At 40.4% G+C, this 135,177-nt stretch overlaps 3 protein-coding genes across 4 annotated transcripts in view; 1 reads left to right on the forward strand and 2 right to left on the reverse strand.

Annotated features, from left to right (window-relative positions):
• The window catches only part of kif2c (kinesin family member 2C), a 10,714-nt gene extending 10,131 nt beyond the window's left edge, over positions 1-583 (forward strand). For both annotated transcript variants that reach the window (XM_017718436.2, XM_037545978.1), the window contains 2 exons: positions 68-161; positions 247-583. In XM_017718436.2, the coding sequence (XP_017573925.1) occupies positions 68-161; positions 247-311 (159 nt within the window). In that variant the 3' untranslated portion in view covers positions 312-583. The remainder of the gene's footprint in view (positions 1-67; positions 162-246) is intronic.
• Positions 584-16,637: 16,054 nt separating this feature from the next.
• On the reverse strand, positions 16,638-51,484 carry ptch2 (patched 2). The gene is made up of 22 exons (XM_017718422.2): positions 50,963-51,484; positions 48,122-48,314; positions 37,454-37,643; positions 37,274-37,343; positions 37,090-37,181; positions 33,841-34,036; positions 33,617-33,738; positions 32,453-32,600; positions 31,522-31,653; positions 30,878-31,033; positions 30,691-30,783; positions 30,428-30,553; positions 29,379-29,497; positions 28,334-29,082; positions 26,934-27,076; positions 26,643-26,823; positions 26,040-26,320; positions 24,600-24,737; positions 24,349-24,491; positions 19,722-20,112; positions 18,939-19,428; positions 16,638-18,366 (listed from the first exon to the last, which is right to left on the reverse strand). Exons 1-22 carry the CDS (start codon positions 51,083-51,085, stop codon positions 18,332-18,334), a joined length of 4,311 nt encoding a protein of 1,436 aa, XP_017573911.1. The 5' UTR covers positions 51,086-51,484; the 3' UTR covers positions 16,638-18,331.
• Positions 51,485-63,155: 11,671 nt separating this feature from the next.
• Positions 63,156-120,535, reverse strand: eif2b3 (eukaryotic translation initiation factor 2B, subunit 3 gamma). Its single transcript, XM_017718423.2, has 12 exons — positions 120,222-120,535; positions 119,679-119,834; positions 114,931-115,088; positions 101,264-101,423; positions 99,595-99,706; positions 83,574-83,663; positions 81,217-81,350; positions 80,056-80,246; positions 79,856-79,918; positions 79,033-79,181; positions 69,623-69,726; positions 63,156-63,336 (listed from the first exon to the last, which is right to left on the reverse strand). The coding sequence occupies exons 2-12, from the start codon at positions 119,824-119,826 to the stop codon at positions 63,284-63,286; spliced, it is 1,362 nt and encodes a 453-aa protein (XP_017573912.1). The 5' UTR covers positions 119,827-119,834; positions 120,222-120,535; the 3' UTR covers positions 63,156-63,283.
• Positions 120,536-135,177: the final 14,642 nt, after the last annotated feature.

A 135,177-nucleotide genomic window follows, 5' to 3' on the forward strand; every position in this document is an offset into this window, starting at 1 on the left:
GACAGTTTACGGCTGGAAAGTAAGGCCCACCTACAAAGGCAAGTGTCTCCGCTAATTTCTTTTGCAGGGCGCAAGTGAAATTGGCAGAGCAATGGAACATGCATCATATGACATAGTAAATGGTCTCCCGGAAATTGAGGCATATATGGAGAAACTGCAAGGTATGGACTTTCTTTATCTCTGATAGAAATCCATGATGTTGGCAAAAGCAGTGTGCATTAATAAAAACCATTGTCTTTGATGTAGGATCCTACCAGGCTCTGCGATCAGCTATCGAGGCATTGAGGGCCAGGTCTTCCACTCTGGCATGACATGCAAATGGAGAGAGAATGTAACCAAATCATGTAGTTTGGTTTTTGGAGGTGTGTCTAACACATTTCTCTGTTATAACCCCTTCCCTAGTCTAAAAGAAGTTCTAAATGTTTGTTCAGATTATGTTTGTACTAAATTGTGTCGTTTGGAAACCTTTTTATTCCGTGAATGAATGTTTACTTCTGACAGTTTGAGTGCTGTTATAGTTGTGCTCAGTTCAACTGAACTGTACTTGGATTTTCACAATAAACCTCATCTTTACAAAGCTGTATCAGAGAGCTTGCTTTCACCTTGCTTTGATGTATTTAATGTCTGGATTGTAATCTGGATGCACTTTTGCCAGATTCTGCTTACACATTTAAATAAATGTACCTCCAGTGTGATCAGATGAGATGTGATTTTACTTGCTTGTTTAAAGTGTATAGAAATGTACACATTGTTTTCAGTTTACTTTTCCAACTCCGTTATAATACAAATGTACAGGCTAGGCTCAGGTGCTTTCATTGGTCCAGAGTGCAAGAAAGAACCTGTTTTGTGAATGTCTTTGACCATGCAGATCTTGCGTCTCACATTTCCTTGTTTATCTTTTTGCCGACTAGCCAACAGACACATTTTTGCTTATGTGACTATATGCAGATGTGGAAAACATTCCTTTTACACCTGTGTTCAAAGTGATCAAGATCTGTCTTTAACCACCTCAGAATGTGCGGTTGGTTCAGATTCACCAGCAACTTCTCTGAGGAAGATGTGTGAGCCCAGTTACAGTGAGTTTCTCCACACCTCTCTTCGTACTTGTTACAGATGTAAGTAGCTCTTTCCATGTGTGCGGTCAGACTCAGAAGTTGGAGTGGACTGATGGATGTGACGGAATCTGCTGTCTCACACTAGTGAGCAAAGTCGTATGGTGCATTCCAATCATCCTCGTCGTTTCCTGCAATGTACTGCACAGAGTATTCAGACATTTTAAGGGTGATTACAAACCTTTGGGGAAAAGTTCCACTGGAAGGGAACTTCAAACAGCACAAGGAGTAGTGAGCAGCGGTTTATCACTGCACAGGAAGCTGTAGTATTGAGGGTGGGAGAGGGAGATAAAATTGTAGCGGCCGCTGGGGAGGCGTGGAGCGAAGCTGAGTGATGCAGGGAGACTGGGACCAGCCTATTAACCCAGCGAGCGAGGCTAACTGCTCTTTTGGACTCCCCGGTCACGGATGGCTGTAGCATCACCAGGGATCAAACTAGCGATTAGAGCTTGGATGGTTTCGCCGCTCGGGAGCCTCGTAACTATTGACTGAAATGATCAGATTCAGCCAGAATTCCTCCCCTTTTAGTGTAGCTTGGGTGGTCCTAATCTTAAGGAACCATGGAAAACAGAAAAAGTAACGACATTGCTTTTTTTTGTTTTTTATATAGAAACTTTTGTCAGAGAATGCAAACTAATTTCAAGGAAGCGCATAATGTTTGTGAGGGAACACAAAGGTTTAACAGGGGAATGCAGTGCCGTTGCAATGTTTTTGTAAGGGCACTTTTGAGCAAAACTCGTCTAAGCTTTATCTTTAACAATCACAAGGCCGATGTGGGCTGTCCTGCCCACACAGCTTCACTGCTGTCTTTCACTTTAAGTCTTAGCAACCTAGCGAAGGCTAAACTAGCCAGCATAACCAAACGCACAAACTAGCTTATATTCCATTCGTTCATTCAGCCAAATGGCCATGCCAGCTTTCCTTCCATCTGTGTGCATTCCCTAGATATACATCCAGCAGAAAGGTGAACTTTCTGTAAGGCTTCACCACATAAAAGCTGGATAATGTTATGGATAATAGTAAGAGATCATCATGGACAGGACGGTATAGTCTGCATCTCTGCATGTACACGTTAAACCTGTTACTCATGTCCTCTCTGTTCTCACTGTTGTGTTCAGCTCTGCTTGAATGATGCAGGTTAGACATCACTAGGTTCATCACTATCAGCTGTAACCATTAGCATATTAGGCCTTGTCCAAAAAGTTCGTAGACAAGTCTGATCAATTCATCTAAGCAAGTTACATTAAATATATTTTATTAATAATAATAATATTATTATTATTATTATTGTTGTTGTTGTTATTATTATTCAAACTTTACTAGATGTTTTTAATGTAATACTTAGTTTTTACCAAAATTTTAATGTCAGTTTCCTGGGACTGTGAGATATAAGAGGAATGCTTCATTTACCATTTGCATAGAAAATAAACCTTTGTTGGTGTTGGGGTTTCAGGGCATTAAAGCCTTACTTTTCTAAAGGTCACTGAAATGGCAAAATGTTTTCAGATAAGGTTATTTAGAGAAAAGAAATCCTCATCTGAAACTATACAGATCAAGTTCACTTTTAAAGTTCTTTATTTTTTTGGAGCTTTAACAAATCATCACAAAATGTCATTTCTAAATAGAATAATGAATGAAACTATGACTTATTTCATTTGACAGACTCAGATAAGTCCAGCCATGACAACAGTTTTAATGTGCTCAGTTTGGATTTCATTACCAAGGTGGTATGTGAACATCTTTTCCTGCTTAGCATTGATTGTTCACACCATGCTGCTTCCACAGTTTGACAGATAATGGGCAATATTTATTATTATTATTATTATTAGTAGTAGTAGTAGTAGTAGTCGTATTATCATTGTTGTTAGTAGTAGTAGTATTTACTGAAACATTGAATTTTTTGGCAGATTTTTATCAATCTTTTAATATTACTTATTATATTCCTAATTTTTATTAATATTTTTGTATGAGTCGAAGTTGCACTATAATTAGCATTATGTGCTCTTTAGTGAACAAGACTGCCATTTTAAAGCCTATTTAAATAACATAGATCAAAGAAAGTGCTGTATCGAATGTAAGATGATTTAGCACAATAAATAATAAATAATAAAAAAGTATTTAAGCATTTAACTATTTTGTGGAGACATTCTTTGCCAAAATATGCCAACAGGCATCTAGAACTCCTCAAAAAGTGTTAATTGTCTCCTTAAACATGTGTTCCTGACATAGTATCAAACTGACAGGCAAAGGTTCAGGGTTGCTGAGTATGACCTCTGTACTCTTCCCATCAGTTGCAGTAGGTTCACCCTTCTCTGTGACCCTTTCCGCACACACAGACTGCCATACACAGTTTACACTCACCCTGCAAGCAAAAGCTGACACATGACAAATCAAAGGCCTACTAAACAACTCGCACCGAACAATTTTCCCCAAAGGACAAAAATAAACAAAATCGTCCTGAAACTGGGTGGCCCCATGTCTCTGTGTGAGGCCCACCAGGCCAAGTGCTTCCTCCGAGAGAACACCCCCTCCCCCCCAAACACACACACATGCACACACCCCTGCTCACTGGGTGGTATTCACCAAACACACGTCGACGCACAACATCTCCGAACCATACTCAAATACCACACTGTTGATTTTCCCATGTTATTGCAATGCTAAAAACGCACCCAATTATTCTGTTCCATTTAGCTTACGTTCAGACTACACAAAGCAGTAATGGTTCCTTGGTGGCGAGCTGCTCCAGTGATATGATGTAAGCAAAGTTCAATCCTGCAGGATTTCTGTTTAGTCCATAACTGGTCCTCAGGAGTTACGATGGCCCAAAGTTTTCCAGCATAATCAGCAGATGTATGTTTACAAGATTTACTTTTATTTGTTGAGGTATACAAAAATACATTGTCCATCACTTAATTACATTACTTCCTCTGAAGCATTTTGGTCAACTTGTAAAACAAAATTATACCATTACATTATTAGTAGTGGTGTTCCTGCTGGTGTACAGAGATGGAGAGAACACATACTCAAGTAAATATTGTTACTTCAGTGAAATGAGTCCAGTATAAGTAAAAGAACCTTTCCATAAACAGCTTGAGTAGGAATGAAAATGAAGGAGCTAAAAGCAACTAAAGTAATGACAACTCATCAATCATATCAGTACAGAAACTGAAATTTATCAGGCATCACCTCAAACAGGTGTGACCTGTCACCAACAAAGCATGACTTAGTAACTAAATGTTAATGGCTAAAATGGACCTGAGTAAAATGTAGATTACCTTCTTCACAAATATACTTGACGTAATAGAGTTATGATATGAAACTACTTAGTTACCAATGGCTCCAAATCCATCAACATGTTCAATGAGTGCATGTAACTATATAAATGTGAATATAAAATTACGTAAAACTAGTTCTTTTCTACATTTACCAGAGTATAAATTTTAGTAATTATTTATGAATATTTTGTTAATGTAGTATCAATATAGTCAATTTCAAGTTACTGTTTAGACTTAATCACCCATTAAAGCACAGCCTTACAAGACTCCTCTACCACTTAATCTCCAGTGACTTGTTCTGCCAACAAGTGACTTATTACAATTTTACAATGGTCAGATTAGCCCAAACAACTGTTTATATTCGAATACTTTACACTTTAAAACATGATAGTTCTACAAGGATTCTTTATAAAGAACATGGATCTGTATAGAGCCACAAACACTCAAAGAACCCTTGCATGGTTAAAGGATGTGTCATGAAATAGTTTTTCAGACTAATAAAGAATCTGCTGTAGATGTTTCTGTACAAAACATATTTGAAAAAAGTTCTATATAGCATCGAAAGAGTTTTTCTATCGTCAGGATGTCAAGCTTGTAACAAAAGAAGAACTCTTCTTGGTCCTATATAAGATTGTCTTTCAGAAAGGAACCCTCTACAGCACATTCTCCATCAATCTGAAGAATGCTTTGTATAGAACACCATATAGAACCATTTTCTTTAATAAAGAACCCTTGAAGAGCAATCTTTGTAACATGTGTAGTCTGTTCCTGGGTCTCTGAGTCTCTGTCCAGCACAGATTGGTGGTTTTCCTGTTCAGTCAAACTTTCTCTGCAAATCAGTGTTGTTCTATTGGAAAATCCTTAGTGAAACTACAAAGGCTCACATGAGGATTGTGCCAGAAATTGTTCCTCACGTTTTGGCCATGTCACTTTTTTTTTAAGAGGCCTAGGGGAAGTTGTGTGGGATTTTTTGATCTGGAGATGTTTCATCATGTGAGCTCGGCCTTGTGTCTGTTGGCCTTCAAGTCTGTTGGACCCTGCTCACTGGATTCCAGCTGTCCACATGAATATTTTCTCAGTGAGGAGAAAAATTGGCAACGGCCGCTGTTCGGCTCCCATCACCTCCGCAGACTAAATAAACAGCCCAAACCACCCAGCGAGTCCATCCGAACAGCCTCTGTTTTCTTTTCTTCCTTGCTGTCTCCTTTTGAGCACTCTTTGCTGCTGGAGGCATCTGGACGTGTTGGTGTCTGTCAACACGAGGCCTGTGGCACTCTATCTACGTTCTTCCTCCCTTGAGGTGGGCAGACTGTTGGAGCTTTGCACACGTGTATACACCCAGTGGCTGTTTATGCTTACCTTACTAATGGCTAGCTGAAATTCTGGATTCCTTCCAAAAGTATGTTTCATTAAAATCCTGTCAACTTGTTTTTTTTTTTCTTCATTTTCTTCTAACTAGATTTTAAAATGAAAAGAAATGAAAGAATTAGCTATGCTGCTCTTTTCTGTTTAGAGATTTTTTTAAATTGCTTGTTTCTGCCTTCTTCTTCTCTTCTACAGAGCCCTGCTGGTGACATCCTGTATAAATAAAAGTAATACGTGGCCAAGACTTAGTAAGGTGTGGGAATGAGATGATTAAGTTGTGGCCATGACTTAGTAAGGCTTGGGAATGAGATTGCGGCTTATTAAGTTGTGGCCACACATTAGGATCTCATTCCCACACCTTACTGGTCTATTTTTTGTGGGGGAAGGTTGAAACATGTAGGTCTTGTCCACCACTACCACTGATGTGGGTTGCTTAAGTTGTTTGTGTTTTGATGCCCACACAGTTACGTGCAGGCAGCAGCTCAGGATTTTTGGAGCATACTAAACTGGATTAATTTAGTATGTAATTAGATAGTTAACATGTAACTTGTAAACACACATTCTTCAGCATATCTTAACTATTAAAGCAAGGTTTTAAACATTTGATAACAGGTGCTTTAAATCAAACACCTGACTCAACAGTTATAGCTACTTTCATGGATTCATGCAGGCATTTTGTCAGGTAACAAATTCCTTTTTAAGACGGAAGTTTCATTAGCTAAGGCTAGGCTGATATCAGCATAAGGATTAGGGATCACTTTTATTCATAACTAAAGAAAGGAAGGCCATTGCATCTATTTATTCATTTATCTATTTATTCTCTAAGAAGTGTAAGTGATATGCTGAGACACATCTAAACACTATAGAAAGCATCACAGAAAACTGCAGAAGCTTCAGCTTGTGTTAGTATGTTAGTACAATTGTCATTAGTTTGTGCTTGTGCATTTATTCACTTGACTCACTTAAGAGTACAGAACAAATGATTCATTTGTGAATTGTCAGTTACTAAGTAAATAGATTCCCATTAGAGCTGAATTGGAACTTCATTACATCATTACTATTACATTAATTATTACATTAAACTCAAATTCTTTAACAGTTGTTCCAATAGCTGATTGGCCATATCCATCTTGCTTCTTGTCCACTTTGTGAAAGTTTTCAGGCATGCAGTGTGTTTTTATTGCCATTAGAGGGCAGTCAAATTGTGTAGATTTTAAACTCTGATGGCAGTCCTTGGGGATCAACTCTCTCCATACCTTACAAAGGTAAGCAGCATTCTACAAAACCTCGATTCTGTGACTTTTTACATGTAGAGTGCTGCAGCAGCATGAAACTGCAGACCAGGCCAGGCAAACCAGGTGACTGCAGATCCAAAAGTGGACCCTCAACAGATAAGTACAACACCGCAAAGTAAATGTGCAGAATGAGTCTTGCACAGTATTTTAAATATGAATATCACCATTGCTCTCATGCAATGTACTAGAATAATTTCTCAAATCCAAGAGCAACACTTCATGTTTATTTTTCACCCATTTTGGCAGCTTCTGTTCCGCTGGCATGGCTAAGGCCCTCGCATAGCTGAGTGTAAGATGCTGTGAGTGTGAATGAATTCACCCACTGTGTTCTGTTTTTGAGTCGTTTTGTGTAGGGGAATAGTGTGCCACACGTTTGGCTGGACTTGGGTGTTGTAGGAGGCTGATATGAAGCAGGCACTGGCAGCGCTGATGCATGCAAAGCCACAGCCTTCTCCAGCTGCTTTACTATGTTTATATCCCTTTTTCAAAGATGCTAGAGGACAGCACGTTTGTCAACACAGGTGTGCAGCTACAACCAGGTGTGCAGTTGTGGGCTGGAGGTTAGGGAACTGGCCCTGTGTCCAGGAGGTTGCTGGTTCAATCCACAGCGCCGACAGTCCATGACTAAGGTGTCCTTGAGCAAGACACCTAACCCTGAATTGCTCCCTGGGTGCCGTGGATAGGGCTGCCCACTGCTCTGGGCAAATGTGCTCACTGACCCCTAGTGTGTGTGTGCTCACTAGTGTGTATGTGGTGTTTCACTTCATGAATGGGTTAAACGCAGAGGTTCTGACTCAGACTGACTTTATTTGGCCCAGAGACGTTTTTTCCTCACTCAGTCCACGCATATTGGGATGTCTTCTATTGCTTCTTTTTGCTCTGTGTACATGGTGCTGGTCTCATTGTTAGCTGTCACGCTCAAAAGAGAGACAAAAATGTGTCTTGCCCCATTTGAAAGGGCATTCCCTCAATGAATCTTAAATATGTTTAATAGGAAATCCATCTGTGTCTTCGTGGACACAGTCTGGGCCAGACCTGTGCTTAAGAGGCCTACTGGACAGTGCAGGCATAGTCAGCACACACATACACATATCCGCACAACAAGCGAGAGGGTACTTGCTTCAATCCACCACAGTGATGGATTTAGACTATGAGAACCATGCTGTTTTGAAATATTGGGCCTCCTCCTACCATATAAGTCCCAGTGAGACAGATTGAATAGACTTACATGTATGAAAGCACAAACTACACTGCTGTGCAGGCTATGCCTGAGTGACAAAGTCTCATGAATCAGTATAAAAGCAAGATAATCTGTAAGGTGATTTTAGTAAATAACAGCAGGTTGTGTTTTAGCAGCAAAATGCTTGTTATTGTACATTTTAGTAACATAATGCATGCATGTAATGGTAGAACCATGCAGTGTTTGGACCAGTTTCAGTCTGAATAGCACCATCTGGTGGTTAAACTTTTTCATTGCTCTTCTTTTCCAGCACCAGCTTTTTCACTGGACCAAGCGCTCAGTACAGCCCACCATGGGGTTGTTGAGTTTAGGGCTCAGAATTAGGACCAGCTTCAATCATTCTATTTATTCATTCATTTCTGTCCTTTATATGTGAGGGACACACATTCTTATTTTCAAACAGTCCAGTCAGCTACAGGCCTGTCAGGGAATGAAGCCAGGAAATTAATAATGGGGTGGTTTCATTGTGCTGGCACATGTGTAAGAAGTAATTCATTTATTTCTGATGTCATTCACATAAGAAGCATAATGATGGCAACATTTACATACAGAATGTCATTTGTTTGCTATCTTTGACTGCCTGATCAAAAATTAGCTTGCTGGAAACATTTAGTTGGGAATCGTGCTCCCTCGCTCTCCAAGCAGAACTTGCTGCATTGCCTCTTCTGCAGTTCACATTAGCCTAATCTGTTCTAGAGTGCTGCTTCATCATACTTATAAAAATATTGATTTTTTATCACTTCAAATGTCTGTAATTTTTATTATTATTCATAGTAGAAGTAGCTGTAGAAGTATTCTAAGAACATTTATAACATGAACAAATTAAATAAATGCTTTATTTAAATATTAATAGATTTATCAAAAGTACAGGTCACTTGTTATGGGCTTAAATAACAGTAGCTAGCTAGCTAATGTTAGCTACGTTAACGTTTATTGAGAGTTCACGTCCTTCATCATGATTATTTAAATTAGTAGACTGATAACAATAAACCAATAGACACTATATAACCTGGCTAATAGTGTTGGCTAACATTAGCTAGTGCTGCCTGACTAGCGATGCAAAAATGAGGCCAGCGTTAATGTCATGATGCTGAAAACTATTTTATAAAAAAAGAAATATTAACCCAGAATAGAAAGAATAATAGTGTCACATAGAACAGCATGATTTAGTGATATTAAAATTGACCTCAGATAGCTAGCTCGCTATGGCTGTGGTGATAGCTGTGTGGTTTAGCTCTGCTGAAGTGACAGTTACGTTGTGGCAATGTTGTGACGATCTATTGTTTTGGTGTCAACAACATTGAATTATTGTTATTATGTTATTCCTCAGAAAGTTGTGACAATGTTATCTGACAACATTGTGACAACTGAGTGGCTATGTAGTCACAAACTCCTGAAATCCTCTTAAGTTCCATTATGTTGTGAATGGAACTCCATGGAATTTTTCTAAGTTGCTGACAGGTCATAACAGCATTCAGCAATGTTACTGAAAAATGAGGTTGTGACAGTGTTGTGACAGCCTTGTTCAGACAAGGCAAGCAGTGCCACTTTTTAACAATGTTGTAGCAATGTTTGCGTGTTTGGGTGGTGACTCGAACTCAGAGAATTTGAAGTAATGGTCTAAATCTAGATTTACTGTACAAAGAATCCAGGACAACATGGATGCAACCTTATCTTTTTCTTGTCTTATCTTTTACCTCACATTTTCTAATCTAATATGTTGATCAGAAGCAGAATCAGTATTACACTAGACTGTGTGAGCAGAACGCCTTGCCGTTCTTCAGGTAAAGTTCACTTGCCTTTACTGGAATTCTGTGAAGCTGCTTTGTGACAACATCAGTTGTAAAAAGTGCTATACAAGCAAATTTGATTTGATTTGACTTGCCATCATAATGTCTGTTCCACAAGGCCACCAAGTGCCACACTCTGTGAAACTTAGTGTCTTTATGAGAAAAAGCCTTGCCTGTGTGGAAGGTCTCCTTCCAGAAGAAAGACAAAATCTCTTAACACTTTCATGACTGCTTCTATATCTGGTTATTTCCCCCTTAGTTTTTGAATACGATCCTTCATCATCTACAACTTATGTCTCAGTAATCATCCACAATCACAACCTGGAGCTCCTGATCAATTTATAATCTCCTGACATCAGAGGCATGGCTTTTCCTACCAAGCAACAGGGTCCCACAGTGGCTGTGGTTTGGTTATGAACAGTGAAGTTTCAGATTGCAAAAAAATCCCAATTTCACAGTAAAGATTGATGTCTTCCTGGGTCAAAGGACAAAATATCCTCACAATATCCTGACCAGTGTTTACTTACCTGTTTGCTGTGTAGAAAAATGAAAATGCTCTTAAACAGACAAAATTTTATTGCACATAATTTTAGCTCATTGGTCCAATCATCACCTAACATGCATACCAGGTAAAGGTTGTTTTTAAATAGTGTAAGAAGACAGAAAAAAAGAGGATTGAAGGAATATTGATGATATACTACTGCAGAGTGCTTCATCATGAGATTCTCTTAACTGATTGGTAACCTTCCTGATCACAGATTTTCTTTTTTGTCTACTTTATTTGAGCTGTTTCACTAATGACATCTATGTTGTGTCTGTGGGGTGGCCAGAAGGGTGGGCTCACTTCAGACTAGGGTGGCGCGACCACATCTTGGCTCCACCCTTGAGGCCTATTCACCTGACATGAGCCAACATAGTCACCAGTCCAGAGTTCAGGACACATTTCCAAAAAGCTCCCGAAGACCATACATGGGCAGAACTTCAAACCCAGAGCCACCAAGGACACATATGGCACAGCTCTTGACGCTCCTCAAACATGTTGCGCTGGCCACATAAAATGGCTCTGCCCGTCTCCTTCACTGCCTTCATTACATTTTATTACCACTTGCATGCATTTAATTATAATGTTGAGGGGAGAAAAAGAGAAAGAGAGAAATGCTTTTAACCCATAGTGCCACCACCTTATTATTATTCCCTATTCCAATTTAGGACAGACACGGCTACAAGCTGCAGCATTCAATTTAAATTCAATTAAATTCAACTTTATTTATATAGTTTTTCTGACAACATACATTGTCATAAAGCAGCTTTAAAGAAATCCTGGTTCAGACATCTAATGATCAAGGCAGGCAGGGAAACTCCCTAAGAACATGAGGAAGGAGCACTGAAATGAATCAAGACTCAAAAGGAAAAACTCCATAAGAGCATGAGAAAGAAACACTAAAAGGAGGAAAGACTGAGAAGGGAAATCTTGCTTAGAGCAACAGGAAGAAACATTACGAAGACTCAAGACTCAAAAGCATGAGGAAGAGCTCTGGGAAGATCCAATACTTAGATGGGAAAACTCCAGAATAACATCAGGAAGAATCATTGAGAGGAACCAAGACTCAAAAGGAAAATGTACATAACAGCATGAAGATGAAACTTCGAGAGGAACCAAGACTCCTGCTCCTCTGGGCCTCAGCAGATAGTGGAATTTTTAGAGAGCGCGAGATTTTACGAGATTTTATACCACTGCGCTGGAAGCATAACGACGTGAGCAAACCTCAACGCGTCTGGCATTCAGGCTGTTATTGTCTCAACCAAGAAAACCACTTCTAAACACTGGCTTTGCATTACAAGCTCATATTTAGGCCCTTCTGTAAACATGGCGCAGGCCAGAATGAATCAATTAAAAGGGCATTACGCCGGTTCCTGTTTATTTAAAACATGTTTATACACTGCAAGGGGGCCCTGCCTGCGAATCCATATTGTTCCCCCCACTGCTGGAGGAACGGAACGAGAAATTGCAAACACATTTGTTAGTGTGGAGCGAGTTTTATAAATATTGATTTCTGCTCCATATGATGGAAAGGAGCACGACTGATTAGGGGCCGTACAGCTCGGAGTTTACAGACAATTCAACTCCACACACACAGCCTCTATACTCAGCATGTGTACACATCCAGCAACTTTCTAAAGACTGTTTCATCATACAGTCATTTGGCATCTCCATTGTCGGTTGCAGAACTTTTCTTTAGTTTGTAAATGTTGGAAAATATAGTGCAGGGCAAAAGTCAGAGATCACCCTACATTACATACAAGGGTCGGCTAGTTCACTGTTCTGAGAACACCAGATCTGAGCAAGAGTGGAGCTTGATTTTCTGCTTGATTGTCTCTCAAAGATCAAAGCTTTAAATACTGTTTTTCTGATGGCTTTGGTGGTCTGCAAGGTCTTGCACAGTTGTTAGGAGTCCCATTTTCTCCATATCACTTAGTTGTTTTTTATTTGCACTTATGTGCCATTATGTTTTTCTAATTTTCTAATCTCCTCAGAAATATCTCCTACTTATTCATTTGTACTTCAATAAACTAAATAAATGAAGGGTGGTCTCTGATGTTTGCACAGTGCTGTAGGAGTGTGAAAGCGTGCAAAGAAGAGTATATGGCAGGAATGTTATAAGACTGTCCACCTTTTATGGGTTCAGATATATGTTCAGCGTGTAGGCCGTCCAATAAACCTTGCATGAAGACAAGAAATTCCCTGTGCTGCCATAAAACCTTCTCAAAGCAACACTGTAGAAGTGAAGAAAACAAGGCATAAAGCTGTAGTGTTTTTTTCCAGTCAAGAGGCAAAAATCACCATCAGTCTACAAACGAAACACACACTCACACACACACACACACGCACGCACGTACGCACGCACGCACGCACACACACACACACACACACACACACACACACACACATACGTACAGGCTTTTCACTAACCGGACTGGCTGGATTCATGCAACAATGGACGCTCATCCTCCTCGACCACCCAAGAAGTTCAGCAGATCATGTGTTAGCTCTTTTGTTCTTGCTCTCAGCCCCCCCAACCCCAAAACAAACCAGGCCTTTAAAGCTTCTCTACTGATTCTTGCCACCTAGATTCTTGCCACCACGCAGTGATTGTTCAGCATGTCAGCTGCTACCTGCCTGTGTGTTGGAGGCTATTTAAAGCATCTTTCACTGAGTGCCAGCTGCCCTTCTCTATTTCATTATTTCACTACAGCCTTTTGCTAAACAGCTCTGTTCATAAACACACACACACACACACACACACACACACACACACACACACACACACACACCCCACACCCAGCCTTCTGCTACACTCACTTCCTGTCTTCTCAAATCTCAGCTGTAATCTGGCCTGATAGAGAGAGGCAGAGAGAGAGAGGTGGTGGGGGGATAAGAAGAGAAAAAAGAAAACTAAAGAGAAAAAGGGATGGGGGAAAATATGAGAGAGAAAATGAAAACGGAGAGAACAATAGAGAACAAAAAAGAAAGAAAGACTAAAAGGACGAGTTATAAACAGAGGTTAAACAGAAGGGTGAAGAAAGAGCTAAACAGTGAGACAGAGAGAGACAGAGAGAGAGAGAAAGAGAGGGGGGGGGCAGTTAGAGTAAGAGTGCAGTTAGAATGCTTGGCTTCTCTGTCTCACACAGCTCTGCCAAAAACAGACATGAATGAGAGATGCCTTATCACTCATTCAATCAGCACTCATAACTCTCTCTCTCTCTCTCTCTCTCTCTCTCTCTCTCTGTGCCCTACTCTCTCTGTCTGAACTCGGTCAGTACGTCACAGAGGTCCAGAGGAAGACACTTCAGCTACGTCAGTTCCCTCAGCGGAAACACTCACACATGTCCCCTGGACCTCCACTGAACTTTCCTCACACAGCAGCAGCTCCTGCAGTCCATCAGCACACTGTTTAAAGAAACAGCGCCAAAAGAAGCTTTTCTGTTTTATCCGAAGCTCAGGGAAAAAAATCTGCACTGTTTCCTAGCACACTTGTGGGACTGACATTTTAATACCAGTTAAAATCCTCTTAAATTCACAGTGAATTTCCACCAAAGTCTCCAGTCCTAACTAAACACATACATCATTTAATAACTATGTTATTAATTTAAAATATCTTTAGTGTCTTGTATATAAAATTCTAATCTACACTGCCTATTTAGAGGTGTTATTACTGTAGTTAGTACTACAGTGTAAACTGGGCATCCCAGGTCAAATCACGTTTTGTTGTTTTTCTAGGTGAAACGTCTGCAATTCTGCACATGTTGATGCACAATTACTGTTTATTTGCAGAATTTAACAAAATTGTAGGACAAAACAAAATGTAGCCAGTGCAAAGGTTATGGTATATTTGTTTATGTTCCCTGACGGAGAAGCGGCTTAGAAAATGGATGGATGGATGGATGGATGGATGTTTATGTTCAGTATGTTACATTCAGCAAATAAATAGAAATCATGCAATAAAGAAATGACCACTTCTAAGTGTGCTCTGTACAGAGGATGTGTTATTTTCACTTAGAAAATCAACATTTTCAAACCTTTGCACACAACTGTTCATTTGGCATAAATGCAATACCTAAAGCCATTAATACAACAAGTGATTTCAAACATCCATCACTATTCTAGTGTTACCTTTGCAGGACATCTCCAAGCTGCAGAATCAGTCCCCTCACCTGCTCCTCCGCCCCCTTGCTGTCCCAGTCGCTGCGGGGCCACGACAGTAACTTCAAAAGCTCGAGCCATATCAGATTCAGACAGGCCTGAGGTGGCTGACAAATGAGGCAGTGTTGTGGGGAGCAGAGGAATTTACAGCACGAGCCTTTCATCTGCATAGGTGGCCTCAGCCTCTCGCCCCAGGACTCATAACAATCAAACAGGAAATGTGGGGCCTGGCTGTTTTACGCTCGTCACAAACCGCCCCCCTGGCCCACACTACACCTGATCGGCCTGCCCCAACACACCCACCAAACTACCTAACACCTCCGCCATGCACACACACAAGAGATCCTCATAGTGTTAATCAGTACCTGCATCATGGAGAATGGCTTCACTTCAAGCTTCAGGCTAAACAAGACAGAGAATGTAAAACTCGTGCTGCAATATTTCTGAAACCTCGATGATGATAACAGATTATACAGTCCCTGAGCACTTTATTAGAAACCCCTCCCATGTAGCTCCACCTTGCTGGTGTACAGTTTGAGATCTGAGCCCATCTGATGATGCACAGTTTGCGTTCACCATCCTCTAGTTGTTCATCAGTGGTAAGTTTTTATCTAGCATAGACATTGATGCATTAAAACTCAAGAAACACCACTGTGCCTGTTGTACTCGTATCAGCACCACACACACCACGTTAGTGTCACAGCAGTCGACAGCAGTCCTGTGGTCAGAAACTGACCAATGATGAATGGAGTAAAGTGTTGACAAATTGTGCATGACAACAGATATACCATAGTGTTTAATTGTACGCCTATATAGAGGATCTGTGAAGTAGGTGGAGCTCATGCATGACCAGTGAGTGGACATACACGGTACAGGGAGGGTGCAAAATAATGGAAACTCCAGATCAAATATATGCCTTGGTCATTTTGTCAGGTGCACCTCCTATATAGGGACTTTGTAGGTTTACAATTGCTGACATTAGCCCATCTATGGAGCAATGTATGGTTCCTTTGCCCTGTCATTTGATAGGACCACCACTGACCAGATATAATTTGGATGGTGCAGGTGCACAGAGCCTGTACCTGTACTACCATGTTGGTGTCACTGCTGTACTGAGAATGATGAAGCACCCCAAATAATATCTGGACAGAGGTGGTCATACAGTGGTTGCATTCCATCGTTGAATGGGCTGAAACATTGCATGGCAAAACCTAATAGGTGCATCTATATGGTATGTGTACCTGATAAAATGGGATATAGGTGTTCAAGGTGGTGTTTACTGTACATTGTACACCCCCAGTAGAAGTTTCTAAAAGCAGGCAGGGTGTATAGCAGGTGAAGCACAGACAATGCCAAAGTAATTTAATCAGTTGTGTCAAAGATTATTATGAGCAATTCAGTCAGCTCAGTTACTCCTCACTTGTGGCAGTTCACAAACACAGATGGAGGTTTTGCAAAAATGAAAACAGACTGGCGTTCAGGTTGATTTTTAACATTTATTTTGTTAGTTGAATTCCTATTAAGGGTGAAGGAAAATGATGGTCACACGAGGGTTGTGTGTGTTCTTTTTTTTCCTCGCACATCGTTTTCTGAAGTCACAGTGTTTTAGACAATGACAAAAAAACAAGAGAAATTCTTCAAATCTTTACATGAAGAAGGAAAGGCAAGGAAATCTACATAAGGTGGACAGCCACAGTCACACACCCCTCCTTCATTTTCCAAACTGGTTTTCTCTTTTTCCAACAGCAAATAAAGAGCTCAAAGCTCCACCCAATTTGACACCCACCCCCCCCCCCCCCCCAAAAAAAAAAACAAAAAACAAAACAAAACAAAACAAAAAAAACAAAAACTCAGCAACAAATAGATATAATTATATATATTTGCATTTATAATATATTTACTCTTTAAAAATATAACTTCAGTCTAGCGACTAACATCTGTACAAACTACAAAAATAAAAATTTTATATAAATAATTCATATGGCATGACATACATTTGAAATAGAACTACAACCCTATGCAGGACCCCCGCCCCCTAGACTTATTTGTCTGCTGTTTTCTACTGTACATTGCTTGATTTTGTGTTCTTGGACTGGGTTGTGTTGTAGATTCAGTAGCTACGTAACATTCTGTTTCTAGTCCTGTCACAAAAAAAAATTGAAAGAAACGTGAAGCTGCCACTTAAATCTAATACGATTCCCTGGGTTTATCCTGGCAGTGTTATGACCAGTACTGAAAGGCTGAGCTTTGTCTGAGAGACAGATGTAGAAAATGGAAAAAATACTGGCTTGAATGTGAAATCTAAGACAGTTGCCTGCCTCTAGACTGGCCTGGCTAGAGAAGCCTACAGAAGCGCTACCTAATCCACCACTGCAAGGGATTGCTATGAGCTATGCATTATCATCCCCTAACACAACTGAAAACAGAAATAAAACAATGACCTCCCTTTGCACTTAAATATAATTCCCTTTCTGAGTGACATTTTGGGTAAACCACTAATTTGCCTAGCACTGAAATCCTGCATTTTAAGCAGGAACATCATGACAAATGTTATGATTACTTAATGTACAGCTAAAATAATAATCAAAAGAAATACATCTGCATCTCGCCACTTCAAGTATTTAAATGTACAGATGGCAAATGACTTAAAAAAAGAGCAGGTGGCTGATAAACACAAGAAAAACACCTGGAAAGTCAATCTCATCTGTCTAGATCTCTAGTTCTACACTGCATGTTTTACTGACCTTAGCACAAAAAGCAAATACAAGCAAGAGACAATGACACAATTTTGGAGAAAAAAATGTCTAGGACCATAGAAGGAAATGTGTCATTTTCAATGATAACCCCACTGAAGAACACCAACACAGAATAACATCTGCAATGTAGCATGGAAAGGCACAATGGTTGCCCTCAATTAAATGAAGGTACTTAAAAAAAAGATATAAAAATAAAGAAAAGAACAGCTTGTTGAAGGAGATAAATGGCAGAAAAGTATCTCTGCAGGGTTCTGTAGGTTACAGTGCAATCAAAAGGCAAGGCATTGGCTGGGAACAGACTGGAGGAGGCAGCAGTGTGAGAACATATTAATGTAAAGTTGCAGCTTACTGAGGAGGGGGTACTGCATATTTTCAAGGCAAATCATCTCAAATCTGATGTGTAGCAGCAAAAAAAAAAAAGAACACTGACCTTTCATTTTCAATAACCTAATATCATTTCACTTCTCAATTTTTACATATAGCACATTTCATAATCTATACAAAGGAGGAATCAAAGCCCCCGAATCCTCTTATACCTCTGACTTTACATAAGAGAATACACAAGTTATACAGTACTCTTTTAAATAGTTTTCCCTCTTTTTAGTATTAAAATATATATTTATAGATGTATATATAATCTTAAAACAAGATTTTTTAATATCTTTTAAAATAAATCCTCTCGTCTGTGAGGTCTATGTACAGTTTAAAGAGACAGAGTTGGGGCTGCAAACGTCCCGAGACAGCCAGAGATAGATTCCAGACAAAGGGATGTGGGAGAAGGGAGGGGGGCTGTCTAGCAATCTTTGGCTGCTTGGATCCGTGTACCACCTGCAACACAGAGAAAGAAAAGAAAAAACACACTCAAAACTGCTGGAACACAAATATGCAGAATATGGCACAACCAAATGCAACGTCCAGAATCTATGACAGCCTTCAATGCAAGATATCTTCAATTTTGAGGTAACAGCTATAAAACTAACACGTATGTTGTGTAGAAGAGCTGCACAACACATTTTTGTTAATCTTTATCACAGTATTGCAATTTTGATGGTGTACAAGGCTGCAAGATGCAAATCAGCCCTAACTAATCTCAGTGTTTTTACTGTAAGCATCCTGGTCAATTCCTGATGAGTGTTTCTGTGGGTGTTTTTGGTCAATCATGTAATCCAACAAAAGTAAATGATTTTGGTCAAAATAATGCAGGCCAATTTTTAATCATGTCAAGTTACTGATTCACTAGTTTATATTTATGTACTTTAACTTGCTTCACAATCTCAATATGTGTGTATGATGGATGGATGTGCAGCCCTATATGTATTTATGAGATTAAAGATGACCCTTGCAGTCGAAGGGCTCAAAAATGTGTTGCTTGAAATGTTTGAAATTTGTAAGTCTCTTACCTAGACCCTGGTTAGCTTGATGCTGGTTTTTCTCTAGAGATTCCAAATCTTGGATTTCCAAAGAGTCTCTCTGGGGAGAATGAGAAGCTTTCCCATAAGATTGTGAAGTCCTCTTAGTGTCCTCGAAAAAGTCTGACTCACTATCCTCAAAGCCCTCGTGCATATAACCCTGATAGGATCCCGGCAAGCTCGGGTGCACCGCCACCGTCACTGAGGCGGTGGCTGTAACCATAGTGACCGTGTTGCCGGCATGGACCGGAGCTTTAGTCCTGTTCTGCTGTGGCCCTCTGCTGGGGCCACAGTGAGTAGTCCTTCCAGCACAGCGGGTCCTGTCACTAGGTAAATGCTGCCTCCTATGTCCCTGATACTCTTGTTTGCCATCCCATCGCACGACCTGTGAACTGATGGAGTTCACAGCGTTCTGAGTAGACTCGCTGGCTTGATCTCTCAGGCCACCTGCAGCCGAACCTTCATTGAACGGTTTCACTACCTGGGAAGTACAAGTAATTGAACGGTTAAAGTAACAGTTCTGCAAAAGTCCACACAAAATGGACAAAGGTATGTTTAAAACAAACTTTTGAGGTGTTCTATAGATAAAAATACATTATGCAGTATCAAACACCACATAAGCAAGCCACATAAGCAAACATGCATATGTTTTAGCTCATCGACTACAGTTAGGATACAAGAACATGCAAATTTATACCAAACATCTCAATGACAGTTTAACACAGTGGTAGAATCACTATATCAATAAAATGCATCTAAGTATGAGACACTTACTGTGAGTTTAGGAAAAGTAGGGTTCTTGCTAGCCTCCAATAGAATGTGGGAGGTGGGATGCTGGGTGGGAGTGGTTATGTATGCGCTCCTGTCACAGTGCTTGTAATCTTCTTCCCCAATCCCAGACGTGGTGGTTGTCTCAGAGTAGTACTCCGAGTCTGAGACTTCAGAAAAGGCCTGGCGTCGTCCTTGGGGAACATGTCCTGCGTAGTAACCATGATGGTTCATGGTTGGAGGTGTAAGCTCAGGCGAGGGGCTGGACAGACAGTTGCCGCTGTTGGCAGGGGTACCCTCGGCTGGAGGGCCCATGACAGACAGGAGAACGGGCAATAGTACTAGTCCATTCAGGATCCCCAACAAGGTCAAGATAGCCAACACTGCAAAGAAGTACCTTTGGGAAAAACACAAGTGGCATACATATATTAATATAATTGTTGCACAGCTATAATAGGGCGAAATAAGTGGCAAATACTAAACGGCACAGCTGTTAATTGAGTAATAATCTATAGAGTAATAGATTAAAGTAGTTATTGTTTGGAGCTCTACAGGAAACTTCACAGCCATTGTGCAGGACAGAGAGGGTAAAACAGAACCTGAGGCTTCTATGTAGCCATTTGCCCTCTCTTTCCTCCACTTCCTTCTTCCGCATCTTCTCTCCTGGCAAACTGACAGGATGGAGGATAAATTCCTCAGCTCCATCTTTAGCGCAAACTCTCTCTCTTTCTCTTGCTCCCTCTGGGAGCCCTCATCTATTACCACTGGCCTGCCACTTCCTGAACAAATGTGTTTACATTAGCGAACGGATTCTACGCGTCAGAAACACTCGCCCTATTCCAATGTTCTCTCTCTCTCTTCTTCTCTCTCTCTCACACCACCTTTCTTTCTTTCTTTCTCCCCACCCGTGGCCCCCAAGCCCGTCACTGCTGCTAATGTAATTTTCCCCTCAACAACTTAATATCCCATCTCATTGAGATCCAATTTCACCCTGGCCAGGGCACACCACCTCTGTGTTTACTATGGGCAGGCCAACCTCCACTTTGTCTCTCACTCTCTCTCTCTGTTGGCTTCAGAACTGATCACACCACACCAACACCACTCTGTCAATATTCACCAAGTCCATCATTGGCAGACAGGACAGTGACAACATTTTTTTTGCTTTTGGGACTTCTGGGCTTTTGGGACGTCTGGGCTGAGCTAACCATTGGTGGAATTGACTGTTCTTCCACACAGAACATGTTCTTCTTCCACACAGCTGAAAACTGGCATAAAACTACGCTTACATTCACCTAAGCCAAGAACATGAAGGTCTGGCTGGTACTGTGGTTGGCTGGAGTACTCAAGCCTTAGATACACAACTTACAGACTGTGAAAATACTACTCACTTTTTAATTTACGTTTTTACAATTTTACAGCAAGTCAAAAACTAGGACTCCAACAAAATAAACAGCTAGAGAATGCACTAGCTATTCAATAATCCAACATAAACTGTTCATGATCCAACCAAAACTCGCACAATAACACAACCTCCTTTTACTTAGGGACGAAACAAAATGACGAGTTACAACATGGTCCATTTAGCTTTCTGTTGTTGACCAGCATACACTACAAGATTACATCCAGCTTCCGGTATAAAAAAGAGCCAACATATATGATACTCTCCGAATGGCCTGAATCTAGATCACGATATAAGAAATTAGAGTCTGCACCCATTACAAACTTTGTGATTTTCTGTACTAAGTAACGACTGTCCAAAAATCTGCAGACTAGTACATGGACAGTCCAATCGTGAACTGTGGCTATAATCGGCCTAGAACTCATGTAATGTAACCCCAGCTTATGTGGAGCCACTGTGGTTGTACTGTGTGCAGCCCTGGCTGGCGTGCTAGCGAGGAGGCAGCCATAATATGCTGCAGAGCTAAGAGGGTGTCTGTGCCTCTGTGTCTCTGGGCTTCAGCTCACGGCACTGAGGGAGGGCTCACCCGTTGCCACAAGAAAGAGTGCATGGGAAAATTAGAGAGTGCTCCAGTTAAACTCTCACAGACACACACAGACACACACACACACAAGACAATTCAGCTCTTCTAAGCTGTGGTTCAGGCTTCTGGAGGTAAGAAAAAGAGGAACAGAATCTGGAAAAACAAGGATGTGGATTCTGCGATGGAATGTTGTCTTTTAGAGTTTGGAACACCCCTGCAACACACTCCCACCATCTTTGCTTATGTCACACCTAACAAGAGTTTTTAAAAAAATTGTTAACCTCTGGCACATCTGCTGGGAACATTCAAAGCTTATGGTGGAAAGTGCTGTCCATTGACCTGTCTCTTCCAATGAGGCCCTGTGTTTGCTTTGGCTGGCTGAGGGCTGTTGAGCAAATGAATCAAAAAACCCCGTTAGAAAGATTACAAGTCTGATGGCCATCACCCTAACAAATCTCCGTTTTGTATCTATTTTCAGATTGTGTCTTGCATGGGTCTCCCTAATACTATGTTATTTTTTAGTACATCACTGTACCTTCCGTTTAACAGGGTTGTAATTACCTATTTCAGTCCTGGTCTACAGTAGGCAGAAGGCAAGGTTTTAACATAACCTCTCCAAGGCAATATCTTAGGTGGTCTGTTGAGAATGTGTGTACCATATTGAGCAGAATGGGTTACTAGGAGCAGGATTCTATGCCACAGTTAAAGCAGGGACTAAGCTAAATTATGGAATCCTTCAAACATTGAGCAGCAAACTTACTCTCACTCTCCACCCCTCTTGGCTCCCCTTTCTCTCTCCCTCCCTCCCTCATTCATGTCTGCCTCATTAACAAAGCTCAAGCAGACTGCTCAAGTGTGAACTATTATCGTTTGCAGCTCCCTCTACACAAATGGCTATCTCACATCAACGCAAACATGTCAGACACATCAGTCCTGACGAAACAAGAAGCATTTGGATAAAAGAGCCAAGGCATGAAGCAACTGATATTTTCATAACGTTTGTAACGTAAAACATTTTTAAAAGTTTTTTCGTAAAAGCCAACCATGTGAGTTCACCTTTTGTTAGCTAGAGGCACTCCAACATTTGCTATCCTGTATACATGAAAATGACTGGAAAAAGGCGCTTGTTTATTTTACTAAGTCAACATTCCGAAAGTGGAGTGTGATTTATTTTAGGGGTAAAGAAAGAAAGAGAGAGAGAGAGAGAGAGAGAGAGAGAGAGAGAGAGAGCGAGAGAGAGAGAAGTGAAAAAAAGAGAGGCAGAAACCATCCATGGGCCCCACTTGGGTTAGACCTCCAGAGTAGACCTAGTGTTAGGAATTCTGTTGTTTATATAAACTGTAATCTTTTCCATTCCGAGTCAGGGGTTGGAAGGGGTGGCTCCTTCTGAGAGGGGCCGCTCAGCTTGTTCTGGTGTTTATTCAGTGTCCCACCGCCAGGAGATGTTTACAACTCCGTATTTATGCTACTCCCCAGCTAGAGGACTCGCTCTCTGTCTCTCTCCCTCTCCCTTATTCTTTTTCTCCCTCTCTTGCTCTATCTACATCTAAACAGGACCTCCCAGTGTGAATGCCCCGATGCTGGCACACTGCACCCACCAAATGGCTCACTCCAACCCCCTCTCTCCCACCCTCTTTCTTTTTCCCTCTGTGCCTTACCACTGTCCTAAAAGCAACCCCCTCCCAACTTCCAAACACCCAGACCACGTTCTTCCTCCTCTCCACCTCCTCTTTATACAGCTTTGTCTCAATCTTTGGAGGGAAAAAGAGAAAATGAAAAAAAAAAAAAAAAAAAAAAAAAACCCTTTCACCATCTGACTTGATTCAAAGTCTTGGAGAATGTCTGAATAGTCATAGTGCCAAGAAGCCACCCTGGGCGTATTTAGATTTTTTTTTCTTTTTTCCTCAACATGCTTCTTCTCCCTTTCTGCTGCCTTCTCTAACTAAGCCATTTTTACGTTGTGGGTCTGTTTGAGGCGGCTCTCAAGGTTGCGGTCAGGATTCAGCGGAGCCCAGATTCAGCTGAAAAACACTGCTATTTGCTGTTTTTTTTTTCAAAGACAGACATTTAAGCAAATCAAGGGGAAAAAGCAGGCCAAAGGCAATGCTTTGAGGCTTTGCAACTTTGGTTGAGACATGCCTGACCAGTTGAACCCTCGGATGGGCAGGACCAGCAGACCTCTCATGTGTGGGCTTTGTTTAGGCACAGAGGCTTTCAACCAGATGATCAGACATTCAATCATTCAACACACTTCCCAAGAAAAGGGTGGATAATGTGTGTTTTTTCACCACCCAGCAGGTATTTACGTGTTTATGAACAGCTGTTACACACCCTTAAAGTTTTCTAACATTTGCTGCTGTGGTGAAGGTGGCCTGAAGCTTTGGGTCAGAGTGACAAGGCCAGGTGAGGAATGTGAGGTGGGAGACACAAACATTCCCACCTGCACCTTTTCTCACCCTGAACACCACCCTGACAACTGTACATGTGTCTGAGAATGGAACAAATGCTCAACTCCACACTTTACACAAAAGGCAGCCAGAACAAACTTCACAAATACTGCCGCTCTACACAGTTCTGAAAATGGCAAAAACAGTGCAAAATACTATAAAAATTACAGGAATATTACACAGAGAAGCATGCTGAATTCTCACCTCATGATGAAGTCAAACTCGGACCCGGCCAGCATGAGCACCCCCAGCAGAGTGGAGACGGCGCCGTCCATCACCGGTGCAAACATGTGCTCCAGAGCCACGGCCGAGCGTGTGTTTCTGTCCCCGATGGCAGTCAGAAAACCCTTCAGAGATAGATGACAAGAGAAAGACATTAAGACCTAGTAGGAAAAAATGTGAGGGAAATAGCTAAGACACATACTTCATGGCACTGCAAACATTTTTGTTCTTACCAGTGCTATGTGTACTGTGAACTCCACTCCAATGCCAACAGAAGCAATAAGGATGACCACAGGGATGGCACTCAGCTTGATACCAATTAGTCCCATGATGCCGAACAGTTCTACTGTCATCATAGCCAAGATAAAAACCTGAGGAGCAAAAGGAGACGTTAGCATATGTGACATGTAGCATGTTAGCAGTACTTTCACAGTCTCCCTGCTCACATTTAGCAGCCCAGAAGGTCTGATAGCTGTTTACATGGAAATGGTCTAAATAAATGCTAATGCAAAAAAAAAGCCCATGGACCAGCATCCTCCAAACTTCAGATTTCATCATCTGCTCCCCTCCCCTTCTCAGATCACATCTTAGCTCCTCTCCCTTCTTACACAAAGTAAGCAAAAGCGAATGAATGAGGGGGAGAAAGAGCACGCAAAAAAGAAATGAGGGCCCTTCCTGCTTCGTGTGTGTTCATTATCATGTTCCCAACACCGTTTAGCCTTCAGGCAAATCCTTCTGATGACAATATCCTCTCTATGCTTTCTGATCAGATGAAGAGGGCACTCAGGAACATCTCTGCCATTTAAGAAGCTTTGATGTTGGCAGGGTTTCAAATTTGGTCACGCTCAAACTGGAGATGGTAAAAGCCGTTTTATTACAGCTGCATATAGGCAGTGAAACTGAAGAAGACTCGACCACTTTTGACGAAACAGTGTTACTGCATGCCTGAAGATTTTCTTGTAAGCACGCTCAGTAGCTTCAAACAATTTGACCATGGGCTTGACACATCAGTTGGCCAATAAAGTTTCTGTTGTTTATCTGAAAAAAAGTGGTGTCCAACTATTTAATCAGTGAGTCCTATTCTGACCATCTAAACCTTTGAGAATGTATTGCACTCTCAGTCAGAGAATGTACTCAACACCACTGTTAACAATCACCATTAGTCTACACTACTAACCAGCTCTACAAGCTGAAGTGGTCCAAGGGTGATCTGTGTGTCCAGTCTTCACTTGTTGGAATGGGGTCTCCACCAGCCAGTGTACAATGTTTCCCAGCCATTAAACAGATAGTCTACCCCCCCTTACTCTCAAAAGCCTCCCCAACCCAGTGCTGATGGATGGATTTAGCAGGCCAAGGTCACAACTGGGCAGATCTGTCCTGTCCCCAAATTTCTGGACAAAGGCAGTTTGAGGTAAAAGGCTTCAGGAGAGCTTTGCCGCTCCTTTGCATTTCTTCAAAAAAAACTCGCAGCTCACATTAGAATGACAAAAGGGCTGGGGGAGTGTATGTGTGTGTGTGTGCATTTCTGTGTAGCACCCTCTGGACACCCCGCCAAGGCCCTCCCCAGAGAAAGGCTCTGTGTGGCAGCATTAGTGAGCTGTGCTGAGAGGATCAGGCAAAGACAGAAAGAGAAAGACATAGAAAGAGACAGAGAGAGAGAGAGATAGACTTACAATTACACCTGCAGTCCATGGATTGAGCAGCAGGATGGCACACACCAGGAAGGTGCAGGCCAGCACCACGCTGATGGACAGCAGGAACCAGTGGCGCAGACCGATGTACTGCTCCCAGAAGAGAAATGGATAGCCATTAGGATAGTTTTGGATGCCTTTGCGCATGAACTCCTCACAGACGGATCGCACGCTTTCTATGGCCTCGATGAAGTCTGAGGCTTGACGGAGGCCGTTCAGGTAGAAGGGAAACTGAGCAAACTCCAAGGGTTCAGCAGCAGGGACTGTGAGAAAGGGACAGAAAAGACAATTCTAAGGTTGATCCAAAACATGAATATATGTTGCTAATTGAGCTAACAAAGAATGCAAGCATATACCCAACCAATTAGCACTGTGCAACCTGTATGCCTAAATCTGTATACACTTGCCTCCCATAGCTAAAAATAGAGGTGGCCACCAGTTCGAGCCTCATAGCTCCAGTGCAAAAGCAGCAACCTTCAGACACTGATCATGTCATACCGTGTGCATACTTTAGCATACAATATGCACATACAGTATGTGTTACTCTAAACCAGGCTCAAGGACAAGAAAATCGAGGACACTCACTACGCAGATTCTCGCCAGTTGTGTCATACTTGTCATGGATCCACTCATGAGGATGTGGGTAGAAGTTGGCCTGGGAGGCAGCATAACCCAGTGGGTCATTACTGACCCACACTGTCAGGTAGATGTAGAAGACCTCTGCTGGAATCATTCCATCACTGTCCACCAGGCGACGGGATGTCAACTGAAATAGAGATTCAAATGAATACATGTTCACATTCACATTTCTTGAGATATCATACAAACAAAGTCAGACAAATGGTTAAAGGGCATTGGCAATCTTTCCACACACACCTGGCTATAGTTGAAGGGCTCTTTCTTGGAGCCAGTCTGGATGAGAAGTTTGTAAGCTAATGCACCATCCTCAGTGCCGTTGCGGTAGCTGTCATAGGTAATCCTGCCTGCTTCCCAATCAGCATCAAATGAAGCCTGGAGTCCTATTGGAGAAAGCACCGAGTTAGTAAATAAATAAAATGACTTGTCTTCTCCGAGATTATGCTCAAAATTCTGCTCTACAATCAGCACAAGCTAAGTTTACTTCAACAGCAGTAAAACGCCTGAACAAGGCAACTTTCCTTATGGAATTAAAGTGCCTGGTGAGAGTTAATGCCAATCCACACACACAAACAGACACATAAAATGAAAGGCCCCCACAACCACCCCCCTCAAGCTGGGGTCTCCATCTTTGTGCCTGCTGCTGAATAAGTGCGTGTGGGCTGAATAAACTAACCAGTGAGAGCCTTTCGTGCTCTCCAAATTACAAAGTCTGGCAACAGCTGAAAAACAGTTTCCACAACCATTCTGTAATTACAGAGATCTCCCTCACAAGAAAAGGAAATAGCATGGGGAGGACAGGGAGTGGAGAGAGAAAGACTCTTTCAACTGCCTCCAGTTTCCACTGCTTTTCAAAATAAATCGCTCCTCTTTTCACTGTGCTGTTTTTATTGTTTTTTTTTTAGCAGCTCTGGGTTTTCCTCACAGCTGAAGCTTCCTTATGGACTAAGGCCAGGTGGAGAAGTCATAAGCAGGCAGAGATAACCCTTGACCCTGCACGATTGTCCTGGCCAATGGCCAAGAAGGACAGACCAATGATGGACAGGTTCAACCTCTTACTGAACTCCTCTGCTCACCTGTGGTTGAGCAGTGATTCACTTTCACACGAACCAAGATAACAGACACACTCTCCCTCACCCAACCTGATACTGGTTTATGTGATAAGGTATTCCCAATAGATCCACAAATGGCCCAGTACTCATTTTAGTGTTTTCCCTGACCTAACATGCTCACCTCAACTCAGAGAGCACTTGTTAATTTATTGATTACTTGGATCAGGTGTAGAGCAGGAAAACATCAAACAATACAGGGCAGGAATACTAAAAATACAGCAAATGGGAACAACTATACTAGACTGGCTTGACTGTGCAAGCATTTTATGCCTATATCATGGTGTAATTTATGGTAATTGTTTTGCCAAAAGAAGCCACAAAATGTCCTTAAGGGAAGATTTTGTTGCACATCACGTTCATTCATTTTCTCAAAAGATAAATTACCACTCTAAAATTCAGATTCACCATTACTGTTTTCAATTATTTAAAACTTTGTACAGTCAATACTGCATACATCATCACTGAATACAATATCAATAATTATTAATTTTACAAGTTCAAAAACAAGTAATGTGATTAAGCACTTACCTCGGAGCCAGTTCTGAAAGTAGTGGAGCCACATGCGAGGCAGCTTCTGTTCGCTGTCCCTCACCACATACTTGACCGAGTTGAAGGCATTGTGAAGCTGCAAGAGCTCCCTTTGGGAGCGGGCATAGTCGAACCCATCCATGGTGACCAGGTACATGTTGTAGAACGAGAAGTATTTGAACTGTGCAGAGATAAAGTCATACTCCTTGGTGTCCCGGGGCACTATGTCCGTCAGATAAAGGCCGTCACGGACCATGGTTGTGCCATATAGGCTGAGGCCCAGCAAGGCCACAAATGCCACAACCACTACCATCTTGGTCTCAGGTTTAAGCAGCAGGGGGGCGTACTTGTCCCGGGCAAAACGAGCCAGGTCCCAGTGCAGGAAGGGCAAAGGTGCACACTCTCGGTCAGGTCGAGACTCTTCAGTCTGGGACAGGAGGTCCCGGGTGGAGCTGGAGGGAGTGAAGAGGCTTGAGCCATAAGGATCACTGGAGGAAGATGAGGGAGCTGGGGGTCCAGGGCTAGTGGAGATCTGGGAGGTTGGGGGAAGGATGGTGACGATGTGCTGACCAGCAGCGTCACACTGCGTAAAGGCCTGCACTGTGGTGGTGATGTGCGTGCTGGTTGTGATGGTGGTGGAGCCAGTGAAAGTGGGTGTAGCAGGGGCATGAGGATGAGGGGGTGGATGGTTGTCATTCGCATCTGAGAACTCCTGAGGCTGGATCTGGATTACTCGAGAAGAACACGGGCTGAAGGAACAACACAGAGAGTCAAACATAAAAGCATGCACTCAGAGATACCGCAGCTCATTAGCAAACACCAACAGATCTACATTGGTCTAAAAACTTCCATGATAATATTAATATAAATTAGGGATGGATAAACCCAAATTAAGCATTTAAGGTTTCAGAAAGAAGCTCTTCAGGTTTAATCTTAACAAAGTAAAATGCAGTTACAAGTGTGGTAGTATAATTCACTGGCTGACCTGAAATGTTTTAACATTAACTTGGCCTTTGGGAGGCTAAAGACAGTGTGTCATGGTTACCTGTAGAAGCAGCACAGAATGTCCAGCCTTTTGTCTTCACGTCTATGCAAGTCCAGACTCAGGATAGCAGGGAAGATGAGCAGAACCATAGCAAAATTAAACACCACCACAACAGCAGCCTGGAGAGAGAGATAGATAGAGAAAAGATTAAGAGATAGGCCTGGAGCTTTTCTTTCATGAGTGGCACACCCGACTCCACAGCTGCCGCCTGAACTTGACAAAAACTCACTGCATTCAAACTCCCTTGCTGTTTTAGTGCCTCAGATTGAATCCCAGAAAGCTAAAACACGCACCCTAAATCAACTGGCTCTTACCCCTCCCTCTCTCCCCAAAAATAGTCAACAAGCCGAGGGAAAGGGGACTCCCAAGGCTACAACGAGCCTAAGCAGGCCCCCCAAAACCCTCAAAAACCTGCCAGCCTGGGGCAGACATTATACTGCATATCACTGGAAAAGCAGACCACCCAGTGCTCGCCTGGAGAGATCAGAGAAACGCAGGCTGACAGTTTGCTGATATATGCACTATTCACTCATCCTATAACTCTCTCTCTCTCTCTCTCTGTCTTTCACTCTCTCTTTCTGAGAATCTGAGGGCCAGGCCGCAGCTTTAGGTGGGCTGAGGGGGACCCGCCGTAAAAAGAGAAAGAGGGATAACGAAAAAGAACAAAAGAAGTCCCCTCGTTTATTATGACTACATTTTGTTGGCCTTTTCAGAGAGTAGCCGTTCATGCCAGCTGAGTGAATGGCTGTCGCAGGGTGCAGAGGTTTACTAGGCCATCTCTCACTCTCATATAAAAACACAGAGAAACACCAGGACTGAATATAATTACTATATGTATTATTATTATTTAAATAATCTCAATTATTATTTACCAATTATTTCACTGATTGAACCTTTACACTTACTGTTTTTCTTTCACTTCAACCCAGTCACAGAAATGCCAACAAAGTTCTGTTTATGTGGCAAGTAATTTTATAGATTTTATAATAAAAATTAAAGACACACAAAAACACTAACAGACACACAAAAACACTCTAACAGTTCCATACCTGCAACGAGAATGCCCTTAGGGCAGGAATGGGCACTAGTGCTGCCATGAAGAAGGCAATCATATTGTTAATGGAGGTGAGAGCCACACTAGTGCCAGTTCTCCTGAGACAGTCGCCGGTTCTCTCCTACACACATATATACATAGAGGGAAGAGCACAGGGTGAGCATACACTCTGCATAAGGAGAAATAAACATGAATAATAAACATGCTGGAAGTGTGGTATCAATGACACTCAGAAGAGAGAAGATTAGAACCACGTACCTTGAAAGGGATGTTGGATCCGGTCTCAGTGAACGAATGAGCCAGAAGAAACATGTCGTCCACCCCTATCCCCAGTGCCAGGAATGGCAACACCTGTGGAGGATTACACCATAGTCACCCATAGTCATTAAAACCAGTCTTTGGAGGGTGTAAATGGCAGGGATTGTGTATATTTTTGAGTATATACCTGTGTGGTGGCAGCGTTGAAAGACAGCCCCAGCAGAGAGCAAAGTCCCAAACCCGCAGCCACGGACAGAGCCACCAGCAGCACTCCAGCCAGCCCCACTGCGCCCTGACTCTTAGCACAGTCCCAGCGGAGCATGGTTACACATGCATATGCCAGCTACCCACAGAGAGAGAGAGACAGAGACACAAAGAGAGACAGACAAACACAAGTGAGTGAGGTAACAGCTTCACTCATAAAGAGACACTGATAATTTTGAGTAATGTAATTTAGATTTGTATAGAGTACCATACAGGTACCCATGTACACCATGAAAAGCCTCTTATTTTGTTTCACTAATTCACATGTTGAGAAAAGTTGTTTATGGATTCTAAACTTTGTGCTTTTATGTTGAAGAGGATATTATGGTCTGAATTTGAAGAAAGGTTATTTTTGGCATCAAAACAGTCATAGGTGTGTACACAATTTACATACTTATACTTACAGAATGTAAATCAAATATAAACTATGTAATTGCACAATTACGCAATTACATTACAGTAATTATGCAACGTAAATCTAACGCACAGCAAAAAAGTAGTAATAGACTACATAAGGGTTAATCAATGTCTTTCACTTAATATGCTGACGTAACTACTCATATTTACCATGAGCAGGTAGCCACCTGCCACCCTGATGACGCTGATGTCAGAGAAAGACTTCATGATGTCGTTGAGTGTGGTGGTCGAGAAGGCATACACGTTAGAGGAGGAATTCTGAGGAATACTGCTGTGGACCACCTAGCAAGAGAACACACAACTGTTCAGTCAAAGATTAACAACAAAAGCCAATATAAATCTATAGGATTGTAAGTCTATTGTGATTGTAACATACACATACATCACTACTGAAATACAAATGATTTTCACACAATGGACAGTATCTAACAAAGTAATATCTGAAATGGCTTTCTTAGCTTTCAGACCCTGTGTTTTTCTCCTATAAAACACAAACAAGATAGCACAAGCCCCCAGGAAGCTTGACAAGCACGGAATAATGAGCACAGATGCCATGAGGTCAGGGGTCAGATGGATCAGATGAGATCACATGACCCCTCGGGCTACTCCATCAGCGCCATGAATGGCCGACAACCTGAAGGAGAACCAAATACCCCAACACTTTGTTTTTACAGTGCCCTGCCCCCCTTCTCCTGTCTCAACTTCCCTCTCTCTCTCCCTCGTTTTCTTGGTTCCCTCCTTCAGTCAGTGTGCTGGGTGTCAGTTATCACAAAAACAGCTTGTTCCTATAACTAGGGGTCTGACAGTAGCCTCCTAGGACGACTCCGTTTACTAGGTAGCCAAAGAGTGATGGAATTCAGGCAGATACTGCCATCCCTTGCCATCTAAATAAAACAAACAAAACAACCACCCACCCACTTTAGTTTTAAACCCACTTTAATCCTAATCCTTATCCCAGTCATAACCTCTCCACCCCAGCCCATATACAAACCTATAGATTTTAAGGGGTACATTAAATGCAGAGCAGGGCTACTTCACCATGCTCAATCAGCAAAAACAAGACAATGTGACAGGAAATTACCTCTACAAACTTCCTCTGCCAGGTCTCCAGGATGGCAGTGGCCTTATCCTCATTCCAGTTGATATCATGGATCTCATAATCGTCCTTAAAGTGTTCATACAGCTGCTTGGGGCTCATGAGAAGAAACATTGTCTGCAAGGCCTCAGCACTGCAAAGGAGGCATGTCAGAGGTCAGTGAGATTGGGACACACGGATATGATGTACTGATATCTGAAAAGATGACTTTAAAAAAAAAAAGAAAAATAAAACTTTCTTAACTTTAATGTACATTAATGCAATACAGTAATGCTCCAAGTAATTTTAAACCATTTCCATTGGCCCATTAATCATGAAATATTCACACAGCATCAAGGACAGCTCACACAACATTTAGGAAAGCTTATGTCATAAAAAAGGAAACAAAAATAGAGCATAAAAAAGAGGCGTTAAGTAACAATACTATATATTTAATAAGATTTTTTCAAACCAGAAAATGTTTTGGCCCACTCAGTTAAAAAGCTTTACTAGGTCCATTATGTTGATGCTGACAAGGAAGTTTACCCCTGTTTTTTCCTACACAGTCAGGGTGTTTTTGTCTTGGAAAAACCTGGACGTATATTTGAGTATACACAAGATGATAACATCGTGCAGTGGAATGAAAGCTGGAGATCTGTAAGGTGTCGCAATAAATAACATCATAGACTTGCGTGTGTGTGGGCTTTTGTGAGCTGCTGCAAATCATTCAATCACTTCCTCTGAAATGAAATCCTGGGTCATGAGCTGGGCAGGAGTCCCAGCTTTGTCACTCTACTCCTCCCAGCCTAAGCCTTTCATTTATTTCAAATTAAAACTCAGCATTCAAAACACATGAATGATGTTGAGATTGGGGAGGGGGTTGGGATGGCGACCATAGCTAGTCTTTTAAAGTCATTTAGACATTGTTTTTATTTACTTTTTCTCATGTTTTTTACACTATGCCTGCATTAATAGTAGGGTGTCATTTTTTTCCTGTGTGCAGCACTACAGATCCGTTCAAAGTTTATGTGGATGTCAATCATGTTTAATTGGGCTACTCTCTGCTGGGGTCAGAGGCGGAAACTGATCCCCTCTCAAGCGAGGAATTCCTTGGATGTGTGAGGTTATTAGGAGTCAGACAGATTCCCCTCTCTCTCTCTTCTCTCTCACCTTTGCAAAGAACCCTGGGAGTTCTTCACTCGCTCACCCAGGATCAGTTCTTCCTGCCAGTGCATGAACTTCTTGGAGAAACCATGGCAGCCACCCTTCAGTTCCACAGCAATGTCAGGACTCTAAGCAAGATATTAATAAGCATGTTTACTCTAATCATTCAAATAGAATAATACAAATCCTATCAAAAGACCTACTACTTGCTACTGTACTGCAACGCTCACCTGGCGCAGCTCCTTGTTAGGGGCACTCTGGGGGCAATCTGAATCGTTGGGGTCCAGGCAGGGTCGGTTCATGTAGGCATGACCCACCTGAGCCTTGTCAAGCATCTCCCTAAAGCCTTCCAGTGAGGTGAACTGGCTCAGCTCCTCCATCAGCTTCAGAGGGTCCAGATTCATCCACTGAATGTCAGGCATCCCCCTACAGGTGATACAGTGCACATGCAATGGTTATGCAATACTGGACTTCACAATATCAATATTCCATAAGTCTTTAAGAATGCATTACATATTCAATGTTGTACATTTTGTGGCTTCTGACCAGTCACAATGCTTTCAAAAAGTGTTTTCAGTATGTTTAGATGAAATAAAGGCATCTGAAACAAAAGCATACATAACTGAATCCCCTAATATTCCCTCATCATACTCAATTTCATTCTTCACTTACATAACTTAATAATATCATAATTTCAACTTGTTTACCACTTCGTTACAGAATAGTAAGACAACACACAATACAAAAAATACACATTGAGTTCAATGATATGTCTGGCAAATTGCAATCAAAAACATATAGCAATATTATCACAATGAGGTATTTTGTCCATATCATGCCACCTAAATATGAACATCATTAAATCCCCTTTTCATCCGATAACTATCTGAATATCTTGACCTTCCCCTGCTGCCCTCTCTCTGGGTCGGCCTTCACCAGCCTCTCCCCTGGTCTCGCCTGGACCACAGCGGCTGCATAAAGCAAGAGTTTATTATCCTGTTACACGGCTGGGCGTAAAGCAGCAGCGGGCCGCGGGCATAGAGTCATAACAATTACCTCTGCCTCCCAAACATCTTGATAAGACGACTGGGTGAGCTCCCCTCTTGCCCGCTCTACGCCCGCTGGGGCTGATGCTAGCCAGGCCTCCGGCTAAAGACCCTAATCCACAGTCTCCTGCTCAATGCCATGGAGCCCCACTCAAATCTACATGTGAAATCTCCCTTGTGAATACTGCGTCGTATTGAGATGTTCCATGGCTGTATTTTAAGCCTAAAGTCATTCTTAATAGAATACAATTACATGTTTGCACCTGTTGCATTCATATCTTACCTGAGCTTGCTATAAATTTCCTGTACATTTTGTTTACATATAGAACGTATCAATATATTTTGTGTTTATGCACCATATTTACTTGTATGTATTTATTTACTATTTTCATTGAAGTGATGCATTCAACTGTTCAATCCAAATGTCTTCTTCTACATAATCCACATCAATAAAATATATCAGCACATATATATTTTACAAATATATTTCACAACTGAATTGAGTTAATTCAGTTATCTCAATGGATGTTAAAAAATGTCAAAAATACTTTTTCCTTAAGAGCTGTTTTTGCTGTTCTACTTCTTATCTAAACAAGTCCCCCAAACACATGACATTTTGCACAAACATGATATAAAAAAAGCAACTTCATGCAGAATTGTGGACAATCTTAACTACCTTGTCACTGGCAATTCTTTCAAATGTGCCAAGGTAAAGAGAGATATAATTAAAGATAAAAAAGTAGTACTCTACATGGCCATAATTTTTTTGCACCCACTAATCCTTAACTAAAATGACACTGAACTCTGGTTGATCTACGCACCAAAGAGAGCGGGGGGTCTTTAGTTGGCTGGCGAAAGGAGAGAGAAAGAGAGGGAATAGTGTCCTAACTCTGGGCCCAATCTCACTCCAATAACTCATGAAGAGTAGCTTCAAATAAAGCTGCTCTTCTCTCATTCCCACACACCAAGCGCCTTTGCTCTTGCCTGCAAAGAGAGCCTCCTTTATCTCCTATTTTTTGCTTGAGTGAACCAGCCTAGGCCCTTTTGTTTTTCCATAGATTGCTGCTCTTTGTTCTGTCAAGTTTTTTTCACTCTCTCCCTCTCTCTCTCTCTCTCTCTCTCTCTCCCTCTCTCTGCTTTTAAAAACCCTGAACTGAAGCGAAAGCTAGAAAAGACATTAGCTTCAGTGGCCACCCCTAAATGTCTGCACACACAGTGAAAGAGTGAGAGGAGAAAATAAAATGTTTTTTGTAAGTCTTCCTCACCCAACTTTTTAAAGCATATCTACTGAAACAGACCTTAATAAAAATATGATTTATAAAAAGTTTCAAACTCAATAATTATCATTAAAAAAAAACAAAGAAATTAAAATGTTTAAATATCATATACTCTAGCTTCATTTTGCTGAAAGTACTGCATATTCTCACGTTTTAAAGGAATACATGCATTAGTTGATTAAAATCAAAATTCACTGTTAATTTCTTGTATGCTCTCTCTCTCTCTCTCTCTCTCTCTCTCTCTCTCTCTACGAGCCCATGACTTGAATAATGCCCGTTTTATTTGTTGGACAACTTACAGCTCAGAACCCAGGCGATTACCATGAGAATGCGCAGTGTTACCCGGTGCTGACAAAGCCGGGGCCCCCTCCGGGGTCCCCTCACTGATGGACACTCAGTCGTAAACTCGGAGAATGCTGACCATTGTCTGATCCAAAGCCCCCTCTGCCCACTCCCCCTTTCCTCCCACCCACCCTGTAGCAGCCATCTCCTCCCTCTTTCTCTCTGTCCTCTAGCCATGAGGGCTTCCTCTGGCTGGCTTAGGATAGCATGGTGGGTTGGGTGTGAGGGGGGCGAAGGAGGGTGGCAAGGAAGGGTGATTGGGCCCTCCCACTTACTACTGTGATGACAGCAGAAGCCCAGGCGACGACGGTACCAGGCCTATGCTTATCAACAGCCTAAATTGAGCTTTTTACTCAAAGTTTGATGTCGAAGTTTGTTGCTGCCAATGCTGCGTTTGGTTGGGGGTGGATGCTGTTGTTAAAGGAGCAAGTGTTATCCATGGAGGTCAACTTCCACCAACCCACCTGAAGGACTGCATAATATATTGTGTGTTATTTTTATTGTGTTATAGGCATTTGCAATACTGATATCATAGATGAATATGCAAATGAACCTATATCAAGTTACCAATGCTATATGTGATTGGATCAATCAAGACATCCACATGTCCCATAAACGTAAATCATTTTGGTCAAAAATAAAGTTGGCCCATCTTAAACTGAGGACTGACTAATGTGTTTTCAAAGTAAGTTATATAATAATCATATATATCTCAAAATAACACACTTGAAGATATCTGTCCATATTGTGCAGTCCTAGTGCACTGGGGTCATTTTTAAGAGGTTCTGAAGTGTGTGAGAGTGTGAGTGCTTACGGTAAGTAGGCAGAGCCTCCCTGCAGTTTGGAGCCCTCCCAGAAGCAGTCCAGTGGGGTAACAATCATGCACGGGAAAAGCTTGTCAATCATCTAAAAGCAGAAACAGTCATTTCTGTTAGATAAATATTCATCCATATAGCAAAACTATACTACATAATCAAGGTGTATTTACATCAACATACCCTCTCAATCATGACGTTTTCTATAATCGGGACTCCGGATTTGAAGCATATTTTGTTAAGGTCCCAAGATCTGTGGGCAGAATTCATTGAAATATTCACATTTTAATAGACAGTCTTGTTGGACCTCAGGACTTTCACTATTATGAAATTCTTCATCATCTTTCAGGAGGTTGGACTCACTTTCCATAAAGAGACACCTGCACTTTGCTGGCTGACAGAGCTGCCTCCAGGTGGAGCAGAAAAGCCTCCTGGGTAAGAATATTGGTTCCTTCCTGTTTGGGTGTCTGTATGAGCATCTGCGAGGTGAACACTGTCTCTTCTCCTTGCTTTTCTTTTGTGTAGCGCAATTCCCTGCTCACCCTACTGCCAGCTGAAAGAGAGAGACAGAGAGATCAAGAGACAATGTCAATGGTCTGCTATTCAGAACTATATACAAATGCAACGTGAACACATTTGTCCACCTTGCTTTTATTCCCTTTGCCTCTAATGCTAGCTGGGCTGCTCTTCAACTGCTGTTTATGTACTGCAACAAAAATCAGGGCAGGACATCAGGCAAAAAAAAACAGAGCTTGTCTTATGCCAATGCTGCAAAAAAAAAGGGTGCCTTAACATTAACCAAGATCCTTACTAAGCAACAGGCTAACAGCACAATTAGGCTGAGGCTCTGCAGTTCTAATTCCTGCATGTATCTAACATCCAAGCAACCCCAGAAACAGATGTGGGGGTCACATGAGAGGCTTTGGCAAGGAAAGAGACAGAGAGCTGGAGCTGTGTAAAGTATATGACACAGCTTGGGCTGTCACACCAAGCTGGGAGAGACAGACCGTTGCACGAGATCTCTTGTAAATTCTCTCCAAAATACGGGTGGCTGCAACATGCATGCTGGCACAAGGCCAGCTTCCAGCCAAACTTCACCACTACGGGCTCATTGAGATGCTAGCTAAAGTTAGGGCTGCCTCATCATAGCCTCATTACAATCTATGAGCACAAGTGGATGAGTCAGTGCTTACTGCTGAGGCTTCAATGAAGAGTTCAGCAAAACTTTAAATTTATATAATTTTGCTCTTACTCCAAATACAAAATACAAGCAAAACAGCTAATACTCAGCAAGATGCATGTAATCACTTTTTACCTGTTTTAGTTCTGCAACATTAAAAAAACCAGTGCCACACAGTGTCAAAACTATTGGTTTTCATTATTTCTTGTAGCACCAGCACAAAGCTAAAGAAGAAATAAGCTACACTTGGGGCAAGGACTTCAGAGGACAGTTTTATCACAAATATTAACATTGCTAACAATGAGCTTACTTACTTATAGCTAATTAATGGCCATATGTTTTATTTCCACGACCCTGAGGGAGAAGCGGCTTAGAAAATGGATGGATGGATGGACAGATGTTTTGTTCAAACTATTCCTTTAATGCTTGACTCTGTCCTGTTAAACTTAGGATAGGGTTCCTGGTACAAGGACCCAGTTCTTCGTCCCTGGGAGTCTTTATCTCTGGTCTGCCACCATCTCCATCCTGGTCATGTGAGTTCTCCATGACTAGCCTTTTATTCCTGACCTAACCCACGTGCGCAAAATCCCAACACAATACCGAAGGACCGGGTAGTGTCCCCGTTTGAAAACAGGCATCCACCATCCCAGAACTAAGCCATGAGAGAACCAGTGCGTGTGTGTGTGTGTGTTAGGTGGTTAGAGAACAAAAGCTGGTGGTTGGGTCTGGCTGGGTGGGTGAGTGGAGGGGGAGTAGAGGCAGGAGAGGACAGGCAGAAACACTGTTCATGTGGTACGCAGAGCAGCGATGAAAGGCATCAAAGGGAGCGTAGGGAGCTCTGGAGTCCAGCCCCCTAATTAACGGAGGCGGTGGTGAAAAGAGCGCGCGGGGTAGCCACAGCCATGCCAAGGCCTCATGAAATGCACCGGCCCAAATCAGAGCGCATCCGTCTGCATCCCAGTACACGAGCCTACAGTGACTGCTTCTTTAGTTTTGCACTTGAGCTAAGAGGCTAGCTTGTATCACAGTAAGTAGCATTGAACTAACTACATGCCCAAATCATCACACATTTGTCTCAAAGTGCTATTCAGTTACATTGTTAGGTAATCGCAAACAAACTTGTCTATGTGGTCACTGGCTATTTGTGATGTACAGTGATGTATAAGAAACGAACAAATCTATGAACAAAATTCAAGCTTTTGTGAAGAAAGCATGTGATGATTTAGACATGCAGTTTACTTAGTGCTTATTGGGGTATAAGCTTGCATAACTCTATTACATATATATATAGAGCATGCACAAGTACAGCATAGTAACGTCAATCACAAGTTAGAGGTTACACAGCCCTGACAAGAGATGACAGTATCTTGCACAGCTGCAGACAAATTGACTGAATGCATACAAACTTTTTCAGTCTCTTGTTTAAAAAAGACGGCTAGCAGCTCTCTCGCAACTGGGCCATGTAAACACATTACTCCAAACAATCACACTACATCCCAAGGACAGATCCATTTGCGGAAAAAAAGCAAACTCACACAGAGTTTTATGATTTTTTTTTCACTTTTTGCCTCATACTCTGACGCCATGTTCATATTTAATGCATTCAGGCATCTGCAGGAATCAAGCTGCAGTCCTTGGGCCTGTAATTACAGGGGCTCCTGAAGTAAATTATAGCTATTTGTGTCTGGTTCCTCCCATCTGGACCACCCAGATAGACGGCCGAGTGAGCGCCGTTGCTCAGCCAGTCACCAGATGGGAGCTCGAGAGTCTCTCTCTCTCTCCACTGCTGCTGTGCTTAAAGAGACAGGCGCTCAAATACTTTCACAGCCAGAAACATGGCCGAGGACTGGAAAACAGGAGGAAGTGGCTGTAGAAGCTGGAATACAGATTTGAGACCAGAGGGTTTTTGAGTGTTCTTCCACTATGCTGATTTCAGGGCTAAGTTTTCAAGAAAACTGGCCTTCACTGTAAACGAGTGTGCCTAACTTCGTTTTACAAATCAGTCCAGACCCAGCGGGGAGGGGGGCTATATGGATGTTTAATTTGATTCACAGAATCTTTCCCTTAACCCGAATGTAATCAATCAGCCAAGACATGTTTGGTGCCTGTAAACTGCTACGGAGCTATGAGGCTTTCTAATGTTCTGTTAACGATAAAATTTCAGACAAAATTTGGCTTCTTGCTTTTAGCTGTGCAACATACTTTTGTTCATTTTTATAGTTCACACTGCAATTCAGCATCAGAAGTGACATTTACATGATGCCAAGTGATGGAGCATCAGCTTCTGTTACCTGTTAGCTATATTAACCTTGTAGCTCCAATAGAAAATTACCAGAAACAAAACTTTCTCTGATCAGCTTCAACTGATTTTCATCAAGCAATTACTTTAATGAAATATAAGCCACAAAAATCATGGCAGACTTTCTTTTGAGGTTATAAAGGCTGATGTGGTGCACTGATCAAGCAGCAACCCCCTCTGTCTAGCACTCACTCTCTCTTAGGCTGAGCCCCTCCTTTGTCTTCCCCTCATTTTTCACATCCCTGGGGGTGACATCACCATCACAGGCCAATTATCCACCAGGAGGGTCTGACTATTGCTCCCCCAACAAGGAAGGAAAACAAACTCACTTAAAAGTAACTTGCACACCACATGCCTATCCACGGCCCCCACATGAAATATATATGAAATGCCTATGCTATAGGCTGAAGATCTGTCCTAATCTCTGCTCAGACAGATGCTCATGATCCTGGTGGCCAAGGCCGTGGTGGGCAGACAATGGTAGCACATTTCAGGGAAAGCGCTTCTGCGGACAGAGGGCCGGCTTGAGGTCCTTCCGTCCCAGCAGGCAGTCTGAAAAGTGACATGTAATTAACCATGGAGAAGAAGCCCCCCTGCTCCCCTGTGTCAGACTTCTGCTGGACCCTGTCAGCTCCAATCTCCCTCAACGCCCAGCCAAGCCCAGCCCACCTGACTCTTCACCAAACATCACACTGTATGCTTCCGCATGATAGGACATCATCAACAATAGTGCAAAAAAAAACATAGGTTCATGCTAAAGGAGTTGTCAAATTCCACAAAACTCAATGAAGTATCATAATATTTCCAAAAATTGAGTGTACACAATTTTCCCTTTACCCTAATGTAGTCAATCACCCAAGACACATTCGTCTTCTTTAGTTGTGCACTGGAGCAGTTAGATTCAAGCATGTCACTTTTTATGAATGTTGCTTACACAGTGCTAATTGGTGGGTTATAGGCTTCCAATAATTGTTAGCTACATCACCCTCCATAACTGAAGAAGCAAGCATGTTTTAGCTGATGTCATTACATTTGGGTTAAGAGGAAAACTTTTTTCACACAACCTTTGTTCTAAAATGCCCAGTGATCTATCTGGCCAGATTCACTCAGTGTGACTGTGTGTGTGTGTGTGTGTGTGTGTGTGTGTGTGTGTGTGTACAACAGTTGCGAGTAGTGCTGTAGTGTGGAGCTGCTGGCGCTGAGTGCTGGTGCTCTCTCCATTAGACCAGGCCACCTTCAAAGTGTTGTGGGCCAGATTAGTGGGATTAGGAGGCCAGTGAAAAGACCCATGCTGACTTGGAGGAAGTCCCACAAGGAAGAGTGCTGAAAGAGACATTTTTACCTGCTTCTGCCACCCAAGTAAAAAAAAAAAAAAAAAAAAACACTAGAATGCAGATACACAGTTGGGTGCCAGTGCATGCCAGCACACATTCAAACGCACCCACAAACATGTAGACTGTTGTGTAAAACCAAGCACAAGACATACAGTTGCGGTTCTAGAATCTGATTGGCTGAGCCATGTTCGGAGTCACTGAAAACAATGAATGCTATTTTAATGTGCCAACATATTAAAAAAACATGCTGTTCAAGGAATGTGCCTGGAATGTCCTATTAATTACACTGCTTGGTGAGAATTGCTCATTGCAATTATTATTATTAAATTAATTACAGAACACTGGTGTATTTCAGTATAGGCCTTTCTCTTTATCAGACTTATCTCTTTATTCTCAGTTCTCAGCTTTAATTTGTGTGGCAACAAGGGGGGTTCAATTTTTTATCCAATCTTTTTAGATGCTACATCTCCAGTGCAACTTTTAATCATGCAGCCCATGAATGATTAGTGTCATGTCTCTCTCTCGGTCTCCCTCTCCCTCTTCAGACCCTGGGCTCCACCTCTGGCTCTCTTGGAGCTGAGGCAAGGCCATGGCGAGGCTCAAAGCAGGGCTTTGTCGCTCTCGTTTTCGGCCCTCTTTTCAGATGTTTCACCACAAACAGGAAAAAACTAAAGGACGAAACCCATTTAACAAAGTGAACAGAGCAAACGGAGGCTTTTTCCAGCAGCTGAAACAATGAGTTGAGAAAAGGGAGGGATGCTTTCATACCTTAAACTATAGAAATACTGTCTTTTGTCGTGTGTGTGTGTGTGTGTGTGTGTGTGTGTGTGTGTGTGTGCTTTCCTGTATATGCTCATAATGTGTTTTATATTCAGACATAGACATAGATGGTTTGGTGCTTACATGATATTGGATCCAAAAACATTTAAAAAGTGAAAAACAAATAAAAAAAGAAGTCCACATTGATAAAAATATATAAAAAAAACTAAGCTCCTGTTACCATCTATTCAAACCTGATACTTCTGTCAGCACTGACATAAATTTCCACTGGTACTGGCACTTAGACCCAGGCCATTTCCATATGTATAGCCTGGCCTGTACTAATTATGCTAATCATTCCTAGTGTTGGCTGCTGTGGAAAAATGCCCACATTAGGCACTCCAGTGGCTGCTAATGCAGCTTAATGTGTAGTTGAAACATACATTCATCCCACGGTGAAAGGCAAAATTTTTCCACATTGCTGGTCTCATTCAGGCTGGAAATTAATTTATTGAACACCAAGGACCCACTTCTTTTCCCCCTAAGGTCCAAATAAAATGTCTTTTTCTTACTTTTCTTTAAGCAATGGGGCAAACAGTTTTTAAGAAGGAAAAGTAAGAGAAAATTTTGCCAAAAAGTGACCAGTGCTTTTTTTGAAGGATCAAAGAAAAACATTTTTATTGTCTGGGTGCTAAGAAAGAACAAATACTGAAGGGAAATGGACAAATGGAGTTTCCTAGGGGGTTCTGGACAGAGTACGTGGAGCACATGGCCTTCACACTCCAGAAAAGTAGCTCCAGTATGGGTAAAAAAATAAAGCAACATAGCAAGCCTGGTTAGTTTCACACACAACCAGTTATATTATAAAAGCTACTTCATTGATTACATGTAGCATTGGGTCAAACAGGTTCCCTTCTCTGAAATTGACATATTGGTCAATTAAGGGCCCAATATATCCGAATTTCGAAAAACAAATGCCAGACCACATATGCTGATTGAGGTCAGAGCAAGCAAACAGTGGCTTAACAAGAGCAGTGCTAGGAAACAAGTGCTGCGCTTGGAAACTAGCACACTAGCAGACTAGTGGGGCAGTGGAAAAGGAAGCCTTGTTCAATTGAGTATTCAGCTCATGGGCTGTTCTTGAGGAGCTGGGAGGTTGGCCTGTGGTGGACGGTGGTGGGGGGGTGGAAGACAGGATTGGAGGGGGGCTGAAATAAACATTTTGAACTGACCCAGGTTGACTCCAGCCTTGTTTGTTCTTTCGACTGGTGAGGTCCGAGCCTCGGCAGTTTCGAGTTTATTTATGTAGCTGGGGCTGCTGTGGCCCTGCCATTCACCTCCAATAATGCTTCATAGAGTGTTCTTTCTCTCCAAGCAGGCCCTGGACGACTGTGTATTTTCTAATGAATTATTGCATTTACCTTGCATTTTCCCTCCCCTTGTTTAGATAACTGCTCCACAACGAACAACGGCCCCACACGCTTCCCCTTTGGAAAAGCCAGGCCCTTTTCGATACGGAGGTACCTACTGTTCAGCATGTGCACAAGGACATTCATGCACAATTGTGGACGTTCCCTCCCCACTGCTGCACAGCAGCTTTATACACCTCAACCAGACCCACTACCCAGAACACCCTGCTCTCCTTTTTTTTGTAATGTTTGCACAGCTTGCCTGTGTTGCCCACATCTGTCAAGTGCACGAAAACTGTGTCAAGACAGATGAGACAAATTAAGCCAGGGGCGCGCACGAGTGCATAAACATTTCTATCTGTTTAAAGAGAACATATCTTTCTGTTTTGCTGTTCTTTTAGCCCACCATGCATTTTTGTAGCATTTCAGTAATTACCGTTTAATTCTCTGCAACCCTTCCGAGAAGTTTCCGTTACTCAAGCAATCACATGCCAACAAACTCTGCTCTTGGGGGTATTTCACAAAATGTATTTTCTCAGTTAGCCAGATCATTTTAGACAAATGTCAAGCCTGCATAATAGGAGAAAATGAATATTTCTATTGAACTTAAGTAATCTGGTTAACTGAAAATTCCTACTGTGCGTAAAAATACCTCCCACCTGCCAGTTTTCTCAGCCCACCATGATGAGGCAGCTTGTCAATAACAAATTGCTGTTTATCCTTCCTTCCAAGAGCAAAACAACCCCACATTCTCTCACAAGCAACTATATGATTAGATCAAGATGGCGGCTACATTGGAGCAAGCCTCCAGATGAAATGACTCTACAAGGTCCTTCTCCTGACAAATTCTCTGGAAATCCACATTTCTTCACACAAGGTGCTGACACCCAAGCGTAGGAAATTTAAAGGTAGAGCTGATAAACGCTTCTCACTCCCCTGCCCCCAACCCTTCAGCCCACACTCTGTTTTATTTCCCCCTCCCCTTGCTTTTTCTTCCGCCTGACAATGGGGACTAGCTCACACTTTCCCAAGCTTCCAGCAATGACCTCAGCACTCTTTAACCGAGGCGGGTTATTTTTGAGCTTGGTTTCTGTGAAATTCAAATGCAGTTTTAAACACCAAAACAGATATCTGCCAAGGCAGATGGTAATAATATTAGTGCAAAAGACACACTCGCAAATGACAAGAAAGGCAAAACAAGAAAAAGAAAACAAGCTTCTAGAAAGCATACGGGTCTCCCCAGGTAAAAGAGAAATCCAATTTAAATAAATACTTTTGTTACTTTTTAACCACTATCCCCTTACCTAGATGACATTTTGGTGCCTGAAGTTTGCTTGAACAGTTTTGCACTGGAGCTACAAAGCTAATGGAAGCTTATGTACATCAATTAGCATTATATAAACTACATACATAAATCATCACACACGCCTTAAACTGTGTCAAGTTGGTAAGTTATCACTCATTTTTATCTCAAAACAAAAAGCACCAGACATGTCTTGAATGATCAACTATACTTAGGGGAGAAGGAAATATTTTTGTAATTTTTTTATTTTGGTTGATTGATTTTTCTAAGATTAAACTTACACCTGTGTCTAATGTTTATCTGTACTGAATCAGAAATCTGGCTCTTCTCTCTGTTTCTCACCACTACTGTTCCTTACATGATGCACACGGCAAAGATGAGAGTAAGCTAAGCTCATACACTGCACATAAGCGGGATGATGGATTCATTCAAAGTGGCGAAAGACAAAGCGCAGTGCACTCCCAGACTCCCTAGCGTTCTGTAGCCACTATTTGCACATCATTCGAAGGCAGGAAGCAATCACAAATGCCCGGGTGGTCTTGGAAGACACGGATACTAGGTGGCCGGAGTGACATTTGGGTGGGGGGCAGGGCTTGGGTTTAAAGAGTAAAGGAGGGGGGCAGTTATGTCCTTAGGGCACGTGAGGCGGGGCAGATTCTACCAAATGCACAGCTGGCCCAACGTGAGCCTTCTTTACCTTTACTTTCCCTTACTCAGAGAGCTCTCTCACATAAAAAATGTGTATATATATATATATATATATATATATATATATATATATATATATATATATATATATACATATATACACACACACACACACACACACACATATATATATATATATATATATATATATATATATATACATACACACACATACAGGAATATATAGTATTATATGGTATTTTGCTCAAATCATGCAGCTATACCATACATATGTCCATTTATTGCATTAATCTAGTACACGTACAAGACTAAACAATCATGAAGCAATCACTTCAGAATCCTGATATCACTAGATCCATTAAAAATCTCTTTCCTTTGTTTGTATGACTTGTGTGTGACTGTATGTGTGTGTGTGTGTGTGTGTGTGTGTGTGTGTGTGTGTGTGTGTGTGTGTGTGAGAACTAACCTCTCCTTGTTACCAAACCACTTACTCCCCATTCAGTGCTGAGCAGCTTTGTCAATGGGCTATTGGGGGAAACAACGCAAGCAGAAACTTTAGTAACATGGGCCCTGCCTCTTAAAGGCATAGCACCCCTTTTTCAGCAAGGTTGCCTTCTCACTCAGAGGAACCCATGCTTCAGCTCTGCTTTACATGAACACACAAATTCTGTGACAGCGTCTGACAACTCCCTTTATGTAGCCCCGCAACTGATCTGCTCAGTGGAAGGCATACATGATGGTATACAAGAAAGAAAAAAGCAGCTTTCAAATACATTAACCCTATAACTCTCAATGTACATTACTTTTATAATAGTTAAGTCTTAGTTAAGCCTTAAAATGAATAAATGTATAATAGGCCTAATGTTTAAGAGGTTAAAGAGGATGTCTTGAATAAATCAGTGCTTATCACCCAATAAAAATAATAAAACATTGATTACAATCCAAAATAACTTCCCCTGAACTCAAGTTTTCCTTTCACAGAAGTTACTAAAACCTGATTTATCACACACTTAATTCAACTACGGTGACTCCCTGTGCAAGTATGTGCGTATATGTTCGTATGTGTGTAACAGGTGGGTAAACTTCAGCTGTATTCAGTTTTTCCCCCTTTGCTGGAGGAAAGGGGGTGCCTTTATTGTTGAACGGAATCCAAGAATAGTTAAGGACCACACAGAGCGCAGAAGAGGAGGGTGTGTGTGGTTTAAGGAGGGGGGGGGCTGAGGGGGAGGGGTCAGTGCCTCCAAGATGGCTAACGATTCACACACACATACACATACAGCCCATCTGTGCAGGGGATCAGCGGCATGGCTAAAGCCTAGGGGGGCTTAGAAGGAATTTGGCAGTGTGAAAACCAAATAAAGATGCCCCAAAAACATGCAGATAAGCGAGGCATGCAGAAAGGACGTCAAATAGATAGGTGGGTTGGTGTGGGGAGGTTAAAAAAAAAAAAAACATTGCAAAGGCACCCATGGCAAACAATACTGCCTGATGGGGAGAGAACAAGAGAAGGCTTGCATGCACTAGGAGAAAAAAAAGAACACTACTTGTGCGTGACAGGAGAAGATATGGAATTCCTGAGGCCACAGTCTACGTTCAAAGACCTTGTGTAACCACTGTGTACCCAACAACTGCATGGCTAGCACTAAATTCTTCAGTTTCAGTAATTCTTGTGTCTGTCACCTTGTTTGGGGAGTAAAAAATGTAGGAAGCATCTCCAGAAATAGACCGCAAAGCAGAAGGGTTGGTGGGTGAGGTCAAATGGTGCCTCTTCTAGACCCCCCACAACCTGATGCCACAAGCTAATTGTCCTTCTCTCTTTATAAATAAAGGATGGCCTGGAAATACGGTTGTAGGAAAAATCTTTAGTTGGTACAAACCCCAACACAACCAATTCAGCTAATTAACAAGCCTTTCCTGAACTTGTTCCTTCAACTTCCATGATGTTCTTCAACTCTAATAATGTCCTTTCACTTCCATAATGTAACACTTAAACATGTTCGTTTTAACCATAGATACAACCCCACAGTTTCCCAAGGCAAAAACTCAAGCCTCCTTTAAGGACTGAACCATGAACTTACCTTCTACCCATAGCTGCTCAATATCCGTCTCGATAGCTGCCACTCGCAGTCCGACCGATAAGGCTCCAAACACGAGCAGCCCAATGAAAAGAACTTTTCCACAATGTCGCTGGATGTGGCAACCCAGAGTAAAGAGGAGAGCCTGGAACCTGGCCCGGATCCACAGCGGCGCTCTCTGCCCTGCAGCCTTCCCCTGAACATAACAGAGCAACACTTAGTAAACTTGTGCATGGACGCTGTTTCGGATCAGCACCGGCGCTGGCCAATGCCTGGACCCAAGGACTGCTTTGACAACGTAGGCATCAACACTGGTTTCTTTTGAGGGAAACTCAGCAGATCCCAATTCAGAACTATCAGTGACAGACCGCACAGCTGTTTGTCAAGCATAATTGAAATCACTGTCGTTGTTGTTACTTACTTCACTTTAATAGCTTGAATAGCTTTTTAAAGGGAACTTAGAGGGACTCCCTAAACTAGAAGGACTCACATGTGGGTCCACATTATAATTCTTCATTGTCATACTCAATTTACAAATTACTTCTGTATTAGTTACCAAATAACACTAACAGATAGTATGATTAATAATAAGCCTGCAGTTATAAGAGTTAAAATGGAACATGTTTTACTTATTGTCTCAAAGCTGTCTGTATCAGGAGATCTAAGAAAACCATTAAAATAAGCTAGACAGTTCCAACAGCATACTGTGGCAGGGAACTAACATTTACATGAAAAGTTTCCCAATTCTGATTTCACTTTTATAACAGTGAACAGTGAACAGTGAACCCTGTAGTGTTCAGAAATCTTTGCTAAAGACATGTACAGATTATTTTATGAACAATGCAGTCCAAACTCAAGAAGTCTATGTTCTCATTAATCCCCACTGACCTGGGCAATAGGCTGAAAACCTTCCAAGAGTTGGACATTATTACATAACTTGCTAACTGGAATGCTGACTCTGAACTGGCAGGCTGAACTGAGCGGCATGGTTGATGGTGCCACAGCACATACTGAAGCCTCTTTTCTGCCCATCTCACAGCACTGCAGCTTCTCCACTGGGACAGCCACCAGCGCCCGCCTCGCTATTTGGCTCGCAGGAAAAAGGAAATGTTGATTTTGAAACTATCCAGTTTCACGTGCCAAACGATTCAGACGTCACAGCTTGACGTGGACCACACACGCGCACAGCAGTGGTTTACACGGCAGAAACCTTCATTAGGGCGCTGTGTTGCCTAAAAGATTAATTCAGGAATTTTGACAAGTTTCTTAAATGGACTGACCACAACCGATAGAAGCCAGCAGTTGGCACACACTGATCTCAGAACTGCTTCATTTTCTTAATGTATCATTTCTATATCTCCTTTTATAAGGTACCACTGATGTAGGCACAAATTAACCAAGTTTCTCTTGAGGAAATGGAGGATTGCGTGAATACACTGAACACTTAAACACGACAAAATCTCAGTTTCATACTTAAAAACACAACAAAACCTTTTCCTCTGTAAACATGGAAGAAGGTTCATGTGAAAGCCCCATATGATAACTGCAAAAATGTTATTATAAGTATTTAACGACGAATAGCTGCTTTACATTACAAGGATATGGTTTACATCTGGCAGTAAATAATTTAATGGCTTAAACCAAAAGCTCTGACAACAAGAAATCTATTGTACTAGCTGTTTAGATTAATCTTAGTAGTCCTGGGGTCACATAGGATCAAGGTGTTAAAAAGAGTCAGGTACTGGGAGACACTAAACTCTTGTTAAGTCCAGTTATATGGTCACATGGAACCAGAATGACTGATCTGTTCCTTTACTCAATTTCCCACTAAACTCTTGTTTAGTTGTGGCTAATGCTTGCTAGCATATTCTTTCTAAATGAGCAAAGGGAATATACTGAATATAGACCAATTAAACGGCAAACACAATTACTAGTGGGGAATGGAATAAAGGAGTAGATTTGCCATTCAGGTCCCAAATCACTTTATAACATTATGTCCCATATGACCAAAATACCTTACCTTATACATTATATACAGTAACATGGAACTTGAATGACAAATCTATCCCTTTATTCAAGTTCCCACAAAACTCTTGTTCCAATTTCAGCTGATGTTTGCTAGTGTATTCTTTCGAAATTAGTAACAGAAAACACTGTTAACAGACAAATTAAATTGCAAAAACAATTATAAGTGGGAAACTGAAAAATGGAATAGACTCAGGTCTCGGGTCCCATCTTACCATATAAAACACCTTTACCATAAAACTTTTACATATCATAACACAGTCCCACAGACTAATGTCTGATGCCTCATAACATCTGATCACCTTAGTCGGTGGACTCCTCTTTCACACTGTCAAACAAGCCCCAGCATTTTTGGCTGAACAGTCCTTACTCAGAACAAAACAAGTTACACATCTGCCTCGCAATGACAAAATGAATGGAGACTGCTCTCCTGCACGGACCACACACAAACACACCCACTACTAGTGTTTTTCGCATCGACAGCAGGCGAAAAAACCCTTTTCCTCAAACAGATAGCCTACTTCCCTCACTTTTTCCTCGAATCAGGCTGTGTAGTGGGAACCGCAATCGTAGAAAAGCCACAACTCCTACTCTCACTCTCCTCACCTAAAAGCTATTGGACTCACTCACGCAACTTCAATACGGAGTTTGAGCGAGTAGAGTAAAAGACACTGAAGTCCAAGAGAGCGCAATAAAAAACGCTAGCAAAGAAGCTGGAAGTCACCTCAACTTTCCCTCAGCGAGCGTAGTTTAAAAACACGCAAAGAAAGCGCTAGCATTCCCGCTAGTATTCCGGTCAGGAAGGTTTGTTTTTGTCACCTTTGAAATGTGCTTGAGCGCGAAGGCGGCGTGGCAGTAAGTGTTGCTGCGGGGCTGACGGGTGCTGTTAGGCGGAGGAGCGCGCTCATAGCCCGGGGGAGAGTCTCTGGGCTCCGAGGCCATAGTCCACTCGAGAAGACGAAGCGGCAAGCCAAGAAGTCCGGGCTGAGGATGACCACCGTGATGACCACCACGACGAACTGAAACGCGTTTTAATCTTCTTCTTCCCTCGAGCCGAAGTCCAGCGGCACCATCCCAACATCATGCGCCTCAATCCGTGCACGTCCGTCGCTCTTCATTCGTCTCTTCGTCTCTATATGTATAAGTGTGCGTGTGTGTGTGTGTTTTGTTTTCAAGCAGGAGTGGAGCTCCCTTCGCCGTGCAGGGACCGTTTGCGGCGCGCTGCCTCTCGGCTGAGCCTGAAAAAGGGGGCCAGAGAGGAGCCTCTCATTGGCCGAGGAGGGGGGAGAGAGAGAGAAAAAGAGGCAAATTACTTCGCGAGCGGCTCCTATTATTAGCTGCTAAGCAACGGCTCGCCGAGGTAGAGAGAGAGAGCGAGAGAGAAAGAGAGAGAGAGAAGGGGAGACCACCCAGGCAGTGGAGAGAAGGAGGAGGAGGTGGAGGGACGGAGAGAGGGAGAGAGGGAGGGGGAGGTTTTTAGGAGAGGAGCTGCTCTCAGCTCTCAATCGCCTCAGTTCGTAAAAAGCTGTTGGTTCCCATTTATTAAGCCTCTGAGCGGGAGAGCTGGACTGGGATCAGTTTTTGCCTTCGCTACACTTCTCACTGAGCAGCGTTTAAGGGCTGAGGGAACTGATCCTGGACCAGGATTTCATTAGGGTATGAGAGCATGTCTAGGACCCGTGGATCACTTCTCACATCATTTATGGAATGATCCTAGGCCAACAGTCCCAATTATTCAATGATGATAATTTAAGTTATACAGATTACCACATTTTTAATTGTTGGAGTGGGAACAGAGTTTTGCTTCTTTGCTAGCTATCACTCCATTTGACATTACAATATTGCAATTGTCCTTCTCAATTATATTCATATATAAACTGTGGGAACTGATCCTACATCAGAACGTATTCAAATATATATTTATACAATATATTTAAATATTAGATATTTATATACTATATTTAAATCTGTTATGTTTAAATATTATATTTATATGATATTAAGCGCATATCATTTCATATTTATATATTTATGTATTATATTCATGTAGTTTCTGAGTGGTTGGTCTCCACTTTTAGCTTCTGATTGAGGAAGTGCTTGTCTGAGGTCAGTTTTGCATTGCAGTCCTTCTCACGTGTTGTTAAATTGGACTGAGATCTGATCCTAGATCACCAGATTTTATCTGATATTTAAATCATAATTATTGAGCCTCTCGGTCTTTGCTTTGCTACTTATATATCATACTTTAGTATAATGACTAAAGGAATTAACCTTAAATCAGCTCCCTTAATCAGAAAGTTTTACTAAGTGTCTGATAACAAGAGTGCTAGTTTGTACTAGTTTTCTTTAAACTTTTGTTGTCCTTCTTGGACATGTAATGATTTATAGCCTGTGAAAGCTGATCCTAGATCAGCACTGTTGTATTTATCCAGCTAAGTGCTGGAGCAAGATCCACTTTTGTTTTGTTGTAATTTTGCTTTAAAATCAAATCAACTGTAGGAACTAATCCTAGATCACAACTTTTAATCGCAAGAAATTTGGCCAAGCTTCTGGAAAAAAAGAGAGCTGGTCTGAAGTCAGTTTTATGGCTTTGCTATGCTTTTCACCTAAAGTCTAAAGACAAGTATATATGTCATCTGTTGATAAAAAAATACAGAATTATATGTCATGTGTCATAATAAGATCTGCCTGTTAAGTGATTTGCAAAAGTAATGACTATCAAGAATGTCAACTAAATGGAAAGTGTGATATGTTACATGCCCAAAAGTGTCCAGACACCTATTCTAATTAGTGAATTCAGCTACATTAAAGTGCACCTATTGCTGTTACAGGCATTCAGCTGCGCACATACAGCCTGTATAATTTTCAGTGTTTGTTGACAATAGAATGGGACACTGAAGCCGCTACACATGAGCCTAAGGTCACCATGCCTAAGTACAAGGCTTTGGGCTGCAAAGCTGTGGATCTGTGTTCTTCGGAGTGATGGATCCAGTATGATCTAGAACTAATCATGCAACATCAGTAGCTGACCTCACTTACACTCACGTGACTAAATGCAATCAAATCCTCACAACAATGTTCTAACATTTAACATAAAGCCCTCCCAGGAGAGTAGAGGCTGTTACTGCAGCAAAAGGGAGACTAACATCTTATTAATACACGATTTCAGAAGATATGTGGGATGAGCAGATGCCTTTGGACATTTAATGTATCTTCAGTGTTTTTGAACTTTTTTCCCCTCTTTTCTAAAGCATTTCTAAGGTAAGGTATTCCTGAGTTCTTGATATTCTGTAGTGAATTAATCACTAAATAAAAAAACACAAAAGCAAAACAAAAAAGCAACACTAAATACATAACATTTCTTAGATTTCTTTTTAAAATGAATAGTCATAGAAAAGCAAAAAAAGCCTTTCAGGACTACACATGATGACAAGTACAGTAAACATAGTAACAAGTAAAACATAGCCATAACATTCAGCACTGGTACTTTACACCTGGGGAGAGATTTAAAATGTTTAAACAAATGCTCTAATGCGTCTTAGAGTAATGATTGTCTTCTCCTAATAGTATATAGCAGTTCGTTTTTATAGTTGCGGGAACAATAACTATCTCTGCAGTTTTACTGTAATGTGTCATTTGTAATGGACAGGTAAATTATACGGTTCCCTCTATTTGGATCACTCTATAGAAATGCTTAGTGTAGAGTAATCTCAGTGTTCCTTGGCAGTGAACAAAAATTATAATGAATAACTATGAATTCAGCTTCTGTGTAAGTAAAAGGTCTAGGTCTGTTACAGTTGGTGACCCACCCATGTCTTCCACTTATGCTTGTATGGAGCCAAAGGGGGGACCATCAGAGAGCCCAGTGATGATGTACTGTTAGTCATGAACCCAGCACTGAGGTCAGCTTGCAGTACCTTAAAACTTTGGCACTTCACATGTGTGTGTGTGTGTGTGTATATATATACATATATATACATATATACAGGTTTATATATGCTGGGTGCTGGGAAACTGTACCCTACACTATAGACAATATGTTTTTGACCAACAATATTCACACATACATCTGAGGTCCATCATGTTTCTTTTGCTTTTGTGTCCTCAAACAGTCAGAATTAATTTTTACATGATCTTCTCTTTTTTCACTTTTCAATTGTGCCCAATGAAGGTAAAACCTCTCTGTTACACTTTACTAGAAAACTGTTTTCTCAGTATGTAAGTTAATGCTTCACATTAGGTGAGTCCATATTAAGTGGGACATCGCTTTAAGGTTCATAATGGTTAGAGCATCATCACTGTAGGTGTGGCTACACTAAAAAACATCCAAAATCTCATGGTACCAAACCCCTTTAAACATGCCATCTGGCCTTTGTCTGGCTATAATTATTAGAAATGAAATTGTTTATCATTAACTTCCTTAAAGGATTTTGTAGATTTGTGAAGTGTTAATGCCATTGTCTGTTCTTTGGTTAGATTTAGTTTTTTTTTTTAAATGTGGAAACATCCAACTCAAGCTGAAAGCCACCCATAAAGGTCAGAGCACCACCAACCAACATTTTGCAACAAAAGCTAATATTCTAATGTCTGCATTTGTCTTTAGAATGTCCAGAAAAAGAACTAACAAGACAAATGAACTAGGTTTGGAGAGACAACACTTAAGACACTCCCAACAGTCAAACACAGCTATGGCAAACCAAACAATCATTCCATTTGTTTGTGTTTGTCCAGTTTGTGTGCTCTGGCCTTAAGAAACAGGGGGTGTGGGCACAGATTCTCTTTAAAATGCAGCACTTGATGGGAAATATAATTCCAACACACTTTAGAACACAAACGTAGATATATCTTGTTTAAACAAAACTAATATCACGTGAGTTGAGGATGAATTCTTTTTATTAATCATTCTGATGTTTGCTAAAAAGTATTCCACTTCACCTGACTTGACCATATTGAGCATGCACTCATTTCGCATATAGGTTCATGAAGCCTGCAAATGGGCTGAAAGGAACTTTCCTCCAGAGTGTGGATGTGGTGGAGGTCAGCTGGGAGCAGTGACTCGGTGCGGTAGGGGGGCCTCTGTAAGCCTAACAAACTGAGGGAGGTCCGGCCCGAGGTCCTGAGGCCTTGAATAAATAAACTGTGGAGATGACCATGCACTGTCCAGAAATCTGCCATCACTTTATCCCCCCACCTCTCACAAAAACATAAACTAAACCCACCCCCCACCAGGGCAGTTCACGCATTTATCCGTCATGTGAAGGAATACGGCTTTATGTTTCATGAAACGTACAGCCAGTATTTAGCCATGAGCTGTTTTTTTTCCTCTCCTTGACTTATTAGTACAGAATTCTCTAGAAACTTTGCTCTGAAGAGGCTGATGGGTTGCAGCTGACACAAACAAACACGAGTTGAGCACGACTTGTTTTAATTTGGTTTGATTCATGATTGGTAAGAGCATGAAGTTTCTCACAGACGTTTATGCTGAAGTGCCAGTCTTTCAGTTGAGTCTTCGAACAAAGCTATTATGCACATCATATTTACTCGTTTTTACCATCAAACACAGAATTTACATGAAACAGAAAATTCAAAGTGTGAGACCACTTAGTTTCTCATTTTAGAAACTCCTTCCAAATGCAGAAAAGAAAATTGCAGTGATGGACAAAGTACACAACTCTTGTACTTGAACATGGAGATACTTGTTATAAAATATTACTTAAGTTAAGGCAGAAGTCCTTTTTTATATTGACTTAAAGAACAAAAGAATTTGCTTTTAAATGTATCTTAGTAGGATGGTTTTATGTACTACTTAGTTAATTCTAGCTATTATAGTGCTCCCTATAATGGCACAGCATATGATTAAATTCTGCAGACGTGTCAGGGATGCACAGCCATGGTTACAGTTGCTAAGCAACTATGGCAGAATCAGTATTTAGGGGTGGGATTAAATGAAAGGTGTGCTACGATTGGTTTACAAAAAGCTTGTTCTGCAAAATGGCAATTTTTCAAGAGAAGGAAAAACTTGCTTAACTTTTCTTAACTCGATGTAAGTTAATAGAAAACATTTGCTTTCAAGCAATTTGGATGATTTCTGGTCTATTCATTATAAAACGTTCACACAATGTAAAGAGCAAGAGAGTTTTCTCTCACTTCAGATTTACAAAAATAAAAAGTAGTATATTTTACTTGTAGTGTATAGGTAGTGGAGAAAATCTCAAAAAATCTAAACAATTCAATATAGATCCTTGGAATAAAGTATTTAAATACAGTAATGTATTACAGTACCTGATTACTAGTACTACTTTTGATTACTACTAAGTAAGACCTGTCTGCTATAGTGATAGCAGTATCCTGTTTAAAGAGGAATTCCTGAAGGGCTGAAATGGGGAATAAGAGTACATATGACATGTTTGGACACCCCTAGTCAAAGTGCATGTTTTGTTGATTTTCTAAATGAAAGTAGGTTAAAATATCCTCTACAGAGAACATACTTCTGCATATTTAATGCACAGTTACTGTTTATTTGCTGAATTTAACATATTGGAAGAATGTGGCCTCAGCATGTTAAACTCAGCATACAAACAGAAATGAAGCATTAAACTTTGAGGAAAACTTTCTCTGTAGAGGATTTTCACTTAAAAAAAATCAACAATACATGGAATTTGAGCAGAAGTGATCAATGTTTTGCATGCCACTACAGTAGGAAAATGAATTAAATCCCCAGAAGAAAAAGATCTAAAAGGACTAATGTCCTGTCACACTTTAAATTAATTTCTTCAGTAACTTCATATTTAAATGAATCTATATGAACAATATGAAACACTATCATTTTGATAGTTTTGAGAGATTGCTTTGTAACCCCTTAAAATCCCAGGCATATTATTCAGTAACTACTAATCTGAATTAAGATTAGGAATTGTGCCAGTGTGTTGTAACAATGTGTTCAGAATAAAGCCCAGTTGTGTGCGAACTGACAGAGCCTGACTATTTTGACTAGTAAAAAACAAACAAAAAAAGAAACAGCACAGGGTGACACTGCTGTCCTGCTAACATGCAGGAATTGTTTGTTGAATGTTTACAAAGCTTAAAATATTCTTAGGCCTCAGAGCACATTGTGGCACTGTGATGTGTACATGTTGGCATTGTGAGGGTCCATCAGTCCCAAAAGGAAAAGACTTGCCACCCACAGACACAGATAAGATTAATTATGATAATATATTTCTTTCCCCCTTTGTCATCGTAATGAATGGCCCCCCAAACTTTTCTTGAGGCGTCTTTGTTTGTGGTCCTTTAACAGTGGTATTGTTGGGGGGCAGAGTGAGCAGGTGGCAAGAAATCAGAGCCTTTAGTTTTCTTCGTTCCTTTAAGAGGAATATATAAATATGTGCACAGTACGCATATATGAGTATAGACAAAGAGGGCAACTCTGTCTTTTATGGAAGTGTCAAAAAGAATTTGAATATCAGTGTATCTGCAAAATAGACTAATGATAATAATAATCTTGAGGCAAGTTATAGTCTGTTTATTACACATATCAGACAGGTGTTAGATTAACTATAATGGGAATAAACCAAAAAGAATTTCTGAAAATGATCCTTGCCCAGGAACCCAACGTTGCAGTTTTAATGTATTTATTTTGACAGATTATCTTTGACAAACTAGACAGGAGTCCAACCATGAAACACATTAATAACATCAATCACCTATAGGGATGCTATATATACATTAATGTAAAAAGACTTTATACTTGGTTGCCTCATACTGAATGTTGAATGTTACATTATATATATATATATATATATATATGTATATATATGTATGTATAGAGCAAGCCATGAAGCAATGAATATAAAAGTAATGAAAAATAACGAACCACAGAAAATGAATGACTACATAATCTTTGTTCAATTTCAAATCTAACCAACTCTAACTTTCCTTTCTGAATTTTTATTTTAATGATTTTTAGTCATATTGTGCATGAAAAAGTATGTCACAAATACAGAAGGTTTATTCTTATGTGAAATGGGAATTATGATGCTCATTTTCCAGTTAAATTGTAAAAGAAATTGCATTAAAATCATCTGCTTGAATAATTGTAAATATATAAATATCATTAAATGTAAAGATGTTTTCATTGGTAGTGTTACAGAAACATAAAATACCATAGAAAAACAGTGAAATGTCAATTTTTTTATACAGTTTGACATTAAAGCTAAAGTGGAAGCAAACTGTATTTTATGGAAGATCAGATTTTAGTCATTTTGTCAGTGGTGTTATAACTACAGATTACGTTTTACATTTGAATGACATAACATTTGTACCTTGTTTGCTACTGCTAAGAAAGTACTGGAATGGGAGCAGTTATCCAGTTAGTTTATAAAGAGACAGGAATTGTGCTCTGAAAAAAATCATGATCAGTAAATCCATAGAAAACACAGGACTGATATAAACCATTGTCATTTACAAGATATATCAGTAAACAGGGGGCGTTCGTCTCATTGCAGCACTGCAGCAGTCACCCGAGCTGAACAACAGCTTAAACAGCGTTTGTGTGTTTGGGTCTATTGTGTGGTGGTTTGTGTGTTCATTTCAAAGCTGAGCAGCAGCTCGCATGTCTTTGAGGTTATACGCCTTTACAGGCCACACAGCCTGCATACTGTCTTTGTCCGATGGTAAGAAAGTACTAATTGTTAAGTGTGTGTGTGTTGGAGGTGGGCGTGAAGGGCGTTTCGAAGGGAGGCTTGCGGGGGACGCGGCATCTCAAAAGGCGGCGGAGAAAGAGAGGAAATTCGTTTGGGCCTCGAGAACACAGAAGACAAATTGAGGAAGTGTTCTGTTAATGTGCAGGGGTCAGCCGCAAACACACAGGTTTTCTGCCACTTGGGTGGCCCGGCTGTCTCACACCCTGAACCACACTCAGCCCTGGAGCCTAGCATCACCCGCCCCCCTACTAACCACACACACACACTCATGTATACCACCCACCCCAAAAAACCCCACACTACACACACAGGATCCCTCACAGCAAAGGCGTTAGCCACTGTCGTTTGGTCAATTAGGCCGCCCCTCTTTTCAGCATGGTGGCATCCCTCTCTCAGCCTGGTGGTGAAGATATCTGGACCTGCTCCATGTTCATATTTATATGACATTGGCTGATTTATGACACCTCAAACATTCACAAGTGCCACTGCACTTACAGCACTTAACTGCCATTCACACTCATTTTGCCACAGGCCTATTCCATCTGCTTTAAGAGCAGGCAAGCTGCAGGCCTTTGCTGACGGGGACACTCAAGGGGCTCCCATATCTTTTCTGTTTCATGTTCTGAATATTATTCTTCATGGTGAATCTTGAAAATATCTGTCTGATTGTTGTAAAAATTCACAGATAACAATGCAAGAAGGGAATCGGAATATGAGAAGATAACCAAAAGCATGTTCTACTTGAATATGTTCAACTATCTTACATGTTACATTTTACCCCGTGTTATGTTGTACCCTTTGCTCCCCTGTGTCAAAAATGCATTTGGTTTAATAACAATGGAATACAAGAAAAATATAAACAACAGCTGAGGTCCTGCTTAGACCCAACCTGTGGCATAATTTTAGCTGGCATGGACAGTACAAAAGGTCACAAGCCAAGGGAAAGAAAATCTTCAAAACTGTCTCCGTGGTGACTGAATAGGAGTTCCTGTCATTCTGTAGATCCTATGATATGAAAAAAGTACACAGCACTTTTGGGAATAACAGAGTTTTGGACATTTTTTAATTTGCAAAAACTGCATGGACCCTGCATTACTCAAATCTACATTGTGAAGCCAGTGTTCATTACTGGCCTCCATTTTACAGTCTTTTTAGCATGATAAACTTTACATCAACATTTTAGGTGGATATATTCTCTATGATGTTGACTGAAATGTTTAATGGATACCTGGAATGTTGTGAATGCTTTCATCTTCTCATTTCCCTTAATGTGTATGTGGTCTCTTAGAAAACCTTGAAGAGCAAGCATCGTTTTGACATTTGTGTCTTTTCGTACAAGCAAGAGGGCTGGCTAGCTAGCAGCTACCTTCCTGGTGTCGGTCAGAAATCGTCAAGCTTACTGCGTCTGCACACATTTTAGGTTTATTGACTTCTCGGTCACATCACTGTCTTTGCAGTGCATTAGGCTGTGCCTGCAGCATGCGTACATTTTATTGTTAGATTTTATACATCAGGTCATAAAAGCAAAGCACATCTAGATCAAATATTGCCCATTTATAGTACAACCCTATGGCTTGTACTGTTAAGTAGCAAATCAATATCATAGCAGATCATGCAAGTGATCTGATTCTAGTAGGACTATCTCTTCCTCTATTCTCTGTCATCCTGGGCTGGAAGCTCCCCAGAGGCGGAAAGCCAGGTCTGATATATGAGCTGCTTGCTGACATCTGAACTCAAGCCCTGGAAAACACAAGCATCTGTCACGTTGGGCCCAGAGGGTGGGGACTGACACTGAGCACAGCCCCGGTGAAACTCCAAGCCTGATAGCCACAGGGATTCCTTCTCCAGGACGTTCTGTCTAAATATACAGACCTTACTCGCTCGAGTGACCTCCCTCTGCCTGGAGGTCCGGCAGGGAGAGGGACAGAGGGCACAACTTCCCATTAGCTATCACACAAACAAAAAAACAACACATGGTGCATGTTAGCTGCTAACAGGACAAGGCGTTTGGAAGAGGCCATGGACGAAAGGGTTTGATTATGAGGTCTGGATTTAGTTTTTTTTGGCTAGTGAAAGAAGCACTGGCCCAACAAACATCAACAAATGCAATGATGTGCCATAGCCATTTGTGACTGACCTATCCATACCCCACAAATGCATTCTTTTGTAGCTTTTTTGTTCAGACAAGATAAAACCTAAACAAAACCCATCAAACCCAAGTTGTATCTGTCCTCTTGTTAGAATGGCTAAATATAAAGTGTTAATAATTACAAATCATTTTAATTTGGATGCAACGCATGACATTATTAGGACAGCTTCAGCATAGTATTCTTGTTGTAAGCTAATGTTATTATAAAATTCGTTGTCGTTTCCAACATGCCTAAATAAAAAGACCAGCTCAGAACTGGAAACTCAAGGAACTATAAGGACTCTAACACTATAGTGTTGAATAATTCGGGTATTTTGCTTTAGTTTGAATTGGATTTTTCTCAATGATCTGTAAAGCCTGTGCAACCTCCCAATGGTTACTATGAAAGAACACATTTGTGGGTGGGGCATGGATAAGTCAATTGCTGGGAGTCTCTTGAATGCTCTCCCCATTCACACTGGTTCATTTCCTTTATCAATTCTTTTTCTAATCCATCAAAAACAACTGGCGACATTTGAATGTAGGTGTTTCTCGGAGAACGCTGGGTCAGCGTGCCACAGTCCTTAGGGCCAATGATCTGGCTCCCTTGGGACAACAAATTGGTCCGTTAATCTAAGTTGATTTTTTACCAGCAAGGCTGATGAACTGTCAAAGACATTGGAAGAGTTGGAAAGAGCCCAGCAAGAGGGAGGACGAAAGGCAAAGCAATGTGCTCAGAAATACTCTGATTAGTTTATGGATTTAAAGAGAGACAGGATAAAGTCAGAGGAAGAGGAGCGATGTAATGGGTAATTACTTCAGCATGTCCAAAAATAAAAGCTGTGAAGCTTGAGGGAGGTGAAGGCCAGGAAGACAAAGAGCTCATGAGCATTTCACTGGTGACACTAAATGACTCGGATTTGGCCGTGGAAGCAGTGAGAAGTGAGAAATCAGTCAGAATGGCTTCCGGAGTCTCTGCATCCTTGCAGACTAAGAGAACTTCAGGCCTATAATTTAGGAGATGAATGAGCAAAGGAACGTCATAAATCTTTGACAGCAAGCAGAGAAAAATCTTTAAGACGATTCCTTTCTACTATCTTCCGAGCGAAGAGAGCGAGGGAGAGAAAGAGACTGAGTGAGACTAGTAGTTAGGCTCTCACTGGGTGGTCCATTGCTCCGCCTTTTTGTGTACAAATAAAGTTAACCCTATTGTGGTTATCTGTTTCTTCTGACAGCAGGGCACGCAGTCTCACTCATGGTGGTCATGGAGAGGACCACTGAGAACCCCACGGGTGAAACACCACCAACAGCTCTCTAAAGCCAGCACTGCACCACCAACAATTACTGTTTTAAAGATCACCTCCAAGCAGCACTGTGTGGTCATTATAATGCAACCAACAGTCCCTGTAAAACATGCTTAGATGCTACTAAATACTGGGTACTACTAGTACAGCTCTGGTGCCTTGCAACTATCAGCAACAAACCCAAAAAATACATTAAATACTTTTAAGAGGTTTCTATTTAGCATGCAAGTTGCATATTATTGGCTGTTCACATGGCTTGTCGCAATAAATAATGCAAATTTTAGTGTTACCACACTGTCAACTGTTGCAATTACTGTTAATTTGCTGAATTTCACAAATTTGGGGAAAAATTTGAACATGAAATCTTGCATGTGCAAGTCATGGTACATTAAATATGTTTTGTTGTATATGTTGAATTGACATATGTGGGCTTGTTCGATGCAGATATGGCAAATTATTTTCCCTTAGAAAAATCAACAAAACATTTATCCAGGGATGTTCAAACTTTTTTCAACTGTATGTTTGCCATGGAAGATGCAATCTTACATTCCACCAATTAGCACTGTGCAAACTGTATGCCTAAATCCATTCCATTCCATTATTTGTTAGCAGCATTAGCGTCGTATCTTTGGTGCAAAGCTTAAGAAACTTAGGACAACAAACTGATCTTGACTGATCAATCAAATAGATCTGGAGGAATGGTCAGGGGTGTAAATTTGCTTTTTCACCACACTGTAGTTTCAAATGACACCAACTGTTTCAATGTTTTATCAGCAAAAAAAAAACCCATCAAGGTGCAGGAACTTGAAAGAAATCACGTTGCTGACACAGAATGATCCAACAGACGAAAATGCTCAGAACAAACTGACAGCAGGAACAGGTGAGATAAATAAATTCATGTTTATTGGGACAAATTCAGTACAAAATGATCATGTTCAAGGAGGTGTCCAAGAGGGAAGATATTCCATCTGGTTTTGGTGGCAGCTTGATCAGGTCCCCCCTGCAGGTTCTAGATCTCCATGAGTTGATCTGATCCAACAATGACTTCATTGGTTCTTTCAGCTGCAAGAAAAAAAAAAAAAACACTCAGAAAGAGTTGGCAGGCGCCGAGACGTGTCGTGGGGAGATGACTGGGACTGCCAGACACATTTCAAGTGAGAAGATTTTTATCAGTGGCTGACAAGTGAATTTGATTCAAATGTTCAAATCATTTTCACATGATTAAAATATATTACACTGACACTATTTTGACTTTTGGTTTATTTATGTTCGGCAACAAAAGTAAATAGTATTTTATTCATGTGGATATGTACGTATTTGAGTCAAGCAATTTCGATGTATTACTTTTTTCAGGCCATCTTCCATCTTCTATGGTTTGAGATGAGCTTTGCCAAAGGCTCTGACTAACTTGAGACCATATTTACTTTGTAGCCAAGCACATGCTTGCAAATAGTGGTTAAAAAAAAAGCTTGTTTTTCAGGGTCACTCAATTAAGTGAAGCAAAATGTTGACTCTAGCATGCTTTCCCTGTGTTTTCAATCAAAGTGAAGAAAACATGTCTTTGGAGGTCTCCTCGTACTTCTATAAAGTTTATCTCTGCTGCGTACCACTGTGTAAAGTCCATTCTTTCACATATTGATGAGGAAAATGGACCTGGCCTGATAGCCAAGGCCACTATTTATAAATAGTCTCAGCTGGGCAGACGGATATGCAGGAAGGCCAATATCCTTCTGCAGAGAAACGCGGCGACTCCAAGCTAAACCTTAGAGAAGCAGATTAATGCTGCGTATAAAGACATATTTCAGTGAGAAGGAATCCGCGCAAAGGAGCGGCTTTAGCGCTCTGCGTTTGGCGGAGAGGCAAATTGAGCATGCCACGGCAGGAGAATGGAGGGCATCCAAGCCTGAGGGAAGAGAACAAGAAAGATAGAGAGAGTAAAAGAAGAAACAAGGTGGACAAGAGTCTTGACAGTGTGTGTCATCAGCCTCAGCACCACCTGTGAGGATCCGACATCAGACAGCAAGCCATGGAAAGCCCGGGTGGTCTTGCTTGTGCTCTCTCTCTCGTGCTCTCTCTCTCTCTCACACACACACACACTTGTTTTTATACAAAGTAAGAACATAAAGGATCATTTGTCCTATGTTTATTATATAAATGAAGTACTAGAGCCATTACCAGCCAAACTGGTTGATTTTAACTAGCCATTTTTCTGCAAACTCTAAGCTCACATTGTGTAGGCTAAATAAACATATGAAATACACAAGCACATTTCCAATACTTTGTATTAGTCAAAGTCACAACATAAATAACACTGCTCTTTAAAGGGCCAAAGTGGCATTTTAAATTGTAATCAAAAATAAGTAGCCTTCTTAAATAATATGAGTCAAAGTGCCACATAGAAAGCAAAAAGCATCTGGCTATTAAGCACAATGAGCCATCCAGAATTACGCAACATTTACCGCAATATAGATGTGGCAGCAGCATTGAAATACAGCACAAGTGGACTTACCCGGCTTATGTTATTTAGGCCATAAATTGACAACACAGACTGATTGTCAATCACATGTTTGGAGCAACAACTGGACTGTGCATCCCTAGTAAGCATCTATATGTAATAATATGCCATATGTGTTATATATGTGTAAATACCTACATGTAAAATTACCTCTATGCATATAGATGCTGTCAGAACAAAACAGAATCATCAGAAATAGTAATATTATAGTACCTTTACCTGTTTTTTTTATTTTATTCCTACTTATAATGGGAGTATATAATGGGGGGGCGCAAAACATTAAATGTGTGTGTGTGTGTGTGTGTGTGTGTGTGTATGTATACACAAACTGCTCAAAAAAATAAAGGGAACACTCAAATAACACATCCTAGATCTGAATGAATGAAATATTCTCATTGAATACTTTGTTCTGTACAAAGTTGAATGTGCTGACAACAAAATCACACAAAAATCATCAGTGGAAATCAAATGTATTAACCAATGGAGGCCTGGATTTGGAGTCACACACAAAATTAAAGTGGAAATACACACTACAGGCTGATCCAACTTTGATGCAATGTCCTTAAAACAAGTCAAAATGAGGCTCAGTATTGTGTGTGGCCTCCACGTGCCTGTATGACCTCCCTACAACGCCTGGGCATGCTCCTGATGAGGTGGCGGATGGTCTCCTGAGGGATCTCCTCCCAGACCTGGACTAAAGCATCAGCCAACTCCTGGACAGTCTGTAGTGCAACGTGACGTTGGTGGATGGAGAGAGACATGATGTCCCAGATGTGCTCAATCGGATTCAGGTCTGGGGAACGGGCGGGCCAGTCCATAGCTTCAATGCCTTCATCTTGCAGGAACTGCTGACACACTCCAGCCACATGAGGTCTAGCATTGTCCTGCTTTAGGAGGAACCCAGGGCCAACCGCACCAGCATATGATCTCACAAGGGGTCTGAGGATCTCATCTCTGTACCTAATGGCAGTCAGACTACCTCTGGCGAGCACATGGAGGGCTGTGCGACCCCAAATGCCACCCCACACCATTACTCCACTACTGCCACCCTCCTACGTCCAGGAGTTGGCAACTTTGTACAGAACAAAGTATTCAATGAGAATATTTCATTCATTCAGATCTAGGATGTGTTATTTGAGTGTTCCCTTTATTTTTTTTGAGCAGTGTATACACACACACACTTAATGTTTGGCGCCCCCCCCCCCCCCCCCCCAAAACATGTTGTGTAGAAGTGTTTGTTGTCCTACATCATCATAAAATTGTCTTGAAAATCTACAAAAAAAAACCATACTTACACACATACTTGACAGGGGAAATGAACTGTAATACTTTTACCAGTCATACCCCAGAGGGTTTCGCCTTATGCAGCGAAGTTCTGCTGAGACACTTTATGGGATGCCTATTGCTGCACTACAGCTAACACATGCTAACAGGCGGTCAGGGTAAACAGCACAGAAATAGCATGCAGAGTACATGCATGAGTGAGTGAGTGTGTGAGTGTGTGTGTGTGTGTGTGTGTGTGTGTGTGTGTGTGTGTGTGTGTGTGTGTGTGTGTGAGAGAGTGGTCAGGTTTAAGTGTGGGGCTGATGGACACCGACTGCATGGGACCACCTTAGTAGAGCTACTATACATTCTATAGGCTTCTAGAGTGCTCCAATCACTCAACAGCTAGTTAAAAAGGCTTACCAGTGTGATATGCTTAGTGGTGCTGTTAACATTGAAGCCACCACTGCTGAGTGCAAAAACTCCACATGGAAGGTAACCACGGCTGCTCAGAGAGAAATAACAGGGGCCTATGTTACCCGGCAAATGCTTGCAGACAAATAATGTCTGATTATGACTGTTGTTTTCAATGCCTGCAATGCTTAACATGAACAGCTCTTTGCTAATACTTTGGGTACATTTTAATACATTTAGTGAAGAGCATGTTTTTTTGCCTAATTAATGATTTGACAATTTTCCAAACTATTGTTAAAAGCACATACTAAAACTCTTTTGGCTCAAAAGTGGTTTAAACAGATGACAGGTTTGAGTGATGATGAGTGCAGACATCACACTGTTCACAAAATAACACTTTGTCAGTTGTTCCTACTGTTTTTCCAAAGAAAACATGCTTATTTATTAAAAAAAAAGCATCTCCAATCTTTTGACAGGCAGTGTACATCTTAAAATATTCAGTGGACTGCCTTTGTATCTTTGGGTCTCTTACAGAACATTCGTTACTGATTATGTCAGTAAAGACTGCACTCAACTGGTTATTCTGGTGATTGAGTAAATAAAAGTTTTGTTTTAAAAAGCTGATTCATAGATAAATCGCCAAAATCACAATTAATAGCCAATTAATAAAATGGCCAACTAAATAGGAACTACTAATGCATAGCTTCCAAACATTATGAAATGCTGAAAAAAGAAACTAGCCTTACATAAAACACTGTGGAAAAAAAGCTCTACAAATGGATGCGACAATCAGGCTCTCTTTGCTACTGTAATAGAGAGCAAAGGATAATTTAAAATAAGCATTATTGCGAGCTAATCACTGCTGACCCATCAAGAAAATGAATTTGTTGATTTACTTTTAAACTGAACAATCTAATTCATTGTGATAGCTGTTGTCTCTTTGTATCTTTGAGCCATATTTCAGTGCTCGATATTATTTAGTTTTAGCAGACTGCGCTCTCAACCCGACCAAAGAGAAAATATGGAGCAAAACATCAAAAGACAGACACAACGTTTCATTGAGACTTTAGGCACATAAAAAAAAACAGTGATCTGGCACTTTGATGGGTCGGTTTCTTTGCTTCTGAATTAAACATCTTATTCTGCCTGTAAAGTTTGCGGAGGGTGGGTGTCGTGCCCTGCAGTTATTATATGCAATACTTTTTTTTTTTAATAATAGGTTATATTAACCTCTGCTCTGAGTTTCTCAGGGGTAAGTCTGAACTGTGGTCGCTCGTGTGTGTGCGAGTGTGTGTGTGTGTGTATGCCCTGCTTGGGGAAGTACAGGGGTCTAGCTTGTAATTTGGGATTTCTGGGAGCACTTCAATAAGCCCCAGTCTTTTGGGAGGTTATGGCTGACTAATCGGGTCCAGCTCACAAGTGACTATGGAAAAGGAAAGAAAGAGGGGAAATGTTGCAGTTTGGGAGCAAAAGCGGGGGGGGCAGTGTGCCTGTGTGTTTGTGTGAGTGTGGGGGGTTGTTGAGGCAGCAACACCCCGTTGTTCAGTCAATTAGGCCAGGCAGCCCCTGGACATCTTAAGGCCGCCTTAGGCACCGTCATTGATGGCGAGGTTAGAGACCAAGCACGGACCACCCGGAATACAACACACACACACACATACACACACACACATGACGCACACGCACCCCAACCTCACAGTGTGATCTAAGACTGAAGGGATTAGGAATATTAAAAAAATAAAGCTCAATTGTACACACAAGCTTAGGTTTTAATACACTATTAAAATAGATTAAAAGACAAGCCACACACACACCAGCTGAAAAAGGAAGACATGACTGTGCAAGTGCACATAAACACAAAAGGCTGGACTTGATATGCATACAATGGGGCTGCAAAGTTCAGTAAGTGTATGCATTTTAAGGATGCCCTGAACAGCAATTTACAGACTTTAAATATTTGTGGGTTTTTTTCAGGAAGTTCTTGACAGCTCATTCTCAGAATTACCCTTAAAAAATAATAGTCAGGATGAAGCCAGGCTGTTTGCTTTAGAATAAGGGTTCTCTACCTTTTCAACCACAAAGCCCGCTTATTTATCAAGAAAGCACAAACATCAGGGGAAGTATATTTTATTTCTAGAAGCAAGGAGCAAAAAATTGATAAAGCTGACTTTGTGCACTGTTTCTGAAAAGCTTATATAAATTAGAAAACAATGCATTGTATTTTTCTTCTTAAGTACATTTATTTATTGATTTAAGTGAACTCTCAGGCCACTGGCCCACCTGCTTTTAGTACTGGCCTGAGGACCACCAAAGGGTGCTCTGAGGACCAGTGGCTGTGAAACCCTGCTTTGGAAGGTATGGTTCAAATACATCTTTTAAGCGTAACGTAGATGCTAAGATGGTAACAAATTAGAAATACCATTTTATTTATCACCAACATGGTTTTAGTTTGCTTTAGCCAATTGCTTCACTTTATTTGGATAGTTTGCCATTTCTTGTACTGTGGAAAGTGGAGGAACTACTACTACATGTGAGGCAGACATGTAAGCTGAGCAGAACTCAGTCTAAAGAGAGTGGAGGGCCCATCTGAAAGCAAGGAGGACCACCCTAGAAGCCACTCATTAGGTACCCCACATGGCTGGTTCAGCCGGACATCCTTGACCCAGTACCAAGTTCAGAGGACATATTGCAAGGCAACAAGGCCGCTAAAACTGATCATTTCACCCTGTAGAACTCCCCAGAACTTCATCCCCGCACCAGACAGAAGCGACCACATTTGCAGCAGCGCTGGTGTTCACCTAACCACTAACCACAACAAGCAGGCTTGAGGTTCTGAGCTCCCTGGATTTAGTGTCACCCTCCCCAGAGACTAGTGGGACTCAGGTAAGTATCATTATATTTATATATTCGATATGACCCATCAAACTTGTTGTGGTTGGTATACTCACCTCTCACTATAAATTTTGGACTGCATTTTTCTTAGCGTAATTTAAAGAACTCCCAAATATTATTTCTCATGTATCTCTGCACTTTTAGTCTGAATGGAAATGTGGAAAACTGAATACTAAATACAGTATACCAACGTAACAAACAAATATTCAAGTATTCAAATTGTCTTAGGTAAAGTATGTTCGGTGTCAAACAGCATTTACTCACCCTCCGCTTCGATGCGCTGACCACTCCCCACCAGACAATACTTGAGGTCTGCACCTCGTCCAATCACGGCGTTGTTACAGATTACACTACCCTGGATATTACACCTGCAGAAAGTGGACATAGCAGAGAGCTTTGCATCTGTCTCAGTCTATAAACATAGAGAATATGAAGACAGACATACAATTTACCTACTAGATATTACACAGTAGTAGTATATACATAGTAGTTTAAAAATGTAATTACAATGCTATTACAATCTCTATTACAAAGAAAGTTTCAATCTGCCATTGAGCAAAAATCTGGCATCTAACGAAACAAGAAATATATGGATAATATGTACAGGTGTATATGGTCCCTGTCCAAAGAAGAAAGCATCTCCATTTTTTAAAATTCATGAGCTGTGCTTTACATTGAAAATTAAAATTAAAATTTGTAAATGACTGGACCAAGAGAAAAGCTCCAAAATTGCTTGGAAAACAATCTCTTTATATTAACTTGCACTGAAAGTAAACAATGTTTAGGCCTTCTCTGGTAAAGTTGCCATTTGGAAATACTTGATTTAATATTAGAAACACCTGTACAGCTACTAATTCACGCAATTATCTAAATCAGCCAATTGTGCGGCAATAGCGCTGTGGCATAAAATCATGCTATAGCCAGCAGCTTCAGATAATGTTTAACCATCACATTAACCACCAGAACAGGGAAAAATGTGATCTCAGGGATTGTTGGTGCCAAACAGGCAGTTTTTATAACTCCTTATCTCCTGGGATTTCCATAACAGTCTCATGCATTTACTCAGAATGGTGCAATAAAGAAAAAACATCCAGTGAGCAGCAGTTTTGCAGATGAAAATGCTTTGTTCATGACAGAGGTCAACAGAGAATGGCCAGATTGGTCTGAAAGAATGGCTACAGTAACTCAGATTGTAACTCTATGTAACTAATGAACAGAAACTGCACAACACGTCAAACCCTGAGGTGGATGGGCTACAACAGCAGAAGACCACGTGTCAGCCAAGAACAGACAGCTGAGGCTGCAGGGAGCACAGGCCCAAGAAAACTGGACAGTTGATATAGTCTGGTCTGATGAGTCTTGATTTCTGCTGAGGTAAACTAATGGTATGGTCAGAATTTGATCATGCCAACAGCATGAATCAATTAACCCATAATGCCTTGTGTCAACAGTCCAGGCTGTTGGAAATATAATGGTATGGGGAACTTTTTCTGGACACACTTTGTCCTGGTGGCTTACCAATTAACCATTACTTGAATGTCACAGCCTATTTGAGTATTGCTGTCCCTGCATAGCCACAATTAACTTACTTATAACTTACTAATAGCTGCCTCCAGCATGATAATGGACCAGAATCTATAAGGTCCAACATCTTGTGGAATTCATGACACAAGCAACGCATGCTGTTTTGAGAGCAAAAGACAAAAATGGCGATACAAGGTTTTATTCTGAAAGCAGCCAAATATACAATATATTGCCAAAAGTATTCACCCATCTGCTTTCACATGCATATGAACTTGAGTGACATCCCATTCTTAATCCATAGGGTTTAATATGATGTTAGCACACCCTTTGCAGCTATAACAGCTTCAACTATTCTGGGAAGGCTTTCCACAAGGTTAAGATCTGTGTTTATGGGAATTTTTGACCATTTTTCCAGAAGCGCATTTGTGAGGTCAGACACTGATAAGATAATCCTTTATTAGTCCCACAGCGGGGAAATTCACATGATGATGAGAAGGCTTGGCTAGTGGTCTCCGCACTAATTCATCCCAAACTATCAAACTAACTAACAGGAAGGGACCATCCCCAAACTGTTTCCACAAAGTTGGGAGCATGAAATTGTCCAAAATTTCTTGGTCTGCTGAAGCATTAAGATTTCCATTCACTGGAACTAAGGGGCCGAGCCCAACTCCTAAAAAACAACCCCACACCATAATACCCCTCCACCAAACTTCACAGTTGGCACAATACAGTCAGACAAGTCCGTTCTCCTGGCAACCGCCAAACCCAGACTCATTCAGATTGCCAGATGGAGAAGCATGATTTGTCACTCCAGAGAACACGTCTCCACTGCTCTAGAGTCCAGTGGTGGCATTTTACACCATTGCATTCAACACATTGCATTGCACTGGGTGATGTAAGGCTTGGATGCAGCTGCATCTGCTCCATGGACCTCTCTACGCACTGTTCTTGAGCTGATCTGAAGGCCACATCAAGTTTGGAGGTCTGTAGTGATTGCCTCTGCAGAAAGTTGGCGACCTCTGTGCTCAGCATCCGCTGACCCCACTTTGTCATTTTACGTGGCCTACCACTTCGTGGCTGAGTTGCTGTCATGCCCAATCGCTTCCACTTTTTTTATAATATCACTGACAGTTGACTGTGGAATATTTAGTAGTGAGATAATTTCATGACTGGAATTGTTTCACAGGTGACATCCTATAACAGTACCACACTGGGATTCACTGAGCTCCTGAAAGTGAGCAATTCTTTCACAAATGTTTGCAAAAGCAGTCTGCATTCCTAGGTGTTTGGTTTTATACAACTGTGGCCATGGAAGTGATTGGAACACCTGCATTCAATGATTTGGATGGGTGAGTGAAATTTAATGTTCAAGCGAATAAACTTTATTGTTTTTTGCAAATATTCACTCATTCTGAATTTGATGGCTGCAACACATTCCAAAGAAGTTGGGACAGGGGCAACAAAAACTGTTTGGAACATTCCACAGGTGAACAGGTTAACTGGAAACAGGTGAGTGTCATGATTGGGTATAAAGGGAGCATCCGTGAAAGGCTCAGTCGTTCACAAGCAAGGATGGGGTGAGGTTCACCACTTTGTGAACAACTGCGTGAGCAAATAGACCAACAGTTTAAGAACAACGTTTCTCAATGTGCAATTGCAAGGAATTTAGGGATTTCATCATCTACAGTCCATAATATCATCAAAGGATTCAGAGAATCTGGAGAAATCTCTGCAAGTAAGCAGGAAGGCAGAAAACTAACACTAATTGCCCGTGAACTTTGATCCCTCAGGCGGCACTGCATTAAAAACCAACATCATTCTGTAACGTATATTACCACATGGGCTCAGGAACACTTCAAAAAAACCATTGTCAGTGAACACAGTTCGCTGCTCCATCTACAAGAGCAAGTTAAAACTATGCAAAGCGAAAGCCATATATCAACAACACCCAGAAACGCTGCCGACTTCTCTGGGCCCGAGCTCATCTGAGATGGACTGACACAAAGGGGAAAAGTGTCCTGTGGTCTGACGAGTCCACATTTCAAATTATTTTGGAAATCATGGACGTAGTGTTCTCCAGGCCAAAGAGGAAAAGGACTGTCCGGATTGTTATCAGCACAAAGTTCAAAAGCCAGCATCTCTGATGGTATGGGGGTGTGTTAGTGCCCATGGCATGGGTAACTTACACATCTGTGAAGGCACCATTAATGCTGAAAGGTACATACAGGTTTTAGAACAACATATGCTGCCATCTAAGCAGCGTCTTTTTCGGGGACGTCCCTGCTTATTTCAGCAAGACAATGCCAAGTCACATTCTGCACGTGTTACAACAGCGTGGCTTCATAGTAAAAGAGTGCGGGTACTAGACTGGCCTGCCTGCAGTCCAGACCTGTCTCCCATTGAAAATGTGTGGCGCATTATGAAGCGCAAAATATGACAACGGAGCCCGGACTGTTGAGCAACTGAAGTTGTACATCAAGCAAAAATTAGAAAGAATTCCACCTACAAAGCTTCAACAATTAGTATCCTCGGTTCCCAAACGCTTAGTGAGTGTTGTTAAAAGGAAAGGTGATGTAACACAGTGGTAAACATGCCCCTGTCCCAACTTCTTTGGAATGTATTGCAGGCATCAAATTCAAAATGAGTGAATATTTGCAAAAACCAATAAAAGTTTATCCATTTGAACATTAAATATCTTGTCTTTGTAGTGTATTCAATTGAATATAGGTTGAAAAGGATTTGCAAATCATTGTATTCTGTTTTTATTTATGTTTTACACAACATCCAAACTTCATTGGAATTGGGGTTGTATATTGTTTGCATTTTCTGCTTTCTGCTTCCAATTCAATGATGTTGAGTGTCCAGTCCATTTAATTTTCTCAGAGAAGGCCTCCTGATAGCTACACATCCTTTCAGACTGATAGTGTAAAGTGGTCTTCTCACAGTGCAAAGAAGGACAGAATTACCTATGGCTGTAAGTATGGATTTATCTTAAAAACTGTACTTAATTGTAGTGTGGAATGCAAATTAAATGATGGGTGGTCCCCGACATTGCACAGTGCAGCAGGATTCCTTCCATTTGTTTAGGGCATTCTTGACCCTGCTATTGCACACATCAGCACAATGCTGAATATTTGTGGATGTGAGTTTAGAGACAGTTTAGTGTTCATGGGTCGGGGCTTTGAACTGTGCGTGCTCTGACGCGTGCATGCACACATACACACACACGCGTGTGCCACCAAAACACACACACAGCTTTGAGCTGCTTGCTGTTTACACCACACAAAGAATAATATTTTGCTGGGATCACTTTGGTACCATAAAACTATGTTTGCTCAGGCTGATGTTTACTTGCGATGCCGGAGCCAAGTCTGGCTTTCTTCTCTCTCGCTCACTCTCTTTGCTGCAGAAAACATGCTTTACCGCCAGTCCTCCACTTTCATGTCTTTGCACTAATTGCACAGCTGAGGGTCTTGTCCTTTCTTCTCCCCACTCCCCACCCCCCACAGCATGAGGGGAAACCCGATACAGGCCAGTTTTCCACAGGTTTGTTTTATTTTCCTTTTGCCACCATTAGCATATATATTAAAAACAACACCGGCATCTTGACGCAGACTGTGCCATCCTCAGCGAAAAGGACACGGCTGGTAGAGAATGTTCCGCTAGTGTCAAAACTTGTTCTGATGTAGTGTTGATGAAGGAGAACATGAAGAGGAAAGAGCGTTTCACACTTCCCGTTAGCCACGCCCCCCGTATTACCTACCACAAACCAGAGCAACATTAGCCTCTCTGTAGAAGACTAGGGATGGGCATATAAGCCATCCTTTGCTATTTGAATAGTTCTGTTTTTAAACAAACAGTATTAGTGTAAACATTTTAAACACATTGTACTAAAATAAATGAGTAATGGAATGTCTGAACTTGAAATACTATAGAGATTTTTTCAAAAGTCAGAGGCCAGCTTTTATATTTAATTTAATATTTAAAAGTTATCCATATTTTGGCATCAGTGAAAAAAATGTCAAAAATGTATTTATCAGAAAACTACGTAAGCCTCAATAACTATATAATATCAAATGCTTCAGTATTTAGTGTCTTCAACCTTTACCACAGCTTTCATTCTTTTCAGGAGATTTGCATTCACTTTTTCAAAGAAATCTGCAGACCTTCAGTCTTAGATGTTTCTGCTTCTCATGAATCAAATAAGTCCAAACATTCAATAATATAGAGTTCTGGAGGCTCTTTGTCTGATTTGCAAATGTTCATCTTCTCCATATTCTCTTCTAGCATTGTCTTTTCAGAGTGAAAGGATGCACACAGAAACACCTGTTGATTTTTTCAGATCTGAACAATGAGTGGAGCTTGATTTTCTTCTGTCTCCCAAAGATGAAAGTATTTATCTGACAGTGATAGTTTTGCATGGTTGTTAGGAGTCTCATTTTCTCCATATCTTTTAATTAATTTTTTTTTTTTTTTGGAAACTCTTTTTCTTCACTTTCCTGTTCATTATACAAGTCCTTAAATATAAACTATAGGAATATATATACATACACAAAACATCTAATAAACATTTTTTGCAGATAAATAAACGATTCTGTTATAATGCTACTACTATTCAACTTCACATATTGAACACAGCTGTAGATGTATGTTTGTATATTTGACAAGCTGCATTCCTATGGAGTGCTGAGGTTTAGCACCAAAAAAGAGCATCTCCATGCATCTTCAAGACTGAGCTGTAACTACAAGCAGACAGGGGTACAGACAGAAAGCTTTACAGAGGCTGTAGAGTGAGAGATAAAGAGAGTCCTGTGCACACTGTGTATGCACAGTGTCAGTGTGAGTGGCTGCAGGTTACAGGATGCAGCACACCACAAACACATTTCCACTGACAGAAACTTTTTATTCTCTTAAGGTGTTCAGTGAAGTTACAGAAAAAAGCATGAAGAAAAGCAAAGAGAGAGACCTAAGAGAGAGAAAACTAGAATGAAAGATCAAGTGAATGACAAAAAGAGAAAAGCTAGACAGGGAAATACTGAGACAAAGAAAATGAGGCTGAGAGAGAGAAAGAGGGAATTACAGTTAAAGAATAAAGTAAAAGAGAGCAAAAGAAGTCAGAGAGAGATACAAAGAGAAGGAGAGAGAGGCAGAAAGGGAAGAAAAGGAGAGACGGGAGAGACAGGAGAGAGAAAGACAGAAGAGGCAAAGGGAGGGAGTGAGAGAGAGAAAGAAAGATAAAGTGAAAAAGAGACAGAGAAAGGGGAGAGAAAGAAGTGTGAGAGAGAGAAAAGGGGAGAGAAAGAAGTGAGAGAGAGAGAAAAGGGGAGAGAAAGAAGTGAGAGAGAGAGAGAGAGAAAGAGAGACAGAGAGAGAAGGGGAGAGAAAGAAGAGAGAGAAAAGGGAGAAAGGAAGGAGAGAGAGAGACAGAGACAGAGAGGTAGGGGGTGGATGCTGATGGGAGATTACAAGGATTGGAGATTAAAACAGAGAAGGACCACCAAAGAAGTGGTGCTGAAATACCACTAATTACTGACAGTGTGTTCCTCAGTGTGAACCCCCACTCTGCCCTACACACACACACACACACACACACACACACACACACACACACACACACACACACACACACACACACACACACACACACACTCCCCCAGCCCAAAGTCCCAGCGCTTTGTAAACATGCTCTCTCCTACACGCAAACAAAAGGCCCAGAAATGCAAGGGCCTTCTTTAACATTGCTAATCCCCTCTTACATTTTTTTTATCATTCTGAAAGAATTACTGTTCCTTTCTCTCCTTTCTTTTCACCCCTCCCTTTCAGACAAGCCCTAATTCGGACATGAAGGTCCCTGTGCTGGCACTGAAATCGCTTACTTAAGAAGGGAAAAAACTGCACTAAAGGGAAAAATAAAAAGCTTTTCGGATTTGGACACAAGGCGCTCATTTCGCTCCCTCTTGTAATTCAGAGGATCCATGTTATCCTCCATGTTTTTCAATAGCCAGCAAGTTCATCATTTACCTAAAGAAGCTTACATCTAAACTGTTTCCACTAGGAAAGAGAAAAAGGAGGAAGAAAAAAATGCATTAGGAGAAAAGAGCATGATTCAAGTTTTTTGTGTAGCAGTTTAGGAAGTTTAGTTAGTGCTCATCTTTTTTAGAGGTTTGTTGAGTTACTCAGTGACCAGAGCAATAACGGACTTGTTTCTTCAGGGAATCATTACATCTACATTCATCACTTTTTCCTGGTGTTTGTTGCTATCGGTGACCTGTTCTGGGTCATTGAGCGCCTTCAGACATTTGACAACAGAAGTTTCTGTTTTTTCTCAGCACAATAAAACGCAGCAGACACAAAGCCCCCCCCCTTACTTTGAGCCAGTGGAATGGCATTCTATGGCTGCCTGTCTCAAACCTCTAGGTCTGGTCTAATGATGAGACAGAAGAACAGAAATACAGAAAACACGCTGCATGATAAGCACTTAATCCAAAATATCTGTATATCCTGTAGGCAGCTGTCCAGTTCCCAGAGACGCCTTCCTACCCGAATCTTGGTGGCTGCTACTACTAACTACTAGCTGTAGTGATTACGTGTCTAAGCTGGCAACATTGGGACTTATTCACCAACTGTTCTTAAGAAATTTCTTCTCAAACCCCAAGATTCAGACATTCACCAATGCTACCATATTTGGGATTTGTTCTTAGGTAAGAACATAATCTACACACACTCAAGAGCACAAAGGTATAAACAGTTCTGGCTGTCGAGAAGGCATGATGAATCCGATATAGTCTTAAGAACACATTCAAGAAAAAAGGAAGATATTGACGAAGGATATAAATACACATACATACACACACATATACACACATATACACACTAATATATATATATATATATATACACACATATATATATATATATATATATATATATATATATATATATATATATATATATATATATATATATATCAGTGACCAATTGTAAGCAAACAACACGAGGGTTGTAGCTGATGTAAAATTGCTGCTACATCTATACAAATGTCAAGCTAGACTCATTGTGGTAAAAAGCCAGTTCATTGTAGAACCTTATTTGATTATATTTTTACCTGATATACATTCTAAATATTTTAAAAATGTAACACTATAAATATTAGGACTTAGAATATTAGGTTAGATAGAGTTAGTATCGGTATCCACACTCAGTATCGACTGATACCAAAGGATCAGGCATCAGTACTGGAAGACAAAAGGGGGTATCAGTGCAAAGTGTAAAGTTTGGAAGGTTTGTCAGAGTTGTCTGAGCCTAATTACAGCTGAAAATCTCTATTTAGTGGAGAGGCTCAGTGAAGGGTACACTTTGGCTATATTCACATCAGAAGCCCCATTGCTCAAATCCTATACTTTGATCAGATCTGATCATTCTAACTCAATGGTTCGCATTTGCATAGGTGACACAAATCTGTCATTAGCGTAATCGGGTCTGTATCCTGAAACAACCTGTAGGCACACATCCTAATCAATAACACCACGTGAGAGAACCACGTGGGACATGAACAACAAACTAACAAGCAGAACAAGCCTTCATAACCAAGATCATTTACGCAGGACAGCTCTCAGCTGTTCATTATTAGAGCGGTATTTGCAGAGTTTACAGGCCCTTAATTCAGGTTCAGCCCTGCTGCCTCTTTAAAGGCTAAATGATGGTGCATGCGCATTTAAAAGAAAAAGAAAAAAAAAAAACTTATGAATTCCAATTAAAGCATTCTTAATAGGATCACATGAAATGTATCCATTTGTGCCACTTTAGCCTGGTAACGTGAATGTAGCCTATGACTTATTTGCTTCAATTTAAAAGTGCATCATATTCTTCAAGACATTTTAGAAAATACAGTTTCTACCACTATAGAATAATAATTAATGACACTTTTGTTGAGAATGTAATGGACTGAAAAGTAGAATAACAATATAGTTTAACAATATATTTTATAATTACTGATTAACCACTTACATTCTGCTGGTGTGCAGGCAATATATACAAAAAGCTTACTCAGATAAGGAGTCTATAATCAGTTATGATTTTTAATTTGTGCTAAAGTAGCAGAGCAAGATACATTAACAGAAATTTAACAGGAAGCACAGGCAAACACATACCCTTCTTCAATAGTGATGCCGTTCATGATGATTGAGTTGGTGACTTTAACCTTCTCCTTAACTGTAGTGGATGTGCCAATGGTGGAACGCTTGATGGATGTTTTGTCTGCTATCTGGCAAAAAGCTCCAATGATGCTATCACCTCCAACCTTAAAAAAGAAGAGAAAACACAGTTACCATACTGCTTAACATACACTTTCGCAAGTCACACTGAGGAATCACATCATTCGTATTGACTCCGTCACTCCAGAGAGCACAGTTCCAGTTTGCAGCTCAATGCTGGGTGGGCTTTATTTCCCTCCAGCTAGACTAAACTGCTGTTGCTCTAGCGTGTCCAATTCTACTGGCAATGCTTTTCTATGGAGATTATACCAAAATGGATTTACCAAAATTTGAAATTGTTTACAATTTTATAATGTTTATCAGTGCTCTTTCACACAAATAATAAAAAAATCACTGAGAATGTCTAATGTGTCAACCATGACAGCCACTGATGTAAGTCCATCCAAGTCCTGTCCACCTTCAATGTATGTCACTTGAAGAGGGATACCTCACTCTGGGATGCAAGCAGACATGTTCACAACAGGTGTAGCGATGGTTAAATTATTTATTTTGGCCAGAGAATCCCTTGAAGACAGCTTAATTCACTAATCAGAACGAGCACCTTAATAGCTCTAGGGGAAAAATGAAGGTTTAAGGATCTACAAAGTGTGAACCATCAAAATCATGTGACACAGAAGAACTGACTCCAAACTTTCACTGTGTCAGAGTATACTGAGTTTGCTCTAGTAGTGACTTCATAGACAGCGTAAGAAACACTCACCAGACTGCGCTCAGAGATAACAGCAGAGGGGTGGACAGGAGGCTCTTCAAACAGCTTGGGAGCCTGAGAGATACAGAAATAGATATAAAACCAAACAGTCCATCTTAGAATCCTCATGTATATCAATTATAAAGGTGGACCTGCCAGACTTTACATTCCAATTAGATCACACTGCTGTGTGTTTTGGTGTGGGCACTAACCACACGGTTGGCCTCGACGTATGCGGCGAGTGTGTTGACACGGTAACATGTGCCATCTTCCATTATGTGGGCATAGCAGCGCAGCTGGCCTCCGTGGTACGCCTCGCTCATGTCGCCACGGTGATCATTCCAACATGAGCGCTCACAAGCCAGCTGCAGCAGAGCCTCGTCTTTAGAGGAGCTCAAGATCTCTGTAGAGAGGTGTGTGCACATTAGGCTCGATTACTACCTCGGAAAAATTAATGGTACTGGCAAATAGCAAAATCGATCTGATTCAGATTTCCTTTTTTTACAACTACTATGCTTTAAAATGTGCATCGAAACATAGGCGATGATGCTCAAACAAGAAAAACACAGCCAATAACATACCACAGTGTGCTTTATTTCAGGTTAGATTTGCTTCAGGATTGCAACTGATTAATTCTTTGTCTCTCCAATATACAATCCAGCACTTTCTGCTGATATTGGTCCAATATTGATATTCATATTGAATTACATACACACTGATCACTCAATTTACTATGCAAAATACAATAACAGTTTTGAATGCTGCTTTGTCTTATACATATAATTAATGAAAAATGTATTAATGAATAATTATTTTTAAGAATGAATGAATTTTCTAATATTCTAAATAGGGATATAATTGTTTAAGCAATTTAATTGTCCAATACTATCAAAAAACTAAAAATAATGGTGATCTCGGACACTTTTCATGAAGATGATAAAAAAATTCATGTAAATTAAAATGTAAATGTAAAATGTTAATACAGAATTCCTCCAAACTCCTCAAACTTAAATGTTGAGATATCAAGTATTTTACAATAGCTTCACATATGGCTCAGCCAACCAGATTTCAAAACAAGAGCCATGCATTATAAGTGATATTTTTATGGGTTGCATCCTTGATTTTAAGTTTGTCGCTTAACAGTTGATCACTGACTAACAATGGGGAAAAAAAATGCCAAATTTTGTATCCTTAATACTAAAACATGCTCAGCACAAACATATCAAACATGACACTGCTTTTTTTGCCACCACTATCAGTTTAACCAATATGCAACAGGAAGAGAAAAAAAAGAAGAAAAAAAAACCCTTAAAAATCAACAGTCAGAACAATTTATGTATTCCCTTAAGTGTCATTAGGAGACGGAAGCTTACCCAGGGAGGCATTGGCATCTTTTCTCTTCAGATTCTGATCTGTGTGCTCGTCGTCCCTCTGGGAGCCCAAGGCCTTGGTAAACTGCTTACGCACCAAATATGGCACCAGCTCCCCTCGCAGAGACGAGATAGACCTGGGAGACCACAACAGTTATTTAAGAATTTAGAAAATGAATTTTTATATATATGTTAATTATATATATTTTATTTATACACACACCCACATTACACACAATAAAGCATAGGTAGATCTCTGACCTTACTCTTTTAGAAATTATTCAATGCATTACATTTCAATAATTCAATTTGAATCAATCATTTTGGTACAACTCAGAAATGCTTTTTTTCCATAACACTGAATACACAAATGAGACTGCCTTGTAGGTTGAAAACATTTAGGATAGTTTGAAAAACATTCTCCAAGTCTCTAACCATCTCTCCTCCTCAGTGTCACACTCTCACCCTCTAGCTCCTTTAGAGCAAGATTAGCATTTCCATCTGAATGCAGAGAGAAAAACAACAGTTACTCTGTCTGTTTCTCTCCTCTGGTACACTGTGCCTCAGCAGCCGAGAGAGCAAGCGAGAGCAAGAGAGCGAGCGAGAGCGCGAGCGAGAGAGAGAGCGAGAGAATGTTAAGTGTTCAGCACAGAAGCTGAATGGTCAGTCTATGTACGACCATGATTGATACTGAATGGAAAACTGAAGGATGAAGTGAAAAGAGGAATATTCATCTTCGATTCAGACTTTAAATGCAACCTCAAAAATGATCAAAATTGATGTATTTACTGTGTTAATTCATGTCTTTGGTCATATTACGTATGATATTATATCTGACTAAATATATAATTCTTGCTGTCCTGCTATTTTCCATTAAAATTAGGGATGCACTGATATGAAAACTAGGGGCAGTTGCTGCTATTTTACATGCATATATTTGCCAATGCAGGAATACTGCAGATTTATAAAATTCCCTGAAATTGGGAACACACTCACAAAAAAAGAATATCACACTCAGCTCTTTCAAAAAATAAGAAATGCATCACAAAACGTGCCTTTGAAACACTGTAGAAATCTACACCTTTGTCAAATGGCAATTTTTTTTTGTCTGCCGATTCCAATATGACATGACATATCTATCTATCTATCTATCTATCTATCTATCTATCTATCTATCTATCTATTTATATATATATGTATATATACACATATACATACATACATACACACACACACACATATATGTGTGTTTTTTATATATTAACCAAGAAGACTATGTTTTATTCCCCCTTCCTAGCACTCCCACTTAATATTGAGTGAAAATGCTCAGCTAGTTCTCTCTCATGTCAAAGCTTTAATTTTATTGTGAGCTGTGTGCCACCAGAAACATGAACTAATGAATTCTACTGTCCCTTGCTTTCTCATTTGCTCGTGGGTCATGGATAAAACAAGGTTGAGTTTCAATAACGTGCTCTTAATATTTCAAGTTTGAGTACACTGACTGAGGCTTATCTAAGTTAGCCTAATGCAAAGACACAGGCCTATTCATTATGATTTAAAATATTAAATAAGTATTCCAAGTTTTGCATACGTGTTACCCTAACACCATCTGGGTCTTGACAATTTGCCACGCCAACACAGACAGACATGTGTGCAACATTATGTAAGGTTTTCTACAGGCTGCAATTGACTTAGCACAAGCTAAGCAGCTGGTTTGTGTGTGGCCTTTTTACAAATGCAGACTCTACTTTGTCAAGCAGTTTGCGTTTGTTCATTTAAAATACCTGTTTATATATTTATCTCTGAGCTATTATTATATCACAAGGACAACTACATAAGAATTTGGTAAAAATATATATTCTTCTATACAGCATTTACATGCTGAAGAATCTTAAGTAGGTATCATAACCTCAATTCTACAGGAAAAATTATAGCCATTTTTATTTAATCAAGAGCTGTGCAGCCTACTGTCCAATCTGAACTGGTGGAAGCAAAAGCATGTGTGCTGAAAAGACGCTTAGACCTAAACATACAGGGAAAGCTTATGCTACCATAAAGCTCTTGGGTGGCACATTGTAAAAGTACTTAACACCTCTCAGGGACACCTAATTAACTCTGAACCCCCCTTAGCACTCGAACAGAGCTAACACTTACCAAAAAGAAAGGAACTAAAGGGTTACTCAATAATCCTGTGAAATGAAACTATGTAGTTTAATTATGTACCTTAGTTTAAACACTCATCTTGTGTGGTGGCTCACTTTGAAATAATAATAACGCGAGGGGGGTTAAGGAGAGAGAGAAGATAGAGTGCCAGAAGAAGTGTGAAAGACATTAATATTGAGGGAAATTCCCCAACTTACTTGTTGTCGACTAAGAAGTCAACCACAGATCTCTTAAGGCAGTACAGGTGGGCATCCAGAAGCCCTGTCTTGATGTGCATCTTGGGATGTCTGAGGAAAAGATAGAAAGAAAGAGAAAGAACAAGAGAGAGAAACCGAGAGAGAGAGAGAGATCAAGATTCTAGTGAACACGAATGAAAAACAACATTTGTATTTTGGCATGAAAAGAAAATGCAACAATTCTAATCTGTGCAGGGCAGCCATGTTAGCCAACATCACACTTGGGTAAACCCACCAAAGCCTGATGCGGCAAGCTACAAAACTTTAACAAAAACATTTGGTATGCATCGTTCTCCTCCGGGCTTTCAATTCGATACATTATAATTAGATTGCAGAACTTGTATTTACGCTGCGCACGGCCTTTCATTTTCTTTTCAGATCCGCTCTTAATTAGCCTCTAAGGGAACATATGAGTGGAAGGCCTAATAGCCTTAAAATAAAGGGGAAAAGAGTAAATAAATAAATAAAACAGTGAAGTGACATGAAAGGAATGGAGTGTGGCTGCATCTGTATATTGTCCGAGACACCACAGCGAAGTCCCTCTCTCCTTAAAGCCAGCCCATCACCTCCCTATAGAGATCTACTACTGAGATCAGGCTTGGACTATAGCAGAGTTCTGCTCCTGTATGGCCACATGCATATGCCAGCAGACGTCCCCCAGACACTTTTATAGTCTGCTGCTGATATGACGACAGTCAAAGAGTGCTGAGCAGATTGAAACAGGCCACACAAAACGGCTGCCGTCAGGCCAGGCTGACATAAAGTGAAGATTGATTCAGACCAGAGAACCGGGTAGAACGCAATACATCAAAAGTACATTATCAAGGGTCATTAAATGTTTTAATTAAATGTTAAATCTTCAACCAAGAGTCATTAAATGTTTTTTCAATATGCAAAATACACTCACTTTATCAGAAATTCCAACTTCATAGATCCATTTAACTGGTGTACCACATCATCTAGCTCTTCTTCCATGATTAGTTTCTCACCACAGAGCACTCTTGGCTGGATATTTTGGACTAGTCTTAAACTTGCAGTGACTTTTTAACAAATGAGATGAACTCACTGGACCAAAGAGTCATCTCTGATGTTTTCATAGCGACAATCTTAGACGCATTGCTAGTCGCTGCTCCTGGTCCCTATCATCTGCTTCTCCAGGTGAGGGGCTAGCATCTTCATTCATCATATTTTGGAGAATTAAGAGTTTGCTGTGACATTTACGATGAGAGGACATTAAGAAAGCCTCTCATTTGCAGACCTTTACTACAGCCCGGCCACCAAGTGCCTGAAACACTGGCCTGTTTGCTCACCCCACTCTGAAAAACAGACCTACACACATTAATCAGTGTATATGCAGGAGGAGAGGATGTGTGTGTGCTTTGTGTTGGGGAGGCCAGCACATGAGAGGATGTACATTATGATGACACTGAGTAGTTCCATTAGCCGGCGGGGAGAGGTCTTCCTGAAAACTGTGAGAGACTGTGTGTGTAGCAAATATCTCAGTGCTCGTGGCCACATATGGTCCCAATGTGTGCGGCTCCCACGCCCCTTCACTCACACAGCGTCCTGTACGATGAGGCAGATCCAGAGGGGAGGTGAGAGCGGAGAATAAAAAGCAGTGACATTCTGATTTATACTAAAGCCTTCAATGTGTGACATCACGGCTTGGCACCTGGGGGGCAGGAGCCGGTGAGTGAGACAAACAAAGAGTGAACGGGTGAGTGAACGAAGGAATGAATGATGATCTGGAGGCCCACGAAACACTGCGGTCGATGGAAGAGAAATGACAGATTTGAAAGGGGTGGGGGGGCGAGGGAACGCAAGCAGCTGAACTCCAACCTGGAGCAACAGGTGCTGTTTATGGGGGGAGGCAGAGGGAGAGAGGGAGAGAGAGAGAGAGAGAGAGAGAGAGAGAGAGAGAGAGAGAGAGAGAGAGAGAGAGAGAGAGAGAGAGAGAGAGAGAGAGAGAGAGAGAGTGTGGGCCCTCCCTCAAAGCAAAAGTTAAAGGAAAATGGACAAAAGCACAAAGAAAATTGAGGCTTAAAATATTTCTACTGTATTTTAGGCCTGTACGACATAAAAAATAATTATTATGACATTTTCTTGTTAGATAAATCAAGATTGTATTGATATTTCAGCTGCAGCTGCCTTTGGGAAACCACAAAACCATGTTTTATATTTTCATAACTTCACAACTCTTCCAAACAGCTGGGATAATTAAGTTGAACAGATAGCACTAAAAACTGTAGAGAAGGGCATTTAAACTAAAGACTGTAGGGATTTACTCTACTGTAGTCCACTTGCCCCACAATAATCCATTCTTTTAACAGAAAAAGGGACTTAAAACATTACGTGTACATAATTATTATTTAGCAAACCATTTGAATGTAAAATTAGACCTCCCCACACCATGATTATCTGTTTATCGATGATCAGCTTACAGCTTATTTGTGAATCATAACCAATATCCAATTTTTTCTATTTTATTTGTCCCTTAGTTAAATATCTGTTAATATTCTGCGTACCTGTCTGGTCTGTTTAGTATGTTACATGTCATACATGTGTGCATTCGCCAAGACAAATTGCTTGTATGTTTAGCACACACACAGACAGACAGACAGACACACATACACAGGCAGACAGACACACATACACAGACAGACAGACACACACACACACAGACAGACAGACAGACACACACATTTTCTAAGCCACCTATCCTTCAGGGTCAGAGAGGGAGCTGAAGCCTATCCCAGGAGTCATTGGGCACAAAGCAGGAAACATCGTGGACAGGTTGTATGTTTAACATCCCTGGCAAAATAAAGTGACTGAGATTGCACTGCCCTATCATAAAGGTCTACTGCATTTAGCTACGTAAAATCCTTTTGTCCGTTTCTTTAAACATGTCTAAGGTAATGAACTAAATTTGGGGTAAGGGGACAATTCTCTACATTACTAGTAACTGTTCCTGATAGTGATAGTAGCGTAATGCTACTTGGGAGGTGTTATAATGGGGTGAAAATTTATTTGTAACAGCACTGCGGAGTGATTCATTCTTCCTCAGGTCCTGTGTTTCCTCTCCTGGCTGTCCGGACGCGACACAAGCGGCGGGAAAAGCCTTCAGGCTGGCAGCATGACTCACGCTAATGGCTTTAATGGCTTTCTGTGGCCCACAGCGGCATGGCAGCGCGGTGAGCTCATGAGCCGCCCAGCACGCTGTCTGTGTCAATGCACATGCGTACACACAAGTAGAGCAAATTTGCCCAGGCCTCCAGGCCTCTCCGGAGCCGAAGATGTCCTCTGTATCAGGATTTCTGTTTTCCCGACAAAAGAATGTGGATCCAGTGGTGGTAAAGCTGAAAAGATGAGCACTGGGCGCTGGGTCGATTCCATGAGTTTGAAAAAAATCCATACAGGATGTATCCTTCCCTCCAAACATCCTGGGACATCCTAGACTACAGAGAGCTTTGAGGGAGTAAATGATGAACATCTATCCCATTCACACAGTAAATGAGAGCAATGGTAACATAGGCTTGTGGCTGGTGCCAAATTACAGTGCCCAGGGTTGGTAAAACTAAGGTTTAAAAAAACCGAGGTCTTTAAAAAAAAATTTAAAAAAGGAATTCATCTATTGATTTATTTCATGCAAACACATTAATATAACATAACTTTTATCCATGATGGGTGAAGTGATTTCCTATATTAATGCCACATGTATTGTACCTAGCACATATGAGATGTTCTGGAAATGCAGCTGTTATGCTGCATTGGTTGAACATGCTCAAAAGGTAGGCAGGGTTGGGGGGGGCACATTGTGCGGCTGTGGCAGGCAGATATCATGCCTGTCCAAAAAAAGTACCTTTGTAGGACATCTTCAAATTACAGCATCAAGTTTCACACAAAATGACTTTAGGTCTCAGGAAAATACTACCATGTCTCCTCTCCTTCAATCAGGCAAAACAGCCTTGGACAAAAGGCATCGGGTTTAATGGCTACAGATATCATGGTTTAGGATGGTAAAGTTTGTGTGACATTTGCAATTCTGTTCTGTATTGTTAGATTAATTCCAGTTTTACAGGCAAAGTAAAGATAATATAGTACAACCACAACTTTAACTAAACTCTGAACCACATCAACTTATATGCATATCAACTCATTGTGTGTGCAGTGTTAGGGCAACATCACAAAAACATGCACAAATGCATTGTGGAGATTTGGAAATAAAGCATATCCCTCACTTACCCCCTTGCCCCACCAAAGTCCTGGATTACCGTGGTTATCTACACAGTTACCCAAATGTTAATGCGTTCAAGAGTTCTTTAGTAAAGAAAATGGATATACAGAACCATGAACACTCAAAGAATTCTTTGCATGATTAATAGGTTCTATGCATCAGGAAAGGGTTCTTCAGATTGAAGGAGAATCTAATGTTCTATATAGAACCTTATTGTAAAAGGTTCTATATAGCACCAAAAAGGGTTCTTCTATTGTTACAATGTCAAACTCGCTTAAAAAAAAAAAGACCTTTTTTTGGTGCTACATAGAATGCTTTACAGAAATATTCTATATAGAGCCACCTAAAGCACACTGTCTATTAATGTCTATTATTGAAGGAACACCTTCATGATGCAAATAACTCTTAATCATGTAAATGGTTTGAGAGTTCAAAGTTTTATGTAGAACCATTTTCTTAACTAAAGAGCCATAGAAGGACCATCTCTGTTAAATGTGTAGAAGGAGTAGGGAGTAGAAAAAAAAAAGAGACAAAGTGAAGAGTGAGAGTGATAAAGAAAGAGAGAGAAAGAGAGAAAGAAATGGAGCAAGGGTGTAGATTAGAGGTATCTATAAGACACTCTCAAACTGTAAAATCAATTCAGGGGTCAATTAACAGCACATGTGCAGCATTTTCTTGACCACCAGCGCGCCGGCATGTGTGAGCAGAAGAATGTGTGAGATTACTGGCTAAGGCAACATCATAGCAAACAAAGAATGAAGTGCTTATCTGGTTATTTAAAAAATATGAGTCTGCAAAACAATACCAAAATGTCACCTGTATAACATAACCGATCAACAAAACCAACGGAATGCAATTTCTGACACTGTATGACATGTTCTCTATAAACTGGACAAAATTAAGACTTTAAAATTACAGCCTGTAACATTTTAATATGGATGCATCGATACCGACGCTGGCTGTGACGTAAAGCTGGAATACAGTGCCATGATGCTAAACAAAAGCAGTATTGGAGGCTCTGCTCACACAGAGAATTACTGACGCCATCACAGTTGGACACGAAGCCATCAGTCACTTTAAACCTTCTGCCTTGGCAGATTCCCACCAGGAATACACTGTGTGACTTTAGATTGTTTTAAACACACCATCACAGCTGCTTTGTAGGCTTTGTGCATACGTGATGGTCTACTCAATTAGACAGGTGAGTCACCAAAGAACAAGATTTGTAAAGGCGGACACTGTACGTCTGGCTTAAGAGGACATTCGGCTACAACTCAAACTGCCAAACAAAAGTCTTCAAACTTATATCTCCACAAGTGAACACTTCTATATGAACACTATAGTACAGTTGTCCATTGTTGATACCATTGTCCTGGTATCAATGCATCTCTATTTTTTTAGCTTTGCAAATGTACTTTTGTCTATTTCTTTTTTTCCCCCCAATTTTTCTCCCCAATTTAGTCGTTTTCCAATTCCCCCCGCTAGTTAGGACTCCCCCAATGACACGATGCTATCAACGCTAGAAGGGTTAAGGCTAGAACAGGCTTCCTCTGAGACCTGTGAAACCAAGCAGCGCTTCTTTATAGACTGCCGCTCAGGCAATGTCATTGGACAGCCGAACACGCTCGGAGGAAAGCACCAACCACCAGATCTGTTACATCAGCTAACAGACGCCTGCGCGGACTAGTATCGCATTGGGTGATGGGGGAGAAGGAGGGGCCATCCTATCCACCCAGACAGAGCGAGGCCAATTATGCTCTCTTGGACTGCCGGCTCCTCTCCATGGATCACCACCTTATCGTGGTGGAGGGGTTTGCGTGCTTGAATGATCCTAGGAGCTATGTTGTCTGGAGCAAAAGCTCCTGGTAGGGTCTCCTAAGGCAAACTGGTCCTAGGTGACGGGTCAGACAAAGCGTGATCCAAAAATAGCCTTATGAAGATAAAATAAAATGAAGAAAAAAAAAAAAACAGGACTTGTGTACCCTGCCTGGATTAGGTTCTCCGGGGCCACACCCTGGAGCCAGACCTGGGGGAAGGGCACGCCAACGAGCATCTGGTGGCCGGGCCCAGTCAGGCCCAGTCTGGAGGAGCTACATGAGTCCCCCCTTCCATCGACCCACCACCAATGGGAGGGGCAGTAGTAGGGGTTCGGTGCTTTGTGGATCGGGCAGTGGCCGAAGGCGTGGGCCTTGGCGTTCTGATCCTCGGTTGGCTTTTGGAACTTGGAACGTTACCTCACTGGCGGGGAAGGAGCCTGAGTTGGTGCGTGAGGTTGAGAGATCCCGACTAGATATAGTTGGGCTCACCTCAACACACAGCTTGGGCTCTGGGTCCAATCTCCTTGAGAGGGGCTGGACTTTATTCTTTTCTGGAGTTGCCCATGGTGAGAGGCGGCGGGCAGGTATGGGGTCTCTCATAGCCCCTCGACTTGGCGCCTGTATGGTGGGCTTTTCTCCGGTGGACGAGAGGGTAGCTTCCCTATGCCTTCAGGTTGGGGAATGGGTCCTGACTGTTGTCTGTGCTTATGCACCGAACAGCAGTTCAGAGAACCCAGCCTTCTTTAGAGTCCTTGGGAGGGGGGTTGAAAGTGCTCCTCCTGGAGACTCTATTGTCCTACAGGGGGACTTCAACGCTCACATGGGCAATGACTGAGACCTGGAGGGGTGTGTTTGGGAGGAATGGCCTCTCTGATCTGAACCTGAGTGGTGTTCAGTTTTTGGACTTCTGTGCAAACCACAGTTTGTCCATCACGAACACCATGTTCGAACACAAAGATGTCCATAAGTGCACATGGCACCAGGACACCCTAGGCCGCAGTTCAACGACTGACTTTGTAGTTGTGTCATTGGACTTGTAGTCATGTGTTTTGGACACTCGGGTAAAGAGAGGAGCTGAGCTGTCAACTGATCACCACCTGGTGGTGAGTTGGATTAGGTGGTGGGGGAAGATGCCGTCAGACCAGACAAGCCCAAACGTATAGTGAGGGCTCGCTGGGAATGTCTGGCAGAAGAACCTGTCAGATTGATACCAGATATATCACCAGATATCGGGGGAGGTGAGGGACATTGACTCAGAATGGGCCATGTTCCGCTCCTCCACTGTTGAAGCGGCTGACTGTAGCTGTGGTCGCAAGGTAGTTGGTGCCTGTCGGGGCAGTAATCCTCGAACTCGGTGGTGGACATCCCAGGTGAGAGACGCGGTCAAGCTGAAAAAGGAGTCCTACTGGGCATGGTTGGTCTGTGGGACACCAGAGGCAGCTGGCAGGTATCAACAGGCCAAGCGATCTGCGGCTTCAGTTGTCGCCAAGGCAAAAACCTGGGTGTGGGAGGAGTTTGGTGAGACCTTGGAAAGTGACTAAGTCGGCTCTGAAAAGGGGAAAGCAGTGTGCCACTAGCACTGTATATAGTGGAGATGGTGTGCTGCTGACTTCGACTGGAGACGTCATTGGGCGGTGGAAGGAATACTTTGATGAGCTTCTCAATCCCACTGACATGTTCTCCAGTGAGAAAGCAGAGTCTGGGGACACTGGAATAGGGGTGGATGAGATGCGTCCGGAGTTCCTCAAAGCTCTGGTTGTGGGGCTGTCTTGGCTGACATGCCTTTTCAACATTGCGTGGACATCGGGGGGCAGTGCCACTGGACTGGCAGACTGGGGTGATGGTGCCTCTTTTTAAAAAGGGGGACCGGAGGGTGTGTTCCAACTACAGGGGAATCACACTCCTCAGCCTCCCTGGTAAGATCTATGCAGGGGTACTGGAGAAGAGAGTCCAGCTTATAGTCGAACCTCGGATTCAGGAGAAGCAGTGCGGGTTCCGTCCGGGTCATGGAACACTGGACCAACTCTTCACCCTCTGGAGGGTTCATGGGAGTTTGCCCAACCACATGTGCTTTGTGGATTTGAAGAAGGCATTCGACTGTGTTCCCCAGGGTATTCTGTGGGAGGTGCTTCGGGAGTACAGGGTACATGGCTCTTTGTTACGAGCCATTCAGGCTCTGTACAAACAAAGGAGTTTGGTTTGCATGGCCGGCAGTAAGTCAGACTCGTTCCCAGTGAGAGTTGGACTCCACCAGGGCTGCCGTTTGTCACCGACTCTATTCATAATTTTCATGGATATAATTTCTAGGCACAGTCAGGGGATGGAGGGTGTCTGGTTTGGTGACCTGCTGTTTGCAGATGATGTGGTCCTATTGGGGACATCAGGTCGTGAACTTCAGCTTTCGCTGGATCGGTTTGCAGCCGAGTGTGATGCGGCCAGGATAAGAATCAGTACCTCCAAATCTGAGGCAATGGTTCTCAGGCAGAAAAGGGCGGAGAGCCCTCTCTGGGTTGGGGATAAGCTCTTGCCTCAAGTGGAGGAGTTTAAGTATCTCGGGGTCTTGTTCACAAGTGATGATGAAAGGGAGCCGGGAGACTGAGGTGTCACAGGCAAGTCCAACCAGGAGGAGACCCCGGGGAAAACCCAGGACACACTGGTGTGCCTATATCGCCCAGCTGGCCTGGGAGCGCCTAGGAATGCCCCCGGGGGAGCTAGTGGAAGTGGCTGGGGAAAGGGAGGTCTGGGCCTCATTGCTTAGGATGCTGCCCCCGTGACCCGAACCCCGGAGAAGTGGAAGGGAATGGATGGATGGATGGATGGATGGATGGACTACCGGCTACGGATAGCTGTAGCATCACCTGGGATCAAACTTGCGATCTCCTGATGATAGGACCAACGCTTAGATCGTCGCGCATTCAGGAGCCCCCTTTTGTCTATTTCTAACAGTAACTGTATGTCAGGCACAATTAGAAACTAAACAAGTCTATTTGAGACTATTTGAAACAACAGTTTGATGTTTTTTTCAGCTATATCAACCTCATAGCATGTTTCAGAAACTACAGGTCTTGTTGACTGACTACATTTAGCGTAAGAAAAATTTAAAAATAAAAAAATTACTGTTATCTGCCAAGTTACACCTCCTTTAGCTACTGTTGTTCTGTTTGTCAAATTTTCAGTACAGACTACATGGTAGCATCTGCAGTGCTTGGGCTAACAGACTAAAAAGCTCAGCAGCCCAACAAACATTTAAAACATGATGTTTACTGAAGACATCGATTTAACTAAAAAGGTTTCTGGAAACCATGTTTACATCAGTCAGCGCAGATAACGTTTTAGCAACTAGGCATTAAAAAGGCAGGTTTTCATGTCTAACAAAGAGTGGACTTTTGCTAATGCTAAAGCTAATGCTGGTGCTAGCTGCACAAGACGTCTCGGCAAATTTTGACTAAATGAGTCAAAAATAGGAGTATGACTACATTAATATTTAGTTTAACACAGAATGATTTAATCACAAATTAAGCTAACTTGGCTAACATTTTATTTTTTTATACATCATTCTTTATAATTAGACATCATAATAAAACTGCATTAGTAAATACAGTAACCCAGACAAAGTTAAGCTTACTTTAGAGCATGTAGAAGAAGTTGGTAGTTTTGACAATAATGTTGTCAAAAAAAGTGTGGTTTTGAGTTAATTCAAACCTTTTCTGCTTCAGGAATTAAATAAAAACACCAGATGATTAAATATTTTTGTGTTTGAATTAAATGTTTCAGTTCAATACCTTTTTAGCTGCATTAGCATATTAATGTGAATTTACTACCGGTGCCATTTTCACTTCATTTCACAAACAGAATGAGCAATTGTTTGACTATGCCAGATGTCTCCCAAGGACATAAAGAGAGTGGCACGTATCAAAATTAGAGTTTATTCTAACACTTTTGTCTTAATCTGTGCCAAGCGTTAAAATTACTGCAAGTTACTGGTGTGTCGCTAGCTAGGAGAAATTCTCTTAAATGAGATCTTCACAGGTCTTCATGGTATAAGTAACTATTAAAACCAAGGAAAGTATCAGCAGGGTTTTAAAAGTTAACCCATTTAGGCAATGCAAATAAGCGAACAAAAAATGTTCAGGAAAAAACAAAGATGCTATTAATGCTACTTTACAGCTGGGATGTCCAATCTTATTCACAAAGGGCCAGCGTGACAGCAGGTTTTTATTCTAAAACAGCAAATACACCTGATCAGATGAAACAGTGAATCAAGTAAACTCATATATATGTATGTATAATTTTTAGATGTTGCGCCAAATTCAGTCTCCAATGCAAATTCTGATTCTCCTTTGCATGCATGACATTCAAGTGGGTTTGTAGACTCTACATTACATTACATCCCTACATTTCTGTTGTTTTTATTTGTAAATATAAATCTTCAGTTTCAAAATTCAAGATTAACAATTATTTCTAAAAAGAAATAAGAAAATTTGGGAACATGATCTGTAGCAAGGTTTCAGCTCTCATTCATGTGCACATCATACAGATTCATAATTCACAATTTCTGCTGTTTCACTTGTCTTAAAGAGGCTGCCCACAAGGTTCCACTACACAGTGAAGTTTTGCTCATTTTACAGTTCACAGTAAGTTGTACTGTGCCCTAAACCACAACAGTACGTTTGTACAACCTTAATGAAGCACTGGGTGCAGTTTGTTTTGCTTGAGAGAAATTTGACAATGTATTTACAGAACAGATGTGTGCCTCTCTATTGGCTTCTAGTGTTTGTTTCTCATATTAGCTTCATAGCTCCAGCTCTAATCTAAAGAATCAAAATTTTGACACAAGACAAACATGTCTTGACTGACATCTGGAGTATGTGAAAAATAGTTGATTTTTTAGTGAACCAATTCTTTCAAGTGCAAAAAGTTATTAATGGATTTTTTGAAGTAACTTCATATAGTAATAGCGCTATTCTGACAAAACACTGATGCAACATTGCTATTAATGCTACTTCACAGCATTTGTTTGTGAGTGTGTTATACTGGTCGCACATGATCAGTGTGCATGCATGCACGTGTGTGTGTGTGTGTGTGCTCACACTTGAATTCTTGCTTTTGACAGTGTAAGTATGATCACAGCTGCTGCAGCTCCTCTCTTATTGGACAGGATTTACAGTGGGTAAGGCTCCTTGAAGTATTTACGAGCTCCAAGCGTGGTTGCTAACAAAGCCCTGTCGCAGCTCCCAGACCCCTGCAGGCCCCCTATTCCCCCTAGGGCCCCCGAACCTCAGGCTCTGCTCTACCATAGTCTGGATCCACATGACATACAGCTATGCAATATAGTGCATGTTAATCATGATTACAATACTGCTCAATGGAAATGAACAGTCTATGAATTCACAACCTTTTCTATTTTGTGCTATGAGTAATCTGATCAATCTCAGATGTTGTTGATGAGCCTTTTACACATGTTTTGATGGACTGAGGCATTTGTGTGATCTAACAAATATAATTTTAGTCAAAATGATCCAAGATGTTCATTCTGTATCCCCCTCAGAAGTTATAATTACTGTAAGCTTGTGTTCATGAGGAAATATTTTTTGACTGATTTTGAAAAAAGCTAGTGTTCTTATGGGGTTTGACGTTGAAAAGTGAAAAGTAGATAGAAGTGCAATCTCGGACCTGTTAATACAAAATACAAAATGCAAATTTAATGTAAATATAACATCACGTAATCAGTGAAGTATATTTATGTACTATTTTTAATCTTATAGGAAAACCACATTAATAACATCTGCTCTACCACATATGCAATATGATATTCTGTGCTTTTTACTATTTGACAAAGGTCATGTGGGCAGCAGAATCAGGCCTCATACAAAGCAACAAAAACACAGGCCAAGAGGGATGCAAACACTAGTGTGGACAGAAATGTGACTGTTGTGGTTAAGCCTATTAATGTCAGATGACAAAAGTTTCTAAATAACCGCTGCTTTTCTCTGTGGTAAACTTGGTCAACATCATGCAGTGCAGCAAAAAACAAAAAAATAATACAGCACATCTAGGGAAAGGCCTTTTCTTAAAGTGTGAGTGCACAAGATATTTACTAGAGATATAGATTGATTAAACTATACACAATATCCCATTAACCCAAATATAGTCAATCAGCCATGCTTAGTGTCTAAAGTATGTCTCTTTTGCTTTGTACTGGAGCTACAAGACTAATATGATTAACATGTAATGGAAGCTTACACCCCGCCAATTAGCATCATGCTACCTGCATGCCTATATAATCACACACTTGCCACAAACTGTGTTGATATGGTGAGCAGTATCAAACAGACTTCTCAAGAAGACTTTGGCAAAGATGTTCAGAAGTTGATTCAGGCGATTCCCTGTCAGGTCTAGAGTCTCTGGGGAGCATGTCCAAGTCAAGTCTTTATTAAGTCTTTAGTACAAAATAATATTTTTGTATTATTAGCTGCAGGCATTGCATTGTACAAATGAATAAAACCAAAACTAAAGGTTTTATTTATATCCACATTAACTCTGGCATTCATAACTGAAACTGTTTGGCTTGTGTCATGTCAGATTAGTTATAAGGTAAGGTAAGTTTTAAAGGAATGTCATCTTTAACACCAATCCTTCAGCTACATTAGCTGAAAACAGCTAAATTAGTTAGTGTGCTAGAAAGCATATATCCCATCCAAGCTCCATGTCAACTGTTTCAAGCTGTTTTGCCTCTTTGTTAAATATTGCATTTTCTACATGTAGTGCTTCAGCTCTGTCCATCTGACTGCAAGTTTTTCTGTAATAGAAGGCTCATATCATAACCTGACACTCCAAGCTGCTGTATTATTACACTAAATTGACTGCACATGACTGTGGCAAAACCGACAGGCAAAGTCTCATAATCCAGGTTGGAAACAAAAGGTTTTATTCACTTACTCAATTAAAGGTTAGCAGTCCTAGTTTTATCTTGTTTTGCTTCTATTTTTTTTCATGCTGAAATTTCATGAGTTAATAGTTTAGTGTGATACGATAATATTAAACACAGTTGATTTTGTTGTAGGTGTCAAGGTGAGAAAAAGGCTGACTTAAGACCGCCATGTTGATCGCAAGTTTTAAGTCTTGGCTCATGCAAATAGTGAGTGAGTGCTTGTGGGCTGGCGGGCGAGCACATGCACGCAGTACAGCAGAGAGAGAGAATGTATGTGTAAGTGCCTGAAATCTCTGTATAAATGGAAAATCTGTTCCTTTTAATACAAAGATCATATTAACTTAAAATGTAATCTGACTGCTTTAATAATTCAGGTTCACTGAGCTTAACAGTGATTCAAGAAATGTGCAGAGGACTTTAAGAATGGCATTAGTGAAGAATCATGAATTTTTTTTTTGCTTCCCATTACACTGTTTTTTTTTTTTATGGTTTGGTTCATAATATCCAACCAACAATGCTGAATTGCTGCATGTTGTGTTGATGTGTAAAACATATCAAATTTAAAAAGTAACTGCATATTTCACAGGTTAATTAAAAGATTCTGGGTGATTATCTGCCAGAGAATACCAGACTATAGCCAACATATCTTCCCATCTCTACCACTATGCAGTGGAAGGAAAAATGCTTCCAAATTTTCAATAGGTGCATGATGGGAAATAATATCAAAAATCTAGATGCAGTTTTGTAAATAGTGACACTGCAAGAATCCTGGTCTTTGCAAAATCATAGTCTGTGACTAAAAACCATGATATGGTCTTTAGGCGTGAGAGGGTGTCAGACTTTAGTCTTTCAAAAGTCTTTTCAAAGTCTTCTAGTGTATGGTTAGCATAAGAGTCTAGTTGTGAGTCCGTCAACATGCAACTGAAGTGTGAGTTGCTGACTCGGGCCCTATCTCTGCTTTTTGGCACTGGACGGCATACTGATATGCATAAAACTGACAAAGGGATTCTACATGATATTCCACATATGCTTAGCTAATATTTGAAACTGTATGTGTGATCCCCAATCAGAGAAATGACACAATGAAACATAACTCTGAGGTTTCATATAAAGCTCCAGCAAGATCTGTGCACGGTAGCATCCCAAATGAGAGGAAAAAGGCTTCTGAAATTAAATATTCACATGTTCATTAGATTCGCAGTCATACTGACAAAAAAGCTTTTCTTTAGCAAGTCCTTGAGGAAAGTACAAATACGCAGTTCTTCTCTGAAACCACAGACAAAATGCTTGCCTGAAGAAAAGAGAAAACAAAGCCAGGATGGAAAAGAAAAGAGAGAAAGGCCCTAGAGTGGGGCAGGGAGGGAAAGCAGGCAGCAGCGGCAGCAGTGGAAGGCCCTGATGAGGCCTGCTTAACAGGCAGCTCTTGTGAGGGGCCACTGCGGAGGAGGCCGGTTTTTATTAGCTGTCTCACACACAAACGCAGGGTCACCGCCCTGCGAGGCCAGCGCTTTGTTCTGAAGGAGCTGCATCTCATACCCCCTCTCCATCCCTCCTGCCAAAGCCAATAGTCTGATAAGGAATTTTGGCTCTAAAGCATGTCCATATCAAAAGCCTTATCACTCTATTCAGCTTTTTTGCTCGTGTCCATCCTTCTGCCTTGGAAGCACAAGAAAATTTGGTTTGTGACCCATATCTATCAGGGTGAATACTGCACACATTTTCTAAATCAAGAACATTATGTTAATGTTCTGCATGTCCATGTGATACTGGATGGACAGTGACACACACACACACAATGATGTAAGGGAGAGCAATATAAAGCCCCCCTATAGGGAACAGAATTAAATATGGCTTATAATTTCCCCCAAAGTCTGGTGTACAATTTCTATTCTATTTTTTTTTTGTTTCATGTAATGGAAAACATGAAATGTGCCACAACATTTTTCTCTCACTGAGCTGCATTCCTGAAATGTGTGAGCCTTGTAGCCTCTGTAGAGGATGTGTAGTTATTTTCACTTAGGAAATCAATAAACCATGCAATTCGTTCTGACGTTTTTTTAACTGCTAGATTTTCTGCTGATGTGTTTTCTTTGTTTAATTTCATGATGTCACATTGATGACAGCATGTATTGCTTTGTGTTGGTCACATCTCAGACTTTAGAGATGTAACATTTATTTTAAACAAATACATCAAAAAGAAAATAACAGCAACCAGCAATGAATCCATGAAACATGTAGCTAGCTTTGTATCCAGCTCTAATTCACAATAGCACAATAACAGAGATCAGTATTGCTATAGCATAATATACTCTAGCAGTCTCTATGCCTCTTTCTATATGTACAAACACTACAGTTATACAGAATCTTGTGTAAAGTAAGTCAAGTAAGCTTTTTTTCCCTCTTGGGAGAGTAAAAATATGCACATAGTCCACTCTTTCTGTATCTGGAAGCAAACATGTTAATAGCTCATGGCATTGATCTATCCAACTATAGCCTGAAGTGACGGATACACGGAAACGCAAATGGGCTTTCATGACATTGTGAAAACAGTGAAATCTAAACTGGCAGCTTTCGCTGAAAAATCCCTTAATTTAATTAAATAATTCAATTCAACTTTCCATGATAATAGCTGCTTGCTTTTTGTATGTCAGTCAGTCAGTGACTTTAAGGAACAGTGTCTCAGTAAAAAAATTTTTATATATATATAAAAAAAAAAAAAAAAAAAGAATAACAGGTAATAATTAGAAAACAAAACCATGAAAAATTGTGGGTAGCTCCACCCTAGTGCTACAATATTTATATTATTTGGGGCTATAAGTTTTAGTTTAAGAGTTTAAGAAGTGCAATGTTCATATGTGTCTTTAAATATTTACATGACAACTCTGTGAAAATAAAACAGATTGCGATAATATTTCTGGACCATGCTTCGCAGAGTTACATTCCTGAAATGTATGAGCCTTCTCTGGCACAGGATGAGTGTGAGACAGTGCCTGCACTTACTTGCGCATGATGGACTTCCTGATGACAAGACCATCCTCCAGGTCAGCTTCATTAGCCATGAAGAGCAGCCTCTTACCCGTGCTGTCCACTCCCACAAAATCCCGCTGTTCTCCTGCCAGATGACCACACCAGTCCATTAGTGTGCACTCACAATCACAGAGCTAGAATACACACTAGGAATGTTATTTCAGCCTATAATTTTTCATTTTATTCAAATGAACTTTCATTGCTCTGCTGTTAAGAGAAGATGGTTTAGAATTGGTTCTGCCATGAAAAAAAATCAAAGGCAAAACCCTAGTATTGCATTATATTTCTACATATTGCAATTGTGATATTGAATTAGAAACTGTCAATACTTTTATGTATAATCTTTATGTCCCACTAAAAATTGCACAGAAGCATCCCAAGACTTTTATACAATTTGCTCCCATGGCCTTCTGCTTTCCAAACCTCAGCATTTCCCTTTGAAAATTTATTGCATAGATATGGACCAGACTTTAGACACCATCACAATTTTAAATATTGTCCTCATTTACCTATTTAAGCTAATTGCTAACTGCACTACTCAAACATCTTGAACGTTATGTTAAAGGTGTTCACGCAGGCATGTTCTGTCACCACATACTTCCTGTTACCACATCATAATCTTCTTATTAGCATATTAGTATACTGACTCAAAGGTTCAAGGCTATTCATGACATGCAAAAATAAGTTGATAAATAGAACCCCATACATTATTTTTTTTTACACTAAGCACTAAGAAAGCCAATAAACACAAAAACTCTACACTATGGTAGCTCATTTGACACAAATACCATTAATAAGCCATCCAAGAGGATTTTACCACTTAAACACATTTTTGAGTGCATGGGCTCTTGAAACTACATTTAAAACGTATTGGAGAACCAAAAATATGACATGGCTAAAGTATACCCACATTCTGTTGGCCAAAATAATTGACTTTTGCTAGATCACAAGAATGCGATTTATCAATATGGCAACAGAAATAATTGATTGGTTAGAGGCCTGTTTGCATATTGCAACCTTTTGTGATACCAGCACTTCAAAGACCAGTACCACAATTCCTTTCATGTTCTCACACGTAATGCTAGCAAGAAGCTAATTTGACTGATTTTATTGGTTTATTGATTGGTTTTATTTACTTATTTTCTTTATCAAAGCATTTTAATTGACTGATATTTTAGAATTTCATGACTATTGAAAAAATACAGACTCATGTCTATTCTACTGGCAATAAGTGGATGGACGGTGCCTGTCAGACTCAAACCCAGCAGTACCAAGCCTTCCCACATCAGATTCAACTCATTATCTAATTATCAAGCTGACTCATGAGCTGGGTCAGGTGTGTGAGGGTGAGGAAAGTATAAAAAATGTGCAGATTGTGGAGTTTCTGAGGTCATATTAGTTACAAAGATAGATTTTTATGCTTTGCCATTTTTACTGGAAATCTCTTGGGTTTGTGTTTAAAGAAAAAATAAAACCACTGGTTACAAAATAGGTGTTATTTGGAAATAGGCAGCATGTCTCAACTGAAAAACTAATGACTCTAAAAACCGCACCATGTTTTGTCTGTCCAAAACAAAGCTGTCTGGTAGAAGCAGGGTGGGCACTTGGCAGATGATGCAGTCTTGCACGGCGGTGGTGGTACCTGTTTTCTTTTTCCCCTTCTGGCCAGGCACTGTCTCGGTGAACTCGTGCACTTTGCTCATGAGCATGGAGAGTGTGGCGTTGTGTGCGCGGAACAGGTCCACCACCTCATGCAGTGCCACGTCAGTGATCAGGTCACAACTCACCACCAGGATGTCAGTCTAAAAGGAAACAGTAGAACTGTAGGTGTGACAGGACAAAGAAATAATGTTTAACTTGTGGCAGAATGTAGAGATGTCATCATACTAAGATTTTCAATAGTCAATGCAGATATGGTGAAATGGTATGATTCTCAATGCTTGATTAATCAACAACAGACAACACTACTTACAGCCCTTGACAACACAGTTTCAAAGGTTTAAAATTTTGTGTTAACAGTAAGCATATGAAGATTAAGCATTTTAAAGCAGTAGCTGCTCTCTAAATTGTGAGTAAAAAGTAAAAAATGAACAAGCTGTCTAATGTTCATTTTAGAGAGTGAATTACATTTTGAAACTAACCTTTGAGAATTCAGGGTTTCATCTTATGATGTGTATATCACAGACACACCACCACACATTTCTCTGCACTGTAAATGTCAAAAATCTGAGCACTCAGCAATAACTTAACCATTAGCTAGCTAGCTAACTGCTGGCCAGTGCCTCTGAAATTTGGGCACACAGGCTCCGTTATTGGAATCGGCACAGTCATATTTCGTAGACACCATAAAGAAAGAAATAGAAGTTTCTCATATGCCTTATTGTGCATCACGCCGGTAAAATACAATTGTAAGGAAATACTGTGACCCATGCTGTTAATAAAAAAGACACAGAAAAAAGACTATAGAAAATAGAAGAAAATCATGAAAATGAGCAGGAAAAGGCTTTAAAGCTACACTACGCAAATTTTGGAAATTAAATTTTCTCATAGAAATGGGTAATTGCACACAATGTGTGAAAAAAACATTGTGTAATGTTGGTTGTGCTTTGGACCCCTTCCTCAAGCGAATGAATCTGATGATTACGAGCGCATATTCAAAGAGAATACAGTCAAAACTTAAGGGTAAGAATCGAAGAATTTAAGTAAATTATGTATTATTGTTATCATATCTTCATCAGTATACAACCCCAATTCCAATGAAGTTGGGGCGTTGTGTAAAACATAAATAAAAACAGAATACGATGATTTGCAAATCCTTTTCAACCTATATTCAATTGAACACACTACAAAGACAAGATATTTAATGTTCAAAAGCATAAACTTTGTTTTTTGCAAATATTCACTCATTTTGAATTTGATGCCTGCAACATGATCCAAAGAAGTTGGGACAGGGGCATGTTTACCACTGTGTTACATCACCTTTCCTTTTAACAACACTCAATAAGCGTTTGGGAACTGAAGACACTAATTGTTGAAGCTTTGTAGGTGGAATTCTTTCCCATTATTGCTTGATGTACAACTTCAGTTGCTCAACAGTCCGGGGTCTCCGTTGTCGTATTTTGCGCTTTATAAAGCGCCACACATTTTCAATGGGAGACAGGTCTGGACTGCAGGCAGGCCAGTCTAGTACCTACACTCTTTTACTACGAAGCCACGCTGTTGTAACACATGCAGAATGAGGCATTATCTTGCTGAAATAAGCAGGGACATCCCTGAAAAAGACGTTGCTTGGATGGCAGCATATGTTGCTCTAAAACATGGATGTACATTTCAGCATTAACGGTGCCTTCACAGGTGTGCAAGTTACCCATGCCATGGGCACTAACACACCCCCATACCATCAGGGATGCTGGCTTTTGAACTTTGTGCTGATAACAATCCGGACAGTCCTTTTCCTCTTTGGCCCGGAGGACACGACGTCCATGATTTCCAAAAACAATTTGAAATGTGGACTCGTCAGACCACAGGACACTTTTCCACTTTGTGTCAGTCCATCTCAGATGAGCTCGGGCCCAGAGAAGCCGGCAGCGTTTCTGGGTGTTGTTGACGTATGGCTTTCGCTTTGCATGGCAGAGTTTTAACTTGCACTTGTAGATGAAGCGACGAACTGTGTTCACTGACAGTGGTTTTCTGAAGTGTTCCTGAGCCCATGTGGTAATATCTGTTACAGAATGATGTCGGTTTTTAATGCGGTGCTGCCTGAGGGATGGAAGGTCACAGGCATTCAATGTTGGTTTTCTGCCTTGCCGCTTACTTGCAGAGATTTCTCCAGATTCTCTGAATCTTTTGATGATATTATGGACTGTAGATGATGAAATCCCTAAATTCCTTGCAATTGCATGTTGAGAAACATGTGGTTCTTAAATTGCTGGACTACTTGCTCATACGGTTGTTCACAGAGTGGTGAACCTCGCCCCATCCTTGCTTTCAGGGATGTTACCTTTTAAGCCAATTAACCTGTTCACCTGTGGAATGTTCCAAAGAGATGTTTTTTGAGCATTACCCAACTTTCCCAGTCTTATGTTGCCCCTGTCCCAACTTCTTTGGAACGTGTTGCAGGCACCAAATTCAAAATGAGTGAATATTTGCAAAAAACAATTTTATCAAGTTTATCCGTTTGAACATTAAATATCTTGTCTTTATAGTGTATTTTTAATTGAATATAGGTTGAAAAGGATTTGCAAATCATCGCATTCTGTTTTTATTTATGTTTTACACAACGTCCCAACTTCACTGGAATTGGGGTTGTAGTTGCTTTTGCATCCGAGACCTAAACATTGACACAGACCTGCTTTTTGAGCCTGTGCATGTGACATTAATGCATACCGCATCACTTGCTGTGCAGAAACTGATTACTGGAGAATCTGAAAGGCTCCCTGTTTCTAAGAACAGCCTAACAAGGAATAAGTGTAGTTCTTTTTTCCTATGCAAACTAAAAACGACACATTGTTTCATTTGCTTGTGCGCCACGGTTTGCCCTACACAATACTCTCATTAACTGCCAATAGCTGAGGGGGCACGAATGGATAATATATTGCACACTTTCTCACAATCAATATCATATTTTCTGATATATCAATAGCAAATCAGAGCCAGGGAGTCATAAGCATGCTTGCTTGGAAAGGTGGACTTCCTAGAACCAGGACATATAGGTTTCATCTGGCATGGACAAAACAACACAGTGTTCTGAAGCGCAGCTTCATATCACCAGAATTTAGGTCTATGGGGCCATTAGGATGACTTTGATAATGCTGTTGAATATCACAACGACAATGTGAAAAGCAATAAATAGGTATTAAAACAGTGCATCTCTGACTGAATGGGAAGGAAGTACAGACCAAGATTTTTTTTTATTTCCTGTGTAGACAGAAATCTAACCCATAGTGAAATAATAATAAAAAAAAGTTTGCATACTTTTAGCATAACAGAAGAACAAAATACTAATCAGTAATTGTATAAGAAATGCAAGCACATTTTCTCTGCACTGTAAAGTTGAAAACGGTCCACTGGGCTAGCACAAGGAAGCATGTAAAGTTTTTACATGTAATGCTGACAATGGTAAATGGTAAGTCTGAAGAACTATGTCTTCTTTGGGGACTATTTTGCCTTACAACATCCAGCATGTACCTCTCCACTATGAATGTACTTAAAAAAAAATGTATACTTTAGCCCAAAGCTATTGTAAAAAGATTTCTCAGCCATTAGTCAACTAGTTCATAACCATTTCATGTGGTAACTTTCCATGAGGAAGCTTTTAGAAGCATTAAGCTCGGACTCTTCAGGCGGTTCTTCATTAGCACTTTGAGCAATTTTCATACAGTTTCTCTAGAACAGAGCATTTCACATCAAACCACTCTAATTGACTCTGTTCACATCTTAACTTATTAATGCAGAATTTTTTTAAATCAGTGGAATTCCTCTTTAACAATGTATGTATTGCAAAAATTCATATCACAATTACAATAAAAAGATGATTTCTTGTGCAGTCTTACTTTAAACTCCAAACCTGTCTTGCTTGATTAACTATATCTAGGATAAGTGGGTCAACTGTGCACATTTGATTTTTGGTCTAAACCACTGATTTAAGTAGAAATATAGAAAATAATACATTTCAATCAGGTATGTCTAAATGTTTGACTGTTCTTGTATAAACGCCTGCTTTGATGGTATAAAGGTTCCTCAGTGAAGGAAGAGTCTTTCCTTATTTCTCTTGACAACAGTCACAACAAAAGCAAGGTTTATAACATGACAGCACAGATGACGTGGGAGCCAGTGTGAACAAGAGGGAGGTCAAACCGCCTCCATAAACACTGCGTTCGGGCCTAGCCTGTGTGTGTGTATATATATATGTATATATGTATGTATGCGTGCGTATGTGTATGTGAGCAAGTACAGGCACGGAGGGGAAGCTGGTGATAAATCCTGCTTGCCGTTGCCATTGTTTCTGTTTGAGTTGTCTGGATCCCATCTGGTCTGCCCATCTCAGGCCTATGGATAAATAAACGAGAGAGCGCAGAGCAGCCCCTGTAAAAGCGTGCCTCAGCCTCTGGGAGAGCTGCATGCCTCATTGGGGAGGCCCAGAGTGAGAGAGGGGCCTCTGCCGTGACGCTCGACTCCAGCTCTGCCCTCCATCTCTCCCTCCCTCCAGGCAGTTGGCCCATCAGCGGCCAGAGGACACATGCTTAAAAGATAAGAAGGACAGAGGCCTGACCATTCGCAGTGAGCAAAACCTGCTACTGCACAGCTACAGCATTGCCCACTCTTCTACTACAGCTGGATAAAGGCAGCAAGTCTCTGGTGATATGATATGCTTGCAATACTGAACCTCAATACAACATGGAAATAACATAAGACTATAAATGAGCTTGGTGTTGAGATAGATCCCTACAAATAACATTATGTTTCATTTAACATAATAAAAAAATAACATTTTATTGGGGAACCCTCAGGGAAGGCCTAATGATTTCTAGGGACTTAAAATATATATTTGTAATTTTAGTTACCTTTTTATTCAAGAGAACAATTTCTTTAAACTCTGCCAGTCTTAAAGTACTGCTCTTGTTTCATTGCCAAATTTTGGATGAAAACAAAAGGGATAAATTCTTGAAATCTCCAGCAGGAAATTGGCCAAACAAAAGCTGTTTTTCTCTGTGTATCAAAGCAGACAGACCAATAGGTAAGAACTATTTTGTAAGGAAAAAAACATCACTATAGGCCTTCTATAGGTATGGAACTGTAAATGTAATTTGAGTGGCAGCCTAAACAATCTGTTACAAGAAATGAAAAACCATGGCGGCAGCTCTATAGCAGCCCTCTCTAATGAGTCCCTGAAACTGCGACGAGGTAATATATATATTACCTCGTCGCATATATATATTACCTGTGTGTGTGTGTGTATGTATATATATATATTACCTCGTCGCATATATATATATATATATATATATATATATATGTATATTACCTGTGTGTGTGTGTATATATATATATATATATATATATATATATATATATATATATATATATATATATATATACACACACACACACACACACACACACACACACACACACACTAATGTCTGTCACAAGCATCAAGTAAAATACGGAATGTCTTTTAGAAGGTTAAAATTTTTGTGTTTAATCTAAACCTTAGCAATACCAAACTACTAGAATGCTAGCAGACATTAACATAGTAGAGGTGTTTTTCCCCCTCACGTTTTGACCTAGTTTTGTATTGCAAATTGAAGGCCTGGTTCTAATAGTCACAGTTCACCACTGTATTTTCATGACTGATTAATCTATTCATAAGCGACAAGATCAGAAACCTCATAACCCTGTAACAAAATATGTAAAAATAAGTTTTGTCCAAAAAACTATGCAGACACATGGCCAGAAAAGTTCAATAACAAGGTCAAAAGGCCAATATGTATAAAATATCCTTTGAGACCCTACATCTATTATAAACTAGGGTAGCTCTCGATAGCAGTTGCAACAGTTCTCAAACATCCATGTGTTTTACTTTAATTTCAAACTTTTTGAAACTACTACTGAAGAAAGAAATAAAAAAAATCACCCAAAAATGTTTTGGTAACATTATCTTAGTTCTGATTGGCCCCTTAAATTTAAATATGTTATGTTGGCTGAAAAATGACTGGCAGTAAAAAAAAAAAAAAAAAAAAAGGACTCAGAATTTTCTGCTAGCAGCCCACATTACCTAGCATTGTGCTGAGTCATCGAGAAGCCTACCCACCCAGCAATGCCTATTACACTTTTTTTAAACTCCAAGCCATGGATGGCTGTGCCATCGCCGTGGACTGAACCCAACCACGTCAACGTTTAAACAACTGCACTACTTGGAATACAAAAATTATATCAGGAGGAGACTGATCACTGTTGGAAAAGTAAATGGGAAAGCTTGTAATGCTTAATCTGGCATCAGTTTACAGGTAAAGATTTTAAATGTGTTTTTGAAATATTAATGTGGTTTTCAGTTTCAGGATTAAAGGGCTCTCCACATTCAAAGAGATAGGAGTCTGGTCTTGGATGAGTGGAAATAGCTACCCGGGAGCAGTGCCAAGATGACTTTCTTAGAAGGACTTTTCTTGGGAGCCCCCCCCAAACGACTTATTTCATGATGCTGCAAAACAATAGAAGTCATATCACCCCCCCAACACTTCCTGTAGTGTATTACAAACTGCCAGAATGACCATGTGTCTCATAAGAACAGTGCACAACATCGTAGAGTGCTTTTGTTTTTAAGTAAACAATGTGTCAACGAGGCATCAATGTCACTTTATCAATGTCACCAGCAAGTAATCACCTTTGCTGACTAAACACTGACACCGTAGAGTTGGGAGGTATTTTTCAAATCAAGATTTCTCAGTAAGCTGGTTTACAAAACCCAAAAATGAGGATTGTCCAATAGAAATGCCTGGCCTCTCCTACTGGACAAGCTTCACTCTGAACCTAAGCTTCTGGTTAAGTGTGAAATCCTTATGGGAAATGCCAATATTTTTCATGTACACCTTTGCTGATGTCAACATATAGACATAACATTTGAACCATGCATAAACAAGGACTAAATCTGCATGGACCAGCACTATAAGGATATAAGTCATGCATTTATGAGGGTTATCAAAAGCAGTAAAATGAATAAAATGCAGATATTTTAGCACAGTAAGCCAGAGATGGCTAATTGTTTGCACTTCTAGAGTATAATAAATACATCAACAAATATGAGTTCGAAATATTAATCAAATTTAAACATCCATCGTTTTGTTTTAAACAAATTTCTCCTGACTTGATCCTGACAAAACTGTGCATCCTTTATTTCTTTAAAGTGTCCCAAGAGCAATACTTTGAGGACTTCCTCCTGCTATACATCAAGGATTCATTCCCTCTTCCTCTTACTGTGCTAACTAAAATACAGTTTTTGAGAAAGCATATCACTTCAATCCTACAGCACCACTGAGAAAACAACTCCTTAGTACCTAGTGAATAAGGACTCCGACCACACAACAGAGGAATAAAATCACACAACAAAAGAATAAAAGAGCATAAGTAATCAAAACTAAACACAATTAACAGAAAATTGTGTTTGTGCAACTTTTAATTTTTTTTTAAATCAACCTCCTTAAAAGAAAGAAAGAAATATATGTATGAAAACATTATGGTATGCATAAAAAAGAATCTGCACAAAGCCACACACATGCAGGCATTGACACCACCCAAACGCCCCTCAAAAATGTGACCAATTTACACCTCACTCAAAGTTGAGCTGCTGCTGAACTGACCACTTAACAGGGCATAGATGCGCTGCTATTTTTCACCACAGACTCAACAAGTGGCCTGAATGCCTGAAGCCTGGCTGCCTCCTGCCCCCATTCCTGAAGGGTGGGCCACCGATGGGCTGCTCCAGTCACAGGGACGTGAGGGCCGCTGAGTGGGCGTCAGCTGCTGGACTGTCCGAACACTGTTGCCGCTGTTGGGCCTTTTAGTGGCTCTCTGAGACGTGTGCGAGGCGGTGGGGGTTGGAGGAATTGGATGGATTGGGGAGGGGTCAGGCCACCCACACAGTGCTGTGGTTCTGCCTGACTAACCCCCAGGCCCTGTGAGGCAGCCAGGTGAGACCACCCAGAAGGGGAGGAGAGAACAGGAAGAGAGCGGAAGAGGGCGGAGAGAGGAGTGCAGGTCAAAAATAAAAAGACATATTACACGTATCTGCCAACGGTTGGATTGCTCTTTACTGCTTTGAAAGTTGAGACTGTCAGTGGCATTTAACCACAAGCACTCATGAAGATACCATTAGCATGGAATTACTATGTCAGTGGTGAATACCATTAGCAAGTCATTATTAGGCTCAATAATGTTCACAAACATTAAATGTATCTGTCAAGTATATACCAAAACACTTCTAAAAAAGCTAAATTCTGTCTCAGATTTAGACTAAATGTCTAAAAATGAAGTCTTTGCTTCAGTTAGCTTGCATACACGTGGACACTAAAGAGCTTTTTTGGGAGAGAGGAGTACACACATTCAAAGGGACATGATCTCATTGAACCTGCAGCTCCATTACTGACAAGACCTGGCAGAATGCTGCATAACACAAGATTATTCAGTTTCTGCACAAACATTGACTTAAGGCGTCAGTACGAACCCAAACATGGGCTAATGAAAGAGTGCTTTACAGCGAGGCTCTTTGTCAGATTCCCCCATTATGTCGGCGTTATTTGCTGAGGAAGGCGAGTAGACTACGTGTTTGGGTCCATACAATAAACAGGGATTTGAAGCCCCTATTGCCAGCTGCCATCTCTCAACACGTAGCGGGCTGTTCGTGCACTGGAGGGCTCCACTACTCAATGCTTCTAATCTCTCATTTCTCTCCAGGATTAGAAATAAATGCATCTGCAGCGCGGCTAGCGTGCTAGAGCAGGCCCTCCTCCGGAACGTTCCCTTTCCAGTGCATTGGTGTTTATTATGGCGGAGTTAATCTCCTGTGATGTGCTTTAACACATGTTTTTACCATCCCTGCCTTGGACAGCCACATTTCCATGGAAGCCGAATGAAACGGACCTTAGTACGCACACACACAGAAGACAAGTTGTAAATGATACGATATCCTGACCTCAGAAAAGACAAAAGCAGAGTTGGAGGAGTAACATCGGCCCAGATGTGATGACACCTTCTAACTCCTTAATACCTTGTAGCACCCAACTATAACCCACACACAGCACCTGTCCCACGCAGGACTATACAAAAAGCCTTACACATGCCTGGCAAACACAGCTGGGTTTCAGGGTGGACTAGGGGTTCTGACATCATGTGTTTGTGGAGTCGGGGGAAGGGGGGATGTGGACACTGGGTTTTCAGCAGATGAAATGAGGCGGTGAACAGAGCTGAAGCCAGCAGCATGGATCAGCGCCTCCGGGGTTAACCAAGATCTGCTTGTCCACCCTGAACCCACTCACACGGGAGCCAGGAGGCCCGGTCACTACAGGGACATTCGCACAATTAGAGGCAAACATTATAGACAAACACCATCTCCTGATTCTGCTGCTATATATTGCTATTGTGGTGTGTGTATGTTCAATGGAACCTGACACGTTTCCAAATCATTTTGGTTCATATGTTTTGAGTCCATTCATCATATAATTTGCATACCTCCTTGTTTCAACGGCCATTGTCCGTTTTATCAGCTTCACTTACTACATAGGTGCACATTATCTGCATACTTTGTTAGCCCCTTTCACTCTGTTCTTCAGTGGTCAGGATCCCCATGGACCCTCACAGAGCAGGTACTATTTGGCTAGGTACTATTTTGGATCATTCATTCTCAGCACTGCAGTAACATTGATGTGGTGATGGAGTGTTAGTGTGTGTTGTGCTGATATGAGTGGATCAGACACAGCTGTGTGTTCACTCACTGTCCACTATGAGACACTACTACCTTGTCAGTCCACCTTGTAGATGTAAAGTCAGAGACGACAGCTCATGTGCTGCTGCACAGTTTGTGTCGGTCATCCGCTAGTCCTTCATCAGTGGTCACAGGATGCTGCTGACAGGACACTGGTGGCTGGATATTTTTGGTTGGGGGACAATTCTCAGTACAGCAGTGACACTAGCCATGTTTACATGCAGCCTAATAATCTGTTAATAATCTGACTAATAGCTCACTCGGAATGGAATACATCCATGTAACCACCTCAATCGGAATAGTCTGGTCTGACTGAGGCCATTTGGAATGCAATTTCTATCCGATTGAACGAGGTGGGGGATCCTGTAAATAATCCGTTAAATAGCAGAATAACAGCCATGTAAACACCTGAATCCAATTACACTTCCAATTAGAACGTGTAAGTATGTTCTGCGCATGTGTGTTAACGTCACAGCGAAAGTTTCTAACATTTAACATGGCAGGAGCAGAAACTGGTCTGCAGGCGAGACAAAGTTTATGCTCTGACCATTAAAAGACGGTGGTGGGACAGACATCCAATTTATGTGTCTTGGACCATGGCGTCCTACTCCTGCCACTTCCTTTATAAGTATATGTGAAGCATGTTTTTCTGAGTCTGATATCAGTTTAAAGCCATTATAAACACAAGCGCACCTGCTGAAAACTCAACTCACTTGAACTGGACCTCACATGATGTTCGCTGTCATGGTAACATTTACTCTAAGCAGTACTTCACGCATGCATGTCATTTTGGATCGGATTACTTGCAGTGCGCATGTAAACAAAGATTTTCCATCAGATTGTTGAATAGAGTGTGCATATATACACCTCAGTCTGAATCTGTAATCAGAATGTATTCAGTTGGATTGGCAAAAATCTTTGCATGTAAACACATCCACTGAGGTGTTTAAAAACTGCAGCAGCACTATTGTGTCTGATCCACTCAGACCTGCGCAACACACACTAACACACCACCAGTGTTACTGCAGTGCTGAGAATGAACCACCACCCAAATAGTACCTGTTCTGGGAAGGTCCATGGGGGTCCTGACTGCTAAAGAACAGGGCGAAAGGGGGCTAACAAAGTATGCAGAGAAACAGATGGACTAATTGTAGAACTACAGCACACCTATACAGTAAGTGGAGTTGATAAAATGGGCAATTAGCATAAAACAATAAAACAAGGAGGTGGTCATAATGGTAAATATTATGTCTGATTGGTCATGGTTTATTATTATTTTACACACACACACTTTTTTATATATATATATATATATACACACACACACACACACACACACACACACATTTTATATATATATATATATATATATATATATATATATATATATATATATATATATATATGTAGCGATGAACACAGAATGATGTCGGTTTTTAATGTGGTGCTGCCTGAGGGATGGAAGGTCACAGGCATTCAATGTCGGTTTTCTGCCTTGCTGCTTACTTGCAGAGATTTCTCCAGATTCTCTGAATCTTTTGATGATGTTATGGACTGTAGATGATGAAATCCCTAAATTCCTTGCAATTGCACGTTGAGAAACATTGTTCTCAACAATGTTGTTCACAGAGTGGTGAACCTCGCCTCATCCTTGCTTGTAAATGACTGAGCCTTTCAGGGATGCTCCCTTTATACCCAATCATGACACTCACTTGTTTCCAGTTAACCTGCTCACCTGTGGAATGTTCCAAACAGCTGTTTTTTAAGCATTCCTCAACTTTCCCAGTCTTTTGTTGCCCCTGTCCCAACTTCTTTGGACCGTGTTGCAGGCATCAAATTCAAAATGAGTGAATATTTGCAAAAAACAATAAAATTTATCCGTTTGAACATTAAATATCTTGTCTTTGTAGTGTATTCAATTGAATATAGGTTGAAAAGGATTTGCAAATCATCGTATTCTGTTTTTATTTATGTTTTACACAACGTCCCAACTTCATTGGAATTGGGGTTGTATATATATATATATATATATATATATATTATATATATATATGATCCCACTGCACATATTCTGATGTATAAAGTTTAGAAATGCATATTATAAGGATTATTATTAAAAAGGATAAGGATATTATTAACACTGCTATTCATTAGTACTGATAATTGATTCAGTACTTCACAGCTACCTTTTTACAAGAAAGAATTACCTATGAAAAGCATAAAAATCACTGAAATTAAATGACAGTATTATGTCAGACAATCTGAATTATCAATACAAGTGTAAAAAAAAAAAAAGCTCAAAAACGCTCATTTGGAAAACCGGAATGTTTGTCTGTGCTTATATGGAGCAGCAGTTAGATATAGACACTACCCTTCCTTCTGCCACTACCCTGTCCTTGCAAAGGCAAATATGGTGGAACACAGTGATAAGTAATGGGTAACAGACCCCAAAAGAATTGATTCTTCTACTGACTTGTCTGGGAGTCAAAATGTGGAGTAGTTCATCACTGACGAAAGGGCCTAGCACCGTCACTGCTGTAGGCAAAAACTCACCTGTTCATGACAAACTCCATGACCAAAAAAGTTTTTTTTTTTTTAAAGTCTAAAAAGTACTGGCTCATATAACGCAATGCTTTTGTTGAACCATCTTCATATATGTAATGTTAGATAACTGTAACTAACTAGCGCTATTCGCAAGTAGCAAGCTCTACTTACAAGCTAGCTAACTCACTTTAACGATCTCCAATGCTGTATGGTTATCTAAAATGAGCTATAGCTGATGTGATGTGCTGATGTGAACCTTGCAAGCTAAAGTCATGCATTTGCATGAAATATAGTCTATAATAGTTTGTAAGTAACATCAGATAACTGCAGCTACCAATGCTTGCAAAGTAACTGGCCAAATCTGATCATTTAAAATAAACAGTCAATGCTTGCCAATGAAACTAAACATCAGCACATACCAAGGCTCTCAAATGACACTGGGTTTACAGGAAATACAAGTTTCTCATGAAGGAAAATTTCTGAAGCAGCGCAAATTGGCCTTTCTGACAATTGAGTTTTGACTTCTCATAATAGCTAAGGAAAGAAACAAGCAACAACTTCAATCTATCAACTGAATATATACAAATGACACTGAATAGTGAATAAAGGTAATGGCAAACTAATTACTGAACATGTAGCGTAAACTAATTTTTAAAATTATTTCTGCTCACATTTGTGTTCAACAGCTGCAAAATAGGTAAAAACTAACAGATGCCAGATGATAACAAACTACATAACAGTTTTACAATCTCCATGTTTTTGTTTACTTCTGACAGCAACCACATGAACAAGACAACTTGGTTGAATTCATTTTTCAATGGAGAAACTACTTCAGTGCACATAAAAGCTGTACGATACCTTTTATGTACTACCTGTCTAGATCAGGAGTGCACAACTCCTGTCCTGGAAGGCCAGCGTCCAGCACAGTTTGGAGGTTTCCCTACTCAAGCACACCTACTTAACTTGGCAATTAGCAGATAAGTGTAATCAGGTGTAGTGGAGCAGGTAAATCACTAAACTTTGCTGGACACTGGCCCTCCAGGACTGTAGTTGTGTTCCCCATGGTCTAGATAAAGTAATGCTTCGCATAAATCAGTCACTCATTGTAAGCAGTAAGATAATTGCATTTCTTGATTTGCTGAGATGGGGTTATATTTGAAATGGACAATGACTGACTTTTTTTCTATGAAATATATGTGTGGAGCATGTCAGCAGAGGGGGACTCATTGACTCAATGAACCCAGCAGAGGGGTTCATTGCTGGCATCCTAAGTCTGAAACTGTGCTCACCTTAATCTTCTGCTGAATGTGTCTCAGGGCATCAGCAGTGCCCATGTCAGCTTCCTCTGGGATACAGACAACGTCCAGCTTCATCTTCACGTCCAGCTTCAGCCTTTGCTCTGTGCTCAGGGCTTTCTGCACTTCCTTAGTGGTGATTACCATAACCTCTAAGATGGGGAGACATCAACAAATACCTGTTCGTTCATTGGACATATCAGCAGCATTATAGTCCTATTTTCTTAGCAAAATAATTTACAATAATGTATCAGTATAGTTATGTGGGCTTACTTTTGCAAGACCACAGTAACTTGCGCCAAGAAACAAGCAACACATCTGATTAAATGCAACCTAAATCACAGAATAACAGTAGTTATGCTCGGCTCCCACCATGCATTTTTACACCATACGTTAACTTTTAATAGCGTTCAATAATTCTTTCACTCCAGCTCTTTAAGTGTTAACCTGGTCCTTAATAAAACATAAGACAACAGAACCATGCCTGTTTTTGATATACATATGATAAATACGGGCAACACTGTAAATGAGGGGCACCCTCAATATTCTCCAAGACTAAATAAAGGTTGATTGATTGATTGTGATGACTGGGCTGTGAGAGTATGGCGTAGAAGACATTTTTAAATCCACATGCAGTAATATCTCATACTTAACCTAAAACTCAGAGTAAACTTAATGAAAAGTTAAATGTTACTAAATGCTAATCAAAATATATCAGACATACACTTTTAATACAGATGTTTTTTTGCCAAAAAAGTCTTGTACTTAGGCCAAATGGAAAAGGCTTCCAGAATCTGTGTATAAACATTTTCTTCCAAAGATGCTTGCTTTACTGTAGCTTGTGCTAGGACTTATAAAAGCTAATTGCAGGGCCATGCTGGCTGGCTTTCTGGCCGTTAACAGGGCATACTGTGCCACACATAAAGGTACATACTGTATTGCTGGGCAGGCAGAAAGCCATAGCCACAAACTTCATACCAGTGGGATTAGTCAATAAAAGCTAGGTGTGAACAATAAACATTTAATTACCATTAATCCAATAGAACTAAATCCCCAAGAATGTATGCCTGCTTATCCTTGCTCGGCTTTAAAACCTGTTTTTCCAAACTGTGATTTCTTTTTTCATTATATGACTGCACAGTAGGTGTGCACAATCGGAATCAGCTGTTTTTTTCCCCCAAACATACATTTTTTTATATAGACAAATTATTAGAATACAAAAATGCCACTTTAAATAGCAACAAATATTAAATAGCAAATTTAGTAAATAAATCTAAACTGGCCATAAAAATTACAAATCAAGCTTAACTACAATAATGTACCAGCAGAATGTTCAAATTAGTTCATTCAAATTAAGGACAAGTTCTAAGACTCGCTGATGTAGGCCTGGGTTTCCTCAAAATCAATGCAAGATGATCTTGTACAGGGCAATCAATATTGGTCACAAAAATCACAATTGTTTTTGCCTAAATTTTTAGCCCTATGCAACCTGTCTGTCATTCATACAACAAAATTAAACGATTGTTGATTCGATCGAGAGACAAAAAAACCTGAGCTAATCTGAACTAAAATGATGGCATTGTGTGGTGCCTTTAAATGTAACCATACATTATGTCCAATGATTGCTTTCATTGGCTCATATTGTCTACACATTCTATAGAAATTAACTTTGACATCAGTCAAATATCTAATTGTACATGTGTATATTATACAAACCATTCGTCATGCTTCCCCATTCTATCAATACCACCTAACTTACAGTCAGCCTGAAAAACAAAATAATCTACATTTCCTGATCATATCTACCTATCACTCATATATTCCTTCATACATTCATTCCATATCAATTAAAAAAGTAAATTCTTCTTTTGCCCACCCCAAAAACATCATCTGATTTTTAATAGTCATTGTGCAAGCAGAGAAAAATAAAACAAGCAATAACGTTTCCCCTCCCAAAATACCCACCTACCATCAAGACAAAATGCTCAGCTGGCTCAGAGACCCTCCCTCATATTGTTTATCACTAGAAAATATATGGTGGTAGAATAGTGAGTGCAATGGCATGCACACCAATAGCATGATCGGATCTCGACATGTGTCTGATTATTCAAGTAGTCATTTGAACAGTGTACTCTGATTTCAGAAATCCAATTAAGAGATCTGGATTTTGTTTCAGTAATATGTTTTTTCAGCGCTTGAATATCCTCACTCTGATTTCTTTTATTTTTCTAAGTCTGAACATGTGTGAAAAAGCAAACACAGTTTAAAAACACACAACTGTTTAACACAGCACCCGGGAGATGACAATGAAACACTTTTGGAGTGAAGCTGAAACCAAGTACATAACTGACAAAATGAAAAATATGAATATCCTTAATTTTCTGGATGATGTACATTCATATTTTCCAATAAAGTGTCTCTATGTTTTAAAAAAATTTATTTTACTTTACATTTATGTCGTGTCTTATTCAGTAATTTCTTTTGCTGGTTGCAAAGCTGAAATCTGATTACTGTCTGACTCATGTAGACCCAGAATTCTCCCATTATCTGAGTATATTATAGCAGCATTATAAATGCGCTGGGAAAAAATTAGATTTTTTTTGCAGTTATCGGATTATTAAGAGCTCACAAACGCACTCTGTATCGTGATTGCTGAGTAATGTTGACTTTAAAGGGCCTTATTTTACCTTTTTAAAAACACATTATCGTATTTCTCAAGCCCTACAGAATGACAGATCCATGTTTGAGCTGCTCAAATAAGGCCAAATAAGGCCGTGAAGGCTCTAAAGTGATGTTATCTTTGATTTTAGTGTTTTTTTGTTGTAGTTGAGTTTTTATTGCACACAATAATTTGGATCAATTCCACAAATGTCTTTTTTATAACAGCAGCTATTAAGCAACAAATTATTCATGTTAGACATTCCAAAACATATATGCTGTAAATAGTTAAATAAAAAATAAATAAGTTAAATAATAAAAAATAATAAATAGAAAAAGTGCACAGCATAGCACAGATGTGTTCATTAGCAGGACATGATAATTAAACAGAGCTATACTCTATATGGTCATATGCAAAAGCTTGAGTGCCCCATTTGAATATTTTGTTGATTTTCTGGATGAAAATAAGTTTACACATTCTCTGCAGGAAACTAAATACCTAACAAAAAAATCTAATAAATATAAACTGCAAAAGTGCCATTATTTACTGTTAACTTTTGCCCAGACCATATTTTAACTTCTGTACATAATAACATTAACAGAAGTAGATGTACAGTCAGTGTATCAAGTAGATAGGAATAAATGGCTTAAATGAGTAATATAATGTGATAGCTACTCAAATCTTTGCTTAAAAGCTAAAATCACAACAAAATGAGCTTCCTTTTATGTCAAGGGTCAAGCGCTAAGTAACCTCTAAACTGTGATCCACACATGACAAGTATATGATTGGCCAATAACTTTTTTTTTTTTTATCTGCTTCAGGCTGATTTCTCAAATCAATTTCCGATGACACATTTATTGCAATGTAACAGAAGAGCACCTTTAACGTATAGGCAACACCATCTGCACTTCAGCAACGCAATTGAAATGTCTCCCACAGCACTACACACACAAGCAAAACCTGCAGCTTCCACTGATCACCTCCTTTAGAAATAAAACATTCAACAAAAACAGCCCAAAAGCTACAACTATTACAGCAAAGATGATGTAATTTTATCGCAGTATGCATACCTCTATAATAAACAATGGTTTTGAATATGTGGATGCCACCAGTGTGAAATGGCCCTTAATGACATTGGCAGATATGTACATGTAAAATAAATTGGCACCATCCCAGAGTACCCATATGGGTGTATGACCTAAATTCCCATATCACTGCATTCGCAAAATTAACATCCCAAAGGGGTCAGAGATAAATGTTCCTGCATAACAGATAAACCAGACATTAGGGGAAATTCCATATTTTTTTCTGAATGTCTCCATTATTTAATAGTTAGATGTAAACAAAGTAGAGTTATTTATGTGAAATATTCCGTTTTCGATAAACATATACAGACATGTTTGTAGTGATGGTGATAGGAACCAGATCTCTGAAGTGTTTAATGCTTCTAAAAGCTCCCTCACAGAAAAATATTACATGAAACATTTTATGATAGTTTTGAAATTTGGGAGATTGTGACAAAATAGTACCCAAAGAAAACTCTTTTTGTCACATTTACCCAAATTAAACATGATCAACATTGCATATAAAATCTCAGAAGACATATGTACATTCACTGGTTATTTTGGATACCAAATAAAATGGCTATAATATAGACACACATTGTAGGTACTGTGCCCCTGGTTCTCATCACCACTGCTGCAAAGAAATCAAATTTGGTAGGTTTCTGTAGAATGCACCATTAGTAGAATTCACATTAAACCACTTTGAAATCACATTATTTATATCTCAGTGACTGAATTATTTTAATTATTTATTTGGATTATTAAATTATTGATTCAGTGAAATTCCCCAACATATTGCACTTAACATGCATGACTATTAACAGCTACAGTGTTTATATACATCCAGCTGAAAACAAATGAACACCAAAAATAGTGAATTAACACTGCAGCTGTTAATTCAACTCTGTAAGTCATAAATTAAACATTGTGGATTTAGCTGTGTGGCATGACGATGCAAAAAATTACAGCATGCTATGGCGCTCAACATGATGGTGCAATGTCCAGTCCCTGTAGTTTACCTTCAAAGCCAGCTCTCTCCAGCAGGTTAAGTGGGTACCAAATAAGTGGCTTGTTCCCCACAGGCAATAAAGGTTTAGGGGTGTTGTAAGTAAGGTCCATCATTCTGGACCCGCCACCAGCGGCCATCAACACCGCCTGCAACTCCATCTTTCTTACTGCCAGGCAAAAGACAATAAAACAGTTATAACTAAACCCAAACTGCAAATCTCTATTCATACCATTCAGACAGATGCAAATTAGGTCACATAAGCTTATGTTTTAAATGATTTTATAACTGCATTTCATGTCAGTAGTGAAGAAGGAAGATATCTGAGAGATATACATTTACTATATATTTTCTTGGTTTGACATCCTGAGATTAAAACAATGATGCATCAAACGTACAACATTTTCGTTTTCTTTCACCAGTGCAAGCTGCCTGTCAATCTCACCAAGCAGCACAACGGAGTTATGCAGGTGACAACGCGTTTGAGAAATGTGACTAAAGCACATAGTTTATAAACCAGCAGAAACAAATAAGGTTATAAACACAACACACATACCTGTATCGAGCGTCAGTAGTTTATGGTGTATAACTGGACTTATGGCATAAAGCAGAAAGCTTAGCCTGCTGCTGACTCAATGTGCTAACGAGCAGAGGCCAACAGGCTAGCGGAGAACAACGACTGCAGAGGACAATACAAACTGGGTGAGGAAGAGTATTCAGAAAAGAGTCCGTTTACAGAAGAAAGAGTCAATGTATTTAGGAAAGACTGGACTAAAGTGCTCTTCTGAACTGAAGAAAAATGATCACTGATCATCACTAGCAGCTAACATGATGACATACGTGCCGTTACTCTGAATCAGACTGTAGGGAAACTTCAACCCATAACTTTAGTTCCTATCTGCAGAAAAGGCTGTTCCAATGGTTTACAGCGCATTTTGGGTCAAACTACCGCTGCAGCAACAAGAAGAATAGTGATAGTGATAGTAGTAGTACAGTAGTAGTCGAATGTTGACAGAATGACAGTACTACGTATCTTTAAAGGGTAACGCTGCCGTTTTTTGTGTTCTGTTCCATTTATTAGTTTTGTGTGGTTTCAACAGGCTCATTTTGTTGACTGCTCTGTATTGCATCTCATATAAAAATCGGTCTAGGCTAAAGCACTTCTTATAACAAACAAACAAACAAAAAAACAGCTGGTAACTTCAGTCTGAATCGGAGGAGCTACCACCTACGGTACAATGTGCTACAACGTGTGTGAGATGTAGTATTTGGACATTTCTCTCACACTTTTTTCTTTTTAGAATGATTTAATCTGGTAATATTGTAGTGTCCCATCCTTTGATTGACTGGCGAGCTGTCCAGGGTGTTTTCTGCCTTCTGCCCGTTGAACGCTGGGATAGGTTCCAGCTCTACGACCCAGAAAGATAAGCGGCTCAGAAGGTAGATGGGTGGATTGATGTAGCGTTTTGCTACTGGCCGCGCGGTTGTGAGAGGTGCGGGAGGCTGGGCTATGCAGAGGGCTATGCGCACTGCCTGTAAAAAAGGTACATTTATGTTGTTAATGTCGTTGCTAGTTAATTTAAAGGTATGTGGTAGGTGTTTATTGTGTTATTCTGTGTGGGCGTGTGGGGTGGGTGCTTTTTGTTACACAGTTCTGTCATAGTTGGAAACTGGACCTGGTCAGGATCTGTTCAGCTGAGCCTATAAAAGTAAACAAGTTTTAAAAATGTGCACAAGAAATAGTTACGCTTGCAATATTATTTCTACTCATTTGCTTTCTGATTGCACAGGATAACGGATCTCATCATTACGCAGTTAAAAAAAAGTAAACACTCTGAAAACAACTCTGCAAGTTATGGAAATAAACATGTAAATCACACACACACACACACACACTCACACACACACACACATATTCTAAGGCGCTTCTCCCTCAGGGTCACGGGGGGATGCTGGAGCCCATCCCAGTGGTCATCGGGCGGAAGGCAGGATACACCCCAGACAGGTTGCCAGCCCATCGCAGGGCATAAACATATAAATCAAATAATGTAATTATTTTATTGAAATTTTTTATAGTTTTTTTGTCTAGGAGTTTTTTAGATGTTTGACAAGGATACTAAAAGTGAAGTAAAAAGATTTTGGTGCTTTTATTTTTGGTTCTTTGATAGAATGGTTAAAATGACCTTAGGCTGTTTTGGATGGGTACTTCTTGGGTGGTTTTTCATGCATTTTGGAGGGTTTTGATTTTTTTTGGCTGGAAACTATAGAAGTAATCAATCTACCAACCCTGTTCAAGGCTCATTACGTGTCTTTCTGTCAGTGTTTAGTGTAAGAGGACTTCCTGTAGCAGAATCATGAGTTCTCTTGTGTTTTACTGTAAACTGATGCCACAATGTAGTATGAGCAGTGTTTTTATATTGAAAAGTACACAAGTTTAGCTATATTATAGTTTATTAACAACTGCTTTAAGTGTAACTGAATGATGATGAAGTTTCACCTGACCCAATAATCCAAATGCACACTTACATTCGATCTCCAGTGCTGTTCCTGGAACGCCATCATCCAACATACCTGAATCCAAATTTCGTTAACATTGCTTTAGAAAATCTAAACATTGAATTGGATTTATCTGTCAAAAAATACTGTCTTGTGAAAATGTTTTGCGATACATTGCAAAGTCGACACAAAATCAACTTAGAAAGATTTACTGAAGTTGCAGAAAGAGACAGAAAATGTTCAAAACATGCCACACTGTGTGTGTAAACCCAGTGCACTCGATATGTAGCAGACTATAAATTGTAAATCTAAAAGAAAGGAACTGCAACAAAATAAGTTAAATCAAGTTTGTCATAATTAATGTTATGAGTATTTTTACTACCTTACTTGAGTTTTCAATTAATTGAGTTTCAGTTGGTAAACCTCGTCATTATTGCTGGTTGTTAGCTTTTCTGATGGAAGCAAATGAATAAATGATCACTTTAGCTTGGAAAGTAATAAATTAATGAGAAATAAATTGTATTTGGCATACATTGCCAAAGTTTAAAAACAAACCATTCACTCTTCAGTCTGTACAGTCCATTTTGTTAATTAAGCTGCATAAATAGACAGTTTTTAACCCAGTGTTTCTGTGATGTCCAACACATTTACATATATCCACATTCAGCAGACAGCAGGTTAGCTCCTCTCATCCATGATGACGTTATAAGGAGCGTCTTATCCCGACTTACCCTTACTTTTTGAATGAGACACAATACAGGACAGCCCGTCAAAACAGAGCTTATTTACATATAAAAGTCTTGACACAGTAACAAAACAGCCAATTCAATTCTAAGGGATAAAGAGAGGTTGGAAAATGTAAAAAATAATTTTTGGTACAGAAAAACAAAATAAATTATAAGTTAAAAAAAACAAATGTGGGTTATGGGCCCTTTAATATTGTTTACATATTACATCTAACCATTTTATTATAAAAGCAGTTTTCTATGATATTAAATCCACCACATTAAGAAGAATGAGAAAAACAAAATTGTGATAATAGTAGTAGCTGAGTAGAAAAATAAGGATATATGACAGGATGTACCTTCAGCTGAATTGTAATAAGTCAGTTGCATCAAAAAGAAAAAGAAGTGCTATTTGTCGCAGCCTATTAGAAAGATTAGAAGAATAGATGAAGTATACACCTCTTTAAATTAATTACATTTTAATAAGTCTGGGGGACTGTTTGTGAAGAACATAAATTGGTAACTAAGCATAGTCAAGGGACAGAACTTTGGAAATTTATAATGTGTCAGAGGAAACATAATTTATGTAATTTTTTATCTCCATTCAAACTCGGCTTTGTGTGCCAAAAAAGGCAGTGCTCCCTGTGCTCCACTGTACTGCGAGCGTAGAGCAGTGCAGGAGAAAGTTCTCCACTCTGCCCAGTTCCCCTCAGTCAACAGACATGGCTCAAACCCCAATTCACAAACCTCCGATGTAACAGCAAATTGAACTCTGGGAATGTGGCTTGGCTTTGTTTTCTCTGGACAGGAGATGAGCTTCATTGGTCGCTGCCTGTGGAGGAAACATTGGAATAACAGGGCAAGCTGTAGCGCCCCCTTCCCCACCCCACCCCCTCTTAATGAAAGAAGTTAAGGCACAGAGAAAAATGAAGTCAAAAAATAGTGAATAGTGATTTTGAAGGGGTTGGAAATGCATTTATATTCTCTGTCAAAGATCTATCCTGCATTTCTATAGGCTACCATCAGTGCCATTATGAGATCTTATTACTCCAGTGTTAATAAAAAAAAGACCATGGCCAGCCTTGAAAAGGCTGTAATTAGTTTGATTACTTGTTTATTGCCTTGTTTCAACCATGTTGATACTCTAATGTAGGCTAATATTTGGAGTCATATCATTGAAGTTGAAAGTTTCTTGTATTGTTTATGTGAGCTTTTGTACCAAAAAAAAACAGACAGTGTACAGATTTCTGTACTGTGGTGGTGATAGGAACCCTGGTAGTCAAATATGGCAAATCTAAATTATCTACTATCCTGAACCATCAGTGAATCTATATTATCTTCTGACTTATTCACAATGTTGCTGAAGGTAAATCTGAAAAGATACATTTTATTTGAGGACCATTTTGCCTCACAATGCCCACCATGAATAGCTTTTAAAAGTATGATTTAGGTCAAAACCTTAACCTATCTTAAAACAATGTCTCTGACATCAGACAGCATATTCAAAACTATTTCAGATAGATAGATATTTTATTGATCCCAAAGGAAATTTAGCCAGTAGCAGTCACACAACACAGGACAGTAACAGTAATAAGTGTGTAAACAATATAACAGGAAGAATAAATAAATAAATAAAGGCATATATACAAATCTACAAATCTTTTCTCTCTTCTCTTCTGGCCCCCTTAGGAAGAGTTGAAGAGCCTGATGGCTCCTCCTGTCCATGATGATGGTGTGCAGTGGGTGGCCATCATCCTCCATAATGGAGAGCAGTTTGTGTAATGTCCTTTTCTCAGCCACATTGACCACAGAGTCGAGTTTCACACCGACCACTGACCCTGTTTGCATGATCAGCTTGTCCAGTGAGATCTCATCTCTCTTTTTCATGCTTCCACCCCAACACACCACAGCATAAAAAAGACAGCTGGCAACCATGGTCTGATAGAATATCTGCAGGAGCTTCCTGCAGATGTTAAAGGACCTCAGCCTCCTTGTGAAGTAGAGCCAGCGATGCCTCTTCCTGTACAGGTTATTTAATAATAACCTGCAATAACCTTTTGAGGCTTAGGTTTTAGAGACAGATATTTGGTTCCTGTTACTACCAGTGTGAACAATTCTGACTTTGTAAGTTTTTTCTAGGACAGCACATTTTGCATCAAAGTACTCTTAATGACTTACATCTCAACCATTTTATTACAAAAAATGTATGGATTCCCCTTTAGTAATTAGAAAAGGTTAGGGGTTGGGATGGACAACTTTCACCTACACTTTATTGCAAAAAGTATTCACTCACCCATCCAAATCATTCAGTTCAGGTGTTCCAATCACTTCCATGGCTACAGGTGTATAAAACAAAGCACCTAGGCATGCTGACTGCTTCTACAAACATTTGGGAAAGAAGAGGTCGCTCTCAGGAGCTCAGTGAATTCAAGTGTGGTACCATGATCGGATGTCACCTGTGCAGAAAGTCCAGTCATGAAATTTCCTTGCTACTAAATATTCCACAGTCAACCGTCAGTGGTATTATAACAAAGCAATTGGGAACAACAGCAGCTCAGTCATGAAGTTATCGGCCATGTGAAATGACAGAGCAGGGTCAGCGGATGCTGAGGCGCATAGTGCACAGTGGTCACCAACTTTCTGCAGTCAATAGTTACAGACCTCTAAACTTCTCTAAAATGTGGCCTTCAGATCAGCTCAAGAACACTGCGTAGAGAGCTTCATGGACTAGGTTTCCATGGCCAAGAAGCTGCATCCAAGCCTTACATCACCAAGTGCAATGCAAAGCATCGAATGCAGTGGTGTAAAGCGCTGTCACTGGACTCTAGATCAGTGAAGATGTGTTCTCTGGAGTGACGAATCACGCTTCTTGAAATAGACAAGTCTGGTCTGGATTTGGTGGTTGCCAGCAGAACGGTACTTGCATTGTGCCAAGTGTAAAGTTTGGTGGAGGGGGGATTATAGTATGGGGTTGTTTTTCAGGAGTTCCAGTGAAAGGTACTCTTAATGCTTCAACAGACCAAGAGATTTTGGACAATTTCATGTTCCCAACTTTGTAAGAACCAACATGACTGCGTGCACAGAGCAAGGTCCATAAAGACATGGATGAGCGAGTTTGGTGTGGAAGAACTTGACTGGCCTGCACAGAGTCCTGACCTCAACCTGATAAAACACCTTTGAGATGAATTAGAGCGGAGACTGCGAGCCAGGCCTTCTCGTCCAACATCAGTGTCTGACCTCACAAATGCGCTTCTGGAAGAATGGTCACAAATTCCAATAAACACACTCCTAAACCTTGTTGAAAGCCTTCCCAGAAGAGTTGAAGCTGTTATAGCTGCAAAGTGCGGGCCAACATCTTATTGAACCCTATGGATTAAGAATGGGATGTCACTCAATTTCATATGCATGTGAAGGCAGACGAGTGAACACTTTTGGCAATATAGTGTATCTTCTCACTGAAAGCTGTACTAAATATACACCACCCTATTAAAAGGCTTGCTAGTAAAAGGTTGGACCCCCTTTTGCCTTCAGAACTACCTCAGTTCTTCGTGGCATACTTTCAACAAGGTGTTGGAAATATTCCTCAGAGATTTTGGTTGGTTATTTGAGTTACTGTTGCCTTTCTATCATCTTGAACCAGTCTGCCCATTCTCCTCTGACCTCTCACATCAACAAGGCATTTTCGTCCACACAACTGCCGCTCACTGGATATTTTCTCTTTTCCGGACCATTCTCTGTAAACTCTAGAGATGGTTGTGCATGAAAATCCCAGTAGATCAGCAGTTTCTGAAATACTCAGACCAGCCCGTCTGGCACCAATAACCATGCCATGTTCAAAGTCATTTAAATCACCTTTCTTCCCCATTCTGATGCTCCGTCTGCACTTCAGCAGGTTGTCTTGACCACCTCTACATGCCTAAATGCATTGAGTTGAGGCCATGTGATTGGTGTTAACAAGCAACTGAACAGGTGTACCTAATAAAGTGGATGGTGAGTGTATATTTTCCATGCAGTTGTTGCATGCCTACACTTGGAAGTGAGTCTATTTGCATAAAAAGTGACAGTATAAAGATTCTCATCTACTGCCAGACACTTCTCCACATTTCTTTCATTGGCAACCACCTGGGAACCCATAGCAACGGCCTAGCAATACCTTAGCAACCACTTGGGATACTATAGCAACGGCCTAGCAACATCTTAGAAACCACCTGAGATAACATAACTGCAGCATAGCAACACTTAGCAATAGCAATGACCAAGCAACACCTTGAAAACCACCTGGGTTAGCACAGCAACAGCTGGAATCCCATAGCAACCTTGTAGTAACGCCACAGCAACTTCCAGGACTTACTATAAAAACGCATATATAAAGTTATCAAAAACAATCAACAGTGTTCTGGAACTGCTTCAGCCTTTAAGGCATTAATAGCTGACTTCGTTAAGCCAATTTAAAGTTCACTCATTAACATTCCCTTTCTAGTTGTTTAATGTTCTTCATATTTATGTAGTGTGGTATTTTTATTTCTGCACTAGCACTGTCCACAAATCTCACAAAGCGGTAATCATTGCTGTGCCATTCTTCTTTTAGTGTCTTGATTTAATGTAATATTTGGCAAAGTTCTCCTCTTATTCAAGCAGACGTCAATAAAATATATACTTTGAGGGAAAAAGAATGCTCTCTTTGGCTGCTCCAGGCTCTGTAAACAGCAAAAGAGGTGGACCACCCAGATCTGCAAGGTTCAGTGAGGCTAGCGTGAGCTAACTTCTCTGTTAACTCGTGTTGACTATTTAGCTAGCTGCATTGTTGTTTACTCATCATTAATTTATGTGTTACTACTCAGTGAGAACCATCACTCAGCAGCCTTTGGAGCGTTTGTGCATGTTCTAGGGATGGGGCATAGGAAATACGGAATGGAGGGGCTGTATTTGTTTGATTGTCATGTTTAAAAATCAGCAGGCTTTAGCTAACATCTGCCAAAATCTGCCAGCCCATTTATAACTGATATTTGACAATGAACTCTGTTTTGATTGGCTGCCATGTATTGTGCCTCATTTAAAAAGCATTCTAGGCTGAAACAATTCTTATGTGAATGGGGTTAGGGTTTGTTTTCATCATACCTCATAAAAACAATTTATTAAAAATGGGCCGTTATTGCAATTTAGCTGCTCATAAGCCAAAGGTATAAATTTGAATAATTAGTGATATTGAAGTGTTCATTAAGGATGTTGGAGGGCCCAGCTGCACTGCCCACCACCCACCAACACACAGCAGGCTTCAGTGCAATTGTCCTGTCAGTGCTGCCTATAGCTATGCAACTGACTACAGTACAAAACAGGCTCTGTGAAAAGTTCCCATTAATGGTCACCTTGATGGGCTTTCCTTTGATTTAACAAAACACTGTATCAGTTTTAGGCGGAGTGATTTTGCCCACCCGCTAAACCCCTGCCCTGACATCTCATTCTGCGTGTACCTTCTGGCAGGTGACCCTTCAGCGGTTCACACCCATCACATATGAGGCATGAATGGACCACTGACGTTTAGCCAGTGGGAGTCTCATGTAACGACTGTAAACAAACGGGGAGGAAAAACAAGCATCAGCACTCATTTACATTTTTATATCCTGCTAACACACAAATTTACTTTTTCGTTTGACCGTGCAAGCCTAATGATGTTAAATGATGTCGGGGACGTGCATCAGATTAAGCTTCACACCAGGGGCTTACAGATACTGAGCACATGTCTACACAAACACACAGCCAGCCTGCTTGCCAAAAGAAATAAACAGTGCAATATTAGTCTGAACTGCCAACCCTTGGTAGATACTTGAGATGTTATCTGTTAGTTTTTAATGCTGGAAGTCCATCTTATCCAGTACAATGTACAAAAACTTTACAAGTGTCCTTTGAGAAATACATAAGAAAGTAGTCAGAAAACTTGAATTACTGTTTTTTTTATACTTTGTATAAAATACTTCGTATGTGCATAAGCTCTCTAGCCACACTATCCTCTATATAGATGCCATATAGTCCGTTAGGCCATTACGATACCGTAAGTCAGACCACTCTTCATTTATTTAATTTCCTGTCAGAACAGCCATTAAGCAGCAACCCATTGCCTGGAGTCCAGTAGAGAGCACAGTAGGCCTTGCTCCCTCTGGGTGTGTTAGATGGCCCTCTCCTTCCCCCATGCCTTAGCACAATGATAGCCAGCACAGGTTAGTTGAACAGTTGTAACCGAACAGGCTGTTAGCATTCTCCTCCAAGCATGTTAAGCTGTCCAGTGACATTGTGTTAGCGGCAGTTCAAAAAAATGTGGTGGTTGGCTTCACATGACTCGGAGAATGCTTGTGTTTGCCTTCGCCTTCCTAGCACTGGTGATATTGTGTGATTGGGGGAGTATTAACTACTGGGTGGATTTGGATATGTCTAAATTGGAGAGAAAATTGGAGGACTTGCTGACTAGGTATTATTTGGGAAGTGGACCATTCTCAATATAGCAGTGACTCTGACATGGTACTGGCATGGCTGGTACGAGTGTATCAGTTCTAACTGTTCACCAGCAAGGTGAGCAGAGGTTCATGCTGTTTGATTAAAAACAGCATGTGTGGTGCATTTTAATTTTCAGTTCACAAAGTCATTGTCCTCTAAACCAGGCAGAAACAGAATTCAGTTTGACTGCTGCTGGTTATGAAGATTGTGTGAAAGCCCCTGGGTCCAGCTGAACTTCCACTACAATCTGGCAACCATCATCTCCGCAACCCTGCAATAAGACATTTTATGTTCTAATATCCTCCCATTCATCTGTATTTACAAGCTGTTGGCTACATGCAGGTGGCATCATTTTTTGCCATTAAACACTGGACTCTAGCTCAAAGCAGGGCCATCATAAAAGTCAGCGCCTGCCATGGACACTTCGCCAGTGATTAGGCTGTTCTTTTACAAAGCTAACCTGAGGCCAAGACATGCTCCACAGGGTTTTGAAAGTATGAAAAGGAAGCAGTCGTTGATAGTCCTAATAATGGCATGGAGTGGTGGGGCACTGGGAGGAAATGTGGCCCAGGTGCTGGAACATGAACCACAGCCGCTGACGAGTGTCTAGAGAGATCTGTTAACATACTGTATTGGGCAGGTCTGGTGGTGGGACCTGATCTAAAGAAAAGCCTACAAATAAATCCAAGTGGGAGGTCTTGCTGCACCTAGGCCTTCAATTAACGGGCCAATATTTTGGAAAGCTGAATTGCTCTTTCTGTTCTGAAACTAAGAAGTAATGTGTTCAGATTGTGAAAGTTTCAAAACATACCATTCACTACCCAGTCCTATGCAGTAAATTTTTTCGTTGCTGTCCAAGTAAAAAATTCTCTCTGATTACATTTTTTTTTCTATATTATTTGAGCACTACAGTGGTCCTTTAGATTCTGTCAAAATTTCATTATGAATAGCAAATAGAAATGGTCTAAAATTACTCAAAAAATTTTGTTACATAAATTAAAAGTGAAGAAGCATTTGCCTTTTCCTGTATTCATTTTGGAGATCCAACCCAGTTAGCACCAAGTTAGGTCTGCCCATTCACGTTAAAGTTATAAGGAGGGTTTCAGCTCTGATTGCCTTATAAATGAGGTGCAATGCTGGCCAGCTAAACAGAGCAATAATTTTATATGTCTCTTGAAGACCCAGTAACAAAAACAGCCTCCTTAATTATAAAGGGTAAAGAAAGCTTGAAAATGACCATGTAAAATAAACTATGACCATATTTAGTACATAAACCACACAAAAAAAACAAGAATGTAGAATTTCTTTGCCTCATATTGAAATATTTATAAGTAGTTAAGGCTGTTGCAATAAAACAAACAAACAAACAAAAAATTAATTAATTACAAAAATAATAAACATTAATTAAAACAACATTGTATAAATTTATCTTCTTAAAGAATCAGCAGAAATTAACTTCCAATTTGCATAGAGCATCTTCTATATCTCGTGCTGCTTTGTCTTACAGTAAGAAACAGCCTGTTTATGTATTTTAGATGTTTTCATGGATGCCTCATGTTATTGGAATCATATTGCAGCAGATAATTGCTTTTAAAAATTCACATGCTTTAAAAAATGGACAAATGTTCTCAGTATTAACGATGCATTAATTGTACAGTCATTGAGCAGAACATTGATGTATTGCTGTAGTCCTGTGCTATATTATTTGCATTGCATTCATTCATTGGTATTTCTGACCCCTACAAATAAGTGCAACACTTTATTGTAATGCTATTTTATGTAGATATAGTCTTAATTTCTACCTTTTGTAAACATTGATGTATCAGCATCAGCAGATACGCAAAGGTTTAGTTAACATAAACAACTATTATAGTTTGAGTACACTTTGCTTGAACACTCACCACCATGTTTGTGAAAATGTCTTCCTTGAAAGAGGAGGATTTTACGTAAATAATGATTTGACAGTTTTCTTTTCCAAACTATTTTTAGAGACCAAAGGTGGTTTAAACAGCTAAAAGGTTTAAGTGATGATAACACAACAAGGAGATCGAATGTGTGGGTTAAAGTATTATTTACGAGCACCCTTATCACTCGATCCAACAGTTTTGCAATTTTTGCAAAAGAAATGGGCAAATAATAGTTTTTTTTAAAAATACAAAAGAGAACAGCTTTTTTTATTGTAAAAAAAAAAATAAATAAATAAAAAGCCAATTGTTTAATGGGTAGTATATTTCAGCACATACCATGAAGATTTGGAGGTGTTTTTGAGGCTGGGTAGATTACAGCTCTGTTTCACTCAGTTCCACTCCCATTACATGGAGTTAGTCCAAATGTAGTCGGAGCTATGTAAGTGCAGGTGTATGACTGGATAAAGCCATTGCAAATCCACTAAAACCATCGTACTGAAAGCTCTTCAACCCAACAAGTCACACTTGACATTAAATATCTCTTCCCCCACATTACCCACCTCCTCATGAGATGAACAGATAAAGCCCAAGCAAAACCGTAGAGTCGTAAGGCTACCACAGACTTGAAACCGTGCCCCGATTTCCTCTGATTTCCTATTCTTGGCTGTAGCAGGCCTTGTAAATCATTCTCAATTCCCTTAAACAACCCAGTTGGATTAGGTTGGTTTAGATCATAAACATTCGCAGGGCCAGACCACCCAGGGAGTCATCGGGGCTCTGACCGCCGCCTCCAGGCCCAAAGCACAACATGCTCAGTGTGGTTTGTGTTTGCGCCTCTTCCAGGACTCAGAGAGAGAGAGAGAAAGAGTGAGAGAGAGAGAAAGGGCCCCAGCTGCCATGGAAACAAAAACACCCCCCCCCCCTCTCTTATTCACGGTCAGCCACCGATAGACTGTGACATAGATAAACACACTCCGCTCTACAGGCTAGAACCTCCTCTGTCCCACACGTCTCCAAAAACCCTCTTTTTTCACGCACACGGTAAAAAGGAGGCAGATAGCTGCCATTCACATGGCTTTATGGGATGGCTTCACAGACATAATAAGGCACTGAAAAATGGGAGAAGACTCTTGTCAGGACAAGCGAAGGAGCTCAAACCCTTCTCTTGTTTGCACAAGAGATTAGTGATTATGAGAAAGAGGTGATGATGGGAAGTGTGCAGGTTAGGGACAGCCATGTTTCTGCCAGCATGAAGGAGTGAAGAACTGAAAAACTTAGACAACAAATTAAATGTCTAAACTTCCATTATGATCCTGTTGGAAATTGCATTATGAAACCTGTAATTTGAATGATTCAATTTAATTATTAAGATTTGATCTAGAAATATTTTTAAAAACACACTGAAATGTTTTTGTTGCTAAAACAATTGACTGAGCATTCCATTTTGTCACCACCAGTACAATAATAACACCTGAGAAGCATTACCAAATGTTTTGATAATGACCGTTTAAGTTCAGTTTGAGCAGAACTAAAAAATATTAGCACAGACATTTCTGCATGTAAAACCCAAACTGTGAAACACCTTGATTACCAACAGCATGAAATCACACTGTGAAAATTTAAATAAGGAAGATGAGAGCAGCCAAAAGTGGTGACCAACTGCTGCAACAGTCATTAACCTACAAATTGTATTTATTTGATGCCTAAATAGTAGTGAGATTTCTTGAGCAAAGAGAAAACAGCAGATTAAATGCATCACAATCCCTATTTTTATGATCTAGATTTAAACATCTGAACATGTTCCATAAAAATCTGTGAATATGTACCAGTTGTAAGGACAATACAAGTGTAAGGACTAAGTCATAGGATACAGCTCAATCTGAGTGGGCTTTAGAAAATGATTACAAAGTGCCAAACAGTTTTCTTAATTTTGACAGTTTTGCTTACACATATTTATATACAGTGCTAAAAATGTACTCAGTAGCTATTTCATAAATGAGAACACACTAGTTGTTCAGAGCAGCAGAAAATATATTTAGGCTGCACCTGATATTACAGATTGACTACAACACACATCAGCAAACCCATCAATGTGTAAATCACTTCTAAGCTTTACGCACATAAAACTGTATAGCATTTGAAAGCACGGTAGGAAGCCGCTAATTTAATTTGAATATTCTAGAATAGATTAAGTTATGCTGCAGATATAATGCGCATTTGCTCAAGACTAACAATCAGTGTAGGTAAAATAGTACACATGAAGTTAAGATACCCTGCCATCAGCTTAGAGGAAAAACAATGATGCCAATAAGGTGCTCTGTGATTCCCCAGCCCCACAGACATACCTAAACATCGCACAAACATAAATGTTAACTGCTATGTGCTTTGTTATGTAATCCAATCCACCCTGTGATATCTTATGTCTTTTAAAAGCTGTAATTTTGAACAGTGCCTTTCTTAAAAGGCCCAAATCCTACATTTTGTTTTCATTTTTCACTGAAGCCCACTTATGACAAACATATGGTTTATGTATCAAATCCATTTCCAATTTCTCTTTATCCCTTCGAATTAAACAGGCTGTTTTTGCCTCTATGTCTATAAAATAGATATTACATATGCTAGCCAATACATTTAAAACAGTGTATTCACTATTCAGTTTCATTTCTACTTTTTCTACTAGCAACATATGGGCTACAGTCAGTAACTCTAAATCTACAAAATTCACCTATATAATAGATATCTGATAAAATGGCCAATGAGCATAGTTACATGGTAGTTGTTTCAAATAAACTGGCAGCTCAGTGTGTACATTTTTGTCAGGGCTGTGTTGGTGGTCAGCTAGTCACAGTATACACACACTGGGTTGGGATTGTAGCACGGAGGCGGCACATGGTTTCCATTAAGGCCCGATTGGATGCTGCTGGGGCCCGCAGGTCTCCCATTGAGTGCTAGTTGACATGGAGGTCGAACTGTGAGTGTACACATTCGCAGTCCCATTAGCAACTGATAAAGGGGTGTAAATCATGACCACACAGACACAAGGCCCTGGACAACAACCCTGTGCATAGACGATAAGGTATGTCAGGCAATCATTTTATGAATCGAGATGAGTACTAGGGCAGATTGCGCTGAATTACCATCCTCTTCGGTTTGGGAAAGTATTTATTGGTTAATTTTATGAATCAAGCACGCAATTACGGTCCTGTTTTTATAGCCCATCCACATTCACTTGTCCATGCACACAAAAAAATTAAGTATGTGGGTAAGACAGAGAGTGTGAGTGTGTATGTGTCATACAGCAGGTTTTATGATCTTCCAGCTGCAAAGTGGAATGTGAGGCAGTTTTTTAAGAGAAATGATCTAATCGTTCACTGTTGCTCACTACGCTGTCATCGTTGCCAGCTTTTCAGTTTTGGTTCACAAAAATACCTGCTGTTCTCTCAGCATTTTTCACATGTGAATCTGCTAAGCAGATATTGCTGTTAGGCCTTCAGAGGTTAGATGTACACTCACTGGCCACTTAACACCTACAAAGGTGTTAGGGTAAAGTTAGAGAATGTAGCCCATCTGTTACCAAAATCTGTGTTATTTATCATCTTTTCCTCCACTGCTGTTAAGTCCATGACCACAGAATGGGTCATATATATATATATATATATATATATATATATATATATATATATATATATATATATATATATATATATATATATATATGTCACTGCTAGGTATGTGTATGTATTTGTATATATATATATATATATATATATATATATATATTTGTTTGTTTGTATTATTTTTCTATTGGATGCAGGACCAAACCCAACCTAGCAGTGACACTGAGGTGTGTGAGGTGTATTGACTGTCTTGACTGTCTTAACTGTCTGGTCACCTG

Source organism: Pygocentrus nattereri, chromosome 2 (genome assembly GCF_015220715.1).
Source record: "Pygocentrus nattereri isolate fPygNat1 chromosome 2, fPygNat1.pri, whole genome shotgun sequence".
In the NCBI taxonomy this organism is placed as follows: Eukaryota; Metazoa; Chordata; class Actinopteri; order Characiformes; family Serrasalmidae; genus Pygocentrus; species Pygocentrus nattereri.

Bases quoted from the DNA above. Each gene is read 5' to 3' on its own strand.
- ptch2 (XM_017718422.2), bottom strand. From the start codon at position 51,085: ATGGCCTCGGAGCCCAGAGACTCTCCCCCGGGCTATGAGCGCGCTCCT. The intron at 29,083-29,378 runs GTAACCATGACA...TTGTTCCTTCAG, and splicing joins ATTCTGTGCTGCTTCTACAG to CCCGTGTTCTTCTCGAGTAA. The intron at 26,321-26,642 runs GTGAGTGTCCTC...CCTTTCTCACAG, and splicing joins AACTGGCGAGAATCTGCGTA to TCCCTGCTGCTGAACCCTTG.
- eif2b3 (XM_017718423.2), bottom strand. From the start codon at position 119,826: ATGGAGTTGCAGGCGGTGTTGATGGCCGCTGGTGGCGGGTCCAGAATG. The intron at 99,707-101,263 runs GTACCACCACCG...GTCATCTGGCAG, and splicing joins GAAGGGGAAAAAGAAAACAG to GAGAACAGCGGGATTTTGTG. The intron at 83,664-99,594 runs GTAAGTGCAGGC...TCTTTTCCTCAG, and splicing joins AGGAAGTCCATCATGCGCAA to ACATCCCAAGATGCACATCA.